This window comes from Glandiceps talaboti, chromosome 20, assembly GCF_964340395.1.
Source record: "Glandiceps talaboti chromosome 20, keGlaTala1.1, whole genome shotgun sequence".
In the NCBI taxonomy this organism is placed as follows: domain Eukaryota; kingdom Metazoa; phylum Hemichordata; class Enteropneusta; family Spengelidae; genus Glandiceps; species Glandiceps talaboti.
The window spans coordinates 1,329,811-1,473,989 of NC_135568.1; the positions used below are offsets into that span (position 1 = coordinate 1,329,811).

The 144,179-nt window shown below is 35.2% G+C and overlaps 6 protein-coding genes across 8 annotated transcripts; 3 read left to right on the forward strand and 3 right to left on the reverse strand.

The window, feature by feature from the left end:
• The first annotated feature begins 11,923 nt into the window (after positions 1–11,923).
• Positions 11,924–23,887, forward strand: LOC144450476 (outer dynein arm-docking complex subunit 4-like). 2 transcript variants are annotated; one of them, XM_078141092.1, is made up of 9 exons: positions 11,924–12,148; positions 12,851–13,136; positions 14,280–14,341; positions 17,434–17,608; positions 18,446–18,664; positions 19,102–19,315; positions 20,145–20,428; positions 21,191–21,400; positions 23,113–23,887. In XM_078141092.1, exons 1-9 carry the CDS (start codon positions 12,026–12,028, stop codon positions 23,283–23,285), a joined length of 1,746 nt encoding a protein of 581 aa, XP_077997218.1. In that variant the 5' UTR covers positions 11,924–12,025; the 3' UTR covers positions 23,286–23,887. The 2 variants fall into 2 exon arrangements, with proteins under 2 accessions (XP_077997218.1, XP_077997219.1); XM_078141093.1 differs by having other exon boundaries at positions 21,191–21,337.
• A 2,129-nt stretch (positions 23,888–26,016) lies between these two features.
• Positions 26,017–35,284, reverse strand: LOC144450943 (protein arginine N-methyltransferase 2-like). The gene is made up of 10 exons (XM_078141703.1): positions 34,994–35,284; positions 34,029–34,211; positions 33,528–33,617; positions 33,108–33,179; positions 31,923–32,087; positions 31,272–31,444; positions 29,760–29,889; positions 27,798–27,934; positions 27,069–27,237; positions 26,017–26,249 (listed from the first exon to the last, which is right to left on the reverse strand). The coding sequence occupies exons 1-10, from the start codon at positions 35,282–35,284 to the stop codon at positions 26,217–26,219; spliced, it is 1,443 nt and encodes a 480-aa protein (XP_077997829.1). The 3' UTR covers positions 26,017–26,216.
• Positions 35,285–36,027: 743 nt separating this feature from the next.
• Positions 36,028–41,999, forward strand: LOC144450944 (2',3'-cyclic-nucleotide 3'-phosphodiesterase-like). Its single transcript, XM_078141704.1, has 2 exons — positions 36,028–36,889; positions 41,130–41,999. Exons 1-2 carry the CDS (start codon positions 36,028–36,030, stop codon positions 41,852–41,854), a joined length of 1,587 nt encoding a protein of 528 aa, XP_077997830.1. The 3' UTR covers positions 41,855–41,999.
• Positions 42,000–43,508: 1,509 nt separating this feature from the next.
• LOC144450843 (uncharacterized) lies at positions 43,509–56,138 on the reverse strand. Its single transcript, XM_078141583.1, has 9 exons — positions 55,981–56,138; positions 55,138–55,263; positions 48,725–48,937; positions 47,568–48,353; positions 45,793–45,949; positions 45,328–45,595; positions 44,823–45,029; positions 44,410–44,554; positions 43,509–43,720 (listed from the first exon to the last, which is right to left on the reverse strand). Exons 1-9 carry the CDS (start codon positions 56,119–56,121, stop codon positions 43,550–43,552), a joined length of 2,214 nt encoding a protein of 737 aa, XP_077997709.1. The 5' UTR covers positions 56,122–56,138; the 3' UTR covers positions 43,509–43,549.
• A 1,273-nt stretch (positions 56,139–57,411) lies between these two features.
• LOC144450945 (WD repeat-containing protein 87-like) lies at positions 57,412–89,573 on the reverse strand. The gene is made up of 30 exons (XM_078141705.1): positions 89,413–89,573; positions 87,998–88,158; positions 86,896–86,947; positions 82,374–82,477; positions 81,517–81,598; positions 80,909–81,102; positions 80,135–80,259; positions 79,389–79,477; positions 76,335–76,442; positions 74,121–74,216; positions 72,435–72,509; positions 71,932–72,099; positions 71,249–71,473; positions 70,663–70,725; positions 69,403–69,473; positions 67,660–67,777; positions 67,129–67,197; positions 66,404–66,519; positions 65,150–65,266; positions 64,648–64,826; positions 63,644–63,883; positions 62,651–62,737; positions 62,244–62,332; positions 61,880–61,945; positions 60,907–61,087; positions 59,596–59,639; positions 59,284–59,331; positions 58,590–58,683; positions 57,774–57,843; positions 57,412–57,421 (listed from the first exon to the last, which is right to left on the reverse strand). Exons 1-30 carry the CDS (start codon positions 89,527–89,529, stop codon positions 57,412–57,414), a joined length of 3,258 nt encoding a protein of 1,085 aa, XP_077997831.1. The 5' UTR covers positions 89,530–89,573.
• A 4,125-nt stretch (positions 89,574–93,698) lies between these two features.
• Positions 93,699–118,299, forward strand: LOC144450820 (uncharacterized). 2 transcript variants are annotated; one of them, XM_078141557.1, is made up of 12 exons: positions 93,699–93,797; positions 105,341–105,880; positions 106,732–106,946; positions 107,780–107,923; positions 108,169–108,292; positions 109,164–109,248; positions 112,761–112,968; positions 113,166–113,297; positions 113,589–113,741; positions 114,535–114,684; positions 115,353–115,445; positions 117,179–118,299. In XM_078141557.1, exons 2-12 carry the CDS (start codon positions 105,352–105,354, stop codon positions 117,326–117,328), a joined length of 1,983 nt encoding a protein of 660 aa, XP_077997683.1. In that variant the 5' UTR covers positions 93,699–93,797; positions 105,341–105,351; the 3' UTR covers positions 117,329–118,299. The 2 variants fall into 2 exon arrangements, with proteins under 2 accessions (XP_077997683.1, XP_077997682.1); XM_078141556.1 differs by lacking the exon at positions 93,699–93,797 and adding an exon at positions 102,652–102,778.
• Positions 118,300–144,179: the final 25,880 nt, after the last annotated feature.

Here is a 144,179-nt window from a genome sequence, read left to right on the forward strand (position 1 = left end):
TCCCAGTGGGAGATTACTGTAACAGCCATACTATCAAAGTTGCTAAGAAGCCACTGTCACTTGAGGTAGATTCATCAATGAATATTCATTATGTAATTAATGCGCATTATTTATCAACTTTCGACGTGCAAGTGAAACATAGTATGCCGATATCATAACCAGTAATTTAAGGCTTTTCCGTACCTAAAGCCTGGTGACTAAAAGTGTATTTCAAATTTCTTTAAACCGTTTCAAGGACTTATCTGACATACTTCCTATCGTTTCTATAGGTGCATGTATATTGTTTACTTTTGTTTTTGTTATTGTCTCTGTAACAGTCTGTCTGTCTGTCTGTCTGTTCCGTTACACGTTTTATTTTTGTTTGTTTGTTTGTTTGCTTGCTTTAGACTTTTCTGTAAATAACTAGTCAATTAACTTTTTTACTAAATGTCGCTATGTCGTCGTTTTCCATTAGTCGTTTTCTATTAATGCGGTAAACATAGCTCCTCTCTCTCTCTCTCTCTCTCTCTCTCTCTCTCTCTCTCTGCTCCAAATCATCTACTGTGTTACAGTCTTCGTGTCGCAAATATCTACCGGGAGAAGCGTAAAGGAAAAATCGCGTAACTAAATCAAATAAACTCAAAATTTTCGGTCACGATCGAACTAGATTTAATGGTAAAATGTTCCCAACTCTCACGTCTAAGCTGAACGAGTAACAATCGTTCACGTTGAACCAGAAACTTCCAGGTTCCAATTTTTACTGTATGTGTCACGTTCTGCATCATTTCGCCGACGGCGATGTAGAAATCTAGAGTTTAAACGTCGGAACCATTCGAACGAACCAACTACTCGAATGAAAAGGTACTTTTGAGGTGGATGTATTTTGAAAACTGTACAGACTTCCAAATAATGGAAACGTTCGACTATAACGTCCGGGGCGTTCCCCCGTAATTGACATGGATTCAATTTCGTGTCTTACTCCGGCGAAAAAATCTCGTGACAAAGAATTTTGCTTATAGCAAGTTCTGCAGTAATTCCCAATCGTAAACAATTCATGTTTACTTCCCTATTGGCACAAACTTGCCTGAATGCGTGGTGTTGAATGAGATAGCAGGCACACTTGGTCGTTTTCACAATAGATAAGCCTGCCTGCTCAGGCTGAATTAATTAATACTAGGGGGACAGTTTCTCTTACACAGGGACAGATAAACAAAAATACAACAAGACAATGGTAGACCGTCTTGTGAACGACACCGCCTTAAGAGCTATTCCCCCTCATTATTCCTGTTGGTTATGTAATGGTTCCAATGTGTTCAAGCAATTGACAATCATTGGACGGACAGTGTTCCTATTTTAAAAACTGGATATCTCATTAATTGGAGGTTTTCTGATAAAAATAACGAAACTGTTAAATTGGTCACGTGGTTTGTTAGGGTTATCCGTTGTGGTTTGGCTCCGAGTGATCAGTGAGTGTTAGCCCACGGCCTTTGAGATGTGCAACCCGTGGTTATCCCTTACATCAGTATTTCAGCCTTCTTTCTGTCAACACTCCGTTCACACACATGATCTAGAATAATTACCAATCAAACTGTACTGGGACAATTCACCGGAGATGTAAACACTCACAGGTCAACCGGTTGTCATAGTTACTATGGACTGGAAATCAAGAACACAGCACCATTCTTTTTTATTTTGAAGATTGAGACTGATTTGTGCAGGTGAATAGTTACAATAAATTAAAACTTCGTACCGCCAAAATACTCGAGTAAATCCTAGCTTTCGTTTTCAAGTTTTGTCCCTTGCGTGCTTGGGTAAAGCTAGAGTTAAAAACTACAAAACCGTATATTCATCTCATGTCAATCAAATATCTGAAATTAGTACAGACAGACAATTACAAACAATTCATTTGTATCGTCATCTTGATCTGATTCAACATGAATTCGCCATATACAACTTTAGAAAGGGTGGCAAAGGAAAAATTGCCATTTAAAAGTTTATATCTTTGACAGAAGTCTAGTCCTATGCGTCACGATCAGAGAGAGAGAGAGAGAGAGAGAGAGAGAGAGAGAGAGAGAGAGAGAGAGAGAGAGAGAGAGAGAGAGAGAGAGAGAGAGAGAGAGAGAGAGAGAGAGAGAGAGAGAGAGAGACGGACGTATAGTAACTAAACTACTAAGCCACGAGAATGGTGACAGTTTCCATAGCACACAAACTATTATTTATAAGCTACGTACTTTGGCCCATATCTTAGTATAAATAGAATTCGGAAATGTGTGGAAACTTTTACTTTTAAAAACATTCTACGCACGCTGTTGCGATTCAAACCATGTCATATTCAGATGAAATTACATTGCCAATTATTTGGACATTCGTAAAAGTAGGCTTATTTGTTTATCATTATCTATAGACTATAAGTGTCGTCCGAGTCTTTTGGGACGTTGATTCGAAAGTTGTCTCGGCAATATCGCCGTCGGTGTTGGATAGAAACTCAACGCACGATAACGTTAACGTATATGACTGTCAGTACGGTTCAACAACTTCAGTGACAATTAATGTACGTCATGTACAATACATGTAAACAAATCTTTCGTATCCAAAAATTGAACAGACACTGCAGCTGCCATTATTTTAACCTAAAAACGTGACATTATTTTATCATAGGTTAATTTTTTCTATGATCATATTTAAAAAAAATTAATTAAAGTTAACAATTATTGCACATAAACGGGACATTTGTTCTAATAAATTGGTGGGAAAATGAAATTATAATAACATTTCTTTGAAAATAGGTAAATACGATTCTAAACTAGTCTAAGATTCGACACCAGACGGTTTTGTCGTCGTTTTACAGCAGGCGATAATGTATCATACTCTAAAAGGTTACTAAAAACAAAGTAATTTCATAATTCTTTAGTAAATAGACAGTTTACAACCTTAAATACTATAGTTTCACAAGCTGTAATTCAATATTATATGATATTTGTTCATAGAAGATTAAAACATTCCTACTGCGTAATGAATATCTATTATTTCCGGCTGCTTTAAAAAAATATTTCCACCACAACGTAATAAACAATGATAAGACAAAAGCGAAAGAGACTGAAAATCGTCTCCATTACGACACCTGCCGGACACGGGTCGACGGAAGCGATGCGATTTGCCTCCGATAAGTACGTGTAGGCAGAAGAATGCCCCCTCGACCCCCCCCCCCCCCAGCGATCGAGTTCTTTTTCCTCTCCGTGAACTTGAGTTGGATCACGGGTGTCTCTCCCTCTAGCGTCTGTAGGAAAATAGTGTTAACAACGGTGTTAAAATCTTAAGCTTTTGATTTTACATAAAGGAACGTGCAATTATTGATGCAGTGTTTTGTCAACTTTTGTTGGGATAGATGACGACCTATGGGTAAATTTCAAAACCATTGACCATATTGAACCATATTGACGGAATTTAAATCATATTGTCGTTCAAATGAAGGGGTTGATAAACCCCTCCTTAGTCTCTGTAGTAGACATGATGGTTGACATGGCAACCATTGGTCTCTTTGATCGACTACCAGCCTACCATGGCCACTGAGACTACCAGCCAACCTATCATGGCTACTGAGACTACCAGCCTACCATGGTCACTGAGACTACCAGCCAACCTACCATGGCTACTGAGACTACCAGCCTACCATGGGCACTGAGACTACCAGCCAGCCTACCATGGCCACTGAGACTACCGGCCAGCCTACCATGGCCACTGATACTACCAACCAACCTACCATGGCCACTGAGACTAGCAACCAGCCTACCATGGCCACTGAGACTACCAACCAGCCTACCATGGCCACTGAGACTACCAACCAGCCTACCATGGCCACTGAGACTACCAGCCAGCCTACCATGGCCACAGAGACTAGCAACCAGTCTACCATGGCCACTGAGACTACCAACCAGCCTACCATGGCCACTGAGACTACCAACCAACCTACCATGGCCACTGAGACTACCAACCAGCCTACCATGGCATTTAGACTACCAGCCAGCCTACCATGGCCACTGAGACTATATTCTAGGTTAAACACAGGTCTTTTTTCCTTTATTTTATTGTATGTCTTTATATTCGCAGAGATGATTCTGAGAACAATATAACCATGTGCATCGTTTATACATCTTGAATGTGTTGAGTTTCCCCGACCGCATAAAGAGTCCACGCAAAAACCGGGAAATATACTTCGCGGAACAAACAGCACCGATGATACAGCAGCACCATGGAAACTCATCATCTACACTTGCGTATGAACTTTACACGAAGCCGTGTTTCAAGAACTCTGTCGTAATGACGATCAAAATAAAAATAAAAGCCCCCCCCCGGACCATAGACCCTCCACTAACGTGGGTGAAGGGTCTATGCTTGGACCAAGTCAGTGGATAGTGTGTATGTTTTCATTCAGGGGAGGAGCGGGGGAGGAGTATCCTTATATGGGAGTTATTTGTCAATTTATGGAAAATATGTATGTCAAGTGTATGCCTCTCGATGTGTTTCCACTCAATACGACAAATGCCATCATCGACAGTAGTCTTGAAAGATCTTGAAATGTTTCCATGATATTGCAAACACAGCAGTGGTGATAAATTTCCAGGCAGTGACGTCAACTACAACCACTTGAATACATGTACTAGTATTGTATGTACTATCGAAGTGTTACAATATTCGTAGAATGGTTAACTTGGAGTAGATCTACACGTAATTGAGAGAGAGAGAGAGAGAGAGAGAGAGAGAGAGAGAGAGAGAGAGAGAGAGAGAGAGAGAGTGTGTGTGTGTGTGTGTGTGTGTGTGTGTGTGTGTGTGTGTGTCAGGGGCACAGGTGGGGGGGGCGATGCATATGGACAGACTGATGTGATATAGACATGTATAGACACATAACATATATACAACATCGACACAAATATTACATTTGTTGAAACATTGGTGAACGCATACGATAGTTGAAATCCAATTAAAATCGAAGATAATTTGGGCTTCAGAAGATCACAGGAGTATACTATGTATAGTGTTCGAGAAGATATCATGAAATTATCATTTGTAAGTTTACTATCAGCATTATGAAGACAGAAGAATTTGCAGGGAGTAAATTCATCACACATTTTTCATCAAGTAGTGATTTCGTTAAAGCATTTCAAGTATATGTTGACAAGGTACAAGACATTGTCATTTATCTAGGTCAAAGGTCACACATGTGTTTTATATCATGAGAATGTGTATTGAAAGAAACATCGTCCTGCCATGATCCGAATTATGATCGTAAAGTAGTACTCAGAATAACGAAATATAGTATTTCAACACCAGAGGGCGATAGTCAGTATGCGAGGAACGATATTCTTGTAATACAGTCGCACCATAAACGTCGAACGCCTACGGTCGTACTAGAATGAATAATTTTATATAAAGGAAATGCGGAGAATTTGGCTGAGCTAATTAAGAAATTGTAAAAAAAAAAAACATTAATAAAATTGAATTAATTTCATTGGCTGACAAAATTTTTTATGATTCTTTTGCCATCTGTGGGCCAAAACTATGGAACTCTCTAAACCAAGAAACATTTTAAACATGAGCTGAAAACACATTTTTTAAAGAGTATTATGGACTGTATTGATTTTAATGAAGTTATTTTGATCATAGTACTTTATTAGTTTTATCAGGTCTTTTATGTTTATCTCACAAGTTTAACTTATATATACTTAATTTTCTATCATTTCCCAATGTTTTTAATTTTTAATTATTACTCAGCGCTTTTTGAATATTTTATATAATAGAAAGGGCACTATAGAAAATAAATCATAAATGTTAAAAAAATTATATTCAGCTTCATAAAATGGAGGACCTAAGTAAAATTGGTGTGGGGATGGGGGTGGTGGTGGTGGTGGGGTGGGGGTTGAAGAAACTCCAGTACACTTCATAGTTTTACATATGCCTAAAACTGATACATGATCAAATATACCTCCACAGGCCCTGAATATGTATATTAATCATCAAATATACCTCCACAGGCTCTGAATATGTATATTAATCATCAAATATACCTCCACAGGCCACCCTGTATATTAATCAGGGCTTAAGATGTACACATCCATAAATATCAGACATTTTTGTTTTTACCAAATTGAATGTACATTTCATATTATTTATTACATTGTTTGCTTCATAAAATAATGGTTTTGATGAAAAAGAACATCATGAACAGTCTACCATGATGCACAGGCTCTTGTGGAGTTATTGGTGTGACTAGAAAGAAGACAATGTCTACAAAGAATAAAGTATATTGAATTTCCAATGTGAAAATGGTTGCTTGACTCCTGGTATTTACCTAATACATACTACCAGGACCTACACAAGTCTAACCTATATGGTATATGATGTACAGCGCCCTCACACATCAGTCAAGTCAACCCTTGGAGTGATAACTGGTAGCATGAATATCATATCTTACAGACTAACTCATGGTGAGCTAGTATTAGTACATTGCAATGTCTTCCCAGACATATTCTTTCTACACACTATCTCAACCAATATGTCTCTCACATCTGATTGTTGTCATTAGTTAGCAAGCGTACAGAAGCTCCTTGAACACATTTATCTGATCGGTAAAACATAGTAATAATATGTTCTTTACGATGAACAAGGGTTCTTATTACTTACAAGTAACATTTCGCCAGTTCAGGTCGACAGACTGTCAAACTGTCTGTTGGTTGGCTTTATTGCTAGGCGACGTATTAGTGATGACGTGATGGTAGGGATGATGTAATCAGTATGCTCCCTCAGCCCTGCAAAACGTTACTTGTCAGTAATAACAACCCTTGGTCATGGTACAAGGAGTATCATTAGTACAAAAATGTAGCGTCTGATATCTGGAACTTCTCGAGAGTTATTGGTCTAAAGTTCCAAGAAAGCCTGTGTATGGTGTTTGTAGACAGCTCAGTTTTAAAGTGGCCATATGGATGAAATTTTGGTATCTATTTTGAATTTTTATTTGATAAAACAGCTTCACTATGTTTTTCTACTTGAAAAAATAATGTGAAATAACATATACCAAGTCCGTGTTCACATCTCAATAAACGGCAAAACATTAAACAACGTGTAAAATGTTTGTTATTATATGTACAATGACAAACTTTTTACACTTTTTGCATCTTTTTGCAATGTATTGAGTGATCAACATGGACTTGGTATATGTTCTTTCGCATTATTTTTTCAAGTAGAAAAACATAGTGAAGCTGTTTTATCAAATAAAAATCCAAAATAAATACCAAATTCTCATCCATATGGCCACTTTAATATAAACTCAGACGTATTACAAACTTTTAGTTTTAATACTAGTATACAGTATAACTCTAGAAATAAAGATGACTACTGATAACATATGTAAACAAAGAGTTGATTCATGTACGTAAATAATTAAACTTTGATTGTAAGGAATAAAATAAAACTAGCCCAAAATATGACAGCACTAAAAAGTTTCATCTGTAGTGACATTACAACTGAAGAGGATTTCAGCTAGAGGTTAAGGTCACATTTATGTTTATTATTTATGTATTTATTTTATTTTATTTTATGTATGTATGTATGTATGTATGTATGTATGTATGTATGTATGTATGTATGTATGTATGTATGTGTGTGTGTGTGTGTGTGTATGTATGTATGTGTGTGTGTGTGTATGTATGTATGTATGTATGTATGTATGTATGTGTGTGTGTGTGTGTGTACGTACGTACGTACGTACGTACGTACGTACGTATGTCATCAAACCATTCATAGTTACGTTATGTATGCATGCATGTATGTATGTGTGTGTGTGCGTGTATTTATGAATGTATGTATGTGTTTATGTATGCATGTATGTGTGTATGTATGTATGTATGTATGTATGTATGTATGTATGTATGTATGCATGTATGTATGTATGTATGCATGTATGTATGTATGTGTGTATGTGTGTATGTGTGTATGTATGTATGTATGTATGTATGTATGTATGTATGTATGTATGTATGTATGCATGTATGTATGTATGTATGTATGTATGTATGTATGTATGTATGTATGTATGTATGTATGTGTATGTGTGTATGTATGTATGTATGTATGTGTGTATGTATGTATGTATATGTATGTATGTATGTGTGTACTACAGTTCATGTTTACCACTTATAAAATGTAGCATGAAATCTACTTTATTATCACATCGATGCCCACAACTGTTGCACTGAAATGGGTGTTGGTTGCCATGACAACCCATATGAATGATGAATAAAACATTATCATCAAAAGTGATGCCACAATGATGACATCTCCATGTCTTATTTGGGGAGGGAGTGCTACTGCTTGTTGCAATGGCACTTTGATGTTTTGGGCGAATTGGCTTCGGTTGGGAAATATTGGAGCTGGTGTGACTGGCACTAACTTTTGGCCTTTTAACTTGATTGACACCCTCCCTATTATTTTGCTTATTTGTGGTACTTGTACTAATGTCTGTGGTTTGAACACGTTCTCTCTCTTTGACATCTGATTGTTGTTGTCCAGAGTTAGCAAGCGTAAAGAAACTTTCTTGTTTCTTTGTTGAGTCTGATATCTGGAATTTCTTGAGAGTTATTGGCCAATAGGAACCCTTTCTGACAACCTCTGACCCTGAGGTTGTTTGTTGGTTTTCTGTTACATCTCTTTCCTCAAGTTCATTATCAGTATCTCTATATAAACCATGTATATTAATCAAACCAGCCTTCCTCTTTTGACTGCCACTGATTGTGTTCTCCCCATGTCTTAGTTTCTTTTGTTGAGTTGTTACTTCATCACTTTCTTGGCTGTGACTCAATTGTCCATGTTCCTCATTTCCCTGTCTGTGTAGCATCTGTTCTATGCAAGAAAGACTTGAGGAGTTCATTGATGGAACATCCTGACTACTTTCAAGAGTGTTATCGGAACTCTCTGAAGTGTCCATGGATATGCAAGAATCACTCCTGTTGCTATGGTTACTTGTATCTCTCTTTTGTGTATTGTTATTTGGTGTCAGTGAGCAAACGTTTGAAATTAGAATTTCATTTTCCTTCTCACATGCTGACAGTTCAGTTTCCTGTTTGCTGATTGGTTGTGGATTGCTTCCAGGACGTGTATCCCTGGTAATAGTTGGTGAATGACTTGGACTTCTCAGACCACCCACACTTGACGATGTTGGAGATCCTTGCATTGGATAAAAATGACCTCTCTGTCCTGGTGTTGAAGTCACAGACGGTTGGAATGATGATGTGGAGGGAGAGTTGGTTACATTTACGATTCGTCCATCGTTGAGTACCATCCATCCTGAATCATGTTGATTAAAGTTGTGTATTTCATTGTGAGGCATTTTGTGGTAGAGTTGTTGATCAGCATTAGATGACATTGGATTATTTGATGTTGCTGTGTGATCTTGATTCTCTCTAAGAAACCCAATACTTTGTTCCAGTCGTGTTACTTGAGCAGGATGAAGTGCATTGGCATTTAATGAACCTATAGACTTGTCAATAGGTGGCAAGGCTTCAGTTGGTATATTCTCAGTTGCATGTTTCTCTTTGTGTCGTTGTAGCGAGCTGGAGAATGAACATCGAAAACCGCAAATGTTACAAATGTACGGTTTGTCCCCTTTATGATGAGTAAGGATATGGCGATCCAATTTCTCTTGGTTTGGAAAAGCAAGGTTGCATTTGCTACACACATGCTCTGAATTGTGTGTCTTGACATGCGATCTCATTGTCTGCATGCGACTGAAACGCCGACCACATATTGGGCATTCATGAGGTTTTTCGCCACTGTGCATACGCTTATGTAAAACAAGCGTATACTGCCTTGTGAATGTCTGTCCACATTCATCGCATCGAAATGGCTTTTCACCAGTATGCACACGGAGATGAACTGTCAGGTTATATTGTCGTGTGAAAGACTGGTTGCAGAGCTCACAGCGAAAAGGCCGACTATGGCCCAGTTCATGTACTCTCCAGTACTGACGTTTAGAGAACATTTTGCCACAGTAAGAACACTTATACTGGTTTTCTGATTCATGTGTTTGTTTGTGAACTGTTAAATTGAGGTGAGTTGTAAACGTTTGGTCACAAACATCACAGATAAAATTCTCAGTACTGTCTGATACAGTTGCTGCGGGTTGAGGGACCAAGTCAGCATCAAAGTTCATGTTGACACCTGAAAAATGACCACATACAGTTATGTTACATTACATAAAACTTCAACACCAATCCTATGCTTTTGGAACAAGACAAACTTTTGAAGAACTGTTCCGAACAACTGTTTTTCCATACCCAAATTTCCTTCAAATCCAACATCACTTGGTATTTTGATAGAACCAGAATCATGGTTTTTTGCTCAAGACTAACTTTTGTTATTAACTCTAGCTGCCCAACAACTTTATTTCAAAAATATTCAGCTGTGGAAAAGGTAATATTTTCTGCTTGTGATAAAATAATAGCTTTTGTTTATATTATGAAACCAAGCTGAATATTGTTAATTATGTAAACTGGTGGGTGGTAATTCCATGGTTACCGGTACATGCAAATTGCATACAATTATACTAATATACAACATACAGGTACATATATTCTGTCTGCATCATAAAACAGGAAGTTGTTCAAATAGTTGTGGTTTCCCCCTGAATACAGAGGAAGTGATACATATGATAGAGACAAAGAACTACGAAGTTGTAATTTTAGTTTTTGTTTTGCATTCTCTTGCACTCTTATTCCATCGTTACAGTGAAAACATAAATTCAATGGAAATATATTGAAGTAAATGACATTTATAATTGACTGATAATTTTAGTTAATACTGTTATGATGTATAATTTATGCTTATTTTTGTTTTGTTATATTAATATAAACAAGCGACAAGACATCTCCTGTGTGTTACAAGTCAAGCAGTAACGATGATATACGATGGTAACCCCTTGGGTACTTCTACCGCTATCGTTTCATTAAAGAACGGAACAGCTGGTCTATGGCTGTATTCAAAGCGCTACAACGGTTACAGTCAACGGGAGGTCAGTCAATATATATGATTGTGATGAAACGAAATTTCAGAAAGGGTTCCCTTTCACAGCCAGACTATTGTCTTTACGGTCCACCATTATTTACAACAATTACATCATCATCTGATTATTTCAATGATAGTTCATAATATTACTTACCTTTCAATAAAATGAGAATAACAGCTGCGTAAAGTACAGTATAAAAAAATATATATATTGAAGCGACTAACCCAATAACACGGAACGCTACTGACCTGTAACTGACCCGGAAGTAATTTCACGCGCCCTCAAATGGAATAATAACATTACTTTTTTGCTTTTGTTTGAAAGATTTTGCTGGTTAGAGAGCTCAGTTTACAAATCATTACATATTTTAGTGTTTGTTGATTTTCTGTCTGTGGTGTTCTTTCATATCCTTTTGTTTTTCAGTTTTAAAATTTCTATTTTCTTTTGCAATTCACTGAGAAAAATGTGCATCTTATGAAAATTATGTATGAACAAATGAATACAGTTAAATTTCATGATTTTATGATGACTTAATTTAGTAACTGAAATTGTTATGTGACACTTGTGTGGATACACATACAGTAACAACAAACAATATTCTAATTTCCGCAAATTTTCAGTATCTGTTGTTCTTAAAAGTGTAAACATTTCTTGGACTATAATATAAACAAAAACAATTTCTTTTCATATATTTTCCTGTTCTGAAATATAAAAAATAGAGATAAGGAACTTTAGTATTGTTATGAAATTATAAAGAACTCGTATATATGAGCAGTGCTCTTATAACCATACCTAGTGATGTCAGTGTGCGTGTATTTTTCTGGGCGTGGGTGGCGCTATATAACATGTACTTGCGCAGAAAACAATGCGCGTTCATGTTGCTAGGTAATCGCCATCTTGTTGCTCTGTTGACATCGATTGGGGTCTGGGATAACCACAGAGCGGAAAATCAATATTACTTCTATTTTCTTGTAAAGATATAATTTCTTCACGATGTATGAAGACGAAGAGGGTTCAGAAGAACAGCCAAAAAGCTCCTTCTCTATATATGTGGCCGAAGGAGATGTTTTATTCAAGCAAGGAGAATATAAGAAGGCGTTGGAAAGTTACAACACGGTAATATTTTGGGGCACATTCAACGTTGGGGCTGGCAGTATTTCATTTTTAGAAGTTTTGTTTGGTGTTTTATCAATTTCATATCATGGTTAGACGTATTGACTGATACATTTTTATCAGAAGTTCAAAACTTTTGGTAAAAAGTTATTTGTGATATGCTGTGATTGGTGCAGGTGTGCTTTGGAATTTTACGCTCAATAGTCTTTTCAATTTCCTTTTTGTCCCACGAGTTCAGCTGTCGTGATCAATATTAAACTATTGATGCAGAACAAATGCATTATAATAATCGATTTTAGGATATGTGCATGAATATTTTATGAAAGTTACAGTACAGCGTTGTTGCTTGCCAACCAAAACACTTCCGCCATATTGGCTACATCATAACACATTTGGACGTCTGTGTGTAGTATCGTTGTGTGTACATTTTATCAAAATGACAGGATACATGGACCCAGCTTACGAACAGATGCCGAGAGAGGAGCTCGAAAAGCTCTTTCAATCGTATCTCGGCGAAGGCGAAAATCATATGCGAACGAAAGACTACCAGCGAGCATTGGAAGGATACGAGCTGGTAATGTCCTGCTATTTCTATCATTGTATCAATATGATGTTGTTATCTCCACACACGACACAATATTTTGGTATGATCTTCCCTTCTACCCCATTATATAACCTTGATATTTCTGTGTATTTTCTGTACAGGCATTGGAGATCGAACCCACAGACAAGGGATGTCTTGTAGCTCGGTCTAAATGTTACCTTCAGCTGGGAGACTCACAAGCTGCACTCCGTGATGCTGAAGCTGCCTTGTCCGAAGATAAAGAATACATCAAAGGCCTGTACCAAAAAGCAGAGGCACTTTATCAAATGGGTGATTTTGAAATGGCTTTAGTATTTTACCACAGAGGGCACAAACTTCGAACAGAACTAGAAGAATTCCGACTTGGAATCCAAAAAGCACAAGAAGCCATTGATAATTCTGTTGGCAGTAAGTAGTAGTACTTGTATTATGATGTCTACATATCAACATACAGTCTCTGTAGCAGGTGTTGTAAAGGTCAGTGACCCAACCTTTACAACAAACCAGACTAATGTAATATAGAACAGTGGACTGACTGTACAAAGGATACATATCTTGATGATGGGTTAGAGATAGGGTTTAACCTCACTACCTTAAACCTGATGTGTGTTAAACTCACTACCTTAAACCTGATGTGTGTTATTATCAGTAATGAATGGTACATGCAATGACTGGTACCATACACTTTGCACAATGTAGAATTTAAAAATTCCCAGTTATAATAGTAATATACAACATTTGAAATACAAAATGCCTTTGATTGTTGTCAAAAGTAATGGACAATGTAATTACCAAACAGTAACAATAGTATATAGGAGAGTCAAAGTTTTCTGGCCTAGACCATAGATCCGTGGAGGGTCTATGCCAAGACATACATATAGATATCAAAACATACAGTACAAGTGTAAAGGGAGCTTCCAAATATTGATAAGACATTGAATTACATGTTGTTAATTTCAAATGTCAGCAATTCATGCATTGAATTCTAGATTCTGAAATTCACCTCAATTCTTATTTCACTTTCAATTACAAAGTACATGTATGACTAATCGAAATCATGCTACTGTCGTAACCGCTATAGGGTAATTCTGTTTTCTGATTTTATACTTTGAAAATATGACAGAAAAAATGTCAATTGTATACAAACAAACAAACAATATATGTATGATACCAAAGTAGTGTCGTCTCTAAATGCGTTCATCAGGTCGGTATACCAAAGTAATAATACATTCTTATACAATGACCAATGGTTTTTATTACATGAAATTACAAGTAACTTTTCGCCTGATCAGGTCAACATACCTTTTCAAACTTTCTGTTTGCTTGCTATACCACAAGGCAGTTTAGTCATATGATGTGATTGGAAGTAATAAGAACTCCTTGGTCATGGTACAAGAATGTATTATTGCTAGTCATCTTGTGGATTGTATTAATTTGGTAAACAACTATCTATCTAGGACAGGGCATTTAACCAGATACCAGTAGTTAATTTATAAAGTTTTCTTTCTTTGAAACTTAATTAACTCGGTTTTGTTTCTGTGAAATCTACAGGTCCATCCAAAGTCAAGCTAGAAAACAAAGGTGATCTTTCCTTTTTCTACAAACAAGACGAGGTGAGTTAATTTCTACTATGAAATATGAAACAGAAAAACTTTGTCATTTGAATTATAAATATATGATTGAATGGATGGTGATTGTGATGACAATAACATGATAATTTATGACAAGAAGTTAGATATCAAACTAAGTACAAGTATGTGGTTGTCTTCAGTCCACTTTTAATATTTCAAATATATACTGTATGTTTTCAAGTTTCATTAATTCACCTGATTTTCCAGGTTTAGTTTCTTGAATTTAATAAAAAATTGAAATAAAACAATAAATGAAAATGTTGGTAGTGGATATCGTATACTACATTTACAGCAACTATTTTTGTATTGATGTCAATCACCACATGACATTCATCATAGCATTCAAGATATGACAAGTTATTCTGTGTGTTTACCCACAATCCAATCTGCATGGTGTATAACCAATCGTTTCCATGGCATCTACCCCATATGATGTCATAACCCATCTCTAACCTTACACATTTAGATGGTAATGCTGAGATCAGTAGACATTAAAACATATACCATTGGCATGAAACAGCAATAAAAAAAGACCCACTCCACTAAATCATAACACTTTATAATAACACTTTAAAATACATGAAATAGAGTCAAATGACATAATAACTCGCAGCAAAAGAAGAACTCAAAATGAAACATTAACCCTTTTCATTCACGTTCATGTAAAAGATGATGATGGCTGTGACAGGAATGGGTTAAAACAAACCAAAAGAATGAAGAACTCAGAATGAAACAAGAACTCAAAATGAAATATAAAAACAAACCAACCTGTTACAAATACAAGTTGTGTCAATTAAATCTGTAAAGTGAAATTCCATAATCTGTTTTTCAAATTATTAGTAAATAATACAAAGTTATGTTAATATTTGAATCCAGATGTTAATGACATATTCTATTTTTGAACACACATTTGGAAAATTAAAAGTTTGTAAAATTTATTGTCAAAAATTTGGTAAATAATTCTGAATCTCATAATGGTGGCTGTAAAACAAAGAAATATGATAAATTGTTTTCCTCTGAAGATTATGTATACTTCAGAACTCAAAATATTATTAGATGTACTGAGACGTGACAAGATCAGCTAAAATGTACCATCAACACTGATTTTCCATCCTATATGAATGTCTACCCATAACATATCCAGTGTTGGGTGCTGCATTGTTCCATCAAACCTATATGAATGTCTACTCATTAACATATCCAGTGTTGGGTGCTGCGTTGTGGCATGTCATATTCTAGATTTGAGGTTGTTATGGTTGACAATGCCCCTCCTTCCTCCCCCTCCTCCTCCACTGTCTAATCAGGAGGGTTCGTTGAAATATAACAACACACCAAGGTCAAAGGTCATGTTATAACATCCGTCTGCAAGGTTTGGGAATGATAATATCAAAGCATGAGAATCCTGCATGTCTGCATTGGTAGATTAGCAATCAACCGTTTTGGTTGAATATTTGAGAAAATTGAAAAAGAAGTAAAATTGGAAACAAAATGACCAACTTTCCCAGAAAATAGTCAAGAGTGATGATGAGGACGCAGAGGAACAGCAGCAACAACAACAGCAACAACATCACCGTCAGACACCAATGCAACAAAAACAACATCAGGTCAAAGTGTTGAGGCCTGGAGCGTTTCGGGTAAGATGAAATGAGTTCAACCACCCTACCTAACCTACGATGCATGGCGATAGTTATACCAGTCAATTTATACTATGGATCCCGCTTTGATTCCCAGTTTTTAATCTCAGTACTGACAATACTGGGGTCTTTTATCTAACTATACTCTGCCCTTTGGTGTGATGGCTGTGGGGCAGTGAGGACAGTAGACTGTTCTTGTATTTGGTTGTTCTGTTTCACCTTTGAGAATACTATGTCAAGGTATCCCTTCCCCTATCCGTACACCTACCAGTCAATTCAAGGTACCCCTACCCTTATCCTTACACCTACCAGTCAATTCAAGGTACCCCTACCCCTATCCTTACACCTACCAGTCAATTCAAGGTATCCCCCCCCCCATCCTTACACCCACATCTTTTATATCCAAGGTACCCCTACCCTTATCCTTACACCTACCAGTCAATTCAAGGTATCCCTACCCTTATCTTTACACCTACTAGTCAATCTTTGCATGAAATGGTGGCAAACTGCAAAGCAAGGTATCTCACAGTTACTTCATTAATTCCCTAACCCAGTATGATTGTGAATTTGAAAAGTCACTTGATATTTCAAGTTCAAATCTTTCAATGTCTGGTTCTTGCAAGGTGGCATATATTATATTTTAAGTTCAAATCTTTCAATGTCTGGTTCTTGCAAGGTGGCATATATTATACTTCAAGTTCAAGTCTCTCAATGTCTGGTTCTTGCAAGGTGGCATACATTATATCATGATGTCTAGTTCTTACAACACGATACCTTCCCTCATATTTACACAATGACATCTTACAATTAGGTGTTCAACACAAGACATGTTTTAAAAGAAACCCATATAAGACATGGATTTCATTTTAAAGACAAGCACTTACGCAGGTTTTTTTTTTCAGCATTCAAACTATATTCCATTGTTACAAGTGAAAGCCTATTTTTATGGAGTATCTCAGACATTGTTATAAAGAGGCATCTTGTTTTAGGATGATGAAAATATTTGTAAAAAACAACATTAAAGAAACAAGCAAACTATCACAATGTGTAAACTTTGTAACTGATTCACTGACATTTCCAGTTTATACAAAAAGACACTTTCTATTATTGATATTGACTTTTTTTAAATACATGTTGAACATTTCAGGTGAGGGCTATTTCAAATTAAAAATAACATTTATATACAGACTGAGGTAAATATTGCAAAATGAACACACTGAATTTAAGAAATCTTTTAGTGTATGAATGATAATGTCATTGAAATACAAAATACAACATAAACAAAGTAATAAGTATGTTTGTTGTGGTTGAAAGGGAGAGATTGAAAAATAACCTCACAATCAAAACACAGTGAGTGGTTGAATTAAAAGAGCAGTAAAATGATCGGATTATATATGTATGCTCAATTTATTTAATTTTTTTCTTCTTTTTTAATCTTAGAAACAACAAAAAGGCAAAGCAAGGGCTGGCTACAGCAAACCAGTCAAACAAGATGATAAAAACAAGCAAAAAGACAGGAGAAATAAAAGTCAGACTTCAGACAAAACTTGCAAACAACTTTTAGGAGAACTCTATGCTGATAAGGAATATCTAGAAAAATTACTGAAAGATAACGGTAAGTAGATTGTAGTTTGATGTTTTTACTGAAGTGAAGGTTTTTAGAAAGTGAAAATGTTGAACAATTGTGTTTGTGGCTGTAAACAGTTGCCTTGGGAACCTCATTAACAGCAAGGGGGAAATGTTGCATTCTTTCCCATAGAATCTACCATAATTTTATTTGGGAACCCTGGTACAAATACAATACCAGGGGAACCCCAGTAATTTTACCTGCTTGTCAGCTGGAACAAAAACACTGTGTAAAGAATATTTTGCCCATTCCTGGAGCTGTCATTAATGCTTAAAAGACTAATACTCTATTTTTAAGGTGTAAAATACAGTCAATATTACTGATATTATTAAAATCCATTGGATGTGTATGAATCAGCAAAATAACATGATGTCATCAGATTTAAGATTCCCACTTTTTCTGTTCAAGGTTTTGTGGATTTTTGTGATGGTCTTTGGGTGTAAGGGTAGAAATTACTGGGTGTAGGAGGGTATTGCACCCATACAGTACTTGGGTATTTGAAGGGTTAAACATTTCACATGGAAAATTGAATTTTTGTTTAAATATATTCTGAGATAGCTAGCCTGATGAATATTACTGTGTTTATACTGTATAGAAACAATGTGAGACACAAATCAGTCTGTGTAAGGGGATTCATGGTTGACAATGATTCCTTTGTTTGGAATAATGAAAGTATTCTGAATAGGAGCTGTCTACAATTTCTCTCTGCATCCTGTTTGCAGAGATATTGTAGAAGGAATCCCTTAATTAGTCAAAATAAGATTCTCTTTAACTTTGAGTGATATAGAATAGAATCAAAAACTTCTATTTTGTCATTTTTACTAGATTTGACCAACCAGGATACAGACAGTGGAAAGGCCATATATGACCTGGTAACAGATGGTCTTAACTACCTTGATACAAGGACAGAGTTCTGGAGACAACAGAAACCTATGTATGCCAGGAAGAGGGACAAAGAAGAAGCTAAAGGCAAGGGTAAAGATAAACAAAAACCATCAGATCCAGCTAAATATGTTCTTAAACAACTTGAAGATATTGATGAAGGTATGTCAACCCCTATCACCGCCATGAAATGGTTTTACCCTATTGTTTTCAATGGTTAGGCCAGCCTTATATTGAGTTAATAGGGGTGAAAGTGTAACAATTGTCATACTTTCACCCCAGTATAGAAATTACTTTTCATGTGTTAAAGAGAGTGTCCTGAAAATCAAGAAGTCTCAAGTTGATATCATTCAATCTTTCTTACCATAGATTACTTATTGAAATATTGAATACACAATAATTTGATTTTTCCAAACAAATTATGATTTGAATATTACACAATGCATAATGTCATTCATCTGTTGCCCTTTTCATTCATTTCTAATACAAAATATATTTTGAAATTTTTTCATTTATTAATCACCTCGAAATAACGAAATGTTTTCCTTACAGAAGTTCTGTTATTTGTAATTCAGAATGTTCAATTTTCATTTTCACAGCTTTGGCTGATGGCAGGCCACAAGATGCATTGAAATTATCTAAGGATACAATGAGAACAGTTGATAGGTTGAGTGACGATGATCTATCAGATAGCAGTAAACCAGATGTTCTATCTAATTTGCATAGTTGTATGGGTAATGCATACTTAGATATGAACAAAGTAGACCAAGCCTTGGAACATCATAAGAAAGATCTTGAAATTGCAGAGAAAAAGTAAGTCGTTGTTTTCATGTCTTAATAACTTTGGTATTCCGTAGAGGGTCGTAAACTGAGTTTATATATATATATTGGGGGATGTTTCCTAGTACCAGTGTGCCCTCTAATGATAGCCAAATTTTGTTGTTGTGAGTCAAAATGAGAAAAACTGGGGCATTTCTTGTGATTCACCACATAGTAAGAGATAGGAGAACACCAAATTTTGGTACGTCACCAGAAATTGTGTGTGTCAGTGGCACGTCAGATTTGCTTATTTTGTTGTTGTGAGTCAAAATGAGAAAAACTGGGATTTCTTGTGAGTCACCACATAGTAAGAGATAGGAGAACACCAAATTTTGGTGCATCACTAGAAATTGTGTACGTCAGTGGCACATGAATTTGACATCGAGGGCACACTGTTTCCTACACAGTAAAAGTTATCTGTTATAGTATTCTACTTACTGTAGTATACATCACCATCACTTGCTACTGTTAGAATTCAAACCTGGTATTTAAACAAAACACATAAATATCTCAAGTATACAGATACTAAAACTCATATTATGCTATCAGCTGTGGTTACAATGCTAGAAAATTTTCAATTTCGTTGAAGGCATACATTGATATGATCATTTACGCTGAAATAGTTTAGTGAAGGTTCTATGTAAATATTTTCATCTTGTATAAAAGCTTATAAATTCAGCTTGTGCCATTTCAAAAAATAGTGGAGTCAATATGTTATACATGTCAAAACATTGTCAGTATTTTAAAAACATATTATTGCAGTAGACATACTTATACAAAGTATACATTTGAACTGATTTGATATCTCTGCCTATATTTGCAGTAATCTTGATGATGCCAAGTCACGTGCGTTGGATAACTTGGGACGTGTATATGCAAGAACTGGCAAATTCCAAGATGCTATTAAATGCTGGGAGGAGAAACTACCAATGACCAAATCAGCCTTGGAAAGTACATGGTTATATCATGAAATTGGACGGTGTTATCTTGAGTTGGGTAAATTTGATGAGGCTTTGGAGTACGGAGAGAAGAGTAAGAGTGCTGCTGAAGAAGCTGATGACCAAGTATGGCAGTTGAATGCTAGTGTACTTATTGCACAGTCTTATGGTAGGTTAATAAATGTACTTATTGCACAGTCTTATGGTAGGTTAATAAATGTACTTATTGCACAGTCTTATGGTAGGTTAATAAATGTACTTATTACACAGTCTTATGGTAGGTTAATAAATGTACTTATTGCACAGTCTTATGGTAGGTTAATAAATGTACTTATTACACAGTCTTATGGTAGGTTAATAAATGTACTTATTGCACAGTCTTATGGTAGGTTAAAAAATGTACTTATTGCACAGTCTTATGGTAGGTTAATAAATGTACTTATTGCACAGTCTTATGGTAGGTTAATAAATGTACTTATTGCACAGTCTTATGGTAGGTTAATAAATGTACCTATTACACAGTCTTATGGTAGGTTAATAAATGTACTTATTGCACAGTCTTATGGTAGGTTAATAAATGTACTTATTGCACAGTCTTATGGTAGGTTAATAAATGTACTTATTGCAGTCTTATGGTAGGTTAATAAGACAAAACATTAACATGAACATTTTGAATGATTTATTAGTTTTCTGTACTTACTATTTGTGTTACAGTAACCAGTATAAACCTGAAATATTGGTGATTTGACTACTTTTTAGGGACTGTATTATCTACAACTTTTGTACTTTTAGCTTTCTGTAATTATTACATGTATAACAATAATACACCCGTGTGATCCAAATGATCAAATAAGATGGCAAATTATCTTTAAAAAAAAGAAGACAAACTCAGAATCAAATTTAATTTATACTGACTGTTTTCTTTCACTAGTAAAACTGAATGATCTACAAGCTGCTATTGATGCATTTGAACGTTCTTTGGAGATGGCAAAACTACAGGAAGATAAGGCAGCAGAAGATGCTATCACCAAGGCAATAGAGGAAACAAATGAACGAATTGTACAAGGAATCAAAGAAGGTGATGATGAGGAGAAAAAAGAAGTTGATGAAACGGAGGATGAGGAGGAATTGGAGGATAAAGGTGGATAAAAATAACGACGAAGAAATATTCAAAAATGACTGCCACTCTTAAGTTAATTAGTCTGTGTGTTCAACTCACTAGTGCAAAGGCAATGCTGCCCTCTTTCAATCTCTTGTTTGCAGTTTCTGTTTCAATTTTTTCTGTTTATCACAATCACCACTTCTAGTATTTCTACCGTATTCAGTTGAAATTGATCTGCAGTACATATTAACAGCAGCTAAATAAGTTGTAGTTTCTTCTATCTCCTGTGGAGATAACCATTGCAGAGCACTTTTGCACCACTTTTAAATATTATAGTGTGATGCTATGAATACCTAATGTGCTGTTTTCAAAAGCTTAGAGCAGATTGATATCACTTGGCAAGCTGCTTGGTGTTGATGAAAACCACCTAGTGTGCTGTTAAAAAACAAGGGTGACGTCCAAAACCACTTAGTTTGCTGTTAAAGAGCAGTGTGAAGGCTCAATACATACTTTACTGTTTTGAAACCCTTCAGTGTGCCACCAAAACCACTAAGTGTGCTGTTAATAAAACCACTGTGAAGTTTTGAACCACTTAGTTTGCTGTTAGTGTGCCAAATGAAGCAACTCAGTGTGATGTGTAGATCACTTTGTGTGACATCTGAAAACACCTTGCTAAGACTAGTTAATTTCAGAGTGACAGTCAGGTTTGAATACTACCTGCATGGCAATGGTTCAGTCCAAATGAACCATGCAAGATCAATATTCACCATCCATATCTCTTCCATAATATAATGTCTCCATTTTACCATCATTCATTGCTATTTTTATTCATTTTCATGTGTGTTTGCGAATTCTTATAGACATAATTACTTGTTGCAGGACATCAATGTTTTTGTTATTTGAACACCTTGTATATTTGTATATGACACGGAGTTCATGCAAGTAACGATTGTCTTACATTAAGTTGTAATCTTGATAAACCCAGTGTTCTCCTCAAATAAAGTAAAAAGGTTGCCAAGTCTTCTTGAAATTTCTGATCACCAGTGTGTCCTCCCATAAGAGGCAAATTTTGTCATTTGTCAAAATGATAAAAACTGTTTTCGTGTGAGTCACCACATTGTCAGGAAGAGAACATCAAATTTTTAGGTCTCAAAAGAAATTCCTATGCATGATTTGAGGAACATGTGAGCTTTTGAGAACTTGTTGTGTATCAGACTGTAAGATACGTCATGACGTTTCGCCCTCACCGGCCTCCTCTCACTTAGGGGTTGCCTGATGTTTGAGGGCGCCCCGTCACAGCGTAGCTTACAGACTAGCTGTGTATGTAATGTTGAACATTCTGAACTTTAATTCAGCAATATTTGCCTACTGCTAAAAATAATATATGACCTCAAATAGCCTTTTGTTGTAAGATAATTCAAGATTCACATCTGAAGTAACAATATTTGAAATTCAATCCCTGACTACTACATGATAGCATTATAGATTATACATATACACTGCCAGTAATTCATTCATTTGACTTCATTCTCACATTTGATCCAAAACTGATTGTCACACCATAGCTCTTAGCCATCATGGCATTTGTCATTTGTGAGATCTCCAACATTGATTATTTCAAAATGATGACCACATAATATAGTGTGGGTAAACCATTCAGTGTCTCTGCACAGGACATGAGTTTGGCACTTAATAAATTAATTGATGGTTAAACACCCACTTTATTAACTCACATGGTTGCTTGGTTACAGGTGATGAAGAAGCAGAGAAGGGTGATGAAGAGAAGCCAGTTGAAGATAAAGATAACGATTGGTCAAATCTTGCTGCAGAGAAGGATGATGATGAGGAGAAACCAGCAGATGATGGAGATAAAGCCGAAGATAAGGATGGAGACAAGGACTCTCTTCTTGATAAGGAAGATTAATGAACTATACCAGCATTTTGTCTTCACAAATCTCACTTTTGTAAATTCTGTATTTTTAACTTCTCTGCCAAGAGTTGTACTTTTAACCATTTTGTATATTATAAATTTACCCACATTGCAAATAGACTTGTCTGAAATCTCATTTTTGTTACTTGGGTTACTGACAACCAACTTTGAATAGGGGAGTGCTTTGGGGCTATGCTGAGGAACTATGACATGAAATTAAGTGGTTAGAAAAATAACTAACCACTCACTATTGGAAGATACCATTTGAAATGAGGGTGAGATGGCAGTTGAAATAAGGGTGCACTGCATAACACAGACGAAGACGCCAGATAGTTTTAAAACACATTTTTATTGTAAAATTATCTGTACATTTCATAGGATGTCCTATTATCATTATTTCATGTATATATTATTGCACATGTTAATTTCTAAAAGTCTTGGTTAGTTCCTAGAATACTGATTATGTAAATGAATACAATGTAATCAGCTGTGTTTATATTCCAACTATGGTGATTGTGTTTTGTTGATGAATTATTCTAAGTATTTCAAAATGTATAAAATGTGAGATTGTAACAATAAAATCTTCCTATTTCACATGTAACTATGGTGATTGGTACTCTAGGCACTTTTATATAGTATGTGTATGCATGCATGCATGTATATGTGTGTATGTGTATGCATGCATGCATGTATATGCAGGCATGTGTGTGTGTGTGTGTGTGTGTGTAATCTGTCAGTGTCTATCTATCTCTATATGTGCATGAATTTTGTATGTATTGGAAGGTATGAAAAATGTCCATAAACCAGGTTTATCTGCTACATGTAAATTTCCATGATAATTTAAAGTAAGTTATTAGTAAATAGTTGTCATTGATTGGTTCATGATAATCACCTGACATCACAAGTACCTACTTGTCAATCATTGGTCCATGATTATCACCTGACATCATAAGTAAATACTTGTCATTGATTAGTGTGATAATCACCTGACATCACAAGTACCTACTTGTCAATCATTGGTCCATGATTACCACCTGACATCACAAGTAAATACTTGTCATTGATTGGTTCATGATAATCACCTGACATCACAACCCATTTTAAGTTACAAGTAAATTTGATAAGACACTTGGCCATGATTTAATACTGTGATTAAGTTAGTAAGTATTTTATAGTCCTCTTCTCACTAGCAAACACAATTTACTCATCCCTGATAACATTTTTGTAAAATGTACTATTCTGTTGGCTGCCCAGAAATTACCTGTGACCATGGCAACACATTTACATATATATTATGTACACATACTTTCATCATAGCTTTTTCATGTCATAATCATGAAATATGAAACTACAACATCGTACATTAATAGTAAATCTTGGCTTCAAACTGTAATGTTGATGAGATAGCTGCCCTCAAACTTTCTTGTTCTTTCATTTAAATAACTCCTGACAGTAAATTCGCCCAATAAACACACCTCTGCATAAATTACATCATTTCTAAATTTGAAATTCAGTAAATTTGTCTGAATTATGACAAAAGAAACTACACACGGCACTATGATTATTAATACTAATAATGATTTGAAATTGGTGTATTATTTAAGTTTAAATCACACAGTAGTTACTGAAATCTGTAAAGACTTCCTATATCTGATTTTTCTAATTTCATGCATAAATTTGTATATTATCTAAAATCAATAAAATTCAATTTGAAATGTTGATTATTGTAATAGTAGATTAGTCTAGTAGTAAATAGTACATTAGTTAGGAATAAACACACACCCCCCCCCCCCCCCCCCCCCCATTAAATGCTCACCCCAATTGGGATCAACTTTTTCCATAGGTCCGCCAGACAACTATTTTTCACCTCTGAACAATGCCTTTAAGTTGGAGTAAAGTCTACCATTATGATCACAAATATATTACTTTGGTTTAGTTAGTGTTTAGTAAATTCATTCTGTTCTAAAATTCATGCATTGATATACATTATGTGTTGTGTTGTGTTTATGTCTAAAATTCATATATTGATATACATAGTGTGTTGTGTGTACTAGTAATTGTGTGTTGTCCATTATTGTAAAATTCATGCATTGATATACATTGTGTGTTGTGTGTACTAATAATTGTGTGTTGTCCATTATTGTAAAATTCATGCATTGATATACATTGTGTGTTGTGTGTACTAGTACTAGTACTCGTGTGTTGTCCGTAATTATGTTATGTCACTGATACTTTTTAACCTGAGAAGGAGTGTAACGTATTATTGACATAATCATTCAAAAAGTAATAATGAAAACAAAACTTCTGTAGTTATCAAAAATTGTACACAAAAGATCAAAATGAGCATTGTGTTCTCTATTCTCTATTAAAACCATCCCTAAAGCACACTCTGGCTGTCATTATCACTGTACTATTTTGCTGTTTGTATTTTGATGTTCTCTGGCCTTAGATTTTGTAATAGTGTTTATACTAATATGACTTCATTTGTTCATCCAAGATGTTTTCCCCTCCAAGAGCTATGGTTCATCTGCCTGTTTTTATCCAATCCCACAACACAAAGTCGCTGTTGACCCCACAAGCCTTGCACAGTTGTCACCATAGAGGGCACCATACACTATTTGTTGAAACAAGTCTTTACATTATCTGAATTGATTTGTTATCAAAATGTGAAAAAATAAAAATGAAGAAGTCTTCAACAAAACAAAAGTTTAGGAGAGTAATTTAGAAAGTATAAAAACAGAAAGTACCCAAAAAACTTTAAAAAACGAAAACTCTTAAAATTTTGGATTGTTCAGTTTGTATATTGCTGACCTTATGATCTCTCTTGTAAACTAAACTTCTTGTAGTCATGGCAATAGTGATGATTGACAGGGCTAGAAGATAATCCTGTTTCCATGGTTACCATACAGGATGGATCTTGTAGTCCTATCTCCAGAGTGGAAACAGTTTTTCATAATCCTGAAATGATAACATATTACATTCATTTTCTAATAAATCAATACTTTTCACTTTTTAGATGCATACTACTTTCATACCCCATACCTCTACATTACTCCAGATTTGTCAGAAGAAACTGAAACTTTGCCTGCTGTCACTTTTTGATTCTCTAATCACTGTGAGGACTTGTTAGGTTTTAATGTTCAGACTGCTTTGCTACAATCTTTATTTAACATAAAAGTAGTCAAAAAATATATGGCTCCTGCTCCCTGTGTAGTGGGAGTGGTCAACTTTTATGTCTTTCTAAAGTAAGTGTTCATTCTGTTCTAGTGTTCACCTTGTCTTTATTAACATTACAACCACAGCAGAAATATCGAAGGGTCACCAAAAGACTGTGCGTATCATACACATTTTACGTTCCAAAAACAATTTAGACACAGACTTCTCACAGACCACTACAAGCAGGCACTGTATGTATACACACGTTGCCACGAGGAACCATGCAAGCAGACTCAAATTCTTGAGATTCTAGTTCTCAGATTCTAGTTTCAATTAGTATGTGTCAAAATCTGAGCCTGCAATGTGATGACTTTCAATAGCTTGTTTGTTCCAAGGATGTTGTGTGTGTGTGTCTGTGTATCAGTAGGGGTCGGATCATGTCGTTTATATTTGTAATGAGTGGTATCTGGGAAGCCTGTTTCTTATCAATCTAACTTGTTCTTGGGGAACATAAAATGTGTATGATATGTACAGTCTTTCGGCGACCCTTCAATATTTCTGTTGTAGCTTCACTTTAGTTCTCTACATAATGCAATAACAGTATCATTTCTACATCCTTACCTTTACATTATCTGTGGTATTTGATAAAATCTTATATCTGAAGATAATTTTGAGATGTCTTCTCCAGTGAGGATTGCGCTTTATGCTAACACTTCCTGTAATCTTGTCACCGATAGCAACCTCTACTGGTTCCTCCATCATGAATAGATCTTGTTTCCAATGTGTCAATCTGACAGAAGAACAAAACCCAATAATATGCTAATTACTCATTAATATACAGTGTATCAATCTGATAAGAACAAAAGCCCAAAATATGCAAAGTACTCATTAATATACAGAAATAAAAACACTGAGATGGCTAAATCAGTTATTTTTTCCTACGGTCATACAGTGAAATAAATTCATTTTGTACACCCCCCATTTTATGTTATTTTATCTTTGTTTGAAATAAAATCTGAATCAGACATCTAAAACAAATCTATCCCTAAGTTGTTAATACTTTGATAAAAATATCAATATTGAAATTCAAAGAATGTTTTGTCCAATACATTTTCTTATGTAGTCTTCTTTGAGAGAACATTGACTCTAAAATTGATGTTAAACTAATCACTGAACAATTCCCCACCTTCAACATTAAATAGCTTGATACATATTTTAGCCCTCCCTCTTCCTTTGCTATATTTGATAGCTTGATGTATATATAACTTCCTCCCCTATATTTGATAGCTTGATTTATATTTCAGCACCCCCCCCCCCTCCCACCTCCCCTATATTTGATACCTCAATTACCTGTGAAATGGTCCTGTATCTAAGACAACAGAATTACTATCTGACTGCATGGTATTAAACTTGACAGTAAACCAGGAACCAAAGCCATGAAAGTCACCACTTTGGTTGATTTCAAAACAAAAATCTCTCTCAATTTCCTGAAAGAAAGTCAAAAGTTCAAAAGTTCAACATACAAAGTACTTGACAATGACCAAAGTTGGTTTGTATATAGACCCTCCACTCAGTGGTTGGAGGGTCTATGGTTTGTACATAGACCCTCCAACCACTGTCTATGGTTTGTACATAGACCCTCCACCCACTGTCTATGGTTTGGACATATACCCTCCACCAACTGTCTATGGTTTGTACATATACCCTCCACCCACTGTCTATGGTTTGTACGTGGTGTAAATGAAGTTATCTATATCAGGAAGTCTAATTCTGATATCAACAAAGACGTTGGTTGTTTTCAACTTTCACACATCTGGGATTCCATTCTTTTGTCACATGATTCCATTGATGAGTCATGTGACAACCCAGAACATCAGATAACCTCTAGGTCCTGAATCTGTACAGTATTCATGTTATCACATAGACTGTAAACATACCTATAGGTCCTGAATCTGTACAGTATTCATGTTATCACATAGACTGTAAACATACCTCTAGGTCCTCAATCTGTACAGTATTCATGTTATCACATAGACTGTAAACATACCTCTAGGTCCTGAATCTATACAGTATTCATGTTATCACATAGACTGTAAACATACCTATAGGTCCTGAATCTGTACACTATTCATGTTATCACATAGACAGTAAACATACCTCTAGGTCCTGAATCTGTACAGTATTCATGTTATCACACAGACTGTAAACATACCTCTAGGTCCTCAATCTGTACAGTATTCATGTTATCACATAGACTGTAAACAAACCTCTAGGTCCTCAATCTGTACAGTATTCATGTTATCACATAGACTGTAAACATACCTCTAGGTCCTCAATCTGTACAGTATTCATGTTATCACATAGACAGTAAACATACCTCTAGGTCCTCAATCTGTACAGTATTCATGTTATCACATAGACTGTAAACATACCTCTAGGTCCTCAATCTGTACAGTATTCATGTTATCACATAGACAGTAAACAAACCTCTAGGTCCTGAATCTGTACAGTATTCATGTTATCACACAGACTGTAAACATACCTCTAGGTCCTCAATCTGTACAGTATTCATGTTATCACATAGACTGTAAACATACCTCTAGGTCCTGAATCTGTACAGTATTCATGTTATCACATAGACTGTAAACAAACCTCTAGGTCCTCAATCTGTACAGTATTCATGTTATCACATAGACTGTAAACATACCTCTAGGTCCTCAATCTGTACAGTATTCATGTTATCACATAGACAGTAAACAAACCTCTAGGTCCTGAATCTGTACAGTATTCATGTTATCACATAGACTGTAAACATACCTCTAGGTCCTCAATCTGTACAGTATTCATGTTATCACATAGACTGTAAACATACCTCTAGGTCCTGAATCTGTACAGTATTCATGTTATCACATAGACTGTAAACATACCTCTAGGTCCTGAATCTGTACAGTATTCATGTTATCACATAGACTGTAAACATACCTCTAGGTCCTCAATCTGTACAGTATTCATGTTATCACATAGACTGTAAACATACCTCTAGGTCCTCAATCTGTACAGTATTCATGTTATCACATAGACAGTAAACAAACCTCTAGGTCCTGAATCTGTACAGTATTCATGTTATCACATAGACTGTAAACATACCTCTAGGTCCTCAATCTGTACAGTATTCATGTTATCACATAGACAGTAAACAAACCTCTAGGTCCTGAATCTGTACAGTATTCATGTTATCACATAGACTGTAAACATACCTCTAGGTCCTCAATCTGTACAGTATTCACGTTATCACATAGACTGTAAACATACCTCTAGGTCCTGAATCTGTACAGTATTCATGTTCAGATCTAATACTGTCTGAGGAACAGCTAAGCAATCTTCAGATTTTAGTTCATGATTAAAAATTGGTTTATCAAAAAATTCACTCTGAGCAAATGACCTGAAAATGATAAGACAGAACCCCATGATTAGTAAGTAAAAGTGTGGTGTATTCTGGGTATTCATGACTGGTAAGTAAAAGTGTGGTGTATTCTGGGTATTCATGACTAGTAAGTAAAAGTGTGGTGTATTCTGGGTATTCATGACCAGTAAGTAAAAGTGTGGTGTATTCTGGGTATTCATGACTGGTAAGTAAAAGTGTGGTGTATTCTGGGTATTTATGACTGGTAAGTAAAAGTGTGGTGTATTCTGGGTATTCATGACTGGTAAGTAAAAGTGTGGTGTATTCTGGGTATTCATGACTGGTAAGTAAAAGTGTGGTGTATTCTGGGTATTCATGACTGGTAAGTAAAAGTGTGGTGTATTCTGGGTATTCATAACTGGTAAGTAAAAGTGTGGTGTATTCTGGGTATTCGTGACTAGTAAGTGAAAGTGTGGTGTATTCTGGGTATTCATGACTGGTAAGTAAAAGTGTGGTGTATTCTGGGTATTTCAAGGACTAGTAAGTGAAAGTGTGGTGTATTCTGGGTATTCATGACTGGTAAGTAAAAGTGTGGTGTATTCTGGGTATTTCAAGGACTAGTAAGTGAAAGTGTGGTGTATTCTGGGTATTCATGACTGGTAAGTAAAAGTGTGGTGTATTCTGGGTATTTCAAGGACTAGTAAGTGAAAGTGTAGTGTGTATTCTGGGTTTTTGCAGGAGAACTTATAGTGTTGTTCTTTGTGGTCATACTTTCACAGACGTAATGAGTGAAAGTGCAGAAGAAAACACCTGAGTACCAACACTGGAACTCACACAGCATGGGGTTCTGTTATTATTACATATACTCTTAAGAAACAGCACATTTCTGTAAATATTGTACAGTGCATTCATGTGATTTTGTACACAAGGAATTATCATGTAGGCATAAATATCACAAGTAGGTGTGTGTACTTGTGTAAGTAATCATTGGTACATAAATAATATGTATTATCATGTAGGCATAAATACCACTAGTATGTGTGTGTACTTGTGTAAGTAATCATTGGTACATATGAAATAATATGTATTATCAATAAGCCAGTATGATGACACAATCAATGATTTGATGGCAGAAAGTAGTCATAACTTCACCGGATAAAATTTTCCAAACTTGAATTTATATTTACTACCAGTAATGACAAAAAGTAGGAATATAACAAACAGCAATGCTGAAACAAACAAATGTTAACTATGCAGTAATACAATTATGATGATGATGGCTGGTTATAAAACCAACAAAATACCTATAAAAGTAGCTGACATTTTGGGAATAAGCGTTCCAAGAGATAAAACCTCACACTACTGAAAGTGTCAGAAATGTATGATGATTGGTTAATAATAAGATGATCATCTGGACTTACTTGAGGTAAGAAAAGTCAAACTCATAAACATTATCCCAAAATTTGACTTTTTTGTATTCATGTGCAGCTGTACATGGTACAAGATAAAGTGATGCGTCTGATGGCCACATTACACCTGTATCCTTGAGCCAATAATCCCTGGCAAGTAGTACTGATTCAATCATCAACTCAAACTGAAACAAATAGTCAGTGTCAATATTATCGGTAGATTGTACCATAGGGGCAGGAGAGAAAGTTGGAATGTTTTGGGATGAGAAGGTTTTCATGAATATTACCATGAACTATTTCTTTCAGTTTGAAATGTAATGTTGAAACTAGCATGCAATGTTTCTTTATCTGTATAAACTATTTAAATGTAGAAATACAATTAAAAACTGAACGGTCTCAACGAAACTCAACTCAAAGGGTTTCCAAAAGTTGTGATTATGTAATTTATAAAGCATCCAAACAATCAATAAAAAGTCTTATGGTTGCTATGACTACTTATGGTTGCTATGAACAACACAGAAATATGGCTGATCTATATCAAGGAAACATTTTTAAAATGAAAGTGATAACTTGAATATTATCAGATAATTTCATGCCTACTTCTTGCCTTCACCAATTGTTAAAACCTGGTGACATATTACAACTGTTGCCATAGTAACTCACCAGTAACATAGTTCCCATCCATTCTGAGATGATAATATCCACTTTTTCTGGTAAGCTGACAGTTTCTATTCTACCATTAAGGAGGGTGATTTTGTCTGCAAATCCATTCTGTTTAATCAACTTTTCTGTATGGTTCACAAAATCACTGGCTTCAACTGCATATACCTACAAATGAATGACAGTAGAGAGTATGAGGTCAAAGTTCATATCCATGACAACAGATAAAACACTGATAGGTTGAAATAGGCATGTTAGTGTGGCGTTTCATTTCCTACTAATACAACAGCTCCCTCTATGGCAATGACTTGATGATACAATTGCATTCTCATCTCATGATATACACCTATATACCCATTCAACCCAGGTCACAATATTTGTACCATCCATAGCATTAGCCAATGTTTATGCTTTGAAGTAAAAATTATCCAAAAATACTGGTACATGTAATACCAGTATGATAAACAAACTATCATTTTGAAATAAAAAGTGCTAGGTATAATCTACATCACTCACACTTGTTTTTTATTTTATGGTTTTTTTTGAAGACAACTTTTAGTAAATGTTGCATTTCACTTGGTGTCTGGTGTCTATTTAATCACTTTTGCAAACAAATTGATTTAAAAACATTGTTTTTGTTCTTGATTCCTTTTTATTAATTTACGCAACATTTATTGGTAAAAAAGGTTTCTTCTTTGAACTATATTTCATAGACTACCACATTAATTTTGAGTAATGTTAAGATATGGATACTATATAGACACTTAAAGCTCTGAAGATTTGAAATCCTAGCAACAATGAAAGTATAACAATATTATGTTCCTGAAGGCAATGAAGGGTAACATAGGAAGGGTTACAATACAGTAACGGCACAATACAATACAATACATTACTCTGAGTAACTTTCAAGTGGGTATACTTAGGAATAAATTAGTTTGTTTATAACTTTTGGAACTTTCATTGCTTTGAGAGAAAATCTAATACTATGTGAAGAGGTAAAAAACTATTCAGAAAATGTCTATTATGAGGCACTTGGAGAGTTTTCAATATTTTCTACAAAAAATATGTCCAATAAACACCTCTGTCAGAGACACTGAAGAAGGAGAGGTGATTTGTTCAAAACATGTCTGTTTCTCAATCAAAAGTGGAAGATAAGAACTTGTTTATGAATAAAGTTTTGCATTATACCTGTTTTGGTTGGCCATACTTTGCAGCAAACAGACTAAGGATTCCAGTACCACAACCAATGTCCAAAACAACCTGTGGATTAATAAATCTAAATATTTTACTTTTGCAATCAAGCTAGGGAGTAGCAGAAAGTCACATTTGCAAACAAGCTAGGGAGTTGCAGAAAGTCACATTTGCAAACAAGCTAGGGAGTTGCAGAAAGTCCAAATGATAATCAGAATACACAGTATGGCGTACAGTCAAATTAAATCAAACTATCCTATAACATCTACAAAATATACAAACTTACCCAAACTCTTTTAAGATATCAAAAAATAAATTATCTGATATGAGATAGGAAATGAAATGATGAGAAAAACTTGGAAATAATTGCTGGAAGTACATTACCAATATGAATTATTTAAAAAAACATTGTCTCACCTTATCTTTCAACCACTCTGCATTCTGTACAATAGCTTCTCTGTATGCATTAGTTCGGACATCATCACTTAACATTTCATAATGAATTTTCTGTTGAAAAGATCAGTGATTGCTAAAAGTATACATGAACCACTTATGTGTACAATATTTGTAAATTCAATAACACCAACAACAAAATCAACAACAACAACAACAACAACAACAACAACAACAACAACAACAACAACATTTCATATTTACTGGTCCTACCCAAATGATTCTGGTCAATTGTTACATTTGTAGAGATCTCTGTGATCATCAACGTACTCGTACTCAAGACATACGTACCGTACCGTACACCGTACACCGTACACGTAGAACAACATATACATCAAATGTTTATCACCCTGTCTCAAACACAACCCTAACACCTTACCTATTCTACATTCTTACACCCTCATAGAGTTTTAGACAGCTTTCATTTGAGAAAATGTAAAATTTCCAATTTCTTAAAGAACTTACTACATTTGCATAGCTATCAAAATAATCTTCATTTTGCCACATCTCTGCTTCCCATTCAACTTTGCTCTTATCTGTCACATGATTGGCTGGAATATAACCCTTTTTGTCATTGATGACTGCCCACCACCAATCATCATTGGGTTTACTTATAACTTTGATTTCTTCTCCCTTTAAAAAACTCAGCTGTAATATTGAAAGTGAAATAGACATAATGGTCAGTGAGTGATTACTTCAATCGTCTTATACTACAGAATCTACTCTTTCAAAATTACTGAGAAATAGAAAAATTAAAGCCAAATTAAAAACAACTTTTTGATTCCCTGAACTCATCAAGATTTAGATGTTGATCTAAGTTTTTTGTTGAGAAAACCCCGAAAAATTGCACACAAGTATAGAACTTTAAAAAAAATATCACATTGACAAGAAACAGAGTTTTGCAGTATGTTTCATATCAAAGGTTGGCAAACTTTGCTGGTAAAGTGACAAAATCTGGTAAAACTTGCATAGATTTCCATACATCAAGTTGTACACATTTTGTGGAGAACCCAATTTCCAGTATGACTACCAACAAAAATCACTTTCAGGTGTATTTTGCTACCCAAGACAAAAATATTTATCCCTAAAAAAATTCAAATCCACAGTGATCCCAACTCTTGTAGAAAGATGTGTATATTGAATTTGAACCACATTTATTATTTCTAGTCGCATAAATTAAATTTGAATAAAATAGAGAAATTGAAAAAAATAATAATTGTGGTTTTTTATATATGGCTCCAGTAGTAAAATGGGAGAATTAGACATTGACAGTGCTTTCAGTATAGTTTGATGTTTGAAATGTACACAAAAAAAGACAAGTGAAATGTTGTGTATCACAGGGACTTATCAGTTTCACTTTTAATCTATCAATACATACTATTACCACTTTATACTAAAAGTAATTATTTTATTTTAAGATTATAATTTACCTGATTATCTTCAGTTGCACTGAAATCTGAAAATGCAACCCAATTCTCCAAAATTTCGTCGTCAACATAATTATCCTGGCAGTCGTTGCCTTGTTCGCACTCCTGGTGACTTCTTTCAGATTTGGTTAACTCAAGTTCGACGTCCCCACCACTAACCCGGTTCTCAATCTCATGTTTTGTGATTTCACGACCCGTCAATGTCAATTCGTTAAAAATTGAAACACATACATCACTCTCTGTTCCAGTCGAATGGTCGAATATATATTGTACTTGATCAGATGTGTTACTCATTTGATTAGCTGGTGTTATAACCCTCCAAACCCCCTAAACCAATGTGTCTCTTCCGGCTTTACTATCATTTGACCTTGCAGTGAACTCTGACCACAAGTGACCAGTGATTAGTTTGTTCATTGTTTAATTTCTCAAGCATGAGGTTTTTTGAAGCGAGTGTTTGTCGCCAAACGTATGACTTTCTCCTCTATCAAACTTTCGCAATTTCATATCATAGCAAATAATTTATTTCAAAGTTGTTCTGTTTGAAAGTACGGTAGGAAACGACGTGAAGGGAGAGAGAGCTGGTAAAAACAAACGAACATTGCAAGTACGCCTCTTAATTTGGGGGCGCCATTTATCTACCATACATGTTCCTATAATAGAGATCCTGAAACTACAACAAGCATAACAAGGTACGTACGTCTCGCGTCTGGCATGTCTGTCGGTGAATAAATTAGTATATCGCCCTAGTGACGCAGTCATGCAGATAAATATTTCATTTATATTATTGGAAGATTAACATTCCCAATGTTAGTTTGGCCATGGATGTAAATATAGCGATGATATATTTAACAAATTTATACCTTAATTGTTCATTTCAGAAATGACTCAGTGATTGCAACACACATAGTAACTTCTACATTTCGATTGATCACATATTGCCAGCTGTAATCACCAAGGCAACGGGAGACTGTTTGTCACGTACAGACTTAACCCCAGTATATATATCATAGTTTGACACGGAAATAAAATCAAGCGTCATGGGAACCGACCAGATTGCTACTATTAAGATAGCCGTGTTTACAACAGGTGTCGCCTGCTGTCTGGCCTACGTTGTTTTAAAAGTTGTTCCTAATATAATGGCTCGTTATAGACACCGTAAACGGACAGACGATGGCATAATTGATGGAGATGTCACGGAGATTGATGGATTGGAAGTGAAATCATCATGTTTACCACCTTTGATGTCAGCTCAACAAACACCAGTTGAAGTTGAGGAAGAAGAGAAAATAACAGACCCCACGTTAGACTATCCATTTTTGACCGATTCGAAAACCATCAGGTTTATCCAAAGATCCAATATTATGTTTATTATGCGTGGACTTCCTGGTAGTGGCAAGACACATGTTGCTGAAATGATAAGAGAAACGTACAGTGACTCCATTATTTGCTCAGCTGATGATTTTAGAATGGTTGATGGAAAATATGTCTTCAATCCTGAGAATCTGCAGAAAGACCATGCAAAGTGCCAGGCATTTGCAAAGCAATGTTGTGAGAAAAAACACAACGTTGTTGTTATCGATAACACAAATGTCCGTGGTTGGGAGATGAGGTATTATCTAGATCTTGCAAACCAGAAAAACTATACTGTAGTACTAGTAGAACCCAAGACGTCTTGGAAATTTGATGCCCATGAGTTAGCAAGAAGGAATAAACATAATGTTCAACTCACTCTTTTGCAAAAGAAAGTACAGTCATTTGAGACGATGATTCCTTTATTTTTTGGCTGGTTCCTGAACTACACTGACTCAGCCAAAGTACGGAAACAAGGACAAGATGTATACAAGAGTCTACAACAGATACCAGAGTTTGTGGACAGGTTTAAGATGTGTGTACACGGGGGTGAGTCCTAAAATCTGTATCACATTGTTATATGTTACAATGATTACTTTACAACTTAAGTTTAAAGGCCCATAATTCAGTCCCTGATTCTAGTGCTATCCCATAATTCAATCCCTGATTCTAGTGCTATCCCATAATTCAATCCCTGATTCTAGTGCTATCCCATAATTCAATCCCTGATTCTAGGGCTATCCCATAATTCAATGCCCGATTCTAGTGCTATCTTATCAGTAATCAATAGAGCTCCATAAGGAGTTATTCTTTAGATCTCATATTGTTTTCTGACGCAATGAAAAATAATCCTGGTTGTAGAGTATCTTGAGAAGTGATGTAAAAAGACCTCAGGCTTTGACAGTACTACCCCTTGGGAAAATATTGATAGTGGTGTTTTTGATTTCGCACTCATTGCCAATGTGCGAATTAAGCAGAAATTAAACCCCTGGGCCACTAAATAATTAACCACTTTACAGTATTTCATCAAGACCAAATTGTTTCTGAATATGTAGCTCTACCAAAAAAAAACCTTGTTTATCACCTAAATTTTAATCCTGTTATCAGACATTGGTATGTCAGCTGATATACATCAACAATAACCACACCCAAAAGTGTAAAAAAAAAAAAAAAAAATTAGCATTCACCATATGTAAATATTTCATTTTTTAATAATTAATACAAATGTTAATTTTCAAATTGAAAGTCATCTGTGTTGGTAAACCATAGTATTGAATTTAAGTTTTGTTCCAAACACAACTTTGAAAATTTACCTTGAAATTTTTGACTGCATAGTTCAGTCTTTGTTAGTAAGGTCACATGTACTGAATAGCAGGTCAATCTGTTGACAAAGACTGAAGTGTGGTTTCAGGTAAAATTTTCAAAGCTGTGTTTGGAGCAAAAGTTGAATTGACTCACTACAAATGTTAATTATTTTGCATTGTGTTAGTGAATAGGTAGAACTAACATTATGCCATACACCAGCCAAGTTGAACAAAGAATATGGAATATATACTCTGGTTGTTCATGGCAACACGTGTCTACATCACTGGTTCTGATGTGTTCGAAATATGAGTCAAAACGTTCAAAATGGCCATTACTCTCTCCGATTCTTCTTTGATATTACTGGCACTCACTTCTGGTATAATTATGTTATTCTCAAATATTTTTCTTCATTCAGCCAGAAACTACTTGTGACCTAAGAGTTGTCACTACTTATCTAGCAACTCGGAGTAACTATGACTCATAAAGTAAATCGTATTTTCCTTGGCTGAACAAAGAAAAATATTGGGGAATAACAGTTGATATAATATATTGATCCACCATCTGTCATGAATATAAAATACTAGAGAAATAGTATTACTATTATTATTATTTAAAATTATGATTTTACTGCAACTTTGTCCTAAGGCCTAATAAAAAAAATTGTTTGGTTCCAGTTACCCTACCCCACATAGATTTTCATGCCGACCCTAAACTTTTTTTTATGTATTTGAGAAAAAAAAATCATGAAAATTATGAAGTCTCGCAAGAAATAGTGGATATGGAAACTGACATCAACTGAAAAAGACAACATAAAACTGTTCTTCCAATCTGTAATGGCTGTACATCTGATGAAAAGTAACCAATAACACAGATACCAAATGGAAAACAACAGAAAACATAACTACCTGACCTAGACACTCACATATGAAAAAAAAAAAATATTAAAAAAAAAATGAAATAAAAAATCTACCTACCCCACCTATTCTAAAATTGAGTGTATTCAGAACCACAGAATATTTTTTTGTTAGGCTTAACGATAATAAAATTTACAGTGCCAACAAAGAGAAACATAAGAGTACCATAAGGTGACCTATACTGTCCATGATGTGAAAACAAATGTAAACACACCATAAATAATTCTAGCCCAGGGATAGTATCAAAACATGTTTTTTAAATTTAATAAAAAAACAGAATAATGTACGCCTACTTATTGCTGATCAATTCTAATAAATTATGACAATAAAGTTTAGATTTATTTGAACTGTTGCAACGAGAAGATATAAATAATGGTTTTTATGACCTATGAATTGAAATGAGACATCAGTGTGAGACAAAATGGGAAAAGTTTGATTAGAAAATACTATAGAATTTTAGTGTTTGTGGTAAAAGTAATGGTATTTAGTATTTTATACTTGTAACTTTTGTCTTTTCATATCACCTCAAATAGTGTAACATACTACAGTATGTACCATCATAACAAGACCCCTAGATAACCTTTGACCTGTTGACAGACTAAAAACTGACTCGCACCTTTCTATAGGGAATACTAATAGTCTGTGCCATCATCATGCATCACAAGATCTCTAGATAACCTTTGACCTCCGTTGACTGACTAAACTGACTCACACCTTTTTATAGTGAATGTTACCAATAGACTACTTTCAGGAATGTTACATCTGAAAAAAGTACAAAATTTAGTCCAAATGTTGATGGTAGTAATTTGGTCATAAATTTGAACTTTGAAGTCTTTTTACTACCAGTGATTGATAAAGAATAAACACATATCTATATAAATTTCAGATTTAGATATTTGTATCCTTATTGTTAGTAAAGCCAACAATTTTTATTGATTTTTCTTGTTAGGGTTGTAACAAGTGGTTTAGGTGAAGGATAAACTTAGGACATTATTGGTAACTTAATGTTGAAAGATAGATCATAGGGCGGATTGTAAATTAACATACCAACTGTTGAACTGAATCAGGTACATTGTTGTTGAATACATGATGTTATTTAGTTGTAAGCACTTCCTGATTTCAAGTCAAAACACGTATTTCTTATAGTTACAGTGCTTTAGGTCATTTTGATGTCTGTCTCTATTTCTCAGTCTGATTTCTTTGGCACCAATAGTTTTCCTAAACATCAAATTTCTTTTCCATTTTAACTCTTCACTACATATTTTTGATTGTAGACAGCAATGATATAATTGTACTTATTTATGAATAAATGCAAACATTTGTAATACATTTATAGAGTTATTAATAATATTTACAGTTCTGTTCAATTTAATTTTTACTTGTTGAAAATTGCCTACTCACGGGATGGTGTGAAACTAGTGATAGATTCAAGCTGTATGTACTAAATTACTGATAAGTGTATTGTGAATTAGTCTAGTTCCTTCCTATACAATATCGTTACGATTTATACCTTCATTCACAGTCTAGTCAAAGTCATTGCTCTAGAAGTCCTGAGATGTAATTTAAAATTCATCCACAGACACCCACACAGTCATTAACATCATGTCTTTGTTAATCAATCACACAATTCTAACCAATAACACAGTCCCTCATAAATTCAGTGTTTACTGGGGCAGTTATGTAATGTCCAAATATGGTATATTTATGTCCAAATATGGTATATTTGTCAGCTCAGGATGCTACTTATACACTGTTATACACTAGCTGGGGTTCACTGATTGGATGAACAACTTTCTGTGCTGTTTGAGGGACTTTGACCAGAATATGGTTACAAAGCACAGTTGGTATCCAGACTAGATTTAAAATAATACATTCAAATGTGTTAACTTTAAAGTCTTACTTTGATAGTCCAGTTCAGTGTGCCCTCTAATGATAGCCACATTTTCTTGTTCTGAGTCAAAATGAGAAAAACTGGGATTTCATGAGAGTCACCACATAGTAAGAGATAAGGGAACACCAGATTTTGGTGTGTGACTAGAAATTGTCAGTGTATGAGTTAAATTGGCTTAGAGAGAGTACACAGGTCCAGTCATTACAACTACCGATAGATAATACATATCACATGATATGACAATAAGTGTTATATAGTCTAGTTACTATACATGTAGTAATTCTCTATCATCTCTTTCTAACGTACAGTCAAACGGACAAATTCTATCCAAAATCTAGCTAAATCTCCTGCTAGGGAAGGGATGAACAGTACCTGTCAGTAGTAACCCATCACACACACATTGATAGGTGGTTGTAATTGGTTACTTCGTTCAGTTTACAACAAATTCAACCAGTCTTAATGTAGGACATGTGAGGATGTGATAAGGCCATGATGTTTATCATGTTTATACCAATGCTTCAGTAGCATTAAACTCTTGTCACTGTCGGTGGTACTAGTAAAATCAGAATTCTGTGCTGGAGTAACCCATTTGACTACTAGTATACAGTGGCACTGATTATAATGCATATAGGAGTTGTGACTGACTAGTAATCTTCCATTTTGTAATTTTGTCTTACAGATCCCAGTGCAGCATTGAATTTTAATGCCTATTTTTCAGCTGATTCCTTTGTTGTTGGGACACACATGCTGCACTGCACTGCCAAATTTTGTGCCAGAGGTAAAGTACCCGACTCCTATACATATGCCAAACATGAAGGAGTTCTGCAGTCACTTGGTAAAGCTTTCACAACACAAATAATTGGTTTCTTTGTGACACCACGGACACTTGGTGTACGGCTAAAATTGACACCAGAACAGAAAAAAATATGGGGTCAAGAAGACGAGAAAGATTTTGTGCAGGATACAGAAACCTCTATAAATCGGTATATCAGTGCAGCTAAAGGTCGTCGAGGGAAAGGATCCATGCATGACATAAGCAATCATCAAACTAAGGCTCCAGTGATGTCATGGGAGAAACGAGGTGGACAGCAGCCACAGAATACAGCAGACGATGAAAGTCTATTTCATAGCTTCCAAAAATCCAAATTCGTTCCAACATCAGGTGTCGGTAGCCGAGCTCATCTCACTCTTGGCTGTAGAAAGGGAATCACTGCAGTTCAAACTGGTATTGATTTGGTGGATATCATAGATGCTGAGCAGGAAGCCATGGCAACTAAAGATAGAAATGTCACATTAATGTTGCCAATCCAAGGAGGTACCCTTCGTTGTTATGACAACAAAACCTGGATGGTATATTTAGATGTGCCAATCACAGTGGGTTCATTATATTCAGGATTTTACTGAAGATATTTGATGTAAACATGAAATATGTCCACCACAGAGTAAACTGTATACTAACATTTGCAGAATATGTGCTAAGAATTTCTTGCTTGTAAATGTGCAAAATGGAATTCTGCTGTGTACAATCAGTTTCCATTGTGTTGACTGTGTTCAGTGAACTGTAGTGTTGTGGTTACAATGCAGCTAAAAAAAGTTGTTTTTTTCAGTGACAAAGCTAGTATTTCTGTGTTCATATCAAACTGGCAACATACCTAACCAACATATGGTACCAACCCAATGATTTAATAATACAGCTCAGTAATGGGTTATTTTTTTGATTGGACTACTGTAGTTAGTATTTCAGTGCTTTTACCATGGTAACACCCATAGTAACCAGCATACTTTAGCAACTGGAATTATAGTATGATGTGTAGTCACCAGCCCAATAATTCTGCTAGCCTGAGTGTTGACACCAGGCTGATACTAGGGCTTGCACAGTTGAAAGGGATTCCCATCACTCTACTATGGTATTATACTAGTCCAGTGTGTGGAGGTAATATCATAACTAGGCAAAGCCCATAAGCTCGCGCAGGGTAGATTCACTTGTGACTGGCTGCCTGGGCCAGGGTACGGGTTCGTACACTTGATTTACAGTGATGCCTCGATACTCACTACAATGTTACGATAATCGTGCCAACAGGCCTACTAATACAATATTGCAATGCATGGCGATGTATATGATGATACGGTAGCACGCGCGTGGAGAATGCACGTAGTAAAATTCATGTAGTATATATGGAAGGAGCATGCGTAGTCAGTGTGCACCGCTATGCATCCCTGGGAGAACCACCAATCTTTTTTCACATAGTATATACAACGCGTATGCGTACTAGTCATTGAGTCGCTATGCGTCAGCTTCACTGCCGCTGCATGCGCTATTATTATTAAGGGGAGATATCTCCATGCCCAGTGTTAACATACATGAGTCTGACACTGGGCTTGCAAATTTGAAAGGGGTTATTGAACTGTATCCTAATGGAGATACTTTATGAAGCAGTGTATAAATATCACTATTCATACTTATTAGGAAGGTTTTTTTTTCAAAATGTTTGAAGTTCTCTATACCTAGATGTGAAATTAACATGTGTAGATAATAAAGTCACTTTGATAACATGTGTAGATAATAAAGTCACTTTGATGATGACAATATAATCCATCCTCTCAGACGAGGTATACAGTTAGAAGTTTTACAAATCATATGCAATAATTTGGAGAAACTTTATGATTTAGTTAGTCACTACTTAACAGTTGATAAAATTAATATAATTCTCATTTACTAAACTGAGATGTGATTTCTGTTGGGTGACGAGTTGAAATGTATTTCTGGGTGATGTGTTGCCAATCTATTTCTAGAAAGGGATCTAATAGTTTAGAAAGGGATCTAATAGTTTTATTTTCATACACTCTAACAAAGGATGAAATATTTATGTGTATGTTTATATAGAAATGTGAGTGAGTCAGGTGCAAGTATTTTTTGATTATTTAACTTATCAAAAAAAAAACATACAAAGAAAACACATTATGAACTCTTTGGATCAGTCAGATAATCTTTATTAATACATTATTTTCTACAGTGATTGTTTGGAATATAAATTTATGAATAAATCAAATGTACAGATACCAAGAAATGTTTATATTTTGTCATTGATAGTTCTTTGCCTAGACCTTCTGTGGTAGCATCATCTGAGTTGTATGGTACTGTAACATTTCTGATGATACTTCAGGCAGCCCTTCATCTGTGTCACGTTGAGCATTATAGCACCCTCTAGTGGTAGTTTTATCTTCAGATTTCACCTTTGGTAGCTTGAGGGGAGATGTCCGTTTGTCAGCCTGTCAATCAAAGTATGTCAAGAAATGAATGACAGCACAGTAGAGCATTACTACCCTAATATGGGCATATATGCATGAGAACTGCATGGTAATCTGGCCAATCAGAGCAGGGCAGATAATTATCATCTTAGCAAATGTAATATTTGTACTACTTACTGAGTGAAGGTTGATGTCGTTGGAAATGTATCTCTTTATATTATTTCCCAAATATTTTTTTTTTGTTAAGCCAAGGAAAATGCAAGTGACCTAAGGGGCCTTGTCACTATGAGTCACTAAAGAAGTAGTGACAACCACTTGGGTCTATTTTATGAGTAGTTTCTGGTTGAATTAGGAAAAATAATGTTATTTTACCTCTTCAAGCACATTTGGAAAACTGGGGAAAATAATTTGGAACATTTTGGTTTGTGTTTCAAGCACCATACAACCAGTGACACAGACAAGGGTTGTCATGACGAAGAATGACCAGGGTATATAATATATATTTTCTGTTCAAAGGCTTATTGATAGAATACTTATTTTTCTAATTTTTACAAGAACTTATTCACTGGTGCTACCGGCAAACAAGAACTGTTTAGTGAAGCTAGATCACTTGCGCCCTCAGTGGTGAAACACATATTTTGTAAGTTGTCAAATATGGACCAATTTGTTTTCCTTACAAGTAAAAGATTCTGTAAACCTAGACCACTGACCTTGTTCTCTGATTGTTTATTGTTGATATTATTTATCGGTGGTAAACTCTGATCTGCTTCAGCTGTTGGTATCACTATGGCAACATCACTCTTCCATTGAAAGTCAGAATTTAGTGTTGACAATGCAGACAAGTTATTAGTCCTCCTGTGAGTGATACAAAGAAAGATGTCAAATTATCAGTAAAGAGGTATTGGAGGGATTTTTACACTAATTATGTAGGCAGGTAGGTAAGGTATACATGTAGAAGAAATCTTTGGTATTCAACGAACAATTCTAGATGGAAAAATAATTCAAAAGAAACGATTAGAGTCTGTCTACTCGCTGAAAAATCAAAAATAAGATCTGAACTCTGAACTCTGAACTCTGACCTTGTTTATGTGAGGTTGTTGTGATATCTTTTTCAAACACTTACCTCCTTGTTTGCCAATATTGATGTAATCTGTTCAACACCATCTCTGACGGTGGTAAATTATAAGTTCTAGTATCTCTCTTTCTCTGGGGTAATGTCTGATTTATTGCATGTTGGTGATTATATTGACTTTTGGTGACGTCATGGTAACGTGGACTGCCAGTAGTCCAGCTCATGTTCAACACTCCAAAGTTACATGTACCACTACTCCTATTGACAAAAAATATTTGAATCTTTTTATTGTTTGTATCTGGTATATGTTCATTTACACATTAACCAATAATATTGCTAGGGTTTTAGAACACCAAGTGACTATAGAGGGTGTGTGTATGTATATGAGGTTGGGGGTGGGGGTGGGGGTGGGGTGTCTAAATTTATGTGCTGCATATAGAAATTGGACATTGCATGTCAGTGAAATGACTCATTACAGATTGATGCATGGATGCATGGAATCTACTTTTAAGTAGCACTCCCTGAGGAGAGCCAAAAATCCATTATCTTTACTTACTCTCCATTGGTGTGAACACACAGTTTTGCTGGTACAGATTCTATGGTATGCCATTGCATTTCTCTTTCCATAGCCTGTTTCTTTCTATCTTTCACTGACATTTTCTTGAGTAGTCTCTGTCCAGCCACACCATCAGTAAGATCATCATCATGTAGATAGACTAAGGGTGGTAGAGTCATCTCTCGTCTTTGTTTGCAAGTTTTTCTTTCCTCATAGAATTGTTTTCGTTGCTGTGCTGTTGGTCTCTTAAACAGCTCTTTCCAATTCTCTGTAATAATTAGTTGATACAACGTCAGATTTTTGAGAATTTTTTTCAAAAACTCAATTTTGGAACAGAAATTCATTAACTATGAAAATTACAGGTCACTCATTGTTATTTAGCTGCTGTATTAAGATTTACTTATAATAAATTCATTTAATTTTGTCTTAAAATGATTGCTAATTATGTTTCCATGTAAGACTGACCTGTTCTCTTGATAGGTGGCATCTCAGTTGATGCTACAGTTGCTGTATCTATCTTAACACTAGAAATCTCTGATGGACAACCAACACCAGAATCACCTAGACTTATTTCAGTTGATGTGTACATTCTATGTAGATGTTGAAGTCGGCCATCTTTGATCTGAAATAGACATATAAAACATGATTACTTCACAATATAAGAAATTCTTTGCTACAAAATCTGTATAACATTTCCACTCTCACATTCCACTCTCACATTCCGGTCGGTATTTCTAATTATTCAAACTGCAGCAGTGAGGCTTGAACCAGCAACTCTCACATTCTGAGCCGGTATTTCTAACTATTCAAACTGCATGATAATCCATCCACATACTTAATGGACACTTTGGCTTGTATCGATAATTTATAACTGCACTCTATGTTGAGATTTTACTTTTAGAAGCAAAAATTTTCACTTTTCACATTGAATGTCATTGCTGAATACATTATCAAGGTATAAACTAGTTGTTACCATAGTGAGAGTTAAACAAATAAAATACACAGAGGTTTGACTGAAAATCTGTAAAGTATATGTACTGACAATATAACTGGTATTAGAATGCTATTGAGGGTAAGGAATTACCTGGTAAATGTTGGGGATTGAAGACAGCCTACACAATGACTGTACATACTTACCGTACGCTACCCTTGGTTTGAGCTGGTGAGATTTATAAAGTTAGATCAACAACAACACATATCGTAACTGAACAATTCATGATGTAACACAGACACCTTGTTGATGTGTCAATGCCAACAAAAGTGCTCTTTTAGATGTGTAATTGTCAATTACTTTCAAAAGCCCACCAGTAATCTGTTCTTGTTTTGAAAAGCTCTTGAGGTATCTATTCAATAACTCTGAAATGATGTCATTTCACCTTCAAAACAACCTAATTAGCATATTTAACATTCACGTCATTCAGCAGCCTCTTGTAATCACCTGCTTGTTTGTCCACTCAAAAACTGTTACAAAAATTGTTGTATTTATGAAAATTTGGATCACTATTTGCCATAATTTTGACCAAAATAACATTTTCATAGAATATCACTATATCCTGGATCAAAATTATCAGTAAAACAAATGCAAATGTGTGAAATTTTAATCACACTTTGTGTAACCTTGTTGGACAATGAAAACAAAGACAATTTACAGTACTTGTATGGTAGACAATGGTGTGCATGTAACTCTTAGTGGACTGCACTAATTGACATTCACAATTTAACTTTACTTTCCTCCACTAATTACATGTACCTAAGGGTGATAGTACAGATGTGAGTGCTGGCTGATAGCATGGCATGAATGTCATATCTTACAGACTAGTAGTACAGACGATGAGTGCTGGCTGATAGTGTGGCATGAATGTCATATCTTACAGACTAGTAGTACAGACGATGAGTGCTGGCTGATAGCATGGCATGAATGTCATATCTTACAGACTAGTAGTACAGACGATGAGTGCTGGCTGATAGTGTGGCATGAATGTCATATCTTACAGACTAGTAGTACAGACACGAGTGCTGCCTGAAGTGTGGTCTCCATTTCACTGCAAAATCAGCTGCTATTTGTAAAAGAGTTTGTAGTACGTTCCTTATGATTGTTTGCTATTAGCACTACATCATCTGGGATTATTTGTGTCAATTTCTGTATCTTAAAGACTATAACTCTACCAGATAACTGTTTTTATACCTAAATTTTCATACATCCAATATTGGCGTTTAACAAATGTGTAATACCTTCTTACCTTTCCTTTCATGAGTCTTTGTGTCAAATGACTTCTGCTATCAAGTTTTTGTGAACTTTCGTCAACTTGGCTATCAACAGTTTCATCTTCATCTTGTTTTACACTTTGTCTTGTTGATGTGACTTTTTCAGAGTGAATACCTGAATCAGTGTCTGTGAATAAACCACTGCCTTCAATATTCTGGTATTTCCACTCTTCATCGAGTACAAAAGTCAAGTTATTTCCAGTACGAGGACTCTTCACAAGTTTACCTTCTTTGGTATGAATAGGTTGATATTGACTATTGATTTCACCATCCACGCTACCATAATTATGTCTGCTTCCTTTAGTATAATATTTTGTCTCCACCTTAGAACATTTATAATAATACTTATACAAGCCACTTTTATTAGGAAGGAACAGTTTTTGTTTATCTTTTTTACGTTTCATCATCATAACTTTATATCGATCTCTGTGTTGTTTGAGTCGTTTTTCCATGGCTGCAGCAACATTGTCCTTTTCCTGGAGAAGCCTTTCCATGTAGCCATCCCTGACATCCTGGTGAACTTCCCGATGTTTGACTCTCGAGGTCTGGAAAAAATTTCTCTGAGCAGCAGCTGTCATTTGATTCCATGTATCCAATGAGATATCTTCATCTACCATCTGAGACGAAGAACTGGCTTTGAACTGAACTCTTTTGGATTGTTTCACAAATTGTTCACTTCTGCGTTGTTTAATTATATGCTCCCAGGGACTAAAGTCATCCGTGACGATACTAGTTTCAGTCAGTCCTTCTTCTATATATTCCTATGTAAAGTCAACAATTTTTATTATTATTATTACAAATAAATTTGGAAATTTGTTGAATGGTCGCCACAAAACAGTGCCCTGGTGCCCTAATGTTAAAGAAGCATGAGGAAACTGGAGTACCGGGGAAAATCTGCATTGTTCAGCAGGGTCAAACTGAGCATCACCCTTCTTACATACAGACCTGGTTAATTTTTAATCAAACCCTGCCGACACTTGGCAGGTTTCAAACCCACAATGTAGATGTAAGAGGCATAGCTAACTGCTCGGCCACTGACAACCCATGAGTACACTACAATATACTAATAATTTATCAACCAGATTATGCAAATGAAGTAATTAATATGCAATCCATATCTATGATGTCTCACCTTACTTAGGTCTTCGTCATCTGGTCTAAGTCCTGGTCTTGTGTTAGCTACCCATAATTCTAATAATGACGGCTTCCTGGAATCAGTGTCAACATTGACAAGATCATCTAAACTAAAACCACTTGGTTTTCTTCTGAAAGATTCTGTCATTTCTTCACTGTCATCTATGTACCTTGTTTGATACCTCTCAGCCAGCTCCTCGATGACTTCCCTCTGTTACAGTAAAAGACATGAAAGGTTGGTATGAGTGATAATATATCAGAACTGCATAGTGTGGCATATTACTCACGATATTTGCTCAAGTGCTTGCAGTGTTCTCTGTGCCTGTACTTTCACTCAGTACACTCGTGAAAGTGCAGCAGAAAACAAAGCAATTAGCATGAGTGCAAATACCCCTGAGTATACTCACACTGGAACTCACATCATGGGGTTCTGTTATATATTATTACATTTGCTTATCTGAAATGGCAAATTTCCATAAAAATCATACAGCACTGTATCGCGTCCTCTGTTGCATATCATTTGCATGCAGTTATGCAATAATCAGTATTGCACTGCAGTGAAAATACCACTAGTATGTGTGCACACCAGTGCAAGTATTCTCTAGTACATATGTAATAATATACTTATTTTATTTTGATACAGTTTATTGACTTTACAGCAAAAGATTTTAAAGTAAAGAAATTAATACAGCTGTAAAAGAGAGGAAACAATGGGGTTATGGTCGCCTTTATTTTGAATGACTCTTCATTTAGACAGCCATGAAAATATCACCATCAAATATTAAAGTAATCACCAGTACGTATGTCATAATACCACTAGTGTCCGCACACTAGCTCCAGTGCAGGTAATCACCAGTACGTATGTCATAACACCACTAGTGTGCGCACACTATCGCCAGTGCAGGTAATCACCAGTATGTATGTACTGTATGTATGTATGTAATGTTGTATCAGGGGATCACTAAGTATGTTAGGAGCAGCATTGACGGTAAAACTAAATACATACATTATTAAAATTAGAGAAAATATGACCTACTGTCTAGCGATTTAGAAACAAAAAAACAAACAAATGTAATAATTAATAATTAATCAACTAATAATTAATCAATTGAAATTAAATAATATTAATTAATATAAACTTTTACCATCCACCATAATGAAGGAAGTGCTTACTTTACGATGTTTAGACACACACACAGAGCCTGATATAATTACAGACAGCCTATCAAGTTGTGCTAGCAACTGGAGTCAATAACCTAAATATGGGTTATATACAGGACATCATTTATTCATTGCCTACTCTGATTACAACAAAATAACAAATCTGAGACTCAACAAACGCATAACACCTTTCACATTGCTCTATTTCTTTGCTTTAATTCACTTTCAAACTTATATGAGAATTATGTCAGAGATACCAAGGTAATGATTTTGTGAGGTGATGACACAGTTACAGTCAGTACAGTCGAATGATGGCTACTACCATCTCTATCAACAAAACATGGCAATACAAAAATGTGACCTACTTTAAGTGAAAGGTCCCCCTATGTTTACAGTCATTGAGTCTCTTTAAAATGCACAATGTACAATGTATAGTCATTAACTGCAGCTGTTCAATATATCACAGCAAATATTAACAAAGCTAGCAGTTCTCTTGACGTGCTATTTAAATTAGTCAAGCTAGGACAGGCTTTAATTAAGCAACCATTGTGTTTGGAGCAGTTTGAGAATGATCCTTTTGTAAGAGCTGTGTGAAGAAATGAAGGCTATATAGCTGGATTGCCTACATTTTCATGTGATATCCAGGAAGAGATGTCAGAGGAACCTGGATTGCCTACATTTCCATGTGATATCCAGGCAGAGATGTCAGAGGAACCTGGATTGCCTACATTTCCATATGATATCCAGGAATAGATATCAGAGGAACCTGGATTGCCTACATTTCCATGTGATATCCAGGCAGAGATGTCAGAGGAACCTGGATTGCCTACATTTCCATATGATATCCAGGCAGAGATGTCAGAGGAACCTGGATTGCCTACATTTCCATGCGATATCCAGGCAGAGATGTCAGATGGACCCTATATTATGTGTGATGGATGTCAAGTGACTATAGCCACTCACAGGTGTGTAGACTGTCCACAGTTTGGTTGTGATAAATGTATTGAAATACATAGAAATATTCCTGGTATTCAATCACATTGTATTCTCTCTATTGATGAGTATAAGGGTGCAAAAGTCAACAAACTTTGCTCTGTGCAACCCATTGTACACTGCCGCACCCATCCCAACAATGAGCTCCAATTCTACTGTGACACTTGTCAGATATCTGTCTGTGCAGTCTGTACTAAATTTGATCACTGTATACCAGAACACGTCCACAGAGACTTGGACAATGTCACAGAGGAATATCACAAAGAGTTGAACGACATGAGTGATGAATTGAAAGTGAAAGAACAGGAAATTGACAAGAATAAAACCCAAACTAAACAGAAATACTGTCGACTAAAAAATCAGTGGAGAGAAGAAGAGGCAAAAGTGAGAATCAAAGGAAATGAAATGATTGATAAAATAAGGAAGGAAGAGGCGAGATTAGTGGAGGAGTTAAACAAGGAATATGAGAGGGAAGTAATATGTACGGAAGTGAATATTGATGAGTTAGAATTAAAACATGGTGAAGTCAGGAATTCACTGATATATCTACAGATATTGAATCAGATACAGAACGTGAATGCTCTTGAACTTCTCACTACTCAGAAGGAAGCAACAACTCGGATCAATGAAGTTGTTACCATGGAAACCATGCAACCACAGCAGTATAAAATGATAGAATTTCAACCGTCTACTTCAAGTAAATGTGTAATTCTAGGAAGACTGTTAAAACCACAAGATGTCTGCCTAGCACAATGCACAGTTGAAAACATTCCTAAACAACTCCTGAAAGGTGAGTCTGTAAATCTACGGATCACAACCAGAGATTCCAAAGGAAAACAAGTCATTCCCAGACAAGAAGTCAAAGCCAAGGTCAAGAAACCTGATGGATCATGGGAAGACATTGAAGTAACAGACAACAAAGATGGTACACACAAAGTGATAGTGTATGGACAGATGGATGGTAAATACCAAGTAACCATGACAATCGGAAATGAACCAATACCACACTGTCCTGTCATCATTCCTGTCATTAAAGGGTTGGTGAAAATCATAGGTAACCATGGTAACAAAGAAGGCCAATACAGTCATCCATATGGTGTAGCTTTGAATGTAAATGGAGACATTGTTACGGCAGAGATAGGCAACAACAGATTACAAATGACAACTATAAACGGTAGATTTAAGAAAATCTTGAAGTTCACAAACTTTATGGAACCGTACAGACCATGTGACATTGCTGTATCAAAGACGAATTTATACTACAGTGTCGATGACAGCACCAAGCAAATAATTGTCAATGATGAAAATGGACACTTCATCAGATGTTTTGGACAAAATGAACTGAGAGATCCGTACGGTGTTGCAGTCAGTCCTGTAGACAATAAAGTATATGTGACAGATCCAGGTGGAGAATGCATCCAAATATATACCCAATATGGCAATCACCTTAGGTCATTTGGGTCAAAGGGTAAAGGTCAGGCCAAATTTGATTGCCCATGGTTCTTAGCAGTCGACAGTACAGGAAGAGTGTTTGTTGCAGACAGTGACAATCATCGCATACAGGTATTCAGCCAGGATGGGGAATTTTTATATTCGTTTGGTCGTCGTGGTGATAAAGATGGTCTTTTGACTACTCCAAGAGGAGTGGCTATTGAGAAAGATAGATATGTGTATGTAGGTGATGATCACCGAGTACAGAAGTTTGACATCACTGGTCAGTTTGTATGTCGAATTGATTGTGATAATGATGGGTTGAAGTATCCAACCGGAATAGCTGTTACAGATGATGAACCATGTAAAATAGTTGTAGTTGATCAGGGAAACCACTGCGTCAAAGTGTTTGTACAGTGAAAAGTGTGTGTAACTATGGCAACCACTGCATCAATGTGTTTGTACAGTAAATACTGTGTGTAACTATGACAACCACTGCATCAAAGTGTTTGTACAGTATCAAAATACTGTGTGTGACGGTAACTATGACAACCACTGCATCAAAGTATTTGTACAGTAAATAGTGTGTATCTATGACAACTGTTGCATCAAAGTGTTTGTATAGTAACACTTCAAGACAATGTTTAGATCTTATACTAACCTAAAGTGGACTGAGATCCCAAAACAATGACAGATGATGTACTTTGCAGTGTAACTATGGCAACCACTATATCAAAGTGTTTGTACAGTAACACTTCAGGACAATGTGTAGACGTTATACTTCCATTAGATATATTTGTGAAAAAACAAGCGATAAAATATCTCGTCCATGTAATGAATACAAAAAACAACATATTACGAGAAGCTTTCAGTTTCAACAAAGAAAAAAAGACAAACTGGTACAAATCCGCAACTTTGTACCTACCTAATAGTGATATAAATCAATTACAAATCAATGAAATCAGTAAAAAAATAAAAACACAGCAAATGATCAACATTGAACATCAGCAACAAGCAAGCTTCATCTCACAGTGGAAAAACAGCTTAAATAACAGAGAGGAAAATGGAAATAATAACTGCAAACTCAGAACATACAAACTCATTAAATTAGATTTTAAGCTTGAACCTTATCTAGAAAAATTAAATAACCCAGAATTGCGATCAATAATCTGTAAATTCAGACTAAGTGATCACAAACTTGAAATTGAAAAGGGTCGTCATCACAAAATACCAGCTAAAAACAGATTATGTAAAATATGCAACTCAACCCTTGTAGAGGATGAAAAACACTTTATATTACAGTGTCCCCTGTATAATTTACTCAGGCATGACCTTTTTAGTGAAGCTGCTAAACATATTAATAATTACAGAAACTTGACAGAAGAACAACAATTTAAAGAAATAATGAGCAACAAAAATCTAATTATCGCACTTGGAAAATATATCAAACTGAGTAATATAAAAAGGGAGCACCACCTACAAAATACTTATAATATATAATTTGAAATGTCTAATTACCCTTCATTATTGTTTTTTCATTAATATTATGTTTCAACTCGTTGAATAGTTTTTGTTGTTGTTTGTTTTGTTTTGTAGTCTTTATTATGATGTGTAATGTTACTTTTGAAAAGCCTATAAGTGTTATTATTATGATTCTTTTTTTTTCTAATCTTATTTTTTTTTGTACCTTTAACAAATCCCCAGGGTTTTGTTACGTGTAATCAATAAATATAAATATAAATATACTAACCTAAAGTGGACTGAGATCCTAAAACAATGACAGATGATGTACTTTGCAGTGTAACTATGGCAACCACTATATCAAAGTGTTTGTACAGTAACACTTCAGGACAATGTGTAGAGTTATACTAACCTAAAGTGGACCGAGATCCCAAAACAATGACACATGATGTACTTCACAGTGTAACTATGGCAACCACTATATCAAAGTGTTTGTACAGTAAATAGTGTGTAACTATGGCAACCACTGCATCAAAGTGTTTGTACAGTAACACTTCAAGACAATGTGTAGATGTTGAACTAACCTGACTATAAACCTCACTGATCACAGAATACTTTTGTCATTGATAACAAGAACAAGAAAATTAGTGTGTTTATACAGTTTTAATTTACATATGTACCAGTGATCACTTACACCACACCACATTGAATGTGTTCATACCAGTGGTATGCATTAACCATAAACATTATTGCATACCTGTATGCAAATGATATGCAAATGAGTGCAAGGACATTCCTTTATAGACAAAATCACATGATAGCACAATATCATTTTTCTGGAAATTTGTCAAACATACATGTATGAAATAATAATAACAGTGAGAATATCATGCAATGTGAGTGCAGGTATGGATTCTCAGATGTATTTGCACTGATACTTGAGGCATTTCTACTGTAATGTTACTCGCTATGCACAGGAAAGTACAGCTGCAAACACCACAAATACTCATGCAAGCATCCCAAGTATTCCTTACTTTAGACTCTCTCACAGTCCTCGAAGCTTTGCATAAATAGCTAAAACCTGGGTTGTTTTGTATATATCTACTGCATAATTGTACTCGTATACTAGTATCCCAGCATCCCTAGCCCTGTACTGTGCGCCCTCATCGATCACATAGAGCTAACATATTGTTGATGTGTTAGGCGAAGCTCCTCGGACTGTAAGAGAGTCTAACATCACTTGTACTCACATGTCACATGGTTCTGTCATATATTATTTTACTTGACATGAACTACTACATACAAAGATACCGTACAATGCTATCAGTAATTAAGATAGTTCAGTAAAAGTGATCATCAACTTACATCATTATTGGTGTACATATATGGTTGTAGAATTCCTAAATCTACCAACAGCTGGGCCAATCCTTCTTTGTCATGAATTCCAGTTAATTTAGTAAGTGTGGCAGTGGCTTCATCTCGGACACTGTCCTGTGTTGACAAATAAAGACTAAATATAAATCTGCAATGATTTGGACATTCTTATTTTTGACACACTCGACACCATGTTATTTCATGATATGCCAGAAAGTTTTTAGAGTTTCAATTAAACAGCACAATGTGTTTTATGTCTGATGCAAAACAATATACAGACACTGTTATGATAGCCTGCAAACTTATAAATGATACTATTTTATATGACTGTCAACACAAATTAACATAACTGTCGGATCACACAAAGAAGATTCAAACACAAAACGGTTTATTTGAGTTCATAGGGACAAAAACTAAAAGATGTTATTTACGTGTGTGCTATTTACCATATTATAATCACATTTAGAATTATGGCTGTTACTTACCATTATGGCTGTTACTTACCATTATGGCTGTTACTTACCATTATGGCTGTTACTTACCATTATGGCTGTTACTTACCATATTATAATCACATTTAAAATTATGGCTGTTACTTACCATTATGGCTGTTACTTACCATTATGGCTGTTACTTACCATTATGGCTGTTACTTACCATTATGGCTGTTACTTACCATTATGGCTGTTACTTACCATTATGGCTGTTACTTACCATTATGGCTGCTACTTACCATTATGGCTGTTACTTACCATTATGGCTGTTACCAGTACTTACCATTATGGCTGTTACTTACCATTATGGCTGTTACTTACCATTATGGCTGTTACTTACCATATCATCCATAAGTAGTGGTAATAATCCCATAATCACTTTTTTTCTGTCAAGTCCAAGTTCACCAAGTGTTTTGACTGAATTAACACGGACCATAGCGTTACTGTGTTGTAGTTGTGACGTCAATTTTTGGATCACCATCTCAAGTTCTTCCTCATTCAAACCCAACTCTCTGTTTTAAGAAATAGTATCAGTTCTTTTATGAATCAGTGTGCTATTCCAGTTTTTACCCACATGTGACTCTGGTCTATAATACAATGGTTATATGTACATTTCCATATAGTCATAATAATCTAACTTACACCAACATTGGATACAAAACACATTTTTTATGTAAACTTCCAAACATTTCTGATCAATTGTGCAGCCAAAAAAAAAAAAAAAAAAAGTGATTCTAATTCCAACTGATCTTACCAGTTTCTTTTGAAAATATTTCAAAATTTTGGGAAATGAAACTTGGAAGTCCAGTTAGGATTAGAATTCAAATCTAGGTGTAAAAAACATTTTTCTGACAGAATTATAGAAAAAGTAGGTCCAGAACAAATTAGAATAATCATATGTAATCCTTACGTCATCACTGTTAAAATAACACTTACTATACCATGCACAAGCAAAAAATATAGAATATATACTCTGGTCGTTCTATGTCACGACAACATGTGTCTATGTCACAACAACATGTGTCTACATCACTGGTTCTGTTGTGTTCAAAATATGAGTCAAAACATTCAAAATTGATATTATTTTCCCCAATCTTTCTTTGATATTAATGGTGGTGGTATTAATGTTGTTATTCTCCAATATTTTTCTTCATTCAGCCAGCAAAAAATATCATGACCTAAGGGTTGCCACTACGAGTCGCTAGACTCATAGTGACAGAGGCCCCTTAGGTCACAAGTATTTATCTTGACTGAACGAAGAAAAAATATTGGGGAATAACATCTAAATGGAAGAACCTAGGATTGAAACCATGGCCTGTATTAACAAATTAAGAGGTTAGAGCTAAGTAGCTAACTTTGTGTAGTCCAAATCGATCATTGCAGTATAAATTGAACAATGTATCAATTACCTAATGTCATTTATTAATAATTAATCACTTTTAGTTCTATCGTGCTGTAAGTTACGATTTGATCTTTTGACTTTTTCAAGGATGATCTCATAGCACAGGGAAATCAAAGTTACTAGTTTGATTACAAATATGGGAAAACTGTTAAAAAAGACAGAAAGTAAAGTCTGAATTGGTACTTAAAGTTCATGATTTGTTGTAAATTATGGTCTTCTATAGTAGAAAGACAACAGACTCCATGTCAATGAAAGTGAGAACATATCTAAGAACTTAACAAAGACTAAGGTTCATATAAATACTAAGAGTTACTTGAGGCAATGTCTTGAATCAATCTTGGCAGGAGAGTTAAATTTAAGTGTGATGGATCATTTAAGTCTAAAACACAAATAGAAATCATCAGTGAATGTCTAGATGTGTTCCCCCCCCCTCCCCCAAACTGACTATTCTGTGTTCAAATGAAGCTATTTTCTCGCATAAACTTATCTGTAAGTTCTTAAAAGAGCCTAATTGCAAAGTAACAAAGTTTGCATTTTTAAAGTTGAGTAACTTTCTCTGATAGATCTCTAAATGTCTAAAAGTACTTGACAGACAACCCTATGTTGGAAGGGAGTTTCTATATAATATACTGTAAAAGACCTAACCTGTAGCCTAAGTTGAACTGTTTTTACGACTATCATTTATAATTTTTATGCTTAAAATGGGTGACTGTACGGTAAAGAGAACTCACCTGTATATATCTAGAAGTGCTTGACAGACTCCCCGATATTGAAATGCAGTAACTTTGCCCAATAGGTCAACTGTAATGAGTTAAAGACAGGTGTCTATTACATTAAGAATAGATCACTTTGTAACTTATGGATTAATAAATAATGAGTGTTAATTCTCAAAGCCTAGCTACTTTATATCTTGACCCTGGAGTTATTGATCACATACACTTACTGTACAATACATGGAATGTTTGCAGGAAATGTGGTAGTGAAATTAACACAAACAGGAACTGATAAAACTATACAGGACATCACGATTACTTTATGTACTAAGGCTAAAAGGCAAGTTATTTACAGAATGTTGATAACAGGATTGGCCTTCACAAACTTGACGGCAGGTGCCCTGCTACTGCAGTGCCTGGGTCCAACATTGTATAAAGACATTCAAGAACATGCATGTACAGTCAAACCGTATAGCAGCCACACATGGGATGAACATGAATCATGGCCATTATAGACAGGTGGCCATTCTGTCAACGGTTGTTAATTGATTTGTAATTACTGACTTACAAATTAACATAATCCCATATATGACAAGCTAGATTAGATACATCTAGTACATGTAGATAGACTCCAGGACAAATGTCATCACTTGCCTGGAAAAGTTTAATGTAAAGGTTTTTCATCTAAATTCCACACAGATTGAATTTTGCATTTTCAATGTCTTTTATCATAAAAGCTTGTTTCAACTTTAATATGTAGTACTGTGCAAACTTAATTTCTCTCGTCTTTACTTTCGACAAATTATCATATGTATTAAAACAATTAACACTTACTGAGAACTCTCACTACATTAGCTTTGGTGACTTTTTCATTTGCTGGAAACCATGGTGATGTAGAAATTTTTATCAATAGTGGAGGGATTACTTCCTGGAATAAAGACACACAACAATATTGTTAACATTATGACCAAAAATCTACTATTCTATATAATTTGAGATGACTGAATATCTGTCTTGATTTATATTTTGAACAGAGTTTATCATTTTCATTCCTCTTATTAGCTCTGTTAAAGTTATTTGTTAAGTCCTTCACTATAATTGTAACTGTAGTGTCTGTAACTACGTTTATTATTCATACAGTAGTGAAAAGAAAGCAAAACAATACAATACAAAACAAAACAAACAAAACACAATACAATACAATTCAGTACAATACAGTACAGTATAATACAATACAATACAATACAATGCAGTACAGTACAATACAATATAGTACAGTACAATACAATACAACACAATACAATACAATACAATACAATATAATACAATACAATACAATACAATACAATTTCAAAGCACTGTTACTTGTATAATGTTATTGTTTATATTTCTAAACATCCTGGAAACTTAAACTTGATGGAGAACATGTATATCAATACATGTAAACACCCTATAAAATGTACACTTAACAAAGTATTGAATTGTCATTAAACAATACACAGCTCCAATGAATGTATTTAATTCTAACCTCTTCAACAGTTTCTTCTATCTCCTCTGTTTCCTCTTCCTCTTCTTCCTTCAATAAGAAAAAAATAAACAAATCTTTATAAAAATCTATTTTATTTAGAGTTCTTGCCAATGAAATTAAATTTCAGCAACTGTCCACTTGTACAGGAACCGATCAAAATTTGTAATTAGGATAGTGGTATTAACATCTATGTTTTTATTAAATATAGAATTCACAAGGTACTCTTTCTACTTTATATCTTTCTTTGTATGTATTCACAAACTTTCAGACAATATTGATATTGGAATTCATACCGACATAGGTTGTACTTACTTCAACTTTTCTCCATCTTGGAACAGATATACCTTCAGAAACAGCTGGATAATAAAAATGGTGTAGAGGGATTTTATCAAAGATTTCATTGCAAAGTAACAAGGCATGTACAATGTAAGGAGTCAATATTGTAATTTACATAATATTGTGTCATTTGTCCATCTGTTATAGTCTGTTAAAAACACACTAGGGCATTGTGGGTAATATGGAGTCAATATTGTAATTTACATAATATTGTGTCATTTGTCCATCTGTTATAGTCTGTTAAAAACACACTAGGGCATTGTGGGTAATATGGAGTCAATATTGTAATTTACATAATATTGTGTCATTTGTCCATCTGTTATAGTCTGTTAAAAACACACTAGGGCATTGTGGGTAATATGGAGTCAATATTGTAATTTACATAATATTGTGTCATTTGTCCATCTGTTATAGTCTGTTAAAAACACTAATGCATTGTGGGTAATATATATTCAAATGTTGAAAATTCAAACTGCCATACACATCATTGTCTGGGACGTCTAGTTTTCAACCCGTTTTTCTTTCCCCATTAAATATGTGACTAATTGTTTTTGTATAAACTTTTTCTGAATGCCTAAATTTGTAAAAAGAAAAAATGAAAAAAAACCTTTGACATAATTAGTGTTATTTGTTTTCATAAACATAACAACCACAGAAGCAAACTCTAAAACCTAAAATCGGCCATTTTGTGCCGTGGACGACTCTGTTGACTGTTAGTGTCATATTTCAAATTCATTTCACAAATACGTTGGTTACTTTCAACCTCTAGCTATCATCATTGTAGATTTGATGATAAATTTATTGTACAATGAAAACTGAGCTCAAAAATGTAAATATTACCAGCCAGTTTATAAACTTTATTGTACAATAAAAATTGAGCTCAAAAATGTAAATATTACCAACCAGTTTATAAAATGTATTGTACAATAAAAATTGAGCTCAAAAATGTAAATATTACCAACCAGTTTATAAAATGTATTGTACAATAAAAATTGAGCTCAAAAATGTAAATATTACCAGCCAGTTTATAAACTTTATTGTACAATAAAAATTGAGCTCAAAAATGTAAATATTACCAACCAGTTTATAAAAAAGTCCTTCATTTACTGGATATTCATTTGCCATATTACGAGGATTAAATGGTACAAGTCATATATTATTTTTGTCAAAGTTATAAAAAAATATCTTTAAACTTAAAGATTCACAATCAAAGTAGAGTAAATACACTTTGACACTTGACGTTCAATTACCCACAATCCCTCTATGATGTATAAAGTTCATACTTACGTTTCAAGGAAAGTTTCCTAAACATTTTTTGTTTCATTGTCATGGACATCGATTTCTTTCTGGTTGCCATGGGTAACGATGGATCAACAACAGTGTCTTCCATATCCATTTCATCCATATCGGATTCACGACATACTTCACTGGATGACAGCGATGCCCACTCAAATGGCTCATCTGAAAACTAAATTTACAAAGTTTTCACTTGACTCTGTTACCCATCTCAAATAGTTCATCTGAAAGCTAAATTTACAAAATTTTCATTTGAAAAGAACTGCTTCTAAAAGGCCCAGTTCAAATTAGGATGAAAATTCAGGTGAGAAAAACAGTTGTCTGGCAGAGTTTGTACAGTCCAGAACAAAAAGATAATACTATTCAAGAATACACTCCACTGATAAGATAACACTGATATGAGAACCTGGGATTGAATCTCAGGCCTTTAAAGGAACATATTTTACTAATTAGACAACTCTTAATATACTATTCACCATATATTGCTTTCAAGTCAGCCAAAGACAATACAATTTACACTAAGAATAAACCTTGTGAAAAAAGTTACAAAATGTACTCATTGGACTATTTCACTGTTGCCTGTCTTTTTAAATCGTTACTTTTTTAGTGAAAACAAAACATATTTATTTATTTATTTATTTATTGCATCCCTTTTGTACCAGGGGCTCACTAAGATTGTTAAGAGCAGCACTAACAGAAAATTAAAATATGGATACTACTAAAAAAGACGAGTAAAAACATACACAGGAACAAACATAACAAAATAAACCAAAGTATTGAGAAGATTGATAAAACGAAAATAAAAAAACACGCTTCAAATGTTAGTTGCCATAAAATCTAACCGTTAAACTATTCTATATTAGTTTCAACAAACTCTTTTCTGTTTTCAATTGCTTCAATAAGGTATTGTTTGATAAGTTTATCCATTTGTTTACTTGTTAATATATTTGATGTGAATTCTTACCAATGGTGATGGTGTTTTGGATGGTACTTCAATTTCTGTGGGTGTCACAGTCACAGCAGATATGACCTGAAAAAAAAAATATATAGTGGAAAATTCTGAATAAGATGGATTTTTACTTACTGGTTTTAATTTCCATGGTACTGGCAATGGTTGTATAGGTGGTCAACCTTATATTACTTACTGGTTTTAATTTCCATGGTACTGGCAATGGTTGTATAGGTGGTCAACCTTATATTACTTACTGGTTTTAATTTCCATGGTACTGGCAATGGTTGTATAGGTGGTCAACCTTATATTACTTACTGGTTTTAATTTCCATGGTACTGGCAATGGTTGTATAGTTGGTCAACCTTATATTACTTACTGGTTTTAATTTCCATGGTACTGGCAATGGTTGTATAGGTGGTGGTTTGTATCCCATTAGTGCTCGTATCACAGAGTTCGGGATGTAACCTAGGAAACACAAAATGTAATTGTCACTAAGTATCAAACTTGTAATGATGTGAAGAAAGAGAAAGTGATTAGAAAAAGTAATAGTTATCTGATCATAGAATTATACATAGCTCAGTTGAGTGTGTAATCACACTATCATGTGATTGATCATATCAGCCACCAGCCAATCACATGATTAAAGCAAACAAACATTTGATTGATCTTATGGGTTAATGGCCAATCACATGATTACAGCAAACAATCATGTGAGTAATCATATCAGCCAATAGCCAATCATGCATATGGGTTAACAGCCAATCTGAAAGATGAATTCCTTACCATCAGGAGCTATTGGCCAGGGTGTTTTCTTCTCCTTTTCTACTACTTCCTCCTCTTTGACAATGTCTTCTTTTCCTTCATCTTCCACTGAGAAAGTATAAACAAATGACGTACAAAATCTGTACTTTTAGGAAGTACAAGACAGAATCATTACATTTCATATCAAGTATTATTTTTTAACTATTATAATATATAACTTTGACGCAAAAATCATATCCTCTTGGGTGCAATTACACATTTTTGGTAAACACATTCCACAGTATTGCATTTCTTTACATAGTGTTAAACATATTTTTTGCTTGCTACACACTTTGCATAAAAAATTTACCTTCAGCTTTAGTATGTTCTCACTGTAAAGTACCACAGTGTCAAGTGAATGAATGAATGAATGAATGAATGAATGAATGAATGAATGAATGAATGAATGAAAGATATTTTTGAATCACCAGATAACAAAAATAAGATACACTTTCAAAGAAACATGATACAAATATACAAAATGAATACAAAAGAATTACCTTATACTTACTTTGCACACAACTGTCCAGTGTCAAGTTCACCTTACTTTGTACAGAACTGTCCAGTGTCAAGTTCACCTCATACTTACTTTGCACAAAACTGTCCACAGTGGTAAGTTCACCTTATACTTACTTTGCACAGAACTGTCCAGTGTCAAGTTCACCTCATACTTACTTTGTACAGAACTGTCCAGTGTCAAGTTCACCTCATACTTACTTTGCACAGAACTGTCCAGTGTCAAGTTCACCTTATACTTACTTTGTACAGAACTGTCCACAGTGTCAAGTTCACCTTATACTTACTTTGTACAGAACTGTCCAGTGTCAAGTTCACCTTATACTTACTTTGTACAGAACTGTCCAGTGTCAAGTTCACTTCATACTTACTTTGCACAGAACTGTCCACAGTGTCAAGTTCACCTCATACTTACTTTGAACAAAACTGTCCACAGTGTCAAGTTCTCTTCATACTTACTTTGTACAAAACTGTCCACAGTGTCAAGTTCACTATCTTTAATGATGAGATAGACAGAACTTGTAGATGAAACAGTAAATCTGCTATCTATGGTGTCAAGTGATGTACTAAGTCTACTAACAGTAGTTGATGGAATGGTGACTGTACTTATTATCTTGGATGGTGACTTGGTGATTCTATCCAGTGAGTATGCAGACAGTGCAGTCAATTGGTCCATTTGCTCTGTGCTTAGGGTGATTTCTGGAAAGGAATGGTGTCATGTCAAGTTTGACGTTTAAAATGGTGAAGGAATAAATTCTGTCTGTTGTTCTAAACACAAACTTGAAAATTGTGACCAACCATCATTGAGATAGAGGACAATACAACCTTCCAAGCACCTATGACCCCTTGTTCACCTGACATGTCCATCAGGTTACATGTTCTAAATATGGGTGAATAAGAGTGAAATATTCAGTCCAAAATTTCAGATAACAATTTTCAAGTTTGTGTTTGCAATAATGGTTTAATGCAATACATTGGATTACCAACACAGATAAATTTTCATTTGAGAAATGTTTCACTGAGATTTAAGGAAATCAGCTGTAAATGACTACAAGGATGGAATGAATCTTAGACTAGATTTACATCTGTGAGTCTTTTCAAGAATTTTCATTAAAATATATTTTAGTTTCAATGAAGTTTACAGCATACAAGAGTAAAACATGTCGCCATTTCAAATTAATTGTTTCAGTGCGATGATGTAGTTACATCTTGACTATAATTTGTTGTGATAAAGTTGAAATATTGCACAAAGATGGACAAGAAAAAAGATAATTTAAAAAAAACACACTGTCACAAACAAAAAGCATGATGTAAACAACATGGAAGTGAAATGAGAAGCCAACATTGAATACAAAAATTGTTGACAATATTCCCTGCCCACTGAGCACTGTGTAAAGCATGTTAAAATCACTGTCACTGAGCACAACTTACAAGTCAGGTTATCAATGAAACTAAAACATTACCTGGTTCTGATTCAGCAATATCAGATAAAGTTCTCTTTATATCTTCTTGTGATGGTGTTTGTACTGGAGTTTCCTCTGTCTCTTGCGTTGTCACAGATTTATACTTTTCTAATAATTTAGTCATCAAATGTCTGCTGGTCAGATCAGTTGGTAATGCTAATAAGTTATGTATATCAAACCTACAAACACAACAAGAGTAAAACTGTTACAGACTGAACTGAGTCTATTTATATATATATAGCTTCATTTACTGGACATCAGAACTGAGTTAGTGTTCATTGATACTAAAGTTCTCTTCTCTTCCACTTTTTGATGTTTTAAACAGATTATTTGTCCTTCAGTGACTATATATAGCTTTATTTACAGGACATTTGAATTATTATCTGCAGAGAATGAATATTATGACTGAAAATAATAGTTTGAATTACAACATAATGTATAATTATTTGATTTTGACATTACTATATTTGTAAGTCTGGGTTGAATTCTAATTTGACCTTACCATAATTGTAAGTCTGGGTTGAATTCTAATGCCTCTTCTATGGGTTCATCAGGAAATTCTTCTATAACTATTTTCTCCAGTACAGACTGAGGCAAATAATTCACAATCGGGATGTAACTATAAAGACAACAACAAAACAATGATTTAATTCAGACTCTACTCAACAGTCTTAACTAATATGGATTATAAATACATCTGTCTGGTATACATTTATTGCCTGGCTATGTAGTATAACTCTTATTACCCCAAGGTCTGTTATGCAGCAACTATTTCATAACGTCAGTGCAGTAAGGTTGTATCTGCCTATACAACTGCATAGCAGATATGAGCTTTCTGCACTGACGCAACGATTTCCTGAGGTTCAAAGTAAGGGAAATAGTTGCTATTTAATGACACAAGGGGTAGTATCATGTCTATTAGTGCCCAAATATGGCCATGCAATAAGTGTTTTATAATATAACACAAATTCTTTCCATAGTCAAAGCAAATCACTGATAGAACTCCCATGCTACATGAATAGTACCCTAGGGAAAATAGAAATTGAATAGTGTCCCTCTATGCAAATTGAGGTCACTATGGGTCACTAGTTTATACCATGTGACATGGTCTAAGCCAATCACTGATAGAACTCCCATGCTACATGAATAGTACCCTAGGGAAAATAGAAATTGAATAGTGTGCCTCTATGAAAATTGAGGTCACTATGGGTCACTAGTTTATACCATGTGACATGGTCTAAGCCAATCACTGATAGAACTCCCATGCTACATGAATAGTACCCTAGGGAAAATAGAAATTGAATAGTGTGCCTCTATGAAAATTGAGGTCACTATGGGTCACTAGTTTATACCATGTGACATGGTCTAAGCCAATCACTGATAGAACTCCCATGCTACATGAATAGTACCCTGGGGAAAATAGAAATTGAATAGTGTCCCTCTATGCAAATTGAGGTCACTATGGGTCACTAGTCCATACCATGTGACATGATCTAAGCTAATCACAGGGTTGTATGAAAATGATGTTGAAAGTAAATATTAACTTGACCTGACCTTTGCGAAAACCTAGACCTGACGTCTCTACCATAGTAACAACCCTGATCCGACCTGTTATACCATGGAAACTACCTAGACCTGGCCCTTTTACTATGGTAACAAACTTGATCTCACCTCTTTTACCATGGCAACAACTTGACCTGACCCTGTGGTACTTAACTCATAACCTTGACCTTACATCACTTTAATAGTCACTCACCTGACATGATTCTGAAATCCTACAAGTAAATCACCTCTATCATTAGCAAAGCACACACCACGTACAGTACCATCCAGACACAATTCTCTTACTAACTGATTTTCTTTATTCCATATCTGAATTAAAAGAAAGAAGAAAATTTAATCACAAATTCTAGAATTTACAGAGTTTCTTTTTCTTTTAAATTACAAGTCTAAATTTATAAAGTGTACATTGCCAAAGACTTTGTCTAACCAATTCATAACCAAATTTAAAGACAGTTCAGTTTTTTTTATCCTGTTCACACAATGAATTGCCATTGAAAATATGACAAAAATCTATTCTCCAGAGCATTCTAACTGTACAGTGCCTCTGAACTCTACATCATAGTGAAAACTGGCACTTTATAAATTTACTGACTGACTGACTGACTGATTGATTGATTGATTGATTGATTGATTGATTGATTGATTGATTGATTGATTGATTGATTGATTGATAGATTGATAGATTGATTGATTGATTGATTGATTGATTGAATTAGACTTTGTCCGATTTCTAGAACATCTATCCAAATCATCACCAGACCCTTTAAGCTATAAACTAATCATCACCAGACCCTTTAAAGCTCACTATTAAAATAAAGTTGGAAGAGTTGCCATTTTTTAACTCAAGCTGGATCAAGACTAGATCACTTTTTTGATGGGGTAAACAGGTTACTTTTGAGGGGTATTAGTGACACCTACCTTGACTGATCCATCACAGCTGGTTGAAGCAAACAGTCCTAATTTGGGGCAAGAACACAAGGCTGTTATCTAGAAAAACAACAAGAAAACGAAGCAAGTTAAGCAAAATTGGAATCCACAAGGATATGTCTTGTTAGATTGCTAAGATCTTGTAAGTCACTTCTCTCTAAATACATGTCACTCTGTAAATAGTTTTAAGAATTATCTTTATAGCCACTTCATTAATCTAAATCATAAAATTATGGAACAGGTGAGATATTCAAGGACAGTTTTTAATCAAATTAACAACATATATATTCTGGTGTTCATTATAATTGCTGGACATGCATACTGCTGCAAGTTTGATTTACTCTCTCCTATTCCGGCCTCTCTTCCCATTTCGACCTAGTATGCAAAATTTGATTGACAACACTTCATGATCAAAATATATGAAATCAATGAGATAACTCTTGGTTGTATTTTCCGAATTATTTGATTTACAAACCTCACTAATATTATCAAGAAAACTGTCCAAAAGTACATTGACCCTACCTGTTGAGTATGGTTATCATCTTTATGATGTGTAAGTTCGTTAACCCCGATTTCACCGTTACCATCACCAGCTGATTGGTCGCCATTCTCTTTCTCCACTTTGTACATCTTTATCTCACTATTAAAGAAAGAAACAAAAGATTGAATCTCCACAAAGTTAATTTGTTCCTCCAGTTGTTGAGTTGCCCCTTTAAATACAGTTATTAGTAAGTGGGCTTTAAATCTGTACAAGTAGTCAAGTTATTCTGAAGTCCTTTATCAAGTTGAACTTTCTGTGTACAAAAACATCTTTTGTAACTTAAGACTCAGTGTATACACATCTTTGCGAAACAAGATTAACATAATGAGTTAACAAAAATGTAGAGTATGATCTGCAAAGCCAATACTTGACTCTATCAGTCTAAAAGTTTAACAACTGCATCATTTACCTCCCTTATACACTGGCTTCACTGGGACAGACTGGTATGATTAATGGTATGACTGATATCTGAACTGTGTTATCCAGTTGTGTGATATCACAGATTTTAAATGTAATATATATGTCTGTGAAAACTCAACACTCCTCAAGAGTACAGCTTTGACTTCAAGCCACACTTAACAATTTGTTGATAATACTTACTGTAGCCATGCATACTTCACAACTTGTTGATAACTTATTGTATTCTGGTACTTAAGAATATACCTGTAATATTGTCCTCAGGCTGCACTGTCTCAAGACTTTTGTCTAGGAGACTAAGTAGGTAGTGTACTTACGTTTCACAGTTATTTTATAAGGTTTAATCCCTGCCTACCAGTGTTTTGGATTATATAAAAGTAATTTATGTACAATATCTTACGTGTCTAGTAATTACCAGGTTTTTGCAGTCATTTTACTGAGACTTTATACTTCCCCAAAATTATAAGTAACAATAATGAGGACTAAACTATTCTATTTGATATTTTCCCTCTATGCCAAGTATTTGTTACTGGGCTAATAACAGTACTATTGTCATGTATTATAGTGGCTTAAAGGATGTCTTAAAATCTAGGCTATGATACATTATTTAAAACAATTTTTCTTTCAATAGCTTATCTTATTGTTGTTTGATATCAAGAGAAAAAGTACAATCTATTCAACATTCATCCTGCCAGTGGCAAGAAATCTATATTATATATTATATACTGTATACAGTAGAATAGAGCTTGGATTCAGGGTCAGTTTTCACACATACACAATACATAACAAGGCTCTGTGCTATTAATACTAGTACTTCTCAGGACAATCATGATGTTCTGAATTGAAATAAACTAAAATTTAGATGGGGGGGGGGGGGTGTATATATAGAAACACAAATGAGGACTGCATGGTGTCAACAAAACTCGGTAGTCATTATACAATTGTAGAATTTCTTTGATTTTGTAGTACATGACAAAGTGGGATATCATTTTTTTGCCTGCTTCTGTTTCTTGTTTTTGTTTTGTTCTGTACATGTACATCTTGTTTCTATGTCAATTCATCCTAAAAAGAAAACCTAATCCATGACAACATGCATATATTATTGTATACTGTATAATTTCAATGGGTTTTCAATAAAGAACATGAAAGATAAAAAAAAAAAAAAAAAAAAAAAAAAAAAAAAAAAAAAAAAACTCAACTCAAAGGGTTTCCCAAAGTTCTGACTAGCTTTCACCCTTAGAATTAACAGAGCATCATCAAGTCAGTAATATAATATTATATACATAATCATATATACATGTACTCACTTGTTTGGCATGGTAAGAGCGATTACACTTCCAAGCATAGATACATGGGTTGGACACACCTGACATTCAACCTGTGGAGTAAAGTAACAGCATACAATATATACACAGATACTTAGCTAGCAATACTAATCCAATGAATATTTTTTTACAGTCAAAAGTGACCACAGACTGCTAGATATTTAAAGTATAGCCCAGGCCAATTAACGTCTACCGAAGAATGTATACTGGCCTTGCAGGATGCATAGATTTATAGACATGCCAATCTAAATACAGTACTCTTTTGATCAATTGGAAAATTATTCAAATATCATATAATTTATGTGTGTGGAATTATGTAACATATTTACCTCAGGAAATTAACTGTTACACTTTTGTGTTATTTGTTTTGCATATAGGCTACCATTTACAAATCTGTGTTTGTTATATCAAGGTTATGATTCATAAATGGGTCAGTAGAGACTAGTTACTGATTTCACAAGTAAGAAACTATCGCTGACTACTGACCAGGGTGTTGACAGACTCCCTGAAGGAAGTTTATATCGACCCAATGAGCTATTGTAGATAGTTCTTTCTTAAAACAATGCAGTCAGTCTGGGAGTCTGTAAGGTACGGCGTGACGGGGCGCCTGGATGCAAAGTAATTAGTCTGGATGCTAATGTTGTCTCTCGAAAGTGAGTGGCAGTATAAATCATAATGATACTAGACTAAGTCCCTATACATGCTACAATCACTGCAATCATCTCCACCATTATTGTATAGCATTCTGTTCTTATCACTAAAACAGCATTTTTTTATGCTATTAGAGAATAATATAAATGTCATCATGTTCTCAGATGACTATCAAACTGGAGGTTGAGTTTGTAGTAAACTGAATGAAGTAACCAATGGCAACCACCTGTCAGTGTGTGATATGGACTACTAACATGCACAGTGTCCACAGCAGCAATTTCTTAGTTGTTGAAGTTTGCAAAATACATTGAAGCGAAGATCAACATGGAGCAGAAAATCACAACAGTAACCATAGCAAAAATTAAGTCTTGGATAGCTAGAGATAGTAAGACAATAACAATACTTTTCAAGGTTCTAAAACATGGTATATCTTCCAGGTAAAAACATTGGAATTGTAATATATTTTACAGCAAACATAGCAATACATTTTGACAGTACTACAAATTTCATGTTATACAAACTAGTACATACTCAAGAAAAAAATAATTCTTAATCATTAAATACGATAATCATTAGATGTTATATACTTACAGTATAAAGAATAGTCAATGTTAAGTTAGAATCTTGCCGTGATATCACCCACAGTTTCACCAGCTGTCAGAGAAATTAGATTATATTGAAGTATAATGCCTACTCTATGATGACTTTAATATCAATAATACAAATATTGGGACATCAATTTCAAGTCTTGTACGTTGTATTTCACTAAAGTTTTGGTTGCTATGCAACAGACTAGTATCAATTTATGAAATATATAAGTGTAAAATAATGCTGTCCTCCTCCTACTATTCCCCTCTCCTCATCATTATCATTGCCGCTGCTGTCATTGCCAACATCATCATCACCATCACACAATTGTAGTCATCATCATCATCATTGTCATCACCACCATCGTTATCATCATCGTTATCATCATTGTCGTCATCATTTTCATCATCATCATCATCATCATCATCATCATCATTATTATCATCATCATCATCATCATCATCATCATCACCATCAACATCATTTTCATCATCATCATCATCATCATCATCATCATCATCATCATCATCATCACCATCAACATCATCATCATCATCATAATTATCAACCAAGACAAAATAACCCTTACCTTATCAGTACCAATTGACAGCAAGTAATCTCTATCACCTATGGCATTATTGTTTCTATGGAAACCATGGGACTGTTCCAGTGTGACAACTCTACCACAGTGAGCCTGTATAGGTGATTTCATGAAGACTGTCTCAGCTTCCATTAATGTGATTTGACCATTGCAGTGACCAGCAAAGATAATAGACTCACCATTGACAGTGTCTATATCACCTAAAGCGTTATTCTAAACAATGGGACAATATCAAATGTTAATGAGGTACACACTGAATCAAGGGAGGCAAAAAATCAGTACACTTGAAACTTGTTTCAGTTGTACACATGAGTTAGGGTATACACAACATATACATGGAGCACTGACATTATATACTTGGATTATATTTCCACAATGTTCTTTGCAGCTGTACTTTCACAAGTGGAGTAAGTGAAAGTACACCCAGCACCACATATTCATGACTCCTAAGTGCTTATTACCTTCAGTTAAATAGGTATGAATATTCATGACTCCTAAGTGCTTATTACCTTTAGATAAATAGGTATGAATATTCATGACTCCTAAGTGCTTATCACCTTCAAATAAATAGTCATGAGTATTCATGACTCCTTAGTGCTTATTACCCTCAGGTAAATAGTCCAGATTATCAAATTACAGGTTATTGTACTAAAACTTTCCATATATCTTACCAGTTTAACTAAAGCTAAACAAAGTACTGCATCGTCTGGTAAATGAGGCACCCATAGCTGATATGCAGAGCATGGATTAGTGGAGGAATCAAATAACAACACTTCGCCAGTAGCTAACGCTATGTAGATCCTGGCATTCCTAGGATCATACACTATATCAGTCAAGATCTATAAGATATCAAATAAATTGTTTAGTATCATAGCAACCATTGCTGTCAACAATGTTAGTATCATAGCAACCATTGATGTCATCATCAATGTTAGTATCATAGCAACCATTGCTGTCATCATCAATGTTAGTATCATAGCAACCATTGCTGTCATCATCAATTTTATCATCATCATCATCATTGTCGTCGACATCGTCACCGTAGTTGTGGTCGTCGTCGTCGTCGTCATCATCGTCATCGTCATCGTCATCGTCATCATCATCATCATCATCATCATCTAGTAGTGTTTCTTTACAGAAGCTTTAAAATCTTACATGAAAACAAAAAACTGACCTGATAGGTTGCCATTGGATAGATGATAGTAATAACAGTCCCTGATACAGAGGACAATAACCGAACACTGCCATCCTGACAAATTAAAAAAAATCACTAAATTATCAAACTCCAATCAAAAAGACAAGACATACTTTTTATTTCTTGAACTTATACATTACAACAAATAATATATTTCATATAAGCCTGGCTAATCACATGCATTGCAAAGTTATTTGATACAAGCAGTACAATTCAGTATTTTGGTTAAAGTTAGTGAACACTGGTAACAGGGGAAATCTGGTAAAATCTGTACAGTTTTCTATTCTTTGTACCATAATTTGTTGAGGAACCCCATTAAAACATCTGGGGAACCCAGGTACATTTTATCTACTTACCTTACCACCCATAGCAAAAAAAAATGTGGGTAGAGATTATGAACCAGATAAAAACACCTTAACTCACCCGTACATTTTATCTACTTACTACCCACAACAAAAACACTGCTGGTAGAAAATCAGATTAAAAAAACCCCAGGGAATTAACTCAGGTAGATTTTATCTACTTACCACCACCCACAACAAAAACAGTGTTGTTTCTTGAACAGATTTTGGATTCTGTCTAATAGGATCCCTTATGCTAAACAAAACTTAGCTGAATGGTCTGGTGTGTATGAAAACACTTCATAACTCAAGACGTACGCACAACAAACAAAGTGGTGTAAGAGTCAAGAGTAATAAATTACCTCTACTAGGAAAACGACAAGGCAGTTCAAGTGTACAAAGACTGAATAGAAGTAACTGCTTGTATTCAGTAATGTTCTAATTCAAAATCAGTCATCTGTTGCCATGTTGTGTCTACTATAACAACAAGCCCTGTGGGTTACTTTGTTGCTTAGCAACTGAATTAATTATTTAGAATTAGGACATTGATGCAGCTGGTATCGGAAACATATACTTCCACAAGTTAACCTGTGTTAAATGTATCAATGTCAGTGATGATAGAATATACATACTGGTAATCCAGCCTTCAGTTTACCAAGATAGATGTAAACTAAATCTATTGTGGTAGATTACACAAGTGGGTGATAGCGGTTCCTCTGCTCACAGGGGCGTGTAATATTGCATAGATTGTTGTTTTCCAGGTCTACAGACTAAATATAACAACCTTTTGAATATATATTCCTACCTGTATAAGGTATTTATATATATATATTTATATTATACGTAGTACTATAGATCGATACATTTGTAGCAGCAAGATTCGTATGATATTTTCCTAAGAAAACGGAAATCTAAGCAATAATACACGCCCCTGTGCCTCTGCTGTGCAAATATAATCATTCCATGATCAGATACAATGTAGTTTAAACATTTAAAGCCCCAAAGCACTACACTGCAAGTTCATGGAACTTGAATTCCCTATTGAGACTGTAATTAAACGAACATCTATTCACAACATGCATTTTGTCTGTGAAAGAGTTGACTAAACAAATACTGTAAAAACAACAGAACATAACATATAAGGAATTCACCATAGATGGCGCTGTTTATAAACGACCTTACTGCTGTTCGGGTGACAATATTATCACAGCCATACCTGTCCCTAATTTCATAAAAAAATTTTGTTTTAGTAATCTGAAAGTTGCATGTATACAGGAAATTAGTGATTATTTATGAAAGGAAAAAAATATGAAAACTTTGATACCTCAGCCACACATAGGATTCTTGATGGTATTCCAACTGACTTAACGCTTGCTAGTTTATGTACACAAGACTGGATAGGTGTGAATAAATGATGAAACTGTGATATAGAAAAGGAAAAAGGTAAAAATAGGATTAATCTATGCCACTGTGTTGTATATACCAGCTAAACTAAACACCTTGAAATATATTGTGTTGCTTTGCCATCACTGGACTATATTGTCATGAAAGGGGTTGATTGATGGGTGAGGGTGCCCTGTCATAGCAGACCTTACAGACTATTTAAAGTGAGAGTCAACAAGCTAATCATAGCCTAGAATCAATTTGTGTGGACATTTTGACTATCGTCTCCCCTCTCTCCTAGCATTTCCCTAACAATTTTTTACTTGAATGAAGAGGCTTCAGCCAGAAAGTCGGCGCAAATTCTTAGTAAATTTGCCTGCTGGGAGATTGAGTCAATAGCATCACCATATAAACATGATTACAATATTTATATGAAAATCATTGGGTATAATATTTATATTAGGTTACTTAGTATACATGATTGTTAGGTCAATGCTAGGTATAAGGGGATATATATCAACATATATCTTCAATTTCCATTTCAAGTACGCTTAGCTAAGGAATTTACCGGCACCCATTGATCACATTCATAACTAATAACATAAAACAATTATTAAATTAATTATGGATTCTGGGTTCATACTTAGTTATGAAAATTTCTACTCACAGTCAAACAAATTTCTTGGAAGTAAATCCCAGTGTCAGTGAATATTTTGGGATTAACTTCTAAGAAATATAGAAATTTTAAATACTAATTATTCTATTGTTATATTGATGACAGAACAGCTCCTTACCTGATTAAAATTCCATATTTTAATATCAGACCTTACCTGATGAAAATTCCATATTTTAATATCAGACCTTACCTGATTAAAATTCCATATTTTAATATCAGACCTTACCTGATGAAAATTCCATATTTTAATATCAGACCTTACCTGATTAAAATTCCATATTTTAATATCAGACCCTACCTGATTAAAATTCCATATTTTAATATCAGACCTTACCTGATGAAAATTCCATATTTTAATATCAGACCTTACCTGATTAAAATTCCATATTTTAATATCAGACCCTACCTGATTAAAATTCCATATTTTAATATCGACCCTACCTGATTAAAATTCCATATTTTAATATCGGACCCTACCTGATTAAAATTCCATATTTTAATATTGGACCTTACCTGATTAAAATTCCATATTTTAATATCGGACCTTACCTGATTAAAATTCCATATTTTAATATCGACCCTACCTGATTAAAATTCCATATTTTAATATCGACCTTACCTGATTAAAATTCCATATTTTAATATCGACCTTACCTGATTAAAATTCCATATTTTAATATCGGACCCTACCTGATTAAAATTCCATATTTTAATATCGGACCCTACCTGATTAAAATTCCATATTTTAATATCGGACCCTACCTGATTAAAATTCCATATTTTAATATCGGACCCTACCTGATTAAAATTCCATATTTTAATATCGGACCTTACCTGATTAAAATTCCATATTTTAATATCGGACCTTACCTGATTAAAATTCCATATTTTAATATCGGACCTTACCTGATTAAAATTCCATATTTTAATATCGGACCTTACCTGATTAAAATTCCATATTTTAATATCGGACCCTACCTGATTAAAATTCCATATTTTAATATCGACCCTACCTGATTAAAATTCCATATTTTAATATCGGACCCTACCTGATTAAAATTCCATATTTTAATATCGGACCTTACCTGATTAAAATTCCATATTTTAATATCGGACCTTACCTGATTAAAATTCCATATTTTAATATCGGACCCTACCTGATTAAAATTCCATATTTTAATATCGGACCCTACCTGATTAAAATTCCATATTTTAATATCGGACCTTACCTGATTAAAATTCCATATTTTAATATCGGACCTTACCTGATTAAAATTCCATATTTTAATATCGGACCTTACCTGATTAAAATTCCATATTTTAATATCGGACCTTACCTGATTAAAATTCCATATTTTAATATCGGACCTTACCTGATTAAAATTCCATATTTTAATATTGGACCCTACCTGATTAAATTCCATATTTTAATATCAGACCCTACCTGATTAAATTCCATATTTTAATATCAGACCCTACCTGATTAAAATTCCATATTTTGATATCTTGAAGTGTATAACAATAAAGCTGTTGATTACTTCCTAGTTTCAGACCATAAATCATCTCTCCTAAATCCAACCGAAAAGTCTGCAAAGGTACACAACACTGTAATCTAGTTCCTGTACAATACAAGTTACAATTACTACGATCATCTCCACTCACTACGTCTAGTCAAAATCAAACATTTTACCATTAATATGGCTAAACCCCATGCTGGGTGAAGGGTAAACATCACATGTCAGTAGTAATCCATCACAAATTGACAGACAGTTGTAATTGGTTTACTTCCTTCAGACAATTGCTCATTAATATTCAATTAGTACACTATTTTTACTAAAATCACCTGTGGACGCAATAACGTCATCATGTTTATATGAACACTGTTGAGGGTAGCACAGATTTCTGTGCTAGCATAACGACTGTGACTAGACGTAGTGAGTGGATCGAGATGATCGTAGTAATCGTAACTTGTGTTGTATAGGTACTAGACTAACAACACCATTATAATCACTTATCAGTGTTTTTTTCTGGACAGCATAAGTATACAACCTAGATATAAAGATTTATCATTGTGGGCATTGCCCTATAAGTTACAACTACAAAATAACCTGTGCTTCACATGGGATATACATACTTTGTTAGGTAGAAACTGGCATATGGCATCACAACAACTTGAATAAGTCAAATTACTTCAAGTAAGTAGCACTTGACAGGCATATGCCATAATCAACAACATGAATAAGTCAAATTAAGTACTTTGTATGAGTAGGGTTTGACTGCCATATGGCATAACAACAACTTGAATAATTTCAATTTAAATTAAAATCACTTGATGTGAGTAGCACTTGACAGCCGGCCATCATTAACAGCAACGAATCCCACAAATTTCATGTAGAACTGTTTTGTGAACAATATGTAATACTGATAAAAAATTTCTAATCCATTTAACCGAATTGCAAAATACCGATGGACAAAAATCATGCTTAGTTTTATGGATGATGTCACCTATACATCAAGTCTGTGTGTGTGTGAGAGCAATATGTAACCATGCACCCACCATGATGAATCATTCAATCTAGTACAGTACAACCTAAGGGATGACCGCACAATGTCACACAAGCTCAAAAATAGCACTTCATTTGTTTAGGGGGAAGGGGGCTGGGGCATTCCCACACTTCTAACCAAATTTCAACAGAAAACTTTCACTCCTTCAATGAAAGCAGCTTTTAAATTTACTACTGAGATGTTGATAAAAATTTACTTGTAATGTGAGATATGGTGCTGGGTTTCTGGTAGTATTTTAATGTGTTTGCAATCATGTTTTTACATTATATGGATCGTAGTAATGTGACCACTACAGTTTTCATCATAGCTTCATCATATATAAACGTTTGATGTCGCACTTGTGAACATTCATTAAAGGGGGAGGGGGAGGGGAGGGGAGGGGAGGGGGTTTTGACCTAAACGAACGATGTTCATTGTGCAATGGTCCTGAAGCATTGGTATATCATAGTATAAGAAAGCTATTATTATCATCTTAAATTAATGCAATATATCATAAGATAAGACAAGATAAAATATAACTTCCATATCAAAAATTGACAATTCTATTTGGGTGTGTAAGTGTACTAATGTTATATAAAGTATAATGAGTTAGCACCAAACACTTATTGCAGAAAATTCAATGAATAAATGACTAGTAGTTTCCTTAATGAATGCAATCAAAATTCTGTTCTATTCTGTTTGAGTAAAACACATTAAATATTATATGAGTTTAGATACATACAAACATATATATCTTTGTTTTAATTGCATTATAAAGTTAAATTGCTTTTTCTTGTCTATACTATTGAAATCTGAATCGATATTATAAATTACACTAAATAATTTTTCTCTTTGCTTTGTATAGAGTTTTTTTTCTCATAATCTCATAATTAGCCGGGTTCAGTTACCTTGAAAATTTGCTTCATCTCTTAATTCTCTTCTGGAAGATTATAACACTCATTTATTTTCTCTTTCTTCCTTGTTCAATGTTAGTGCATGTTTGAGTGTTTGTCCGGTGTGATAATCACCCAGAAGATAAGACTCTGAGACAAAGCAAATTTTCTGTGGTAACTGAACCCAGCTAATTATGAGATTATGGGTGTTTTAATTTAGATAAGAGGAGAAGAATGGACAAGGTGTCTTTATTTTGTCAATAAAGAGAGAATTATACACAGCTGAAAGAGAGAAAAGTAGCCAGGGAAGGAAGAAAAAAAAAGTTTTATATCACCACAAAAATCAATGAGTCAATTGAGGAATATCACACAAAATAAGTATTACTGCACTACAAAAATTAGTCATTTAATCGATCAATCATTCAACCTAATAATAAATCAATCAATAAATCAATCAATAATTCAATCAATCAATCAGTCGATCAATCAATTGATCGGTCAATCAATCGATTGATCAATCAATCAATTACATTCTCGCTGATCCCTGTGATCTGACTAGCATTGCTCACATAGCTGGTACCGGTATACCATGGCTGTGGGAAATACCTATGTTACAGCTATGCTAACATAGCGGGTACATGGCTGTGGGAAAAAGCTTTTGTACATGGATGTTGTAAAAAAACCTATGCTGCATTGCTATTTTTTCACATCCATGTTACATTGATGTTGAGATACCAGTTACACATGTCAAATCTAGGTATGTTACACCTAGTGTGTTGGACAGAGCTGTTACAGGGATTTTGTACACATAGCTGGTACAGCTATAGCCCCCATGGCTCCACTGAGCTATGTGCACAACCCTTGCCTTGGTATGTGATTGATACAGGGGTATGCAAGGTTAGTGTGTATCATTCACATCAAAAACAAAATCAACAACAACAACAACAACAACAACAACAAAAAAACAACATCAACAACATATGTTTACAATATTAATAACACTAAACACACTTATAATGGTGATAGGATCATACCATGACAAGTGAAAATACACAAAACCAGGTCAGTCAACATTTACAACTAATAATACACCAACCTCTTCTAAAGTGTCCAGTCTCCAAATTCTAATAGTTCCATCCTTAGAACTAGATATCAATAATGGATCACTCGAATGGAGAGCCAATCCTAAAGAATATAGAAAAATGAAAGACATATAATAAGACACAACATATTTGATAGAAATGCATACTAGTTATTGCATGTATACCAGAGATTACTTGCACTGGTGTGTGTGCATACTAGTGGTATTATTACATGTGTACTAAAGATTACTTGCACTGGTGTGTGTGCATACTAGTGGTATTATTACATGTGTACTAAAGATTACTTGCACTGGTGTGTGTGCAAACTAGTGGTATTATTACATATGTACTAGAGATTACTTGCACTGGTGTGTATACTTGTGATATTATTACATATGTACCAGAGATTACTTGCACCGGTGTATGCACTTGAAAAATCAATGTGAAACAACATATACCAAGTCCTTGTTTGTATGTAGCTCTATGAATTACAGAAGATTAATAAATGTGTAAAATGTTTGTTACTGTACGTACAATAACAAACTTTTTACACACATCAGCGACAATTTTTAGCTTTTTGCAAAAAAGTATTTGAATTACAAACACACACTTAGTAAATGTTGTTTCACATTGCTTTTTCAAGTAGGAAACCATTTTAAAATTGTTTCATAAATTAAAATAATCCAAAATAAATACTCATCCATATGACAACTTCAAAACAGTATTGAAAATGAACTCAATAATAAATCATATTGTTTACCTGTAACGTGGTTGTGGTGGCCGATGAATTCATGTACAATACTAAAAACAACAGCATTCCATACTTTTATAGAGCCATCCTTTGAAGCAGTAATGAAGTATTCAAAGGGGCGGTAGAAGACACAGCTGGAAAGAATATAACAACACATGTACAGCCGATGCAAGAAATTATAACTCAACACCACCAGCAAATTTGAATCATTCTGTCAGATCCAGTTAGACACTGAAGAAGGACAAGTGATTTGTTTGAACATGTACTGTTTCTCAATCAAAGTGTGAGAAGAGAACTTGTGTATGAAATCAAAACACGTTTAAAATACAGCTAGGAACCAGATGTAAACTGAATGCCTTCCATAAGGTTTAAAAGCATGCTGTTCGATATTTATCAGAATATGAATTTCTGAGCTACGGGTAAATTTCATTAATTATGCAAATGACCCATTAAAATTTAAATCTACATTGACTGGCTTAATACATAGATTCAGAAAATGTTGTTACCATTAACTTTGTTATCATCAATGTATATTTACAGCTATGAACAAAATTTTTATTTCCAGGGATTTTAGATGATCACAAATAACTCACGAATATGCAAATTGTGTCATGAATATGCAAGTTACATCATGAATATGTCAATTATCTCATGAATATGCAGCATTTATGAGATATAGTTTTCAGGAATATGGCCTGCCAGCAAAGTAATATTTTGACAAAAGGGCGGTTATGATTAGTACACCATATTTTATCACAACACAAAAGATTGAACTTTACCTACCAGGATAATGATGTTGCATGCCAATTTTTGATGAAGTGTGTCTGTTTATTTGTTTTATAATTGATGATAAACACACCATCATCACATAACGCTAATAACTGATGATTTTTCTTGTCTAATTTCAGGTTTGTCACCCACTGGTATCGGCTAAGGTCACACTGAATAGGTCGGCTAGGCAGCAATGGACCCCTTATCTAAATCAAGAAAAACATTGGATGGACTTGATTGGCTTCCTTGGTTTATCACAGTGTACTGGATTACACTTGTTAGATTCAGCGATGGATTTTGCACATTCTGTTGGGGACACCCAAACAGCACAACCAGAGCTGGCTACTGGTACCACCCCAGGCTCTTTACATAACACATCCCCTACCAGAGCTGGCTACTGGTACCACCCCAGGCTCTTTATATAACACATCCCCTACCAGAGCTGGCTACTGGTACCACCCCAGGCTCTTTTGATAACACATCCCCTACCAGAGCTGGCTACTGTACCACCCCAGGCTCTTTAAATAACCTCTGCTGTTTAATATGTCTGAGATTTGGTGACTATATTTAGTAGCTGACTATCTTTTGCTGCCCTTTCTTTTCCTCCATTCAATTCATACCTCAACATGCGTCATTTTCCATGACTGCAAAACTCCATATCCTCCAGTTATCAACTCATCAGTCACTTCATTAAATGCCATACTGTAAAAGAAAATAGCGCCAATGGCATTGTAGCATAACTGTACAGTTTAAAAAAATGTTTATCTGCATACTGAGCCATGCTAGGTATAGGTGTTCATTTGCTGAATGGTTATCCAGTTGCCTTTTGCTACATGGGCATGGTCTTGTTGCTAGACATATTTGCATACACTCTTTGAATGTTTGTTCACTTGTCTTATAAGAATCCCGGCCCTCTTTGTGAAATACATGTACACCATCGTTTGGCTGTTGCTGTGGGCATGATCATGGTTGCCAGGGATATTTGCATACAGTTTTTGAATGTTTACCCACCTTCCTACCAGATGATGTTATTTTAGCAAAATATACTGGCATTTGGTTGTTGCTAAGGATATGGTCATGGTTGCTAGGGTCAAATGTGTCAAAATGCCTTGAACAAAATCTGCAGAATAACATTTCTCACCAAAATTATAATCTAGCACAGATATGACTTGGTGCAATTATTGGCCCGTAGAGTCCATCTAGCCCAGATATGACTTTGTGCAAAGTGGCCTATAGGGTCCCATCTAGCACAGATATGACTTTGTGCAATTAGTGGCCTGTAGGGTCCCATCTAGCCCAGATATGACTTTGTGAAAAGTGGCCTATAGGGTCCAATCTAGCCCAGATATGACTTTGTGCAAAGTGGCCTATAGGGTCCAATCTAGCCCAGATATGACTTCGTGCAAAGTGGCCTATAGGGTCCAATCTAGCCCAGATATGACTTTGTGCAAAGTGGCATATAGCATGTACATCTTACCAAAGTATAGTTGTAGAGCATGGAGTAGAACTCAGTTCAGATATCTTGTGTTTGGCATCACTGAATATTCTCATATGCAGATCATTACAAAAACCAACAAAAACCTGTAAAGAAGAAAAACACACACAATAATTATTATACCATGCATGAGCCAGGTTCAACAAAAAATATGGAATATATACTCTGGTTGTTCTACGTCAGGACAATGCGTGTCTATGTCACTGTTCTGGTGTGCTCAAAATATGAGTCAAAACGCTCAAAATTACTACCCCTGATTTTTATTTTATATTACTGGCCATATGGCATAATTATGTTATTCTCCTATATTTGTCTTTACTCAGCTGGAAAATACTTGTGACCTAAGAGTTGTCAGTACAAGTCGCTAGACTCGCAGTGACAACGGCACCTTAGGTCACTTGTATTTTCCTTAGCGGAAAGAAGAAAAGTATTGGATAATATTGTTGTACTACCATGGAAAGCTAGCTATTGGCAAACTACATAGACACAAGCTGAAACTATAATGTTGTTCAATGTGGTCTACATATTTTGAACACAGCAGAACCTGGACATAGACACATATTGTCATGACATCTTTTGTTGAAGGGGTTAAAAGTTTGGAGAATACAGTACATTCTAAAAGACAAGCTTACAATGGCTTCAGAATTATAAGCTTTACTTTCTTCTCAATTCAATGCAGTCCTAGACGTTCTTTTGTTAGTGCTGCGATTTGAGTAGACATGGTTGAGTTATTTCCTGAGCAACTTTATTCAGTATAGCACGGGTCAAACAAACTCACACATATGGTACTGTGCTCATTAAAACGGTACTTCGAATCAGGACAGTAGCTTTATAGATTTACGCATGCATTACTGGTAACACTGGCATTTTATTTAGTTACCCATACAATGATATATGATACCATATAATATACAATGTAGGTAGGGAACCCTGGTAAAGTGACAGGGGATCTCAAGAAGATTTTGTCTACTTTTGATACAGCCCTTTACAAGAAAACTGGTAGGGAACACTACTTACCACCTTTAACAAGAACACTGCTAATTAACAGAGGTGACAGTTTCCTGAAACTGTTCTAAGCTTGTTGTGATGTGTGTGTGTTCACCTGACAATATAGTATTCTACTGAAATTTGACTACAGTACATGTCAATACACAAGTGTCCAGGTCTAAAGGTAGCCTCAATGATCCAGTTGTTGTTTCTGTAATATGCCCATCAGAAGGGTACATATGCAGACCAATGACTGGACCTAACCTTTCTTTAACTATAATGACTCTAGTTTCTACATTCAGTAGTTTTTTTTAACACCAAAAACTTATTGCAGAAAATCCAAAGAAGAAATGTAGTTTTCTTAACGGATGCAATAAAGATTCTATTCTATTCTAGTCTTTAATGAATATCATCAAGTCACCACCACAAAATTAAAAAGGAGATTACAACATTTTTGGTTAGTCAGGCAAAAAAAATATCAAAACATGCATGCAAATATGCCTATCAACAAGACCATGTCCATAGCAACAGTCAGAACATTATAGACCCAATTATTTGTATTCAAAGCTACTGTCTAGTCTCTCACTCACGCCATTATGTCGTATGCATTGTCTACGCTTCTACTAGTATAGCTATTTGGTTGGAGTTACATGTCAATTCAAGGGAACAACATGAATAGACGTGTTCTCCACTGTTACATTTGATTACGTTATTTCATCGAAATTCTAAAATAAAACAGAATAAAGGACAATGTAGTATAAAATAAAGATAATAAATTCAGTATCTGAAGAATATCTTTTATAATATTTCAAAGGAACAATACGAATATATGCATATTTAGTTTAGTTATTCAGCGTGAAGGCAATTACGCAACGAACTTCCTCTTGGTCAGTCATGAATAAAGGTTGAAAGTAACAGCAGAGACACATTTTAATGTACATGTACCACCCAACCCCAACCACCAACCCACCAGAAAATAGTATCTTAAATCAAATTTTATTGCATTGTTAGCTATCATTCCACGTTTTTTAGTACTCAAAGAAATAACATAGAATGTACCAAGCTTCTATATCTTTTCAAATTGGTAATTCTCTCATACACAAATAACCTTCATTACTGGGAATAAGTAGTCACATGCCAACTTGATGACTACGTCTATCTCATTTTGACACCATTGCAAAGTGGGAAATTAATAACCACTCATGAAATGCCTTTAACAACGATTCATTTACTTTTTAACATGATATTTCTACATAACATAGAGGGAGAACTGCATACAGAACAAATAACAAAAACGTTCTAAAGTAGCTGCCATATTGACTTTTTCCATTGCTCTAGAAAGTATCTCAATTGGTCAAAAGTAGGGGGAAAAACATTCTGAAGGTTTCTGAAGGTGTTTTACTGAGTGATAAAATTTCAAATTTTGTGTAGACCTAAACTTGGACTCTATATCCTGTGGAGAATGTACCTGTCCAAGATTCAATACTACATGTATAGATACGTATTAAAACCTGATGCCAGATCTGAAAAGGAATATTTTTAATGTGTGTATGTACACTTGATAACAAGCCACACCAATATGCCGAAATTGGTCAAAAGGACATATAGTTTGGCAACGGTCGTTCTATGCAATAAATGAATGACTTTATTTTGTTACCATGCATGTACCCATGAATGTACATGGGGAAGGAAGCCATTGAGGCTTTTATAAACCCCTTACTGTTCTGAGGTGTTATCAATACACACTTTAAAATGATTAATTGATGTAGTCACAATACCCTGGTAAACTGTTCCAAATGTTTATGACATATTGACTGGAAAAATATTTACGTATATCCAATCTGGATTAAAAGAATTACAATGATTTAATTGGTGTAGTAATAACAATTATCCTTTCTGGTAAACTGTTCCAAATGTTTATAACATGTTGACTGAAAAAAATATTTAGGTATATTCAATCTGGATCTGTCCCTAAATCATTTCAATCTATGTCCCCTTGTTGTCGAAGTAGATACTTTGAAAAATACAACTGGATAAAGGAGAATATGTAAATGGAAGAGTTTATACACTTCCAGCAAATCAGCCCTAATTCATCTAGTTTCTAAAGTTGTCAGTTTCAATATGCGTAACTGTCCTCATAATTCAAGTCACCAAGCTGCGGAACCATCCTGGTGAACCGATGCTGCACTTTTTCCAAAAATGTAATATCTCTACTCGTATATATGTGGGGAAGACACTGGGGAAGCATAGTCAAGGTTTGGACTTCCTAGTGTTTTAAAAGATAAAAACCAACCAGAGTATTCATAGTAACTGAAATAATTCATGGTTGGCGTACATTTTTGAAAGAATAGCAATCATCAACATCAAACAATACAGGAAATCAAATAAACCGGAAGCATCATATATAATATGCAAATGATATGCAAATAAAAAAGCCAGAATTTATAATATTGAGATTATACAACAGTCTACAGATTTATAGTCTACAGGATGCCCATAAGTACATTTATATACAGATATAAAGCAATCATACAGTTCACATATTTTAATTTGCCATCAATATACAGAAAAACCATGATTTTACATCATTTATGAAATTGCTGCAAAAATTACCCTTAATATTGAAATAAAAATTGCCAACATATATTATCTAATTGCTCAGATGATGGGGAACACAATGAGATATGTTGGGAAAAATTAAAATGAATTTCACACGAAACCCAAAAATCTGCCATATGCCCCCGCACTATTAGCAGGATATATATAACTCAGCGTTCACATGCCTCAATGTAATTGTCCTTTACTTACACAGACTTCTAACCCTGCTGACTCATACGTTGTATATTTACATAGATTTTGGCTGTCAGTCTCAGTCGATCTCTGTAGCACTGTTGTGTCACAAAATAGTACTCTTTTGATGTTTCTATGTCTCTGTTAAAGTTCACTTGAATTATTGAGACCTGTTCAGATTCTAATTTTTGGAGTTACTGCAGATCATGAGAAGAAGTATAACAGCCCTGATTCATGCATTTTACCAGGCAGAGTTTCTAGTTTGTAAATGAGAGTATAGTACACCAACTACCTTTCCTGAGACATGCAAATATCATGCAAATTTTTATGCAAATTACCTCATAATGTATACTTAGCATCACATTGAGAGCAGGGCAGCAGGGGTGAGCGAATTCAGTGGTCCCAGTAAGAGGACCATTGATTTTTCATCGCTGAACCACTCCTTTTTGTAGCATAACTCGTCCATCACACCATAAAAGAATGTTTAAAGGTGTGCAGTTCAGAGTTTGAAAATTCTAGTCCACTGAACCCTGGAACAAGTAAATTGCGAGTCACAGGAAGTGAAAAAAAAATTCAGGATCACTTTGTAACATTTGGCTGTAGGGCAACTGAATTTTTTAGTCACTGGCCCGTGAACCACCAGATTTCTTGTGACCATCAGTATGTACGTCATTGTAACCAACAATTTCTAAATTCTCTCAAATCAGAACTGACTGTTTATACTTACTCTATGCTGTGGCACAAACATTATTGTCATGATTGTTGGATGTATATCAAACCTGTAAACAGATAATAAAGAGAACTTTACAGATAAATTTAAGCAATAAACCACCCCTGGGGATGGTATACCAAGAGGTTTTGACCAGTGAACGAAATATATGCATGAGCGATAGCGAGTGCATATATTGAGTTCACTGGTCAAAACCGCGTGGTATACCATTCCCAGGGGGTGGTTTATCGCTATTATATTATACCTGGTATATTGAAAATATCGGAAACAAGATAAAACGCATCATTTTCTGGTTTCATTTGCGCCCCCATCCCTGCACGGACTACAACGTTCTAAACAAATAGTGAACATCTAAATTTTGATGCGTGCCAACTGTGCATTATCGCTCATTTTAGACGAGCTAGTTCGATGTCTAGATCAATCAGATCTCACGATTTGCACCATTTAAATATACTGGTATAATATAATGAATGTTAGATGTAAAGTTTGGAACATAAAAGATCCATTTTTAAAAAAATGATAATGTCATATAGTACTAAAGGGCCAAGGTTTGCAACTTTGTAGTTCTTGATGTTACCTTTGATGGCAATATCATTTCATTCCAAATAATAAACCATGTTGAAATGTATCCAGCAGAGCTATCATTCAGTGTTCAAATAGGAGGTAAAAATGAAAAAGCACTAGTACTAGCCTATACTGTATAGGTTTAGCAGGTATTGTGTATAATATTATGCATTTTGTACACTAACTTGATTGTCCATAGTTGTACCTGATTGGACACACTAGCACTACACAGGTGTACAGTTCTTGTACTGTTGATTGTCCATAGTTGTACCTGATTGGACACACTAGCACTACACAGGTGTACAGTTCTAGTACTGTTGATTGTCCATAGTTGTACCTGATTGGACACACCAGCGCTATACAGGTGTACAGTTCTAGTACTGTTGATTGTCCATAGTTGTACCTGATTGGACACACCAGCACTACACAGGTGTACAGATCTAGTACTGTTGATTGTCCATAGTTGTACCTGATTGGACACACCAGCACTACACAGGTGTACAGATCTAGTATATGATTAATGTCCATTACTTACTTTCTACTCTGTACTTGTACATCATTATAACTGTTGATTGTCCACAGTTGTACCTGATTTGACACACCAGCATCATAATGTGACACATAGTTATCACCAGCAGTGGAGACATAGAATGTCATACATCGGAGAGTGTGGGAATGGTGTAATGAATATGCCAGCTGTGAAAAATAACAAATTTAAATTCCATTCACTGTTTTTACACAGCTTTTAAAATACTTGGTGACAAAAAGTTTTCAAATTAAATTTTCCTTTGTGTATTTGCGGATGATATAACACATATACTTCAGCAATGCAATGACTTCAGTTTTGTTGAAAAATTTTGTCAACATTTCATCAACATTTTACGTAATGCTGAATTTATAGATCAGGGCCAGGGGTGAACAAATCATTTTGTGAACTGGTGGTCCCCGGACCAGTGCCTTAAATAATCCAGTGGTCCTGCTGAAAGAATTAGTGGTCCAAGGTCCCACTAATGTGAAATATTAAATCTTACCTATTAATCTGTATATTCAGACGACTTTTTAACATAGTTATTAACAGTAAGGTATTGGTCCGACGGACCAGACAAGGTAAAATTTGTGTGGTTCGCCCAAAAAAATAGCTAGTCCCGGACCCAGGACCAGTGGATTTGTTCACCCGTGTAGATATTTGGGTGTAGTCTTTACTGCACATTTAAAAGGTACTTGCAGTATTTTACTTACTGATGTATACTTAGCCGCCAATTGCAATTGACTGAACTCAAACCTGGTATCTTAAAGATACAACCCATGAACCATAACCCATGAACCATAACCCAAATCTCTACTATACAATTGACTATTTTAACAATGCCAGAACACAATCACAATATTACAGATGACATGCATTGATATTAACATTATACTAGAAGGTGATTTTATGTAAGTATTTTCACCTGAGTCTAAAACTTATAAATTCAGCTTGTGCCACTTCAATAAACAAATTTTCAATTCATGATGTTATACATACAATGTGTTATTTTAAATTAATATAGTTCCTAATTCATAAGCCTCCATACAAGACTGGATGGTCAACAGCATTTTAAACATACAGTCTGCCAACTTGGTTCAAACTTTGTATTTCCGGCCCAGCCTCATTATCGCCATCATTAGCATGAAATTAACATATCATGTGTTGACATTTGTACAAAAGGATCCATTTCTGTGTATGGCCAACTAGTAATTTAACATGGTCAACATGATGCAGGTATCAATTGAATATAACGACCATGTGACTTATTCAACCAATCAGCTTCAATACATGGTATCAATGCTAAATACTGAGTCTGAATTACAAAGTTTGCAGGCTATATAGCGAGAACGCTACACAGGTTGACAGTTGACTCCTGGTTGCTAGAAGCTACTAATTTATCAGGTTTTTTTACATTCCAATACCTGTATTCCATATGGTACTGATACTGTCTCTGTACAGTCTAATGACTTCAACACTGACAGAATTCCTTCTCGTATGTGTTTCCATGGCAACAGTTTTGGTTTACATTTTGGTGGCATTCTCACAAGTAAAGCTATAACTGTACAATTGGTATGATCAGAAATATGATCAAATCAAACCTGTCAAAGATCAAAATAAATTGTGAAAAAATTAATTGTTTAATTTTTCTTACAACTTTCTGTACACCTTCATTCCTCTACTGTCTACAGCCAAAGTTTAAACTATTTGACTATTGGGAGTTTAGTCTACTATATAGTTGCATAAGTTGATGACATTGACACTGAAAATTATCCCTGTACAGCACCTTTTTTTTTGCATTTACAGCCTGTTCGTTAATAGTACTGGCTTGATTGGTGACTGCTACAAACCGTCGTAGTCCTGCTTACAGATCAGGGAGTAAGTCCCTTCCTTCTCCGTGTTCACTTCAGCTAAATAAAACGCTAGACCCGTCGCAGTCCCGCTTGCAGACTTGAGTAAGCCGGGATGACAACGTCATTACAACTTCTAGCTCTTGCAAGGGATGACGTGGTGCCACAGGTCATAGTCCACAACTTTGGCATGAGGTACACATGCACATACAATATATATGAAAGTTGTTCCGCCGCGCCAGCTAGAACGAAGTGTGTTCGGCAGCGCAGCCTAGCAACGCGACGTCTGATCTGCTGTATATGATATCGCCATCAATCGTCTGGAACAGTATTTGCATATGACTCTTATATTTTAGATGAATTTGTTTAAAAGATTTTGATTTTGGGGTTTAATCTATACTTGCCTCTCTGGTTTCTTGCGACTATTTTCACCTCTTTGCTGAACCATTTCTTGTTAAAATTAGCCATGTTGGTCTTGCGACATCTGCTGTTACATGTTTACCGTCCACAGCATGGCGCGGCGTTTCACTTTCGCACGTTCACGTCCAAGCGTTCTCAGGTTACATCGTGACGTCATGAAAAGTTTTTGGGGTATACCATTTGTTTGGGGGAGGAGTTAGATTAAAGCGTTGATGGGGAGATAGATAGTTGTATATATTTGATGTATGTATTTTTATTGCTGGTTTATATGTGAGGGGGGGGTGCAAGTTCTGATCTCATTTCTCCTGTATACTATGCCATGTCTTATATCCCCTGCGCATGTGTGTAGAAAGAAAGCACATTCAATTGCTTATTATGTGTATTGCCACGTCAGTTTTTGCATAACAACAAGGTTACGTGTCTACTGTAGCGACTACGTGGTCTGATGTAATACGAGCATTCACTTGGGGACACCCTAGCATTATACACGTAGTAAAATTACTGCAGAAGGTAACTGATCAACTAAGGTGAGTTCGATCGTTGTTTTATATTGACGGTATCAAAGTTGCTCGAAATTTGTATTTTATCTGGCATTGGACAGAGTATTGAGACAAGTGATTTTTAATTTGGGTTCAAAAGTAACCACTCCACTGATATATGTATCATTCTGCTAAGAGACACAATTCGTCAGTTTTTTCCTGTTTTATGGATGCAACGAAAGTATTTGATAGTTTTTTTTGGGGGGGGGGTTTAAGAGACATCTTGATGGCCTGAAATAAAGAAATAATAATAATAATAATAATAATAATAATAATAATAATAATAATAATAATAATAATAATAATAATAATAATAATAATAATAAATAAATATACTAGGCCTGTCATTAGTCTGCAACCGGTTGGAAGCCAAACTTACGACTGGCATGGTATGCACTACTAGTCTAGGGTAGAGTGTCATCCAGTAGATAGCAAAAGGTGACGCGACCCTGGAACTTGAACAAAGACAAGTTAGATCCTCCTAGCAAAGAAAATCTACAAACGTGTGAAACTTATTGGAATTTAAAATTGTCTTATATTCAAAATTGTCTTCCTCAAAAGCGGAACCTCAAATTTATAGAGATTGGTATTCGGTTTTGACTTTTTGTTCAGTGATTTCCGCCTGACAGAGACGCTTATAGCCTAACTCACACCATTATTCAAATGACTCTCCTAGGTGGTGGCAATTAGGTCAGCGTTCAGTTAAATTCACCATTGGCACCAGGTACATATAGATGAATTTTAACTGGTGACTGAGCTGGCCATGTGTGTTTTAATTAATTCTCAAGATATAAACTTGTTCTAAATGAAATTGTCGAAGCATTATGGTATTGGCTACATTGGCTACATCGTCGTAAACCACACCCACCGTCCACGACGCAGCACCAAGAGTTTATTTCGGTATCCCCCCGGGGGGTATTTCGCAATGTCGCGGAAGAAATAATCTATCTGATATGCAAGAATGCATTTGAAAGTGTCCAGTCAGTTTGGATGGGAAATGATCATGATTGATCATTGAATGGATATTTTGTGTCCAATGAAAAGAAGAAGAAGAAGAAGATCTCGATATTCTATATAAGTGTCACGTGCTTAGAGGTGGACCATTTCGGGGGGGGGGGGTAGGGATGCCAAAAAAACGGATGAAAGTGGGTGATGGAAAAAAAAGACGGACCATTGCTGCTAGGGAAAACAATTCTTGGCAGGGAAATGATGCACACGTTCAAGTTGCCTGTAGTACATACATGTATATATATATTTGTTCTTGTGTCTGTTTTTTAGACGAGACAAGTAGTGCTAACTGAGCATGCGTAGACTAACAGTTTACTATATGGCATAACATAAATATTACATCATGTTTTTTTTTATGTTTACACTGCAGCTGGCATGAAAAAGACCACTTTAGAAAAATATACAATTGGTTATAAAAAAAACATTATTTCTAATGGATTACACGGATAGTTAGTTTACTAACTAGCGATCGCGAGTTATAAGCCTAGAAATGTTTGGTTCCGGTTACCTGACCCCACCTAGTTTTTCACGCCGACGCTAAACTTTTTTTTTACACTAGTATTTGAGAAAGAAATAACAAAATAGTGAAAATTATAAAGTCTCGCAAGAAATGGTGGATGCGGAAACTGACACAACTTCAAACGACCATGTAAAACTGTACATGTTCTTTCAATCTGTAATGACTGTCCATCTGGTGAGAAGAAACAAACACAGAGACCATTTGGAAAACAACGGAAAACATAACTATATTATTGTATGTATGTATGTATGTATGTATGTATGTATGTATGTATGTATGTATGTATGTATGTATGTATGTATGTATGTATGTATGTATGTATGTATGTATGTATGTATGTATGTATGTATGTATGTATGTATGTATGTATGTATGTATGTATGTATGTATATATATATATATATATATATATATATATATATATATATATATATATATATATATATATATATATATATATATATATATGTAAGAGTAAAAAATCTACCTACCCCGCCTATTCTAAAATTGTGCATAATCAGAACCACACATTTTTTTGTTAAAACCTAGGTGTAGCAACACACCTATATTTGTAACTTTCACTGGATGCATCACTAGCTTTTGACTGTGTCCACTATATATGATCTTTTTTTTGACAAGTTATTGGCGTGGGGACCGCTGAGATGGAATGGATGTTTTTTCTGAAACCTTATCATACAAACAAATACAACGTTGTAATGCAAAGAAACCTTCAAGAAACTGTCAGTCATTGCGTCCAGCCAACCACCTAACACACTGGTGGGTGGGTGGGTGGTAACTCCATGGGTAACATTACGGGGAGACTCCTCACAAACATTGAACCCCAATGTGTTGTGACCCAATTTTATGCAAAAAGTACGTATACCCTTTCTGATACCAAGTTGCATTTTAATTAGTCAAGCCAGGACTCCCAGGGTAAGCTAGCCCGAGATCTAGTGTGGCATGAGCGACGAGTTGACAGCTTGTAAACAGGGTGACTTGCAGCACTCCAGGAAATTTGGATGGAAAATGATCATGATAAATGGACATTTTGTGTCCAATGAAGAGACTCTCTTCATTGGAGATCTCGATATTTCATATACTATTACTATTGACCTGTTTAAATATTTACTTCGTTTTGTTTTCTGTGTACGTAATCTTGCAACAGGTTCCATTGGGAAACAGTGCTAATGCACTGAAATGGTGTCTGTATATGAAAGATTAATAAATAAATACTTCACCCCCACCCCCTCCCCCACCCCGCCCACTCCATCTCCATTTTTCACACGTGGCCGGCCAACCTCACCATTCTTCATTGAGGGCGCTCTCACACACGATATAGCATGCCACACTGCACTGCACTACGTGAAGTGCCATATCACGCTAACATTGCTTCTGTGCCGCTGTGACAGTGCTGCGTCGAGGTTCGTCCATTTGATTTCACCCTTTACGAAGTGTCTTGTCCTAAACCACAGGTAAGGAGCATTGTGTTTCAGCACAAATATATTTATAAAGTATATATCTGAAAAATGTATGCGCCCTTTCTGTTTGAAAATTTGTTGCACGTCCACTTTCAAGTTTCAGACACATTGATTGATGTTGGCAATACGTTCACGCAAGAAAACCGTTACGTAATCGATGAATATTTGACACGTCGCATTTTACGGCGATCCAAAGCAGACTTTTTTCAGTGGAAAATATAATTCTAAATACGTTGGGGATTATTCTTAATTTTTATTCAAGCATCTGACACTCGATATTTCATGGTGCGTTACACAAATTATCAATAAACACTATCAAAAGCTGGCCTCAGACTCAAAGGTAAACATGTTTGCCTCGCCAAGCCGGTCGAAAACGCCTCCACCTACCTGTACAGATACGACGCGTGTGTACACACCTTCAAATTGAGTTTCATAGACCGTTATATTCCAATAGTTGCTTTGTCTTAGAGTCTAATTGACAGTTAAAACCTGTCTGACATCTATGCTTATGATTATGTGATTAATGACTTCCAAATGGCAAAAAAATGTATAGTAATTATTAGTATTGATACAAACTTGTCATTAATATATTGTGGAGTCATGATTATTCTGGTTCCAACTATGGTCTACTAACCACATGTGGTGAGTAGACTACAGTTAGAATCCAGACTAAGTCATGATGGGTGAATGGTTAGAATGGCCAGCTTGGAATCTGCAGGTGTGAGCCCCATTACTGCCGCACCGTTTGTTTCTTAGTGGCTAAAGTCCTTGGCAAGATTTGAACTATAATTGTGCCTTAGTCAACCCAGCTGTATAATTTGGGACCTGGTATGCAATGTGAATGCTTTCATCCTATGCGCTTATAAAGGCTGCAATGGATTGTATGCTCCCCATGGAGTTGAGGAAGTGAGCCTTGGAAAGGAAAGGGCCGTTGTGCCACTATAGAGCTGAGCCAGAGGTAACAATTGTAAAGTGCTTTGAGCACCCAGACTGGGTGGAAAAGTGCTATAATAAGAACCAACATTATTATATGTTATTATTTTATTATTATATTTGACCTTCTTTAACAAGGGTAGCCTGGTAAACTCTAAAAAAAAGAGTTCATCTCCCCAGGGCCCTCAAAAATTCAACAAAATGTAAAATACAACAATCACATACAAACAATGTTAAAAAGACATAAAACAACATTTAAAACAACAAAGATACACGTTAAAATTCTTCCCAATAATGTTTTATATAACTGCTTTTAAAAGAGGCAAGTGTCTCTGAAGGATTTTACTTCTGCTTTCAGCTTATTCCACCCAATAGCACCTTGTATTGACAGAGTTTTTTAAAACATTAAGTTTGGCTCTGGTGACATCTAACTTATTTTTGGAGCTAGCTCTTGTCGTATGGCTATGATGCTGATTGACAAATTGAAACATTTCCGTCACATACAATGGTACCATACATTTCAAGGATTTAAACAATAAACACATATTTTTGTATGTAATTCTATCAGGCAAAGGCATAATATGCAAAGATTTAAAAAGTTCCTTTGTAGGATAGTTGTAATTGAAGTCCATCATAACATGCACAGCGCGTTTCTGTAATTTAAATAACTTGTTTAAATTTACACTTGTTCCCCATGCACTACAACAATAGTCCAAATGAGGAAGTAAGTAGGCATGATAATATATTCGTCTAGTGCTGACCGGTAAATAACGTTTTATACGTCTGAGTAACTATGCAATACGTTAATTGACTTTTTTATAAATTGAATCAGTGTTTGACTTCCATTTTTAATTTAAGTGTTGATCAACAACAACTCCCAGAAGTCTCTCTTCATTTACACACTGCAAAGTATCCTGACCAATTTTACAATGAAGTGTGTTTCTTGGTAAATGTGACAATCTCTGACGTGTGGTTATAAGCATGGTCTTTGTTTTGCTTGTATTTACAACCATTTTATTTTGCATGCACCAATGACTAACTGATTAATCATTTAGAGTTCTGAGGATCCAGATTTGTACAATGGAGTAACTTTTGCTCTTTTCCATCTATCGGGAAACACGCCCGTTTTTAAGCTTAAATTATAGATGTAACACAGTGACCTGGCTATTTTAGTTGCTGATAATTTGAGAATCTTTGGACTTAATTGATCAAGTCCAGTAGCTTTGGATGTGTTTAAACTTGACAATTCTTTTATCACAAATTCTTCACTTACTGGAGGAATTTTGAAATACACTTCTTGATCCAAATTGTCATGAACATAATTTCTGAGTTTGTGATTGAAACAGGAAAATCTGCACTAAAGTGATTTTATTATTATTATTATTATTATTAATTAGATTTGGACGTGGACACAGTAAAAAATAAGACAATATACTGCAACTGTACGAATAAATATAATGATAAAGGAGCCTGTGTGCGAAATTAAGGGAACGCCACTGCTACCAAAAAGGACTAGATACAACTGCCAGCACAGCATGTTGGATGTGCAGAGACTGGTATTACTTTCCATAATTTGATAAGACCCCCCCCTCCCCCCTCCCCCCCCCTCCATGAAGCCCTACACAGGTTTTTAAGGCTTAGATGAGTGCATCATGTGACAAGCCAATTTCCTAGGTGCATTGCGACTAGGCAAATGATAACAATGTTTTATTGTTAAAAATATAGTTACTAGTGTGATTCACAATGTGTACAACTAGGAAATATTTGGCTGTTCAGTAGTAACTTGTGATAGATTGTTTTCATTGACAATGAATCCCCAAAACAATGATGACGACAACAATGACATATTGCGTTCTCAATATCGAGCTCAAGGTATTGTGGAATTTCTGAAAATCAAATATCCTTTACAGACTTTATTCATCAAAATTTCAATCCTATGAATTCATAATTTAAAAAAACCATCCTGATACTATATTTCATTCCATATTTCATTTCTTTTTTTTTAATTTCTAAACTATTTTTTAAAGTACAATGTGTGTACTGCAAATTAGAGCATGCACTGCATACATTTAACCCCCCCCCCCCCTCCCCCGGCCCCCACATACACACAAAGTAAAATAATGTGAAATAAAATAAAACGTGTGTTTTCAACATCAAGGTCACATAGATATCATTTCTGTACGTTATTTATCCGCCAACCTTGCTGTGCACATTCTCAAAACCATCCTGCACAACTACAACGTTGTTGTTTCGTTGTATCAGTGTGTACTGAGTACACATTGCGGTACAGAATGAATAACTTATACCGTCTGCATGGTGATGATGTGGCAGCCACCTCATTAAGTTGAAAACAAATAGTGATAACCAAGTGACTGATAAGAAAGTGTAATTTGAATAAGTTGGACCCTGACTAATTAATGAGATAATGTTACATCAACAATTGTTTATCATACTAATGGAAAAAATTATCCAGAAATTGTAACATCAACATAAGTTGGACCCTGCATGATTAATAAGAAATTAGTATATCAACAGTTGGATAGTTTTATACTAGAAATTTGATATCACTAAGTTGGACCCTGCATACTTAATAAGAAATTAGTATATCAATAGTTGGATAGTTTTATACTAGAAATTTGATATCAATAAGTTGGACCCTGAATACTTAATAAAATTAGTATATCAATAGTTGGATAGTTAGAAATTTGACATCAATAAGTTGGACCCTGAATACTTAATAAGAAATTAGTATATCAATAGTTAGATAGTTTTATACTAGAAATTTGATATTAATAAGTTGGACCCTGAATACTTAATAAGAAATTAGTATATCAATAGTTGGATAGTTTTATACTAGAAATTTGATATTAATAAGTTGGACCCTGAATACTTAATAAAATTAGTATATCAATAGTTGGATAGTTAGAAATTTGACATCAATAAGTTGGACCCTGAATACTTAATAAGAAATTAGTATATCAATAGTTGGATAGTTAGAAATTTGACATCAATAAGTTGGACCCTGCATACTTAATAAGAAATTAGTATATCAATAGTTAGATAGTTTTATACTAGAAATTTGATATTAATAAGTTGGACCCTGAATACTTAATAAGAAATTAGTATATCAATAGTTGGATAGTTAGAAATTTGACATCAATAAGTTGGACCCTGAATACTTAACAAGAAATTAGTATATCAATAGTTGGATAGTTTTATACTAGAAATTTGATATTAATAAGTTGGACCCTGAATACTTAACAAGAAATTAGTATATCAATAGTTGGATAGTTTTATACTAGAAATTTGACATCAATAAGTTGGACCCTGAATACTTAACAAGAAATTAGTATATCAATAGTTGGATAGTTTTATACTAGAAATTTGATATTAATAAGTTGGACCCTGAATACTTAACAAGAAATTAGTATATCAATAGTTGGATAGTTAGAAATTTGACATCAATAAGTTGGACCCTGAATACTTAACAAGAAATTAGTATATCAATAGTTGGATAGTTTTATACTAGAAATTTGATATTAATAAGTTGGACCCTGAATACTTAACAAGAAATTAGTATATCAATAGTTGGATAGTTTTATACTAGAAATTTGATATTAATAAGTTGGACCCTGAATACTTAACAAGAAATTAGTATATCAATAGTTGGATAGTTTTATACTGGAGCCTTATAAATGGGACTAGCTCCTGTTGGTCATCCGATAAATAAAATAAAAAAAACAACCACTTTTCATGATTCTTCATTAGTGTTATCATTATCCTTCACTCAATGGGTCACTGCTTAACTTAAGAAGAGTTCAAAGTTATATATTTACATACTATTGGTTCCTTTCACATAAAACTTAATAAAACAATGCAGTGTCAACAAATAACATTCGGACCCTCAGTGGAGTTATGCACTAGTGAATGTCAACCCCCACCCTCCCCACCTCGGGGCATAGTGGGGGATTTGGAAATTAGTCTTATAAAATTTGTCAAATGCCCCACCCCCTGGGGCAAGACATTCTGGAAAATCACCACCTAAAACAAGTAAAACTCCCAACATTTCCCCCACCCCAATGGGTGGGGCATTCAGAAATTTTGACTGACACACAACCACTATTTTACGTCCGTGAAAATGACTAGGGAGGTCAATATGAGGCCATTGCCCCACCCTTTTGGGTATTGTTTCATGGCAAACACGGTCTAATCCCCCACATTTGTCCCGTATCGCCCGAGGTGGGGTCCCTCGGGCATTAGATTGACTCATGCATTAGTGATGGTTGAATGGTTAGAGTGGCCGGCTAGGAATCTGCAGTTTGCAGGTTGTGGAGTTATGATGGATGATTGGTTAGACTGTCCGGCTTGGCTGGGGAGCTCCCCAAGTAGTCGTGCCATATCTGTACCAGGGTAATAATTGTGAAGCATTTTGAGCACAAAGTGGACTGACTGGGAAAGCCTTGACAGTTCCACAGCAACGTGATAAAGAGCGTGCTACATAGCCCTGTCACATAGTCCCAAACCCGAATGGATCTCTGTAGCATTTGTGTGTGTCTTTGTTTGTATTTGTCTGCATAACAGAAAATCGCTGGGAGGAATTCCCCGCACAAAAATTTAAAAAAAAAGAAGAAGATAAAATTGTATAAACAAAGACAATGTAAAAGGATTAAAGAGATTCAAATAAGCCTCTGTTTTCAAATCATGGTAGACTGACTTTCACAACATACTGTAATAAATATTCCTCGCTGTTCAGCGAATTCATGTAAGGGTGACCCTCTTTTGTTTTGTTTCACATCCCCTGTTTCTCCATCATTACACATACTAAAACATTGACAGTAAATTCTGACTGCTGCCTTATAATATCAGTGTTGCTCACTAGAAAGTGGAAGTATTAGTATACTACACAAAAACCCATATAAGTAACAATGTGTTCATACAAGCTTTGAAGGATATCTAAAAACAATAACCAGTGGAATAAATACATGAATTTAAATTTAAATTCTGCTAATTATTCTGAAATTACAAAATGAATCCGCCTCATAAAAACAATAAAAATTTAATAGAAAAGGAAATAAAGCATAAACATCAATGTCAATTTGTCATTTAAATTAATAAAAATTAAAAAATTAAAATTTAATTAAAATATACTTAACTAAAAGAGATTGATCACAGCATTATGACAAATCTGTAATGTGGCCACAAGTGTCACAAGTAGCAAATAATTTTACTTTTTAAAATACTTTTTTTTTTGTAAATTTATATAATTTGTATGTTTGGATATATCAGGACATGTGCTACATAATCACATGTTTACTTTACTAGATTAATATTTTATACCAACAGCTGTATGCAACTAATCTCAACTGAATTTCTGGCATTGCATGAATGTGATATGTTTTATAGTTTTGTACAAATAGACTTTTAGAGAGACATAATAAGAACAAAATGATGTAAATAATGCGGAGTGGTCTTTACAGAAGTCCTCCATTTTATCTGTGCTACCCACTCATAACCTAAAAATCATGGTATGAACAAAGAGATTCTTGTAACGTTGGCTGGGATATAAAAACACAGTTTTACTGCTTTGAAAAACAAAAACTTTAAATACTCTCTCACAATAATGGGTTCATTGTTCATACTAGATTTATTGTTTTTGAGTTTGGGTTAAAGTTATGTGTGTTGCTTTATATAGGCACTGATAACTGACAGATTTTTAGCACTACATGTATATTAACAAAAATATCCCATAGTCGTCAGACATTTTTCATGTTATGTGGTTGCACTTGAAGTTTTTAAATAACTTATCATAAAAAGTTTTCACTAAAGTAGAGATCGTTATCAAAATCACATAGCAATAGAGGCAGCAAATTGAGAGTTTGACAAAGTCTGTTGACGTGAACGGGCAAATTGTTACTTGCAAGCAATAAAAACCCTTTGTTGTGGTACAAGAAAGTATTATCATTATCAAAATTATTGAAGAAAAAAATTATTTGTAATCAGGCCTAAAAACTATAATTGTTTGGTTCTGGTTACCTGACCCCACCTTGCTTTTCCCCTTAAACATTTTTTTTATGTATTTGAGAAAAAATTGATAAAATTGCAAAAATGGAGAAGTAGTGGATGTGAAGAAATAGTGGGTGCGAAAACTGACATAAATTTAAAAAGACAAAATAAAACTGTTCTTCCAATCTGTAATGGCTGTACATCAGATAGGAAGAAATAAACAACACAGAGACCATTTGGTAAACAATGGAAACCTGAACTAGACATCTCAGGAAAAAAATATAATAAAATAAAATAAAAAAACTTCCTACCCCACCTATTCTAAAATTGAGTGTAATTGAAACCACATATTTTTTTTATTAGGCCTTAGTTTGGTATACAGTATATGAAGTTCAAAGTATAAACTTTACTCTGTTGTAAGTTTCCACTAGTGAAGCTAAGTTTTATTTAGACCATTGTAAAATAATGAATTGAACTGTAATATCACATATCATTATGCTTTTAAAGTGGCCATATGGATGAGAATTTGGTATTTATTTTGGATTTTTATTTGATAAAACAGCTTCACTATGTTTTTCTACTTGAAAAAATAATGCGAAAGAACATATACCAAGTCCATATTCATAACTCAATACATTGCAAAAAGATTCAAGTTTGCATTGTTTAATGTTTTGCCGTTTATTGAGATGTGAACATGGACTTGGTATATGTTATTTCACATTATTTTTTCAAGTAGAAAAACATAGTGAAGCTGTTTTATCAAATAAAAATCCAAAATGAATACCAAATTCTCATCCATATGGCCATTTTAACAGAGATTATAATGTACTAAAGTCAGGTCATTTATCTCAGTAATTTGATTCGATGGTAGTGTTTTGTAGAGTTTTGGCATTTGCAGCATAAGTAGTGTGCACATAAGCAGCATGCACAAGGGATTTTTTCAGTTATGTTTTGTCAATGTTTGCAAAGAACTCACATATAGTGATTTTGGTTACCATGGCATTTCAACAGATGTTCAAATAATAATTACATTTTCTAAGTATAGCAAACTACCAACATGACATGTATACGCTTTACAAATAACACCCAATAAAAACCTTAAATTACAAAAACACACTACCAAAGGTTGGGTGAATTCTAATCAAATAGACCTGACTGACTTTCTAGTATTACAAACATAATTATATTTTACCAAAACATGACATTTTTAAAGCGTATTTTATGTTTCCATGGAAACAGCTATCCGGTTTTAAACCATTTGTGTTACAATGGACATCCTAGATTCATAAATGCCATAAACAAATGTTTTCCTATTTTTCACTGCCTTCCCACATCAGACCCAGAGTAGCCAATCAGGAAGAGTGTTTCGTTGGCAGCTGTGCACACTGGAGAAATTGAAAAAGCAAGCAAACAAACTACCCTTATGCAACATTTCAACACATATGGAGACTCACTGAATGACATCTCACTCTTCACTCACGTTTCAGTGTGATCTCATCTATATGAGTTTGTCCAGCAGGAATTGTAGCATTTGCTTCAAAAAAGCACAAAAACAGAACAAAAAACCCTCAAAATCTTAACCAACGCTACAATTATTGCAGCTAGTGGATGGGAAAACAAAGCATTTCATTCATTAGGAGTATATTCCAGTATTATGTTGTTTGAAGTCAATATATTTTATGAACCATATTGCAATGATTTTTCTCATTTCAAATAATTTTTGCAACGAACTTTCAAGTTCTGGAAATGAAATTTGGTTATGAAAGATTTTCTGTCATCAATCAGTCATAGAGAAGTGTTGATAGGTGTGACAGCTTGCGGCTAAAAATAAAAACCAGTAATGGAAAGAAAAGTCAACAGAATATAAATATTGGCCATAGAGGGCGCTATGTTTTGACCTCTGCCCTCTGCCCTCTGCCTCTTTGAGATGTGTGCCATTCCAACAGTCACAGTTCATAGTCACAGTCACAGTCACATGAATACATGACAAAAAGCCATGGGTATGGATTTGTAAGAGGAGTAAATTATGATACTGTTAGGTGAGTTATTGGAACTACAAATGTATAACTCGAGTCATACTTAGTATAATGTTCATATCAAATATCTCTCTTTGTTGTCACATGTACACTATTCCTATTGACATTGCATAAAATGAATTGTGTATTGGAAATAGAGAGTGACATATTCCTATTAAAACAGACTGACTTGATATTTACACCATTGTATGTACCTTGTAATAGTTTTTATCAGCTGCAGGAATTCTCAAAATATGATAGTCGATGGACATTACGTTTCGAAATTGTTTTAATATGATAGAACCATTTGTAAACAGCATATGATACTGAGCCGACAAATATACCATATGTATGATGTAACTGCCCCCATCTTATCATTGGGCAGATAATCAAAGACATAATGTTAATGACTGTAGGTGGCTGTGGTTGAATTTTAAATTTCATTTCATTGCATCTCAGAGCTAGACGTATTTACATGTAATAGAGACTTGGTCTTAAGATTCGATAAATGATAGGGTACACAATTTGTGGAACATACATTTTGATAACAGTTCTTCTCTGTTACATTACTTTGGATAGATAGTTATGTGTGCACTTTATTTAACCATTCAATCTGACTAAGGGTTAGGGTTAGGGGTTAGGGTTAGGGTTAGGGGTTAGGGTTAGGGTTAGGGTTAGGGTTAGGGTTAGGGTTGTACTGTGATATATTGTGTTGCCATTTCGAAGTAAATACCAGCAATTCATTAAAAATAGTAATTGCATGATCTGACCAAGACTGCAAATATTTGTTCTGTGAATATGGTGTATCTACAAAGGAAATGTGGAATACCCAGAAAATGCTTTCGAATTTATCAATATCAGAATATATAGGATATGGTAGTGTAAGAATTCTGTGAAAATGCTAGTATTTGAGTGTGAAAATGGTAATATTTGAGTGTAACTCACAGATATATTGTGACATATTATACAAATGGCAGGAAAATGTTCAAAATTTTTCAAAAATATTTACTACACTCTTACCAACACTGCTACATTTTATCGTCTTGCTGTACAAAAATCTTACCAACACTGCTACATTTTATGGTCTGGCTAAACAAAAATCTTACCAACACTGCTACGTTATATGGTCTGGCTGTACAAATCTTACCAACACTGCTACATTTTATCATCTGGCTGTACAATTTATTAACCTTACTAACACTGCTACATTTTATGGTCTGGCACACACAAAAATGTTGCCAACACTGCCACATTCTATGGTCTGGCTGTACAAATCTTACCAACACTGCTACATTTTATGGTCTGGCTGTACAAATCTTACCAACATTGCTACATTTTATCTTCAGGCTCAACAAAAATCTTACCAACACTGCTACATTTTATGGTCTGGCTCATGACAACTAAAATGTACACTATTGGTCCTTGAAAATTGCATTGGTTAGCATCTTGACATACACATGTGTGATACTGATGTGTGTGCATGTGTGTAATAAATACAATGAAAAGTGTGACATTTATGTAAATTTGATTTCAATAAGCAACAAAAATGATAAAAAATAGTGAGTTGCATCATCTTATCATAATATATTCCTGTACCTAAAATTAGCACTTAGCACAATCGATATAATACTATTAATAGCAGTATAGTATAAATTTAAATACAAAAAATTGTATGAAAATGTAGATTCACGCTTACAAAATTTGTAGTACATGTATAGATGGTTAAATAGTAATTATAGGCAGAAAACTATTGCGACTGTTGGGAGTTGTGTGTGTGAATTATTCAGTTCAAAAACCTAGGCCTCTACCGACACTATTTGGACATAATTTTCTCAATTTTTCAATTGCTGATATCACCCAGTACTATTGAGGTAGGAACATTTCATTCAGATTACGCATTGTTATGTTTATTTACCTTTACAAAAATGTTACCAATCTTTGTTAGAATATGTATTCTTGTGTGAGAAAACCGATCCGAGGCAGATTTTGGAAACGAAATGTCATATTACACATTAAACATGGTGATTTATGTTAACAACAATCAACTGTTTACTACTGTTTATTCTAGATATGTTGGTACCAGTGTGTAAATGTTCAATAGCAACCAAAAACACTAAAATATTTTAATTTTACCATAAATTCGAAAGATTTTATAGTTTTAGGGACCAATTTCAATAAATATATCCATTTTCATAGCCGAAAATTTATCGCTGACAGCCAGTTGTTCCGACTGGCTTCCACCTATATTGTACATCACTGATTCATCCACTCTTTGTAATTGTCATGTTTGAGAAATTGAATCGATCATGTTACTCTTTTATGTTATTCAGCATATTAAGATAAGCTTCCAAAGGCTGCAAATTCAGAAACAAAAATTTTTTTGTTATATTCATGTAGTCCCTACGTGTCATTGATGGGCATGTGATTCATATACATTGTAATACAGTTGTTGCATGTGTCTGTCTCTGGCAGAGTGTTTTATATACACACAGAAATCTTACCAGTTGATGTTTTTGTTGTTATTTATACTGCTTGATCTTAATGCTACATTGTTGCTTAAGTTGATGTTTTTGTTGTTATTGACAGGATCAACTACAATGTCAGATAAAGTGGTATGGTTGGTTGGTGCAGGAGTACATGCAGGGGAATACGCCAAAGTGCTGACAGATCTTAACGTCAAGTATGAAGTGATTGGTCGTGGAGCTGAAAGTGCTGCAAAGTTTGAAGAGAAAACCGGTCATTCCGTTCATCAGGGTGGTTTGGATCCTTTCCTTGCTTCAAATACCATATCAAAAGACAAGAATGATGTTGTTGCTATAGTAACAGTGACAATTCCAAACCTTGCAACTTGTACCATACAGTTGATCCAACATGGTGTTAACACTATCCTGCTAGAAAAACCAGGTGGTAAGAATAGTGAAGAGATTGCGGAAATCAACAAGGCTGTTGAGAATGCAAAGGCAGAGGGCAGAGATATCAAAGTTCGTATGGCATATAATCGTCGATTCTATGCATCCGTACGAAAGGCTCGTGAATTGGCAGAAGAAGAAGGTGGTGTTACATCATTTTTGTTTGAATTCACTGAATGGTCTCATATTATAGCTGGTTTACCACACCCAGCATCAGGTCAGTTTTGTATTTTGTAAAACCCTATTTCTGTCTTGTCTTTAGAACTATGCAATTACATTACATTCTTTCCCAACTATACCATAGACCTACTTCTTGTACCTTGGAAACACGAATCTTAAACTTTGGCTGTTACTTTGTTTGAGAAAATGCAAGTCCATTCTCAGTTAAAATCAAGAACAATCAGGGGTCTTAGAAATAGAGATCAAAATACTAAACCAGAAAGATTATAAAGTTCTCTATTAGGTGGCACGATATTTTGTAAGTCTCACACATTTTTAAGTACGAATTTAATACACACTATCACAACTACCCCAATCTCTGTGTCTAGACACTTTGTATTACCCTGGCAGGAAATCTTCAAAATGGTTGTCTATGAACACAACTCAAGTGCAGTAGAATTCATATAAGAATTCAGCAATCATACATTCAAGTGCTCTTAATGCAGTTATAAGTGTGATTGGACTTTTCATTTTGCGGTTTTGTCATTGTCGTTGTCAGTGACCGAGTGGTGAATCCACTTAAATGTTACATTTTAGCCGAAGTTCAAATCATAGTCAGGGTTTGATTAAATTTTGCCATACTGTAAGTAAGAAGAATGTCATTCAAAATGACTCTACCAAACAATACAGGTCTCCTCCATGTACTCCAGATTCTTCCTGCATCAACACAAAGGTCGGCCCTCACTTGGCTTCTTGGGACACAAGTTTATAGAACTAACTAGTATAGATAAAGATTGTCATACCTTTACATGTAATGAAGACAATCGTGTGCCTACCAGTACCACTTTCAAACTTTCATGAATGCATGCTGAATAAATTATTACTTTCTGTATATTATATTTTGATTAGTTAAACAAAGTTGGTTCCTTGGTAATAGTCATGTTCTTGATTTGGCGTTTTTCCTTGGTGGTCAACCTAAAGAGCTTAGTTGTCATAATTCTGGGGCTGGAGAAGTAGTTTGGCATCCACAGTCTGCTATCTGGGTTGGTTCTGGTGTGACAGAGACTAATGCCTTATTTTCATACCATGCCAACTGGGCTGCCCCTGGAAGATGGTGGCTAGAGGTAAGCTCAACAACTGTTACAACATTACACCCAGCTTTAACAAACAGTGAGTTACTGGGGTCAACAACAACAAAAAAAGATGCCAAAAGTGTAAAAATTTTGTTATTGTATGTACAGTAATAAGCATTTTACACATTCTTTTTAACTCCTGTATGGGAGCTGATGTCGTGGCGATGTCTGTCTGTCTGTCTGTCTGTCTGTCTGTCTGTACAGAAATTTTGTTCCACTGATATCTCAAAAAGTACTGAAACAAATGTTCTGCAATTTACTATGTGGCATTGTCAGGCTGTCTTTGCGATGATTAGTTTTTGGTGGGAGTGGCTTGCATAATTAATGATAATTTGCATAATTAATGATTATATACATGGGGCTATATATGTAGAACGGCTGCACAAAATTCAATGAAACTACGATTCATACAAAGATATAAAAGCGCTTAAAGTCATTAACTTGTGTCAGGTTAATTAAGGGCTAATTTACATAATTAATGAGTGTTTGAAAATCAGGTTATGTATCCAGAATGGCTTTATCAAAGTTAATAAAACTTGCCACAGATATTGAGCATACAGAGATATGATAGTTCTTAATGAAATTTTGAGATGTCAATTAATTGCTCATTTGCATAATTAACACACTTTGGCAGTTAGGGCCTATACCAAGAAAGACTGTGCCAAATTTGATGAAACTTGCCACAGAATTCTTGGAAGCAATTCCCTTTCAAAATTCTAGATTCACTTTAAAAAGATTTCATGAAATGTAAAGTTTCCTTTTTTAACGATAAACCCAGAGTCAATGAATGTTAATTCTTGCATTATTGATAATATTATTTGTAGGTGCTGACTCGCAAGAATCGTTACATATTTCGCCCACTTGAGAAGTTGCATGTGACTCGTCTTGGAACCGTTAAGGTAGAAGAAGTGGAAATTGATGATAGTGTTGATAAGAAATTCAAACCTGGGCTATGGCTGCAAACAAAGGTATATACACTACAATATTACCTATGTACCAGAGATTACTTGCACCAGTGTGCACACATAGTAGTACTAGTATTTTCACTGCAGTGCTATACCGAAAACATTATTACATACCGTATGTACCAGAGATTAATTAGTATTTATTATCACAAATTCCATGATGCAACATTCAACATGGTGGGTTTGAAAGTTCCCTATTCAACTAATCTCCAGTTTGTGTATTAATTATGTCCTCAATCTTTCAACAGACTTTCCTTACTAATCCTGACGATAAAGACCTGTTACCTCTAGACAAGCAGCTGTGTAATGTAGAAAAACTCTATGAACCAATGCGAGGGCCAGATGTAGTCTTGCCTGCTATCCTGGTTGTAGGTAGGTACCAGACAAGGGGATACAGAGATACACTTGTAGTAGTGGCAGAGGGGGTACAGGGACACACTTGTACTGTGGAGGAGGGGGTACAGGGACACACTTGTACTGTGGAGGAGGGGGTACAGGGACACACTTGTACTGTGGAGGAGGGGGTAGAGGGACACACTTGTACTGTGGAGGAGGGGGTAGAGGGACACACTTGTACTGTGGAGGAGAGGGTAGAGGGACACACTTGTACTGTGGAGGAGAGGGTAGAGGGACACACTTGTACTGTGGAGGAGGGGGTAGAGGGACACACTTGTACTGTGGAGGAGGGGGTAGAGGGACACACACTTGTAGTAGTGGCAGAGGGGGTACAGGGACACACTTGTACTGTGGAGGAGGGGGTACAGGGACACACTTGTACTGTGGAGGAGAGGGTAGAGGGACACACTTGTACTGTGGAGGAGGGGGTAGAGGGACACACTTGTACTGTGGAGGAGGGGGTAGAGGGACACACTTGTACTGTGGAGGAGAGGGTAGAGGGACACACTTGTACTGTGGAGGAGGGGGTAGAGGGACACACTTGTACTGTGGAGGAGGGGGTAGAGGGACACACACTTGTAGTAGTGGCAGAGGGGGTACAGGGACACACTTGTACTGTGGAGGAGGGGGTACAGGGACACACTTGTACTGTGGAGGAGAGGGTAGAGGGACACACTTGTACTGTGGAGGAGGGAGTGCAGGGACACACTTATTCTGCAGAGGTACATGCAGGGACACACTTACATTAGAATGAAGTCATATTCGTATACCTGTTCCTGAAGTCATGATCATTTTCCCTAGAAAGATGAAATTTAGTAAATTGCATGTTTTTGTATTTGTCATCCAGGTGCTGGTAATATAGGTTCTCGTCATCTTCAGTCACTGGCAGGGTTACAAGCTGCTGTGGACATTGTGGTGGTGGAACCCTTTCAGTAAGTTGGATACTAGAATTTAATAATAGTATACTGCCAGCATCCTGAGGTCATTTTGTATAAACCAGTCTGTAGACTTTATACTAGATTCTATAGTACTGCCAGCATTATGAAGCCTTTGTGTGAGATCAGTTTTTATTACACAGACATCTGTGTTTATACCACAAGAGGACCATTATAAGAATGCCTTTGTGTGTGCCTGCATGCACCAGCTGTGGCTGACACTTTTTATTTTTATCACAAAACAATAGAATAAAATTGATAGCCTCTGTTAAAGGCCAGATCAGTAAAATTGTGACATCATTGATGGAAAAATAATGACATGTAAGTATATGTCTCGACAAAAACTGTTATTTATCACCCATGGCAAATTTGGAACCAAATAGTTCACAGTATCCTTGTGACTTTAATTGTGATTTCTATTATTATATAAAGGTGATAATTATGAATATTGAAAGTGTCATCAACATGTACATGAACACAGACACACACACACACACACACACCCACACACACACACACACACACACACACACACACACACACTTACTTTTATCATCTTTTCCCATCTCTTTAATCATTTAATCAACTGATTGACCCATCATTGTTAACATTTTATGAGGAGAAAAACATAAATAAAAAGGGTTGCCTAACAAATAAAATAATGATGAACTGACATTCTGTAGTGCTATACACATGTAGGTATGATGAAATGTCTGTGTGTGTGTGTGCAGGTGTGTGTGTATGTAAACTACTTAAAATAAAAAACTGCCAGACCGATTGCCTTGGTATTTGGTGGGGACACTACTTAGGGCGTGTAGATGGGAAATTGTGAAAATGAAAATGATCTCATAAGAAATGTGCGTTTTGGGGCAAAAAATGTGATATTTTGTCAAAAAACTTGAATTCTTTAAACTATTATGTAGATTGGCCTGAAATTTGATGGGAATGGGTGTGTTTACTTTAAGAATTGTTTATGACACAATAATACCATCAGTGATATGCAAATTAGGGCTAAAAAATTTGTCATTTTGATCAAAAGTCTTCAATTCCAAAATTACTTAGCAGATGGGGTTGAGATTTGGTGGGAATGTTCTGAGGGGTGTTTATACTGGAATCTATAGTACTGCCAGCATCCTGAGGTCATTTTGTATAAACCAGTCTGTAGACTTTATACTGGAATCTATAGTACTGCCAGCATCCTGAGGTCATTTTGTATAAACCAGTCTGTAGACTTTATACTGGAATCTATAGTACTGCCAGCATCCTGAGGTCATTTTGTATAAACCAGTCTGTAGACTTTATACTGGAATCTATAGTACAGCCAGCATCCTGAGGTCATTTTGTATAAACCAGTCTGTAGACTTTACACTGGAATCTATAGTACTGCCAGCATCCTGAGGTCATTTTGTATAAACCAGTCTGTAGACTTTACACTGGAATCTATAGTACTGCCAGCATCCTGAGGTCATTTTGTATAAACCAGTCTGTAGACTTTATACTGGAATCTATAGTACTGCCAGCATCCTGAGGTCATTTTGTATAAACCAGTCTGTAGACTTTATACTGGAATCTATAGTACAGCCAGCATCCTGAGGTCATTTTGTATAAACCAGTCTGTAGACTTTATACTGGAATCTATAGTACTGCCAGCATCCTGAGGTCATTTTGTATAAACCAGTCTGTAGACTTTATACTGGAATCTATAGTACTGCCAGCATCCTGAGGTCATTTTGTATAAACCAGTCTGTAGACTTTATACTAGAATCTATAGTACTGCCAGCATCCTGAGGTCATTTTGTATAAACCAGTCTGTAGACTTTATACTAGAATCTATAGTACTGCCAGCATCCTGAGGTCATTTTGTATAAACCAGTCTGTAGACTTTATACTAGATTCTATAGTACTGCCAGCATCCTGAGGTCATTTTGTATAAACCAGTCTGTAGACTTTATACTGGAATCTATAGTACTGCCAGCATCCTGAGGTCATTTTGTATAAACCAGTCTGTAGACTTTATACTGGAATCTATAGTACTGCCAGCATCCTGAGGTCATTTTGTATAAACCAGTCTGTAGACTTTATACTGGAATCTATAGTACTGCCAGCATCCTGAGGTCATTTTGTATAAACCAGTCTGTAGACTTTATACTGGAATCTATAGTACTGCCAGCATCCTGAGGTCATTTTGTATAAACCAGTCTGTAGACTTTATACTGGAATCTATAGTACTGCCAGCATCCTGAGGTCATTTTGTATAAACCAGTCTGTAGACTTTATACTGGAATCTATAGTACTGCCAGCATCCTGAGGTCATTTTGTATAAACCAGTCTGTAGACTTTATACTAGATTCTATAGTACTGTCAATATCATGAACCCATTATTTGAGGTTAGTTTTTCTTACACAGACATCTGTTTTTAAAATAATGAGACCATATAATAAGAACGCTATTGTGTGTGCCAGCACTAGTTTTTGCTGACCCTTTTTGTATAAATGCTGCTGTCAGCGACAGCTGAGAGTGTTTAGAATAAGATATATTTGTGATATAATGATCTCATCAGTGATATGCAAATTAGGGCTTATAACATGTCTTTTTGGTCAAAAACCTGTAATTCCAAAACTACTGAGCAGATTTGACTGAAATTTGGTGGGAGTATTCTTAGGTGTGTATAGTTTAAGAATTGTTCATGACATGATGATCCCATCAGTGATATGGAAATTAGGGCTAAAAGTGTGTCCTATTGGTAAAAACCCTTTATACTTCAAGTCCCTGGGGAGGGTACAATCCATCACAGCCTTTATAGGATTAAAGTATTCACATTGCAACCCACATCCTACCAGGTCCCCAATTATACAGCTGGGTTGACTAGGGTACGCATTGGATTAAACCCTTCACATTGCAACCCACATCGTACCAGGTCCCCAATTATACAGCTGGGTTGACTTGGGTACAGTTGTGGCTCAAATCTTGCCAAAAAACTTTAGCTATTCAGAAACAAATGGTAAAAAGATTCAAAGCTGACCACTCGAACCATTCACCCATCATGACTCAACAAAGCACTGTTATAGTCTAGACTAGAACAAACTGAAACTAAACTGACAAGAAGTAGTACAGCAACAGGTTGAAATTGAGATACCAGTTACATTTGGAGTACTGATTTTAGGGTGTAGACCATAAATCAATTGGATTTATAAAATGTATAAATTCATGAATTTGTTTGTGTAAACAATGACTGTTGTGACTTAAAAATTATAGGATATTCTGAAATTGGGCGCAGTTATTCAATTTGAAATATTGAAATATTGAATTTCTTCCCCACAAGAAATAAACATACAGAAAAGAAATAATTGATAACATCCAAAAGGAAAATGATTTTAAGTTGTGGGTGAGAGACTAGAAAATAGTTTTCGGAAAACTAATCGGGTCTAGCCACTCAATTTCAAAAGCATCAAATTGCATTTGTTGTGTTTTGATATATATTATATCTTCTCCTCTCTCCCTCCATCCAGGGCATGTCTCGACCGGGCCAAGAAGATCTTTGATGGTGAAAACAAAGTGAATTCTCAGACCAGGGTGAAATATGTACAATCTCTGGATCAGATTGCAGCAGGCCGGCAATTTGAAGTTGCTGTTATTGCTACTACCTCTACAGTCAGACGCAAAGTCCTGCAAGAAGTACTTGAACACTGCAAACTTAAATACGCAATTATAGAAAAGGTATACGTATGATATTATAGGGTCTGACTGTAGAAAAAATTTCATGAGTGATATGATTATACTATGTTTGTAGACTTTGTCTCAAGTTCTTTGTTGCAGTTATTGAATGACTGATATACAACAGCCATGTTTGTCTCAGGTTCTGTGTAGACAGGCTTCATTAACTGATAATTCCATGTTTTTATACTTTATCTTAGGTTCTCTTCCAAACAGCTAAAGATCATGAAGATGTGATGGCTATGCTTAACAAATACAATGTAAAGGGCTTTGTGGATAGTCAATGGGTTGCTTTCCCGCTTGGTAAATATTTGAAGGAAAAACTACCACAGGTAAAATGTAGTTTTACTTTTGATTACATAGCTGTCATTCTCACTCTGCAGCAATGGTGTTTTGTCATTACAACGTTGTGATTGGTGATATCAAACCTATTGCTGTTTGAGTAAACGCATAATTGGAATTGTCGGCATCAGATTGGCATCATAATCATCAGCATTCCATTTCCCTCCCCTGTCAGATATGCACCACCCTGTCACTTTACAAGGCTGATCAGGGCTTAATGTATCTAACTGTCTGCTACAAACTGTATATAAACTGATAAGGAAGCCTTATGTCTTTGACAGGCACCTGTTAACTTTCATATACATGGTGAAGCTTGGGGTATGTGCTGCAATTCTCTCCATTTTGTACTTCTGTTCAACGTGTTGAATGACATAACAGACCTAGAAATTGATGGAAGTGGCCTATTACCTGGATATGAAGCCTCAAAGAGATCAGTAAGTATGTTTGGACTTTTCACAGGGCATGTATGTTTGGACTTTTCACAGGGCATCTGCCTGTCTGTCTGTTTCTGTCACTGTCACTGTCTGTCTATTTCTGTTTCTGTCTGTGTGTGTGTGTGTGTGTGTGTGTGTGTGTGTGTGTGTGTGTCTCTGTCTGTCTGTCTGTCTGTCTGTCTGTATGTATGTATGTATGTATGTATGTATGTATGTATGTATGTATGTATGTATGTATGTATGTGTGCATGTCTGCCTGACTACCTATCATCTGTCTGCATGTCTGTCTGTTTGTCTGTCTGCATGTCTGTCTGTCTGTTTGTTTGTTTGTCTGTCTGCATGTCTGTCTGTTTGTTTGTTTGTCTGTCTGTCTGTCTGTCTGTCTGTCTGTCTGTCTGTCTGTCTGTCTGTTACTGTCTGTTTGTCTGTCTATCTCTGTCTCATAACAGTGATCATTGTCTGTCAGTGTAATATATATGTCTGTGTGTCTATCCAAATTTTAAGAACTACTGGTTAGATTGACATGAAAGTTTGGATGTAAATTGTACAAGACAAATGTTATATCTGATTAATATTTTGTCATGAACAAAATGCCAACAAAAATGGACATTTGCATAGCATTGGTGAAGTAAAAACAATCATCATTGTATCAAGGAAACACATCTCCACAAGTAGGCCTGCCTCCTGATGCCATAGCAATAGTTTCTACTCCATCAGAATTGGCAGCGACTATAGACTTTTATTTAGCAATCAAGTGTACAGTATGTAAAATGATATGATCCTTCTTGTACAGGGGTTTGTAGAGCTGTTTGGTGCAATGAAAGGCAAGTCACCGAACGGTGCAGCTGACATGACTATAGTTTGCACAAAAGGTGAAAAACCAGAAGGCCGCATTATGCATGTATGGAATGATCATGCCAATGTATTCTGGAATGAACAAAGTGTGAGTACCCATACATAGAATTTTATAGATGACAGTGTATTCTGAAATAAACAAAGTGTGAGTGAGTACCCATACATAGAATTTTATAGATGACAGTGTATTCTGAAATAAACAAAGTGTGAGTGAGTACCCTTACATAGAATTTTACAGATGACAGTGTATTCTGGAATGAAGACTGTGTGAGTGTCCAACTCTTACATAGAATTTTATAAGTGGCAAATAAATATATAAAAATTATGTTATGAAAAAAGAACAATGTGTGAGAGGACTCAAACATAAAATTATAGGCATGATGTTCTGGAATAAACAAAGAACAAGTACCCACACACAGAGAATTTTACATATATTATATACATGTCTGTGTATATATATATATCGGTCTGTGGATGCATGATTGGGCACATAGGTCTGTGGCTAGATGTATGACTTTGTATATTAATGTGTGGGCTGGTCTATCTGTTGATATATATATATAGTAAGGGTGTAGGTGTATGTATGTATATATACATGGGTCTGTGTGTGTGTGTGTGTACAAAATGTGTGTGTGTGTGTGTGTGTGTGTGTGTGTGTGTGTGTGTGTGTGTGTGTGTGTGTGTGTGTGTGTGTGTGTGTACTTGTATGTACAAAATTCCTCCATCAGACTAACAGTTTCCTTTCATTCCTTGCAGGGTACATTATTTGGAAGTTATGCATCCAACAACTGGCAATGGGAGACAGAACACTTCCCCTTGCCAATGGTTAGCAGATGGACACACAAAATGGTAATTTTCAATTTTCAATTAACAAATTCCAATAATCTGATAACTGGATAGTGGAATAATATTACAGTAACTGTATTTATAAATCTGTTAATTTCAATGTGGCCTTATGGTTAGAGCTTACCAGGCATTAGCAGTTGAGAGGTAATAGGTTCAGATCTTACTGGAAACATGGGATTTTTCTGTCACCGACCCAAGCCAAGGATGAGTGTTCTACAAACTCAATTGAGGACATTTACTCACAGAGCCTGCAGGTTCTATATTTGCCAGATTTCTTGGTGACTCCAGGATAGCCTGTGGACTGACTAGGAAAGCCTTGACAGTTCCACTACAGTGTGATACAGAATGTTTAACATATAGCCATATCATATAGTCTTAAACCTGAATGAATTTCTGTAGACAGTATGGTTGTGTCTACGTAAAAATGAAATTGCTAAAATCACTGGGAGCAATTCCCAGCTGCACAAACTGATCATACATAAAATATGCCTAGAAATTCTATAATGTTGGTATCCATGGATACCTTAATAAATTGTGTTATTGCAAAAAAAATCATTTTTGCATTGTTAGCTAATAGTCAATTTCATAATAGGGGTTTCATTTGATTTAATTATCACAACTGAACTATGATGAAGTGTACGAGTATCCGTCTGTGTGTGTGTGTGTGTGTGTGTGTGCAAATGTACGTGTCTGCATTTGTGTGTCTGTCTCTGTCTGTCAACTCTGTGTTGCTGTGTGTATGTACATGTATGCGGTGTGTATGTGTGTCTATACATGTGTGTTGCTGTGTGTGTGTGTCTGTGTGTGTGTGTGTGTGGACATTTTAGTCAAAAACCAGTGGACTGATTGTAGTGAAACTTGGGATGTCACTTAGGCTATCTTAAGTTGGGATATAAGAGCAGATATCTGTTATCGGTAAAGGGTTTGGGGCAGAAAATGTAAATTTTGGTAAACAGTTCTTGAAAGTTATGGAAATACTAAGCCTATCACTGAGTTGAAGTATGCAAGATATGCTCAAAGGTCAAAGGTCAACAAATGATAGACATGCTGTTTTTGTGATGTAGAACAACCAGGGTATGGTATAGTCACATGACATGACATGCATAATTTATTTGCCTGAGGTCGAAAAGAAAATTTACATATCAAGTGATGAAAAATACATTGGCAATGAAAAGTAACACTCAACTGGGCCTGTGTGTGACATAATAGGCCATTCCAGACTGCAAACAGGAAATTGAGAATACAGCGCCTCGCTCAAATTTTGGGGTATCATCACCTCATTGTACCGTTTCATAAGAGCTTTGTCCTTTGGTATTCTGTTGAAGTGTAAATCAGGGATGTTTTTGTATTGTTCAGATATCGAGGAACACAGCAGTGTTCTATGATTAACTGAGTAACCTATACCATGTATACCCCCAAGTAGACTATCGACAGTCGTTTTTTTTTGCTAATTGTTTTAGATGAAACATATGTTTCATCTAAAACAATGTTGTCGCCTCACTTGATAGCACTGAATACTAATGCATTCTGATAGGAACTGTGAATGTGGTTATAGTACTGCTCTGGATTGGAGGGAGATGACGACTTTAGTTTTTGATAAAACGTAGCAAAAAAGGCATGAACGACTGTCGACAGTCTAACCTCCAAGGTACACACAGACAGGAAGTAGAGTGTTACCATGGCAAATCTTGGAAAGATCTATTATTAAATGTATTTTGTTTATGTTTATGTTTTAGGTGGAACAGATATTTGAGACTGGATCTTGTGATCTTCCAACTTATGAAGATGCTTACAAGGTGTCAATTAAGGTCAACAATATGTTTATATCTCATCTGGCTGAAGCTGGACATGAAGAAGCTAAACGTGGTGTCTGCCTTATCACATAGATTGGTCAGCTGGGGTCAAGAGTTCACAGTTAGGGTTAAAGGTCACCATTAAACAACCGTGAATGATCAAAGTCTATCCCCATGTGTAACTTACTTGTTTTCATTGACAAGTGCTGCAGTCGTTATGTACAACCCATAACACAAAAGTATTGCATTTTCTGTATGTACCACAATCATTTATACCATCCATATCAAGTATAAAAGTATACTGTTTCATTTGCTAATTGACCACATTAGAAAGGCCACATGCTAGGCTTGTAAATAAACCAATTGAAACAGTATACTTTTACCATTGATATGAATACTATAAATGAGTGTAGCACATACAGAAAGTGTTTTACTTCAGTGTTACTCATTGTAATGTGAATGTTATAAACGAGTGTAGCACGTAGAGAAAGTGCTTTACTTCAGTGTTACTCATTGTAAAATGAATGCTATAAATGAGTGTAGCACGTACGTAGAGAAAGTACTTTACTTCAGTGTTACTCATTGCAATATGAATGTTATAAATGAGTGTAGCACGTAGAAAGATCGAGTGCTTTACTTCAGTCTTTGATACTCATTGTAATACATCTTATCCAAACATACTTTTATCAGTAGTCACATTTACAACTTACTTTTGGTAATGTCTGAAAAGTCTTCTTCTCCCTTATCACATTATCAAACAGATCAACATCAATACAAAAAGAATGACGGTGACTGACTCTGATGTATAGGTACATGTCATGTTGTTATCACTTTGTTTAAATCTGTGAAAGTTTAAAGCATATCACCCTATGAGCATCCTATACCATATGACTAACTTTCACCGACATAAACAAAACTGAGAAAAGCGTGTGTGAACCTTCATCAGAGGCATGTCTGCCGTTTGTTGCAAATGTTGCCGAGACCATGACTGTCAGTATTGTACAGTGTCTTCAGTGAGTACTTTGTTGGAAAGCATTTGATAGAAATATTCATTATTATTATTATTATTATTATTATTATTGTTGTTGCTTATTTATTCTTTCTACACTTTGCCCATTTGTTATTTGTCTAAGTTCCTTTAGCCGCTACAGTCGTCTCCACTGTATAGTCAAATGTGTTACTCTGGCACAACATTCTGTTTTTACCACTGACAGTGATAGTTTAATGTTACTGAAGCGTTGGTATAAACATGGTAAACATCACGACGTTATCACATCCTCATATGACCTACATTAAGACTGGTTGAGTTTGTTGTAAACTGAACGAAGTAATTAATTCCAACCACCAGAGATTAAGATTACAGAAAACGACCACATGTATAGTAATTAGACTAACCATTTGTTTATATTTCATAGTTAATAACTTTAAGACAAAGAACGGTCTGTGCAGGGACGTGTTACAAAGAAATTCAACTTTGAAGTATATTCATCAATACCTGGAAATTAAAGTACCCTTAATACTAACTATCAATCTCTATCCACAGATCATGTTCAAGCCAGAGTACAATTTTTTCCTCATAATGGTGTGTTAAAAGTGGCAGGGATGAAATGTCATCATGATATGCATATGGTAATATTATGGGGGGGGGGGGGGGGGGGGGTCTTTGTTGTGGAGGGTCTATGTAGTAATATTATGGGAGGGGTCTTTGTTGTGGAGGGTCTACTTGTAGTAATTTGATATATTTTCTCTGGTTCTACTCAGGTATGGTTGTTTGTATATTTTATTCCACCAAATTCTTTTTCACTTAACTGGAAATGTTATAAATAGTTTAGTCAGGGGGGGGGGGGTGTCTTTGTCTTTTTCACTTCTCTGGAAATGCCTACTAATGTAGAAAATTAACCATATTCTAATTTCTGATATTCTGAAGAATTGGTGACGCAATCAGCTGAAAGTAGTCCCCACATTCAGTACACAGATCAAAAACTTGTGAAACCTTGTTCATAATCTCAAAAGACAGATTTTTTTTACCATTGACAACCAAAATCAACAAAATTCCCCACATTTCCAGACCAGTAATAGAAAGACTGTTACATAAGTTGTCAGGGTGTAACTAGGCTAAATTTTAAAAAAAATGTGTTTGTGATAACTTGACCAACTCTTGTTTAAGCCTCAGACCCTAAACATTTGAAATAAAATTAAAACAAAAAAAAGAAGAAATTCGTCTTGACCTTAATGCATGTCTACATGTATTTTCTTTCCGCAGTGATGTCAGTACATATTTCATCAAAACTTTCACAGAAAAAATATTCTGACTGATATTTAAGTGTTTTGGGGGTCATAATATTTTTCAAAAGTAAAAACAAAATAAAATAAAATAAAATTCTGACCTACCTACGCTGTGGCCATGTTATCAGAAATACAGAATGTTTTTTGCCTTACCAGTATTACATAGCATTATGAATGATATATTCCACTCTTATTTGGGTTTCTAAACATTCCAGAGATTATTTTCCTATCAAGGTTGAGATTTTTGAAAATAGAAAATCAATATTGACAAATTATATATTGGGAATCAATTGAAATATAGTCAATTTTCTGGTCCCAAGATGCATTGCGTGGTCCCAAGATGCATTGTGTGAGATAATATCACAGATGTTGTTATATGTACGATTGTTTTGTCTTTGTTACATTTGAAATAACATCTTACAATCCTAAAATGATGGATAGACATGTTAACCTCTTTAATTGCAAGTGTTTTTGTAGAGCAAAGACAGTAAATACCATCAGTGACAGAAAGCTTTTACTGGTAAACCCACAGTAACAATCATCCTCTGTGTCGTGGGGTGAAAACCACCTGCATGTAAAGAATACATACATGGTCAGCTGATAATCATCCGTCCCCCTGTGTAGTGGGGGTTAAGAATACATGGCATTGTGTGAGGACTATGGTCAGCTGATAATCATCCGTCCCCCTGTGTAGTGGGGGTTAAGAATACATGGCATTGTGTGAGGACTATGGTCAGCTGATAATCATCCGTCCCCCTGTGTAGTGAGGTAAAGAATACATGGCATTATGTGAGGACTATGGTCAGCTGATAATCATCCGTCCCCCTGTGTAGTGGGGTAAATACATGGCATTGTGTTAGGACTATGGTCAGCTGATAATCACCCGTCCCCCTGTGTAGCAGGGTGAAAACCACCTGCATTTAAAGAAGACATGCTATTGTATTTGGTGATGTGCAATGCATCTTGGAACCAGTTACATTGGGTTGGATTTGGCAGTCATTTCTTTACAAGTAGTCAAATTCAACTCTATTCAAGACAGGCTAAAGAAAAAGAGTACAGAAGTGATGTGTTGTAATTTGAATTTTGTGTAGAACTCAATTCTCAGGGGTTTTTTTTTTTGCTTATTATAATAAATATATTATAATAAACTTGATTTGTTAATTTCACAAAGGTACATAAACAATTAACGTGAGAACGACCTTCATTTTCCTAGTCAGTGTCGTTATTTGTGTGTGCTTGTCTCACAGTTCAGGGGGTGCAACAGTCAAGTGACAGGATTTATTGCAAAATTATACAAAAACAGGGATGGGTAGGAAATAAACATTAAAAAGAAATGTGAAAATGTTCTTAGCAACAAGACCATGACCATAGCAACAGGTAAATGATGATATAATGCCAATATAACCAGTGAAGCAAAGGCAAATGAGTAAACATTCCAATAATGTATGCAGATATGCCTAGCAACAAGCCATGCCCATAGCAACAGTTACACAATGTGGATATTGCAGATATAACACCATGGATGGGTATAGGCAAAGGAATAAATCTTTAAAAAAATGTATTGAAATATGTGTACATGTAGCAACAAGACCAAATAATCATAATAGAAAATTAAAGTTTACTGTAAACAGTTGTGCTACAACGACATTGGCACTTCTGTAGATTGTATAAAATTGGAAAATAGCCAAATAACATACGAGTGATGGAAGCATGTTAATAATATTTTTAGTAATTTCATTATTTTATGTTTGTGAATATAATTATGTTGCCAGTCATACATGTAATAGTATTACATGTAGATTGATGACATGACAAATTATATTTCTCAGGTGAAACCAAGTCTAGTGTTTCATTCTAAGCATATGATCGGTTGCTCTCCTGTGAATGATTCTTCGTCATAAATTTATCAGTAGCAACTGAATACAACAACGACTTGAACCTTTGACTAGTTTTGCACCTCTGTGACCTTCTAGAAATGTCTTCAGAAATTTATCAAATTTCATTGCCCAAAATAACGGAATTAATGTTTTCTTTATACTACTGTAACATTGTACATGAATTTGTCAAAAATGCATGGTACAAATATTTTTGTAGTTGCATACACAATCAATTAATCTATCAAATGTCTATAGTGTTGATTTCAGGAGAAACATTCTGTTCAGTAGCACTGAATGACTAAAGCACACAGTCCGTAGGCTTTGGTGAACAAAACTCAGTCTTCAGTTTTGTTTTGAAACAATCCAGGTAGGAGGCTTTGCGAAGGCAAAGAGTTCCATAGTGTGGGGGTGACATACATGTTGTAGGAGAATGAACGACCTCCATAGGTGACTTGTCTGTAATTTGTTATACATGGATAATATCGACCACTGTCTAAGTTATTTGTATTTTAACAATTTTCAATGAATATATTATGTTTAGTTACAACTAGTACAGTTTTAACATGATGAGAAGATTCAAAACTAAGCCGTCGCTCAAAATTTAAACTTGTCACTACTTACAGATAACATTGACCACTAATTAACAGACCAATTATTAGAGAATATTATATATTTAGTTACTAGGTGTAAAAAATATCCCAGCTGCAGCTAATGCAGGCTTAACAAAACAGTTTTGAAAAACGTTTAACAGTTCCAGGTAGAGTAGCTGTAAGAGATTAAATTGTGTAAAGCAAAGGAGAAAACATTTTGTTTCCAATTAAGTAATAGATGGGTTCCCAAAGCAAAGACTGTGTGTGAATAGGTTAATATCGGGCCATATCAGGTTTATCAAACTCCCTCTCTCCTCCGTATATGTAACAATCAAGGAAGGTGGAAATGCATATAAGGCCAAAAATAGAGAAACGTTTCTGGTCAACGTGCGCATCACTTATAAATATCCCACATCGGTCTTTTTTTTTCCGTGTTTGTCCAGCCCATGCAGTCTGCAGATCAATGGGGAAACACAAAAACAATCCACCCTACTTCAGTGAAGACAACTGCAGAGCCAATCATGAACAAGCATATAACATCTGCCCCACATACACACTTGCTCTAAAGTACTAAACAAAGAACAGAAACTACCATAAATAGTAGACTGAGTGACAGGTGTGTTGAGAATTTAAAAAAAAAATATGCGTGTCGTCCCACCATTTTAGACAAACTGTCCTGACAAGAAATGATTATTTTTTCTTTGCCTAACTGATAAAAATTAAATGATCTTTATTATATATATCGTGTCAAAAGGTTTAAATTCATCAAAGAAGTTATAATCAGTATTGTAATGTCTGTCTGCATCCCCTGAGGACAGTTCAAAAGTGCCTCCTCACATTCATTGCAATTACTTTATGAATATGTGGTTTATTAGCTTCAAGTGATTGGTTTGCCCAATTTGCTCTGACCAGTAAAAAGAATCAAGAAAACAGACTGTTGATTAAAAAATATTAAAAAGTAATTTTAAGGGTAACGCCAAAAAAAAAGAGGACTGATCTGTTATATTAGAAGAGTTGGCTTTCATCTTGGGGTGCTAAATTGGTTCATATTATAATTATTCTCCACTTGTAACACTATTTTCTTCTCAAGTTAGTACTAATACCTAGATGATAAGAGATGCCATGCCGTACAGTTGTCTCCCCAAATTAGTACTTAACTAGACGGTAAGAGACGCCATGCCATTTAGTTGTCTCCCTAAGTTAATACATACCTAGACGGTAAGAGTTGCCATGCCATACAGTTGACTCCCTAAGTTAATACATACCTAGACAGTAAGAGACGCCGTGTCGTTTAGTTGTCTCCCTAAGTTAATACATATCTAGACGGTAAGAGACACCATGCCATTTAGTTGTCTCCCCAAATTAGTACTTAACTAGACGGTAAGAGACGCCATGCCATTTAGTTGTCTCCCTAAGTTAATACATACCTAGACGGTAAGAGTTGCCATGCCGTACAGTTGACTCCCTAAGTTAATACATACCTAGACAGTAAGAGACGCCGTGTCGTTTAGTTGTCTCCCTAAGTTAATACATATCTAGACGGTAAGAGACGCCATGCCATTTAGTTGTCTCCCTAAGTTAATACATAACTAGACGGTAAGAGTTGCCATGCCGTACAGTTGACTCCCTAAGTTAATACATACCTAGACGGTAAGAGACGCCATGTCGTTTAGTTGTCTCCTTAAGTTAATATTTACATACCTAGATGGTACGAGTCACCGTGCCGTTCAGTACTTGCCCGTCTTCTTGAACCTAACATAGCAAATCCTTATAATATAATACACACCATCATCCATGAATATATTCTATGAAAACATTCATTCATTTTAACAGGAGGTGGTCTTTATTATGTATTGAAAAATAAACATCAAAATGTAACATAAAAACAAGAGATCATTACAATTATTTCCCAGTACATTATTGATAATAACACTGCATGTATTATTATTTGATTATAAAACTATACTGTATACTATTTCTTACTTGCCTCAACACTAGGTGGTTTCTTATTTGTGTTAAAATTGTAAGTTATGCAAATGACTTATTATAGTATTCATCAGATGTTTGCCTCAACACTAGTTGGTTTCTTATTTGTGTTAAAATTGTAAGTTATGCAAATGACTTATTGTAGTATTCATCAGATGTTTGCCTCAACACTAGTTGGTTTCTTATTTGTGTTAAAATTGTAAGTTATGCAAATGACTTATTGTAGTCATCAGATGTTTGCCTCAACATCAGTTGGTTTCTTATTTGTGTTAAAATTGTAAGTTATGCAAATGACTTATTAGTATTCATTGGATGTTTGCCAAAAATATTGAGTTCTTGGTAACTTCATATCAGACAGACGGACAGACAGACACAGACAGACACAGACAAACAAACAAACCTATAATATAACCTTCCAATACGAAAAGTTACAAAAGAATTCATTTCGATAGCTACAAATCAAAATCAGTATGTTAAAATGTTTTCGTGATTTCTAGTTTACGCCTGTCTCATGAAGTGAACACCTTGGTTTCGAAATCTTTTCTTTGTGAAAAAAAGTGTAAATAATGGAATAAGGCAAATATTTGTAGCTCAAAATTAGAGGTGGGTATGATATCTGTGAAATAAATGACTGATAAAGTCAAAGTACTACTCAAGACATGATTGGCGCTGCTTCATTGATATTTGTGACAAGTTTAATTCCTAATTGCTTACCTACTTTTAGTACTCAAAAGTCTGTACATCTTGAACTCTATCAAAATTCCATACAAAATACACAAAAAATTGTGTTTTTGAGGAACCAAGAATTCTTATAATCTTGATGAACTTTGACCTAAAATGACAAAGACTGATTATCTCTGACATCTTCATATAAAAGAACCATACCCCAGGAATTGCTAAGATTAGAAAACTATTCTGTAAACTAATCAACATTGTACAATTAATTCATTTTATTCTGTTTTTATCGCAAAACAGTATTCAACTCGATTAGAGGTTTTTAGGAATAAATTCTCTCCCTGGTATATTCATGTTTCCTTGTTTTTTTCAATGACGTACTAATTCAGATATTTCTTAGATCAGTAGATAAAATTAGATTTGACATTCCAGGGTTTTACATGTAGTCAGCTACTGGAATCTATAAAAGAAAACAAAGAAAAAACATACATGACATATGTAAAGGTGAATTGATTTGTTTTAACTGTCTTGTTCACAGTGGTACAGCAAGCTGTCATCACTTAATATGACAGACAGTAATCAACAGTGCTGTGGAAATCAATGGATTCAATAATGTATGTATGTATGTATGTGTGCGTGCGCGCGCGTGTGTGTGTGTAATGTATGAGTATATGTATGTATGTACGGTATGTATGTATGTATGTATGATATTGTTACCATGGTCAAAATCTCATCAGACATTCTTAAAATCTACGACCATAGATAATCTCAAACTGCTTATTATAGCTTGTCCCCCATCCATATATGAAAATGTCCATATACACTGTCGTAAATCTGAAGTGTTTAAATTTTCAGTGTTTTTTGACTCCAGGTCTGAACTGTTACATGTAATATAATTATGTGACAATTGAAAAAAAGTTCAAAACTTGTAGAAAACATAATTAAACGACTATTTTCAACTCACATTGTCATTGCCACCACTGTAGACATCTGAATAAATCCCTCCTGCAGTTTTAGAGTCCTAGAAAAAAGAATGATAATGAAATGTGATACATGTATTTATAATGTTATTCATATCTTTGACATATTACAGGTATTCTTTTTAACGCCAAAATAAAAAGAATTGTTTCTGGTCAGTGCCCACATCACTTAAATACCCTCACATCAGTCTTTTTGTGTGTTTGTCCAGCCCATGCAGTCTTCAGATCCTATGGGAAACACAAAAATAACCCTCCCTACTTCAGTGAAGACAACTGCAGAGCCAATCATGAACAAGCGAATGACATCTACCCCACATATACACTTGCTGTAAAGTACTAAATAAAAAGAACAGTAACTGCCATAAATACATGTAGTAGATTGAGTGACAGGTTTGTTGAGAATAATATAAAAAAAATTGTGTCGTTGCACCACTTTAGATAAAATGTCTAGAACTTTAGACCACTGTCGTACTTGATATGTTGTGATTATTGGTCTGATCCAACCAGTGAGGGCGCCATTTGTTATTTTTTGTCCGATTTCATGACCCCTGGATATGTATTTAGGAGAGATACATCCTTGCATGACTATAGGTTATGTGTGGCTATGACTAGAAATATAGAAATGAAATAGGACCACTCTTACCTCCATTTCCTTACTGAGCCGTTTTTGATCAACCCGGATCTTAGCTTCGTACGCGAGAGCGTTGCTGAATTGTGGATTTCTTTTGATAACTGAACCTGGATATGTGTCGTCATCTGCTTGGTATCCAGCGTTAGTATATCCCATGGGTTGTGTTTGGGGTGCTGGTACAGACGTAGTAACTACTGGCTTTGTATATCTAGCACCTTGGTTTGGTTTGGGGTATACAACTGGTTTTGGTGCCGTTGGTGGCGGTTTACTGTGTGGTTGATGATTCGGATAGGGTGCATTGTAATTATTCTGGCCCGGTTGAAATTCCATGTGATCCTGAAATTTACATCAAATAAGGGTTATAAGGTGAGCACAATCCGATTGTGTAAATAAAATACACTGAGTTAGACGATTGGAACGCCATAGCGGACTGGACATAGTCTTGATGCCAACTGTGGTCTAACCACATGTATAAATCGTAACGACACTGTATAGGAACTAGACTAGACTATACAGAACTGTGTTTAATACCAGGATTTAGTTCAGTCAATTTCAAGTGATTTTAATAGTTAAATGTAGGATGAAAATGGAATTATTTTCGGGGTGGGGTGGGGGTGGGGGCCCTATAAAGTATAAGAATCTATTTGTTATCCTACATTGAACTATATTGATCTCACCCCTTAGTAAATAAAATATACTACAGGTGCCTTTTTAATAACCACACCGGACAAATGCACCCTATAACCATGCAAGACAAATGCGCCCCAACTTGCGTCCCTTCAAAGAATGACACTCGACTATTAAAACGTGCTATGATGCCACGCCATGAATTCGTTTCACTGTTACCATGGTTACAACTTAAAACTTGATTCAATGTTATGTGCGTTTCCAAATATTTGTAAAAATATATAAACCATGTTACAGTTTAAATAGTTCATATTTCACAAGACAAGCAGCTGATTGGATGTGAGTTAATGTCATGGTTACGGAAGAAATGTTGATGTTTTCATCAACGAACTTTACAGTTGAATCATTGCAACGTAAAGTTTTAGAGATGTTGAGTATACCTGACGAGCAGCCATATTAAAGTTCATTTCGTCTTCATATTCTGGTATATCTGCATCTTCACCAAATCTAACAGATGGCTCTTTTATTGAGTTCTGTTGGTCGTCGGAGTTCTCCCTTTTTTCTGAATCTGACTGATACATATCTGGCATCTGGAAATTTTCCAAAAAGCTTCAGAAAACAGAAAATATTGATACGATTAACCTTTTGATGTGTTTAAATATTTTCCGTTTTTTCTCATGTTCATATGTTCTGTAACATAATTTACATACATATTCATTATGTGTACTGATAGCTATGTTTTGAAATAATGAAAATAAAGCATTTTTTGAACATTAAATGTAAGCTTACTATTAAAAAACGGACTCTAAGTTGTTTAAAAAAAATATTCCTTTTTACAAAAGTAAATGAAATTCGACCAAAGCAAGATTTACATATAATCAACAACAAAGCAAACACAACCATAAAAAAACATCAATTAAAAAACCTCAAAGTTAGACATACATGAATTACATAGACGAACTGTGGCTTTTCACCAAAAAACGTCACCAAATTAAGTTAGTAATGAAGAAACAGGACGATTCTCTTTACCTAAATAACGTTTACTCGAAAATGACTGATAACGAAATAAACTAACCTTAATCAAAACATAGTCACAATTAACTCCTAACTACACTTTACTTTCTTTCCGCTGTCTGTAGACTGAGAAAGGCCTCCACATTCGCAGTCGTTGATAATAAGAAGTTATAAGTGCGCCCCCAATGTTATAAAATTTGCAACTTTCGTTTTGATCTAGTCTGACGTAAGCTGATTTGATCTGATATAAGATGGAGCGAGACCATATTGTCGACGCGATATGGTGTTCATGATATTCACCAAGAGAGTAATGGATTTATAGATCTACTTACTTGTGGAAATGATCATCCTTCTTTTTCATGACTTCATCTTTACCTTTCTGTTTGGAACTCTTTGCTACACAGCAGCATGTTATGATTGACAGGATGATAACCAATAGAAAACCACCAGACACGCCTATTATGACGTACTGTCTCTTTACCGAGTATTGACATAGATCACCACGATACCAGTAATCTGGGTCACTAGGACACCTTGGTGAAAGAAATGAATGTAGATAGATAGATAAATAGATAGATAGATAGATAGATAGATAGATAGATAGATAGATAGATAGATAGATAGATAGATAGATAGATAGACAGACAGACAGACAGACAGACAGACAGACAGACAGACAGACAGACAGACAGACAGACAGACAGACAGACAGACAGACAGACAGACAGACAGACAGAAGTGTAGATAAAAAAGTGTGGAGAAACAGTTGTTAAGGACGAGTTGCCCTTTATATAAGGACCATAGACTAGATTTCATTCCACAAATATTTAGAGTTCACCCAACGAAAGAAAAATGTTTTTCCTTACTGGCATGTAAGAATGAAGTAGTTCAGTACAAACTATCATTTTTTGTTCATAAAGCTTTTAACACTCGTACTAGTTTCGTTCAGCAAACATAGATATACTATATATATTCTTCCCTGCCTTTCATTTTCCCTTTAATTATTAGAAGAATGATATTCACCTCTTTTTTCTTTTTCTTCTCTACTATAATGTAAAATTTGTTGTGCGATGAGCTGAGGCCTTAGTATTTGAGATAAAACACATTACGTATATGTTGCTACACACACTTACCAACAAGTGATGTCTTCTCCTTCTTCGTGATAACAAAATGAATCTCCGTGACAGTGGTTATTAGTACATTCAGACGTACAAATAATTTGCCTAGTTTCATGGTTTTTTTCGCAAATATAGTTACCATCACACGTTTCTTCTATTGTATCACAAAGATTCGAACTGTCACGTGATAGTTCTGACAGAGGAAGCAGAGAATCATGCAACAAGTCAAATCAAGGCAAATCAAGTATTCCTGCTTGACTGCATTGAGTTGAGATGAGTCAAACTAACTAGTTGAAATTAAAATATGTTATCTTTGCGGTCGTATTTGTTAATTCAAATGTAATTACTACACATACATACACACACACATACACACACACACACACACACACACACACACACACGCATACTCTACCCTCTCTCTCCCCGTCTGTCTGTCTCTCTGCCTCTCTGTCTCTGCCTCTGTCTCTGTCTCTCTCTCTCTGTGTGTGTGTGTCTCTCTCTCTGTCTCTCTCTGTCTCTCTCTGTCTCTGTCTATGTCTCTCTCTCTTTCTCTCTTTCTCTCTCTCTCTCTCTCTCTCTCTCTCTCTCTCTCTCTCTCTCTCTCTCTCTCTCTCTCTCTCTCTCTCTCTCTCTCTCTCTCTCTCTCTCTCGCTCAAAATTCTGCTTGCTTCCTGAAACGTTTATTTGGAGGAAAGATCGACGGCGACGTTATTTCCATCAACCATTAGTAATTTTGATGAAACTGTACATAGAACACCAAGACTAAAAACATTCCATTCATTTCCATGCGTGTTAAAGTGGCCATATGGATGAGAATTTGGTATTTATTTTGGATTTTTATTTGATAAAACAGCTTCACTATGTTTTTCTACTTGAAAAAATAATGCGAAATAACATATACCAAGTCCATGTTCACATCTCAATAAACGGCAAAACATTAAACAATGTGTAAAATGTTTGTTATTGTACGTACAATAACAAACTTTTTACACTTTGTGCATCTTTTTGCAATGTTTTGAGTTATGAACATGGACTTAGTATATGTTCTTTCGCATTATTTTTTCATGTAGAAAAACATAGTGAAGCTGTTTTATCAAATAAAAATCCAAAATAAATACCAAATTCTCATCCATATGGCCACTTTAATATACATAAAGTAAGCTAAGACCACCTTTCAATCATAAAAAACCTTTCAATTAGGCCTAGTCTCACCTTCATAGTATGTAAACTCTTCGTCAAGGTTGTATAACGTGTTGTCATCTTTGTAGTATAATTCCAAACTGTTGCTATAGACATATTCGGCATCAACGTCTTCTTCGTGACCTTGTAATGTAAATTGGAAATAGACAACAGTGTAATCGACCTCGATGGAGCCATTCCTGCAAATATAAACAAATAAAGAATTACGTATGCAATATACATATTTACTGACAGAAGAGACGTTGACCGAAATGTCACGTATTTGAATATATGGATGTGCACATATAAAATGAACTATTCGAAACTTTTTTTTTCAGAATTCACATATTATGCACAATTGCATATACAAGAACTTTGCGGGACCACATGCAAATGAGAACAACAACAACAACAACAACAAAAACAAAAACAACAACAACAACAACAACAACAACAACAACAACAACAACAGCAATAACAACAACAACAACGACGACAACAACAACGACGACGACGACGACGACGACGACGACAACTTATAGCAATATAACACTGTTACCTGGTGTCGTTGATCAAAAAAGCCTTCAGCCCAGGAAGTTCAGTTGTATTGTAAACGGGTATCATCTGATAATATATAAAATACATTCAAACCTGTTACCAATATAGTTGCAGTGAATTCTCCATCTTTAAGCTGAGTCAAATCTAATAACAACTCAACAAACTATTTGTAGACCAATTCAAAAGTAGGCTGCCTTTAATATTGTATAAACAACGCTTTTTGTCAGACATGCTCCGCTCTTCTTGTCTTCTCTATTCCTGTATGTATGTATGTATGTATGTATGTATGTATGTATGTATGTATGTATGTATGTATGTATGTATGTATGTATGTATGTATGTATGTATGTATGTATGTATGTATGTATGTATGTATGTATGTATGTGTGTGTGTGTGTGTGTGTGTGTCTGTCTGTCTGTCTGTCCGTCTGTCTGTCTGTCTGTCTGTTTGTCTGTCTGGCTGGCTGTCTGTCTACAACGAAATCGGGGCTACAAATATGTATTGAATTTGATGAAGATCGTCGATCAAGACAGATCGAAAGCTCAATGTTAAAAAGTTGAACTCCTTGTGAGTTATTACCTTTGTAAATCATATGATCTACCAATTGAGCTGATCAGCATTTTGGCTAAAATAAAATGATCTAGAAATATTCGTGCTTCAATCGGGTTGTAAAATTAATCTTACCTCTTCTATAAACTCTTCCTCGAAATCATCCACGGAATCGTAGGTACTCAGGTTCATGTTGTCAATTTTGATTTGAAAAATAAAGCTAATCTCGAGAGCTAAATAAAATAAAACATAAAATTCCACTTGTTCATCACCCAAGAATATCAATATATCGGACCACGTGTTATCTTTCCTATGATTGAAAACAAACAAACAAACAAACAAACAAACAAACAAGCGAACAGACGAAACTATAAGTAAACGAACAATGTATGATAAATAATTGAGTAAACAAACAAACACACAAACAAACAAACAAACAAACAAACAAACCAAGTCAGACATACATACATACATACATACATACATACATACATACATACATACATACATACATACATACGTACATGCGTGCATGTACGCACGCACGCACGCGCACACACACATACACACACACACACATGCATGCTTGTGTTTCTTGGTAATGTTTGATATAGCACGTGGGGGTTTGGGCGTTACCTTGTGAATCTGAGCTGGGTGAGTAGGATGGTGTAGACATGAATATACCACGGGGGGGGGGGGACCACAAAACAAAACAATCAAACAAACCAACCTACAACAATAAACACACACAGAAATGTCAAATTGTGGTTCTTGTCCCAATAAAATATTAGTCTCAATGAGTGATTTGAGTAATTTGTTACCACGTTACCTTCAGCTTCACTACTAAGGTCTTTATCTTCGGGATATGTCCCAATGGCCCTGTCGTCAGGCGATGGAACAGTTGCAGTTGTTGCAGTCAAGGTAGTCTCCGGCTCTTCAGTAGCAGACGTTGTCGATCGAGTAGTGGATGACGTAGTATTTTCGTCATCTGTCGTTAGGTCTGTCGTCGGAACATTTGTCGTACTCTCTTGTGTCACCCCTGTTGTCACTGCAACTGTCGTTGGAGCATCTGTTATCCCTGTTGTCACTGCAACTGTCGTTGGAGCTTCTGTCGTCCCTGTTGTCACTGTGTCTGTTGTTGGCGCTTCTGTCGTCCCTGTTGTCATTGTGTCTGTCGTTGGCGCTTCTGTCGTCCCTGTTGTCACTGTGTCTGTCGTTGGAGCTTCTGTCGTCCCTGTTGTCACTGTGTCTGTCGTTGGAGCTTCTGTCGTCCCTGTTGTCGGTGTTTCTGTCGTCACGATCTCTGTCGTGGTTCCTTCTTCTGTCGATTCCGTTGCTGTGGTACCTGTCGAGGTAACTTCTGCCGTGCTTTCAAACGTCGTTTCGGTTGTCTCTGCAGTAAAAATAGTTGCTTTCGATATATCAAATTCTTTTATTTCCAACTTACATGAAATAGCATGTACAAATAAAGTAATATTGACATAATTCTTTAACAGAATACACACACAATACCTTGCAGGAAATCATAATGACTACTGAAAGAGTTTTCTCTTGGTCACCTATGACAAACGTTCACGTGATATCTAGTTGTTATGCTACCTACATCGTGAGAACCTATTAGCGAGCTTACACTACAATATTTGGTAAGGCCAAAACAGAATTTGTTTCTGGTTAGGACATTCTGTCTAAAGTGGTGCGACGACGCGATTTTTTTTATTCTCAGCGAACCTGTCACTCAGTCTACTATATATGGCAGTTACTGTTCTTTTAATTTAGTACTTTAGAGCAAGCGTGTATTTGGGGCAGATGTCATTTGCTTGTTCATGATTAATGCTCTGCAGTTGTCTTCACTGAAGTAGGGAGGGTTAGTTTTGTGTTTCCCCACCGATCCACAGACTGCATGGGCTGGACAAACAGCCGACGCGAGGGTACTTGAGTGATGTGCACGCTGACCAGAAACAATTTGTTTTGGCCTATGAATTTGGAATCACTTCTATTTAAACCAGCTTTGATTAAACCATTTGTGACTTTATGATGTACATGTCCGAGACTTCCTATGACAATAACTATTATTTCTGAATGAAAACCTGTGGTGTTTATTTCTAGTGAGACACAACGAAATATGTGCATCAAAGGGTATGGAAACTTCAACTAATAGTGCACATCTGTTCTTTTTATTGACGATAGAAATGTCTGGTCGTTTATGCTGATGTTCAAAAGTTCTCATATTGGCATCAAAACGTTTCAGGTTTTAAGACAATGTCTTTAAATGTATGTATATACATACATACATACATACATACATACATACATGCATGCATGCATGCATGCATGCATGCATGCATGCATGCATACATACATACATGCATGCATGCATGCATGCATGCATGCATGCATGCATACATACATACATACATACATACATACATACATACATACATACATACATACATACATACATACATAGATACATACATACATACATACATACATACATACATACATACATACATACATACGTACGTACGTACGTACGTACGTACGTACGTACGTACATACATACATACATACATACATACATACATACATACATACATACATACATACATACATACACACACACATACATACATACATACATACATACATATATACATAGATACATACACACACATACATACATACACACATACATACATACATACATACATACATACATACATACATACATACATACATACATACATACATACATACACACACACACACATACATACATACATACATACATACATACATACATACATAGATACATACACACACATACATACATACACACACACACATACATACATACATACATACATACATACATACATACATACATACATACATACATACATAGATACATACATACATACATACATACATACATACATACATACATACATACATACATACATACGTACATACATACATACATACATACATACATACATACATACATACACACACACACATACATACATACATACATACATACATATATACATAGATACATACACACACACATACATACATACACACATACATACGTACATACATACATACATACATACATACATACATACATACATACATACATACATACATACATACATACATACATACACACACACACACACATACATACATACATACATACATACATACATACATAGATACATACACACACATACATACATACATACACACACACATACATACATACATACATACATACATACATACATACATACATACATACATACATACATACATACATACATACATACATACATACATACTATTTCAGAAGTCCATCATGTTTCGTTTTAGTACAGTTTACTGCTTTAGGCAGACATTTTCAGTATTTGATCTAGTCAACGGAATCACCATGTAACTTATCTAACGTTAAAAACACCACCTAGGTATATGTATATTCTATACTTTTGCCATCTTTCCTAGGGAAATTATTTACAAGACTTAGTTGTTAATTATATGGTGACTGATTTAAATATACAAATATACGAATTACATAAATATGGCTGTCAAAAAAGTTTTTTCTATGTGAAAACTGTTTAAGTTCTTCAGGGTTGTTATTTATATTTTAATGATAAAAGTAACATTGACCATATGTACTATTAATATGTAGATTGTACAAAAACAAATTGACAACGTCATTAACGGAGACCTTACATTTAAATCTTGATCGATTTGTTACCACGTTAACGACAAATTTAGCTCATGGTCAGAGTTACGCATTTTTATCGATATTAATGTAATTAATACATTTCATAATTATGGACAAAATTGTTACGTCATAGTGCACTTTAAGTGTAATTTGTAGGCTTTTATACACAGTGAAGTATAGATGAAATAAAGTCTTGTACAATGTAACACACTGGGGATGTCCATTTTGATTTCAAATGCACCAAACTGAACCTATTTAAACAGTGTAGTGTTTGCATTAAAATCAGTTGCCACTTTTTCGACTTTAAAAACCATCCAAACGAATAAGAAGAGAAAGAACTAGATTATATCAAGCACTCAGTAAGTGAACAAAAGCAAAATAAAGAATAGAGTTTTGTGTTAGGGTAAAATAAGTTACTTCTACTCAAATGTTACCTAAAATGGCTACCATTGCGATGGAAACGGTCGATTAGACCAGGTACTAAACTATCCCCATGGAAACGTGCACGGTGACCCACATTTCTTTAATATTTCGACATCTACTTGACCTGTGTCACATTATAACCGTACTAAATGTACTTTATAGGACAGACTATAAAACATCCATGAATATTGTCAGTCTCGTTATTTTGGAAATTCTCACGATACAATTTAAATCTGAAAAGAAAATAGTTGAACTGTGTACAGTTGTTGCAATTATCATTGAAGACAGTAATAACATGGGTCACGACTTTATACGAACTAAAACAGGATTTACAGTGGTCCCACCCAGATTCGTAATAGTGATAAGATTAATGATGCTGTAGGTCCTATTTGTTTTGTATCGAATAGTGTTACCAGTCACAAACTAGTGTATCACTGGATTAAAATGTTGACAAGTTTATTAAATCATTGGTTATTAAAATGGTCAATGACCATGTCGTTGACACAACATTGAACTTGATGTAGGTGGATGATATGACGAAACGTTATAAACCCCCACTCCAGATTCAAATAAAGATCCAGCTTTCTGAGATTCGATGTTGGTAATGTCCATGGATAGGTACCTACCATGTACCAATCTACACGTATACATTAAGGTGTTAACTTCCTTATATATGTTCATAGAAATGATCACCACACTTAAGTAGTCTGTGCAAACGAACTACTGGATGTGATAGCAAATTTGACCTTAACCACTAAAAGTACTCACCTGTACTGTTCGTTGAGATGACGTCATCACATACAATAGACGATAAAACTACGATGATCAGCAATAAAACGTTGGTATTGGTCATTTTGGCCGGACTGTGAATTCGGAGACAAAATGGATGACCTTTGTTGAAGAGAATTGTACGGAATAGCATAACATATCACGTAGGAGATTTAAGCGCTGACTGTAATCACGTGATGCAATAAGTTACCTGTTAAACCCGAGTTCTGTTCACATAAATGACGTCTGTAGGCATATTAAAACATTGCATGCAACGATTTATGTCATCTGGTGGACTGGTCATCTAAACAACTCAACGCCCCTCGGCACGTTTTTCTTAAGTTATGAATAATTGCTATGACAACAGCTCCAGTATCACCTCACCCGATTGTCTCCCCGGTGTAATTTCAGGCAGTACGCCCAAATTCAGTTACTATGCAGTGATGAGGCAGAGTTAATGGATTTGTGGGCTAGGTTAGGTAGAGATAGTGGTGAGGGTTGTGGTTTATATCTGCTGGGTGAGTATCAAGTGGAAATCAGAGTATATTTTGATGACCCTTTGTGTAGACAAACATTTTAAAGTAAATGAAAACTCATAAAAGGAGTTAATAAAGAAAACTAGGCCTCTTTCTGTTGAAGTCCCATTTGAATACATAACTCTTATTAATTATTATTGTCGTCTTTTATTGATTGATTGATTGATTGATTTATTATAAAAAAACGGACAACTCGTGCGTCTAAGAGCATTGTACAAAAGTTATAAAACTTGGAAAGCTTGCAAGTAATTGTAGAATTCGAAAATATCAGCATGAATACAGAGAGAATCAACAAACAAACAAACAAACAAACACACTTAGAACGTCGAACAGAGCAAAGAATGTCAGGACAGTGCGAAGCATAAAATGAATTAATTGAAATGTCTTTAAAAGTGTGTGTGTGTGTGTGTGTGTGTGTGTTTTAAACTACATTTGATGTCCAGGTTCCACTCCTTTACAATGTTTGAATGCCGTAGAGATAGGGGGTGCTCATTCTAAAAAAGCCATCTGGTCATAGAGATAGGGGGTGCTCATTCTAAAAAAGCCATCTGGTCATAGAGATAGGGGTGCTCATTCTAAAAAAAAGAGCCATCTGGCCATAGAGATAGGGGTGCTCATTCTAAAAAAGCAATCTCAGACTGGCCATAGAGATAGGGGTGTTCATTCTAAAAAAAGCAATCTGGCCATAGCGGCTACAAGGAAGAGAATTAAGACTTGAACATCGGTACTAATATGGAGGTGAAAGAAGTCTTGCGAAACCATGGTAACTTCAATAAGATGAGTTGTAATCTATATTTAAGGAGAGTATAGATGACAACACAAACGTTTTGTATAGCATTGAAGTTGTAACATACTTTTTGTGTAAGTAAATACTGTGATTTCTGTGAGTGAAGGTATAAATGGTAACGATACTGTATAGGAAATAATGTCCACTCGCCTCGCCCACGGTCGCCATACATTAAAGGAATGTAGAATAAACATAACGTTTTTAGACAAACCACACGACTACATAGGAATGATTTAGCTGAACACAATCTGTGCATTACAACTTGTCCTACGATGACGTCATGACGGCGCATATTCAGTAGCAACTAAGATATTTTACAGTATTATTTGGCAAATTACGATAGAGATTTATAGTTAAATCCTAACATTATTTGACCTTTGACCTACAATTGTACGGTGATAAGGAGAGTACAATACATGGTTAAAATGAGTTGACTTGAAGAATAGATTAGATATATATGTATTTGCGTATAGTATGTGTGTATTGCATATGATGAATTTGTTTGTTATTGGGGCAAGCCCTGTCGGTATTTGAATGTCTTGTTTACCGTACAGTACAGTATTATTATATGAATTTAAACCACATAGAATGCACATTGATTCGTGTGTCCAAATAGAAAATGAAATGAAAGTTCGCTCAAGCTCATTGTAGTCTGAGACGAAACAAATAAACATTCCAAGAGAAATGAACAAACCCAACCAATCATTCACTGGGTACCCCAACCCCCAACCCCCGAAAAAAGAACAAACAAAAAACAAGGACTTACAACAATGTTTACGGCGTTTTATTCACGTTCTTCACCGAATCTTTTTACTCTGGTATCGTAACAGTGCATATCGCACTTCATGAATACTTCGATGTAATTTGTAAAGTTCTGTTATTATGTTTCGTTCATTATCTTTCTAATTAAGACACATTAAAGGTCAGGTGTTATCACGACTAGGTATAATGATGACGGCGTTTCCACGGAAAGAGGTCACCTACTTATGACATCATCAATATCTAAACGTTCATCCTATCGAATATATCCGTAACATCCGTTTATCTATTAAGCGACACGCCCTCACAGTTCAAAGTTGATTGTGGCCTTGGGTGTGGGTGTCACATGGGTGCCATATATTACTCGTACAATAATAATCTGGACTTTGTGAGCGGTTGCCTTGTACGAACATGTAACATAGCATAAGTATACTCATTCATACCTACCTATATACCTACCTACCTACCTACCTACCTACCTACCTACCTACCTACCTACATACATACATACATACATACATACAAACATACATACATACATACATACATACATACACACACATACATACACACACGCGCACACACATGGGCGCACACACACACACACACACACACACACACACACACACACACACACACACACACCCATACGCGCGCAGTATCATGAAAAATTATCAACTGTATATTATTCAAACTGAGTAAAGGTAGCCATTGAAGAATATTTATTACAAATTTGTGTTCGTAAATACATCATCTAACGATATATTATTAACGTGTAAAATACCCTAAGGATGAATCTTTCTGTATGAAAACTCTTTAACATTTGAAAACGTTTAGCCATATAGATGTAATAAGTATTAAAGTGAGTAAATGAATTCTTTACTGTCATTTAGCTTTGTTTCATTGCATTTCACAAATGAATACACGACTGGATGTATCTGCACGTTGTCATTACGTCTTATGTTACATGTATATACATATATATATGAGGTGGAAGTGAGAAAAGGAAAATTAATAGTTATATATACATGTGTGTATTTGTGTGTATTTGTGTATTTGTGTGTGTGTGTGTGTGTGTTTGTGTGTGTGTTCTCTAGTTTATAAATGTCAAGTTTAAGCAAGAAAATTTTAAATAATACAGAAATATTATAAACAATCGAGGCAAGTTCTCACGTAATATGATTGTTTTGTCATTGGTTTTAGAATCATAAAAGCACGTGCTTCTTCTTTCGTCTTTGTGTGTGTGTGTGTGTGTGTGTGTGTGTGTGTGTGTGTGTGTGTGTTGTGTGTGTGTGTGTGTGTTTTGGGGATGGTGTGGACTTGGATGGGCAATATTGAAATGATATTCAGAATATAGTTGTTAAATTTTTTCAGCGCCCTCAACGTTGACAACCGGATTAAGGTGCCTGAGTATGCTGTTGGTCTGTTTACTCTCAGACCACAAAACATACATACATCGGGGTCTGAGGTTTACTATATGTTTACTATACTAGGTAAATAAACTAAGGTAAGATATGTGTGATATAAACGCTTTTGCTGGTGATTGAAGGTAAACCCCATGAGATTGCTTCGTACTATATATCCCAGAGACTTGGCTTTCTGACTAGGAAATGTCGTTCACTGCCAGTACGTCGAGCCAAACTGTCAAGTAACTATATAGCACTATCTCTACCACACGCACCTTTTCTAACTTTAAAAGACCACAGTCGTTAGGCGACATTATACTATATAAGTTAATTTTTGAAATATTGAAATTTTCCAATACATACACGTCTATCAAATGACGATTCGCACTCTTGTCATATATACAGACTGACTTAATTTTAAAACCAAATTTTCACTTTTCGCGGTTCAAAACTAGTTTGGTATAAATATCTATCAGTAATACTCATATAAGAAATCACGGGTAAATTATTCTATGTACTATTAGCAGCTTTGCCGCCATTTTGTGATAATGATAATCATTAAACGATGATAGGTTACTGACAACTGTAACCTTGAACTCGTAAGGTCATCGAACTTCAGTTCATTTTGTCCGATACAGTAGATCTGGAGAATCAAATTTGATCTTCATTCATTTGTATTGCCTGCAATGGAAAAATACAACATCGTCAATTTTTTCTTCACTCATTCTTTTATTTGGAACATTTCGGATGATTCAAAAATATTTCCACATATAGTCTAATACTGCAAACCAACTTGAAAAAAGCTGTTTTTTCAAACTGTTGAAACTATGTTGTTCTGGTGAAAAATGTTAGAGGACACTTTGAAGGTATTTAATCAACAATGTCATCAGTACAAACCAATTTCGTACCAAATTTATTTGCGCACAAATCTTTGATCGTTCCGAAAAATGTTTGGAGTAAATTTCGTCTTCATTTTAGATTTAACCGGAAGAAGCAATCCTTTGTTTACGATCATCATCACAATATTGTTATGAGAGTAAAGAAATTAAAATTTTTGAAAAAAATCGTCAGGTATTCGATATAAACAGAAAACCTGTAAGTCTGTCACTTAGGGTGACGCCATTTTATGATAACAGGAATATTGAACTTTAAACCCGTTTAATCTCGCTACGCCTAACTACTCGTATATTCAGATGGCGTGTATTTGTTTTGATTTGCTTGGATACTGCCAAGTCTGCCATAGAAGAGACGAAAAGACACATATTTTGGCATCATAGCTAATTAAAAAAAAGGAACATGACACCTCATATTCATAGATATTTTTGATGTGGCCAGGTGTTCTACATTCTTCTATATTCGTTTATTTGGATTTTGTAACGTTTATTGATCTTAACTGCAAATATAAATAATCCTACAATATAATTAGACAAACAAAGTTCGTTTATAGTACAGGTTACTGATAATTACCTGAGATGACTAGGTGAATTATCATATGATATAACTAGTGTGGACAAGTTGAATCATTTAAAATATTCAAAATTGAAACAATTGCTCATTTAATTTTACTACTAACATGCCCTGTAACTCAGTTCTATGAAATATGGACTTCCAGGCTTATTTGACGACAAAAACTTATATTTATGTAATCTTTTAATTTTGATCGTCCTTTTATATTTGCATCATGAAAATTACACAACGCACAGGCCAATTTACACACATTCAAATAGAAAATATGGGGGTTATTTTCTGGTGGTGCTACGTCACGGTCACGACATATGTCTACGTCATCGGTTCTAGATGCTCGAAATAACAATTCAAGACAGTCTTGATTACGTCATCATAACTAGATATACGACTGAGTATCATTAACTTACCCAAATGGTGTTGCCCAGTAGTTCCGGGCTGAATTTAGCTCTCTTGATTTTCACCTTAAAGCAAATAAAATAAAACATTAGGTAAAACTGTTAGAAACGAGAAGACATTTGAGACTTAATTCTGTCATCCAAAAACAGTTTTGTTGATTCGGAGAAACCAACAACATAGGAACAAAATCAATTGCTATCAATATTAGTAAGTTTTATCCATGACCAGATCCTCAGGTCGAGCGGATTTGATATCGATGGTATTATTGTTGACTTTTGTTAAGTGCTGCGGTTGTAAAAATTGATGTAATGCAACGACATCATAACTATGCTATGTGATGTCATTCAGCTACATTACTTTATTCCTATCACAACACTTACTTCCTTATATGGATCGATTTTATCCATAGCAACACCAGTCCAACCGGTTACATCCGGGTAGCTTTCTGGCCTTTCATAGATGGACCGGTCATCCATATCTTTGTGAGATGACGTGGATTCATCGGCTGTGACATGATTTGGCTGTATATCCGTGCCATCAAATTTGCTTCCGTCATCTTGGTCAGGTCTGAAGACCGTCAATACATCATCAGGTTCCTCTGCTAGATTGGTCATACCCATAAACGTGTATGCACTGGCTGAATTCCTGAGATCGTCAAAGTTGCTAGATTCAACATCAAAGTCAAGGTTTTGTTCATAGGCAAGGTTATCGAAAGTATTACTGTGACGATTGTAATCGCGAAAAGACTGACCTCCGCCGCTTTGATACATACTGAAGAAGGTGGTGAAGAAGGAGAAAAGGGAAGAGGAGAAAAAGATGGAGAAGAGGAGGAAAAGATGGAGAAGAGAAAAGGGTAGAGGATGATAGAGAAAAACTATGACGTTTAATTTTTATTCCAGATTCTTTAACCATGCAAGAAAGTAGTGACACCAAAAACAGAATTTTCTATCGTTACCTTATGCTTAAACACCTTCAACATCAGAAGTAGATTAATGGTTCAATAGCAGAGAAAATATACGTATACAAAATATAACAAACATTAAAGAGACTATTTCAATAATGTACGTGTTAAAATAAAACTTATAATGTCCAAATATGGTACAGTGATGTCCAAATATGGCGCAGTAATGTCCAAATATGGTACAGTAATGTCCAAATGTGGTACAGTAATGTCCAAATATGGTATATTTATCAGCTCAGGATGCTATATATATATTATTCACATCATTCTAACAGTTGGGGTTTACTCATTTGCATGAACAACTTTTGGTTCATGATTTCTCATTGAGCTAGGCGGAGTGAAGAGAGATGTTGAGATTCGAAGTCATGGATAGCCTCTAGACTAATAGTGATAGACATAGCTCTACCACAGTTGAGGTAGAAATGGTATCAGTAGCAGTTATATGCAGTCTGAGTAATTCGTCATTGTACGTACTCCTGTAATCAAATACATATGCTAACAGGCAAGGAAGATGACGTATATGTTTATATATTTTTGACCCCAAGTGAACTTTGCCCTACTGTATATATTCGAACACTTTTTGCACTCACCTTGCGTGTTTCGACTCGACGTGTTTTTCCGCCTTGGATTGACAGACACATAGTATTAATATGATAATAATGATAACGAGTATTGCACCAGTGATTGATATAATCAAAATCATGACATCACGTCGAAATGTTATCTCACAATATTCACCAAACGTTACTTGATTGTCACCAGAATCACATCTATTAATATACAAATAAACGACAGTGTTATCCAATTGCGTGTATGTGTCTCGGTGAACTTATTCTCCCAAATTTAAACAAATGTGCACACCGTGCCATCAGTACCTACTATTCATTCATATAAGGTAAACAAGCAGATATAAATAGGCAAAACAAAGATTGGATGGATATAAGTAAAGAAACTAGAAGAAAAGACTAAGATGACAATTTATAAACATAAAGACTTACAGACACTGGATTTCACCATTACTCAAGTGTTGACATGTACCATCATTTTCACAGTAATCACTACCGTCTTTAAGTAGGCATTTTGATCTACATATGCACTTATCACCCTCCTGGATTGGCTCATAATATCCCTCATCAGGGCAACCTTCTTCTATGGTGTACTCACATACATTGATCTCTCCTGTTACATCATCGCATGTGCAGTTACCGCCTGGACATCCTAGTGATTCACACGTTTGATTCTTGTCCATTTCCAAGTAGTCATAAACCAATATATAATTGGCTTCAGTGTAATTAGTTGTCATTACCCGAAGACTTTTGGTGTTTACAACAATTTCACTGAAAACAAATTAGATAATAAACAAGTTATAGCTGTGAGTTATAGAAAGTTGATGAATGGACAGATCATCTCCATTTTCGGAAAGTATCGAGAAGGTAGTTATGATTTGAAACGATAATTAGAGTGATAATAACAACAGTCATGTCAGTTTGTTCTTGCGGTCTATCAGCATATACATTTACAATGCATTTGCGCGCGCGCACGCGCGCGCGTGTGTGTATGTCTACATCACGTGGTACATATATATTGATCAGTAAATACAATACAGCAGTTGAACATTTGTCATAATAGTAATA

Coding starts and splice junctions, on each gene's coding strand:
- LOC144450944 (XM_078141704.1), top strand. CDS start 36,028: ATGGGAACCGACCAGATTGCTACTATTAAGATAGCCGTGTTTACAACA. Junction 36,890..41,129: donor TAAGATGTGTGTACACGGGG/GTGAGTCCTAAA, acceptor TTTGTCTTACAG/ATCCCAGTGCAGCATTGAAT.
- LOC144450843 (XM_078141583.1), bottom strand. CDS start 56,121: ATGGTGATCCAAAAATTGACGTCACAACTACAACACAGTAACGCTATG. Junction 48,938..55,137: donor ATATGTACACCAATAATGAT/GTAAGTTGATGA, acceptor TTACTGTAACAG/AGGGAAGTCATCGAGGAGCT. Junction 45,030..45,327: donor TGTGTTCACACCAATGGAGA/GTAAGTAAAGAT, acceptor TTTTGTCAATAG/GAGTAGTGGTACATGTAACT.
- LOC144450820 (XM_078141556.1), top strand. Junction 106,947..107,779: donor CTGGAAGATGGTGGCTAGAG/GTAAGCTCAACA, acceptor TATTATTTGTAG/GTGCTGACTCGCAAGAATCG. Junction 113,298..113,588: donor TGAAGGAAAAACTACCACAG/GTAAAATGTAGT, acceptor TGTCTTTGACAG/GCACCTGTTAACTTTCATAT.
- LOC144450943 (XM_078141703.1), bottom strand. CDS start 35,284: ATGAGTAACACATCTGATCAAGTACAATATATATTCGACCATTCGACT. Junction 33,180..33,527: donor CAGAGTGGTTGAAAGATAAG/GTGAGACAATGT, acceptor ATTAATCCACAG/GTTGTTTTGGACATTGGTTG. Junction 32,088..33,107: donor AGTATGGCCAACCAAAACAG/GTATAATGCAAA, acceptor ATTCATTTGTAG/GTATATGCAGTTGAAGCCAG.
- LOC144450945 (XM_078141705.1), bottom strand. CDS start 89,529: ATGCCACCAAAATGTAAACCAAAACTGTTGCCATGGAAACACATACGA. Junction 61,946..62,243: donor TACCATGGAAATTAAAACCA/GTAAGTAATATA, acceptor TTTTTTTTTCAG/GTCATATCTGCTGTGACTGT. Junction 59,640..60,906: donor TAGGAAACTTTCCTTGAAAC/GTAAGTATGAAC, acceptor TTTATTATCCAG/CTGTTTCTGAAGGTATATCT.
- LOC144450476 (XM_078141092.1), top strand. CDS start 12,026: ATGTATGAAGACGAAGAGGGTTCAGAAGAACAGCCAAAAAGCTCCTTC. Junction 12,149..12,850: donor CGTTGGAAAGTTACAACACG/GTAATATTTTGG, acceptor TTTTCTGTACAG/GCATTGGAGATCGAACCCAC. Junction 14,342..17,433: donor TTTTCTACAAACAAGACGAG/GTGAGTTAATTT, acceptor TTTTAATCTTAG/AAACAACAAAAAGGCAAAGC.